The sequence below is a fragment of the Vanacampus margaritifer genome, chromosome 3, assembly GCF_051991255.1.
Source record: "Vanacampus margaritifer isolate UIUO_Vmar chromosome 3, RoL_Vmar_1.0, whole genome shotgun sequence".
Classification (NCBI taxonomy): domain Eukaryota; kingdom Metazoa; phylum Chordata; class Actinopteri; order Syngnathiformes; family Syngnathidae; genus Vanacampus; species Vanacampus margaritifer.
In genome coordinates this window covers 18522271-18666449 of record NC_135434.1, presented here as the reverse complement: position 1 = coordinate 18666449, position 144179 = coordinate 18522271, and the positions used below count along the sequence as shown (strand labels likewise).

Here is a 144179-nt window from a genome sequence, read left to right as displayed (position 1 = left end):
GTTGGCACATGCTGTGTGACAAGTTCAAGTATTTTAGAAAATATTTTCAAATAAATACCCTTCAGTATCAGTCAAAACTGAGCATTAGGCAGGGTTTGTAATATAACTCATGTTTGGGCTGTTGGAAAATTGTGCAAGTGTTGATGTTTAGGTCAGTGAATGTATGGAGGATAAAGTAAAACTGCTGCCATATCTATCATTGTCTCCAAAAGTTTTCATTCAGTCAGAGTTCACTCTGACAATCTTCTCTGTGTTATTCTTGTCTTTGTTCAACCAGGGGAAAAAATGACATAAGAGGGAAAAAATGCTGACAAAATGATGATGATGGATTGCAACACCATCAATTTTACAAGTTCCTTCACACGCACACCAGCCAGTGCATTGTACATTGTTAATATCTTGTAATAATCTACAGCGCAAGCCACACCTATGCACACGGAGATGTAGCAGCCTTGCTCCATGAACAAAGAAGTCTCTCTACTGTAATGACTTTGAGGTGATCCACTTGTGTCTCTCAAATTACTTTCATCAGCTTCAACAGAAATCTGGTGAGGAGGAAAATCCACACTCGATAACAATGAAAAATTCATATTGTTGTTTTTCCACCCTCATCTCTCTCTGTCTCGCTTTCACTCTTTTCTCTCATCCCTCTCCCTCGCACCCCTCTCTCTCCCTTTCTGTGATATATTTAAATGTTAATAACCATTCTTTCCTGACACCCGATCTAGAGGCCCCAAGTTTAACAGGAAATCTATTTAATCTGAAGAATCTCATTACATGATCATTGCAGCAGCTAGAGTCTTGACTATTATCAATAGTGTAGGGAGGAAGGAAGCCTTGATGCACCAAAAAAAAGAATATAGGGATAGATGAAATTAGATATTATTTAATTCAATGTCATCACCATGCACAGAGCCACACAAAGGAAGCATAAAGAGCTTGGCTCTTCTTTTATTTGAGGAGATAATAGCTAAATGTTTTTTATTGCGCTACACAGCTACAAGGTTTAATCCTTCCTGGCACCAAGAAAGAAAAACGGCGCACCCTTTAGTGCATTTTATACTAATTTATATATAAAGTTCTTTGAAGGCGGTTAAACGATTATCACTGATTTAACAAAATGCCTTCTCCGAGCATTAGCTACAGATGGTTCCCAAACCCCTCTCAACAGCATTCTCTGAGCTTCTATTATCTCATCCACCCAGCACTATTTAATTTCATTTCCATGAATATGCAATGAATTTAATTTTGAACACTATTTTCCTCTGCTCCTGTAATCACAAAAAATGCCAGTGTAATTAGTTTCTAATTACTTGGTGTAATTGTTGTAGTAATCATTTTAATCACCCAAATGCACCGACATTAGATGCTAAAAGGGAAGTAATCTGCTTGTACCTCCTACTGTGTCTCTCCTTTTCTGGATTTTGATATCTAGATTCTGACATGGAGCGCTTCCCGTTTGTGAATGTGGTTTTGCAGACATGATGGAGCATGTATAGGTGGGTGTTGTTGGTTGGAGGTGGGGGTGGTGGGGGGTGGTTCAAGGCGAGACAGAGGCAGACTGACGGGGCCAGACTTACATTGTAGCACCTCTGCAATCTGCTCAGTGTAAATTTGCATGCTCCGGAAAGCCATTAAGTTAAAATATACAGTTATTGTACCTTTCTGGGACTGGTGCCATACAAATGCTTATTGCATGTGCTTATAGCTCAGTCTACCAGATGGTAAATCATGAAATTTTATGAAATTATTGCACCAGTGAGGTGTTTTGAAAAGGAGCAGCTGTGAGGGAGATGGGACATTATAAACACTCACAGGTGTTCTGTCTTTCTCCTCCGCCAGCCACAGCATAAAAAATTAAATTATAAATAAACTAGCAAATGTTGCAATCTCTTTCACGGGTACACTACTTACAGGAGACCAGCCAAAGAATTGAATTTTAATTTGCATAAAATATTTATCGAGACAAGGAAATGTCTTGGCCGAGTCGGCTTATCTCCGAAATTTGGAAACTGCAATGTAGGTCCCACCAGCATCTCAGTGCCTCAGATGAGCATCCATTAGGGAGAACTGTAATGTGCACTTCACTCAAGCACATATGGGGCAAGTACACCTAATAAGAGAGGGCTGGTCAGTGCCAAACACCACGCCAAGCTTGTGTTTCTCATTAAGATTTTATTCCTTCCTTAGTATTTAATTAGCTAGTCTAGCACAGGGACCGAGGATGATGGCTATGCATTCACTACTTTGCCACCTTCCAAGTCTTAGGATGCAAAGTGGCAGTCTCCAGCTCCCTGGTCTACAAGTAGAGGATCACTTAAGTACTTGTTGCTTGGAGGGGAGTCAGGTTGTGTATTTAATGTGTGTGTGTGCAAGCCAATTTGATTTGTTAACTTCCTCACCTCTACCAAATTAATAACTTGATTCTGAGAGTTTATTATTCTGATTTGCTTAGCTCACTTGACTCTCAGGCCCCTATTTTCGTGCCCAGCGCAAGTTTACTGCAAAGCGCAGTCTAACTCTGCGCACGGATGGAATTCACTTTCTTTTGATATTTTGCTAGACTTGATGTCTACTGGCACTGCAAATGCTTTCATTTCAACTGGGAAAAGTAATTTTACTGTCAGGGGGTAGTGGTGGTTGCAGACCCAAGTGCAGGGAAGCAGGGCGAGGAGGCAGAGGTATAGTCAAAAGAGGGATTTAAAACAAGGACGTAACCGAGGTACTGTTCAGAAACAAAAACAACAAACTCAAAGACGGCAAACAAGGCAAAATGTGGGGCAAACAACAAGGCAAAAATCCGACAGCATGACAGGGGGAACCAACAATGGATCGACACAGACAGAGGGGAGACAGGAGACTAAGGCCCCGTCCAGCCGGCTTCGTTCCTCAAATAAATCTCGTACACACAGAAACATTTCAGGACTTGCGTGTGTCCAAAAGAAGACCCTGAGGACGTTTAACGGCTGTAATATATATGCCACAGGGAGTTAACAGAAAGCATAGAAGAATAAGCATTTAATTATTTCAATCATTCCAAAACAAACAAACAATTCTGATCACAAGAAAAGCAAATTAATATTTAGTATGACATCAGGTTTATTTTGGTTATATATATATATATATATATATATATATATATATATATATATATATATATATCACAATATCTGATGTTTTTAACAAACCAATCCAGAGTAAATCAAGAGTCAAAATCGGTATAGGATTGGGCGAGTTTCACTATGATGAATTTATTGGAACTAAGCACAGGTACCTCGGTACAAGTGAATGCAAGAGGTTGCCGTTGACTCCCGGTTCAAGACGGCGGTTAAGTCTACACATCCTTAACCAGCCGATGTTTGTTCTAGTGGTTGCGCATATATATATATATATATATATATATATATATATATATATATATATAAAATGCTGACAGTGGCAATGTACTTTGTGCGCCTTTTGAACAGGAAATACAAATTCAGCTGTTTTAATGATAAATGATAATTATTGCATTGAAAAGGAAATCAATGCAAAGCACAGATCTCAGAACAAAAATGACAAAAAAAAAGGCAATCATGACAAATTTTTTGATCCACAGAGAGCAGCCAACAGGGGGGGGCAGAGCCTCACTTGCCTACCCCGAGCACACGGCCCACCCTACTGCTTCCAGGTGAGAAACAAAGTATCTGACTTGAGAATTCTGAACTTCATTAACTAAATTAAATACTATAATACTCATACTAAACATATCAAGTGTGACTGTTTTTATTTTGTGCAAATGTAACATATTTGGAATTGTCTTCTCTTATATCTGCCTATAGTCTGACTTTCCAACGATGCAGTAGTCAATTAATCATATTGCGGCGGGGGATGTCCTGCCTAGAACTCGAGGAAAGCTTCTTCTAGAACAGTGTTTCACAATCCTGGTCCTCGGGGCACACTATCCAGCCTGTTTTCCATGTCTCCCTATTCCAACACAGCTGAGGATTTCATTTTCAGGCTTCTCCAGAGCTTGCTGATGAGCTGTCATTGGAATCAGCTGCGTTGGAATGGGGAGACATGGAAAAGAGGCTGGATAGTGTGCCCGGAGGACCAGGTTTGAGAAACACTGTTCTAGAAAAGCGTCTTACTGTTTACATCCGAAGTTGTGACCAGTGAAAGAGCAGAGACACCTCACATGTTTTTTGTGAAAAGAAGCAGTGAACCAGAAGAAAAATGGATCAAACTAATTCAACTAAATCCGGCTAATGAAAATAATAAGAATGAAAGCTTCCTAAAACTATAAAAGGCAAAACTGAGTCAAGTACTTCTAAAATTGCAATTAATGTGATGCTCTCTGCACTCTCATATCGTGCATGGGTGTTACTTGAAATATTTGTGTGCGTGTGCATGCGTGTGTTTGTTTGGGGGGTTTCATCATCCTTTACTACATAAATATTATTTCATGGCCATGTATTCATGGTGTATGACAGGGCTTTTAACATATTCAAATGAGATGCATGTGTATTCTTTCTGTGAAAAGGCTGGTGCCTGGTCACAGAGAAGTGCTGCGAGGGGAGCTGGTATAGTCATGCATATTCAAATCCACTGCTGGACATGGCTGCCCTAAATAGTCGAAGAGCGTGCAGCACTCAAGGGGGGGGATTGTTTTTCATGTGCTGTTTTATTTTCTTCACCACTCCACTCCCTTATTTCACATAAGCATGGCGTATATATTTTATCATTGTTCTTTGCTCTACGTGTATTTATCTGTCTACAGTATCTGTTAGAGAAAAAAAATCAAAATAAAAGATGAATTGATGATGGTCCACAAAATTAGCTGTGCACATATTATTTCTAATAATTTAAACAAATATATCAATGATGACTCTTCCGTTCCACCATTCTCTAATCCTTCTTAATTTAATTAATGTTTTTTAACGCTGAAAGTATAAACATGGATCCAATTATTCTCCAAATATAAAAGTTAAAATGATATACAGAATGAAATTGTGAGTCCCGACTAACGCTGTACATTGTGACACTTTCTTTTATGAGGCATTAAAAGGAAGCTTCTTCTCACACCACCAAACAAAGCCTCTCTGGAAGAGAATCTCATTATGACTCGTAATGACAAATTCAGCCTTTGCAATTATTTGCTGCCATTTCCAGGCTATATCTCGCAGAGAGAAAATTCAGTTAGTGCACGGTGGGCCATAAACTCAGTGAGGTAGTGGCCCAGCCTGGACAGTGATATACTTGCTTAGGGCTATATTACTGATGAAATGCAATGACGTAAATAAGACATTGGTGTTGTTTTCCCATAAAAAATAAAAAATAAAACTACGTTTCAGCTTACGTTGCACATGATTGCGGCTGTTTGCATTGTTTGCGATGGCCACTCACACACAATCTTACTGAAGAAGTGCAACATCTTTTGCAGCGAATGCAGCATACTGTATGGTAATCAAATGCACTGCAATGATCTCATGCTCATCAACAAAAAAGCTTTTAAAAACATCCGTAGATGGCTGTTGGGAGAGAGTGAAAAGTTAGCAATGGCTTTTCGGGCTTGTTGTCATTTTAATCAAGTCCCATTAGAAGTACATTTAAATTTCTGCTTGACAGACACAAATGGAAAAACATAAAAAACATTTGAAGACCATGGCAATGGATTGATTTGCTTTATTTATGTTCATTCCCTTGCTATTTCAGAACAGGACTGTAAATCACAATAAGGCATAGCCTTTTCATTCATATTTAAACGTTTTCTTATGACTCGGGATGATTTAGGCGGACATTGTTGTCAGTTCAGTGCTCGGCTGTAGTCGTCCTCTACACATGTGGTCTGAATGCAGGGTCCTGACCTTTGACACTTTTATTGATATGCGGACACTAGCATTAGCCAATTAAACCTAAAGGTCTACATGAGGAATCAGAAAAACATTTCAACTAAAGTCTTGTGTATTTTATGCCTATTCCTCACAGAAATTCTAGGACTAGATTTAATGTAATAGTCTTAAAGCGTCGTTGTAGGCCTCACTCCACAATCTAGCAATTACTAAGAATGAATCTTATCAATTATTGGTACATTTTGATTAGCATTGTTTGAAATCCATAAAACCTGGTGTATTAATTGGCACATACATTTTGTGGAATTAAGTACATTGCAGTGGTTTTGAACATTTTAGATGAAGTATTAAACTCACAAATTATTCATTATTTAGTCAACCTTTCTATTTATATATCAACAAATAAATTCCCGACAGTAAAAAATGCATGAGGTACAGTATAATGTAAAACATAACATTATAGCAGAGCACTCAGTCTAAAGGGGGTTAACATATTATTGGTAGTTGACCTAAATGTGAGCAAATCATAAAGTCCCTCCATGTTCAATAAAATTTTACTTTGAAAGCTATAGTGAAAATTAATCTTGAGCTAATATCTTTAATGATCTTTTTCAATAAAAGACTCACAGTAAAGGAGCCCATCTATATGAAATAACTACTTCCAGATCGCAGAGGCCATCAGAGTGACAGGCGGGTCAAGAGGTCGTCAGACTGCCGAGCGTGTGCAGTGGGCTGTGTGAAATAAAGGACACAGGGGACAAGTGAGCGCGCCTTGTCTGACCACCCTCAAAATATTGGCTGTTCTTTACTCACTGCACAGAAACCAGTAGAGAACAAAAGATGTACACATTGTCTTTCACTAGATACACAAACAGTGCTCCTGTTTTTATGTCAAAGTGTGGTGTATTTATGGCAAGAAAAAAAATTAGATGCGGATACATTATATGCAGATGACACATCGATAAAAAAATAAAATAAATAAAAAGCTTACAAAAGAATGCTAAACTGCTTATTTAATTCCAAACATTGTATCAGTTCTATGGTCCTAAACTGAACACAGTTGAGTGTGCTGAGGAAAAATGTTTTGTTGAAACGTCGCTGTGTTGTTTCATATATCATTGATTAGACAAAATAAAAAAGCCATAACGTTGGGTCAGGGAACACAGGGTGCTGACATTCTATCACAGCAGACACATATTGACTGGTCCTCTGAAAGTAGTCACTCACTCATCAGTGTGAGGCAGCCTGATTGAGTTGCCAGCAGCCACTAAATGAGGCCTCCATCCAGCGTGGGACGAAATGAACTGCAATCTTTTCAGACCTTGTTGCAGCTCAGAGACCAAGTGAGTCTCTGAGTGCACGTGTGTGTGTGCGTATGTATGTCTGAAAGACTGCTTGTGTGAGCAAGCGGGAAAGAGAAAGATAAAACACAAGTGGATTTCGAATAAGTTTATTGAGAAAGAAGAAAGCCATGAAAACAGAACAACTATGGGGTTCATTGATGAGAAGAAAAAAAAAATAATATATATATATAATATATACATATTTTATTTATTTATATATATATTATATATATTATATATAATTAGAGCTGTCAAATGATTAAAAATGAAATTTACATTTTTAATCAGATTAATCACATTTTAGGATTTTGATTAATCACGATTAATTGCATAATTAAAAATACTTTTCAGTAACATTTTTTTACAAATAATGTAATGAGGACGTCTTCAACATTTTTTGATCCACTGCACACTCTAATCCTCTTTTTCTAATCAGTTAATTGGTTGCATCATTTAAAATGACGAATCAATATCACACTCGTTTTTTACAGTACAGTACATATTTTTAATTATAGATTATTATGAAATTACTGTATAAATGACTAAAAGATGCAGCCATATTACTTACTATTAGTTAAAAAAAACACTTTTATATTAAGAAGAGTATGAAAACTATAGTATGTATTAAAGTATGAGAAAAAATATTTCATTGTACATTTCATTGTAGATTTAGAACAGATATAACATTTTCGATTAATCATTAGGTAACTATTGAAGTCATGTGATAAATTCCGATTACAAATGTTAATCGCCTGACACCCCTAATACATACATACATATATATATATATATATATATATATATATATATATCAACATTTTTTGATCCACTGCACACTCTAATCCTCTTTTTCTAATCAGTTAATTGGTTGCATAATTTAAAATGACGTATCAATATCACACTCGTTTTTTATAGTCAGTACATCTTTTTAAATTAAATAAATTATTATGAAATTACTTTATCAGTGACTATAAGATGCAGCCATATTACTTACTATTAGTTTAACATTTTTTTCCACTTTTATGTTAAGAAGAGTATGAAAACTATAGTATGTATTAAAGTATGAGAAAAAATATTTCATTGCACATTTCATTGTAAATTTAGAACAGATATAACATATTCGATTAATCATTACGTAACTATTGAAGTCATGTGATAAATTCCGACATTTATTACAAATGTTAATCGCCTGACACCCCTAATACATATAGACTGTACATATATATATATATATATATATATAAATATATATATATATATATATATATATATATATATATATATATATATATATATATATATATATATCAACATTTTTTGATCCACTGCACACTCTAATCCTCTTTTTCTAATCAGTTAATTGGTTGCATAATTTAAAATGACGAATCAATATCACACTCGTTTTTTACAGTTTTAACATTTTTTTCCACTTTTATGTTAAGAAGAGTATGAAAACTATAGTATGTATTAAAGTATGAGAAAAAATATTTCATTGTACATTTCATTGTAGATTTAGAAAATATATAACATTTGCGATTAATCAATAGGTAACTATTGAAGCCATGTGATACATTCCGATTACAAATGTTAATTGCCTGACACCCCTAATACATACATATAAATATATATATATATATATATATATATATATATAAAACATGCACTGTATCATACTATATTAAAACCATTAGATCACACTGATAAATGGTATAAGCAGTGAGAAGCAAAAGGGCCATCCCAGGACACTTTAACACGTTTCCCAGCATCCTCACTTCTCGGACTCTCTTAGTAATGCAAAGAGAGAAAAGCATGCAGTTAATTACGGCTAATGAAGGCGTGTTTGACCAGAGGAGGAGGAGGGGTGCGCATTAAGAGAGAGCGAGTCAAGCGGCTTGAACCAGGGGGTTCCACGCACAATTTGTTTGAACCTGGGTCCTCCTCGCTCTCTGCATGCTAATTTACCTTGGGGCTGCACCGCCTGTTTTTAAATATCGTTAATTGACTTAAGAGCTCATCAACGTGCTTCGTCTTCATTAGGTTAATGAAAAGGCCCAATGTTTATTTTTCGTAACAGATTGTGGCAATGACATAATCTAATCGGTTACTTCCACTTCTTGAAGGATTGAATCTTTCTGATGTGAGCGGTTGGAGCCATTGGGATGCTGCACATTTGTGGGTGTCTCCTACAAAGCAGAGATGGCGTAGGAATTAGAAGAAACACATTTGGCCCTTGGCATCAGTCTGTTTTGCCCCTCTCTAATTGCCAGTGTGAACTAACAAGTACTAATGGTAATTTTTGATGTGTGGTTTGTTGGGGTGGCTAGCTAGAATTTTTTTTTGAAAAAGAGACACCTCTGACAATGTGACATGTGTCTATGTATTACTAATGGCGAGCAATAATTCAGAAAAATGTCATGTCCAGGACTTGTGTTATTATTTGTACTCTGTGGTCTTGTGAGTTTTAAATTCATTATTAATAAAGTCTCACGTTTTATTTTTACAACTGACCAAAACTGTATGCACTCATTAATATCCTTTGTGGAGTAATGGGGGGCAAGGCAAGCCGCAGTTTTTAAGTCTAGAATGTGGCCGTTTTCTAAATTTCCACATAATAATAACAAAAAAAATGTAAGTCAAGTGTTTGCTCCTTATATTTATTGTATATTTATGTAATAAATCAATAGTAAAACAGTTATTAAAGCCGCAGTGCATGAGTATTCTTGCTGTATTTGTCAGTATTTCATATTTTATATTTGATGTCGACTGGCGACATTCCCACAGTGGCACACCGAAAAAGTGGTACCAGAAATGACACATTTTACTGACCAGCACGGCCCTTTGTCACCCATTTGTAAAAAGTTACCTAAACATTTTGCCTTTCTGTAGCAGAAAATAATCAAGAATAATTCAATCCAACTTGTCACTAGAATCATCTGTCAATTACTTTTTTTAAATTCAGGTATTTATTTATTTTTGAGAACTACTGGTCTACATCATATCAAAGCGACAACTTTGTTGTTGTAATGCAGAATTCCACCCTAGGGGGGCGACAGGAGCTACATATTGGAGCTTTAATAGCACACAATACACGACGATACCTTTGTAATTCTCACGTTTGTCTTGCTTCTCTATATATAAACACTGGTGAAGAACATTTTGATTTTATTTTGATTCATTTATTTTTATATTTGCGTCTTTATTTTCTGTGTAAGTCAGTCTAATTTGTTTTAACATTTAGGCAAAGTGTGTTCATCTTCCTCTCGAGGCCAGTAACACCGGGGCCTATCCATCTCGTGGTTAGGCCCATAAAGAGTGGCGGGGTGGTAAAAATAAATCAAATCCCAAGCCTGGGCCAGGCCTGGTACTCTTCACAGTATGGACCGTGTGGTCATCAGAGGGCTGCAAAAGCTCTTGAGTGAGAACTTGCGAATCCTCCCAGGGGCTGTTCTGGGGTCAGCTCAGCCTCGTATTGCCATAAACAGCTCTCATTGCAGCCAGGTTCCTCCCTAAGCATTCTCTGCTCACCGTCCATCCTCGTACTCCCTTTCCAGCACCCAAAAGCAGACGTTTCCAATAAATCATTTGACCCCCCCCTTCTCTTCTTCTTTGGCACTTGTCTAGAAGCCCCCTGTCTGTCCCCAACTTGGCCTGAGATGATGCGTTCAGCTGAAGTCACTTAAATAAAAAGATCGCAGTGGGAGACATAATGTGTTAAAGTAATAAGATGGTCTCTGGCAGGTCATGGCCCCTTTCCCTGCTCCAGTGCTCCTGTGGAGGCTCTTTGAGTTAATGGGCTGTGGTCAGTGCACTGGTGAGCCATAAAGGCTGCCCTCCGAAACTACAACCCCATTCAGAACATGGGCTTCTCCAAAAGCCACTAACTGGCCCATCTTGATAACAGCACACCCAGCACTATTTTCCACAGTACATCTGACACTCCCAGGCCCCGTAAATCTTCCGTATTTATAATCTCCACTTGGACCTTTCTCCCCTGACGGTCATCTTTACACAACTGTCCTTGCTTGTCAACCAGTTTTCTGATGAAATACAATTTCAAAATGATGAAGAAGCAAGCAATCCTTGTTTCGAATCCATATCCAGCGAGTCGCTGTGTTGACTGATGAATAAAGTTGTAAGCAGAATAGTGTTAGGCAAATCATCCAGTTGGGTTTCAGCAGCAGCGGGTTATTTTTCTGTGTGCTAACCTACAGTACCTCGGCTCGTGTGTGTAATCTTGCTGAACGGAGGGAGTGACTGTTAATGAATGTAGCTTCAGGGATTAATGGGAAGAAGCAGGGAATGTGTCACGGAGAAGTGTTCTGGCATGGCGGCGATGGCACCTCAGCCCCCATCTATGCCTCCACTTACAGTGATTACATGTGAACCCCTGTCATCTTCTATAAGTGGTTTTATGAAATTGTATTAAATGCCATTGTTTATGCCTCACTTTTCACTTCCTCATTGGTCTTCCACCATTGTTTTGTTGCCCACCCTTAACACGCTTCATTTAAGTTTCGCTTTAGCTTTCATCAATGAGGCGCTATCATGTTTAGGCAAATTAACCAATTATTCTTCTTGCCAGATTCACAGAACCTTGTGTTTCTGAGCTCACATTCATCATTTTGGTTGTGAATGATTAATTTTTCATGGTTCACGCGGAGATCAGTAACAACACCAGACTTTTAGTGAAACAGCAGCTGCTAAAGTAGGACAATTTGCCAGAGCCAAGACTCCGACTGATAACATTTCCGTTTATTTAAGCCAGCAGAGCAATCCAATTGATGGCATGGTTGGTCGTCGACGGCATAAGAATAGAGGCCTACACTAATATTTTTTCTTTCTTTTTTTTTGTGGGGCATACAACAGCAGAGGTGGTCTGATAAAAGTTAAGTTAAATCCTTCTGGCAATCAGATCAGGAAAAGATTTAAAGCTGCACCCCACTACAGTTTAGAGGGAATTATTGGTTTTGTTTCTAATTTCACATCATGTTTCATCTCAATGAGTTTTTTCTTTGGGAGAAATTAGTTGATTAGCTCCTAAATATTTCTTATTATACCTAAAGTAATGTCATTGCTTCTCAAAATTATTCAACCACATGCCATAAAAACAAAAAGAGATCGAGCATCATGAAATATGGTGACCAGATGTCCCGTTTCGTCTGGGAAAGTACAGTTTTTTAGCTTTGGGTCCCGCATCCTCATTGTTTTGTCCCAATATTACGCAAGTCCCATCCCGGTGTCCCGTTTTTGCCGTGTAAAAGCCTATGTAAATCACACAGTTGTTATCGCAATTCGTACCATAAACCGATTAAGACGGAATTTGCTGCTGAAATGTCAACCAAGATAGCATTTAGCATTAGCGATTGACCACCTGAGCAACTGTGACGTCATTTTTAGTCAACCGCAAGTGACAAAATGGCCGCCCCCTGAGATGGATAAATATTGGTAGAATTTTCTGCCTAATTCATGTTCCACAAAAAGCAATATTAATCAGAAACCCTGTTTAGATTAGCAGGGCTGCTTAGAACATAATTTAGTAAAGAAAATCTTTGGGTTGACTGTCGTCACCTTCTGGATCTTTGTATTCCACCAATGTTTATTTTTTAGAACAGTATCTCACTATCTCGGTAACATACTGACACGTGCGAGGGGGGAAAACAGCCAGACAGAATCCCCGCCTCCCCCCACCATGGCTGTAATAACCTCCTGGCTTTGGAGCAGAGTCTTTGAGAGATATCCTTGAGCCTCACCTCCATCTCTCTAACAGGTCACACAGAGATCCAGGAGATAGTGGGCCATAGTTAAGGTCCAGATCTGCTATCGAGACTTGAATGATGGAGGAAACCATGCGGCGACATGTTTATTGTCACCCAGATGGTGCACAATGCAGAGGCTTGGTGAGCTACATCCGGCCCTAATATAATTCATTGGGTGGCACCATTGTGAGGTGACTGATAAGACCTTCACTTTGCCTTGCACTGGTCACTTGTCTCAAGGAGACTCCAGAGAAACTTCACACTTTACAAATGGTGGCCAAAATATCTAATCCCACCTCTGTTGTACTTGCTAAAACTTAGTGCTGAGAGGTCATTTATAATAAGAGAATTCTCCTTTTGGTCATTTGGCTCTCGTATTAAGAGGAGAAAAGCAATCCCTTTGAAAGAAAAATAATGATAGGCAGACACGAGGGAGTAGAAGTACTTACAAGAGCCCACCCAAAGTGGGACTTGAGGTTTCTCAGTTCTCAGTCCATGACTTAGTTGTGGCTGTCCACACAAAATGAGGTCTCCAGAGGTTTTGTGCTTTGCTTTGGCATGTCAAAATATTTTGTCACCTTCAAGTTCAAGAGAAAAAAGCTGAGAAAATATTATTGTCACAAATGATTTAATTGTGCTATGTTTGTTGACATTTGGATAGTGAAGGGCGACTTTTGATATGGTGGTACTGCTCGGATCTGTTTCCCATCCAACCATTGTAGAGCCCTTGACAAGGTAAGTATACATAATTGCACTCAGTTATCTAGAAATCTGTTCACCATTATTCATTGGCTGATGTCATCTGTGACATAACACTTGAAGTGTTAGTTCAAAGTGATCATGACCGCAGACCAATTGACTTATCAGTATGGACGTTACGCTGGAAAATATTGACAATTCCCCATCAGTAACCAATTTAATGCACTTTTAGGAATCATAACGCTTGAATTTGCAAACACTTTTGAAGAAGTGTCCCTTATATAAGATATTAGTTAAGCAATTTACATAAGCTGTATTTCTTCCCACCTCTTTTTTGTGTTTTGTTTTTATTGTCTTGTATTTTCCTATGTGCTATTTTTCTGTTTTGCTTGTACAGTTGTTTGATGTATATAACTTGCATGCTCAGAATTTAAAAAACAAAAAAACTAATAAATAAATAGTAAATGCATCCATCGAGCAGCCTAAGGAGGGAAGCCCAGACTTAACTCTCCCCAGCAACTTCGTCCAGCTTTTCCAGGGGTAACCGTGGCATTCCTGTATAGAGGACCAAAACTGCCAAAATAAAAAATAAATAAATGACTAAATAAATAAATAAGTGAAAGTGAAATAAAAAACGTAAATAACAAAATATAACTTGAAATTAAATAAATATATATATATATATATATTACATTTGTATTTAATTATATATTTTTATATCCGTTGTTATTTTCACTATTAGTCATTTCTTTATTTATTTAGTCATTTATTTATATTTAATTTTGGCAGTTTTGGTTCCTAATGCCAGGACGAAATGTTATTCAAATGAGGGGGGAGGTCCTAAGCGTGTCTTGGGTTGCAAACTGCCTTTCATTGGTCGAATGAGTAGCTCGGCGAAAATTTGACAACTGTCTTGTCCACTGTCACCACAACTTGCGACTTGAGTTGCTCGACTACAAGTCGAGGTGGCAGTGGACAAGAGGAGCTCTCTAATGCAAATCGGCACGACTTCCTTGTTCGCCAAGCCGCTCAATCGACCAATGAAAGGTAATTTGCAACAACGGAGTCCAACCCAAGACAGGTTTAGGACCGCCCCCTCATTTGAATAACATTTCAACCTGGCAGTATGGACCAAAACTGCAAAAATTAAAAATAAATTAATGACTAAATAGATAAATAAATGGCTAAAAGTGAAAATAAAAACGAATATAAAAATATAATTTGAAATTAAATAAATAAATATATATATATATATATATATATATATATATATATATATATATTAGATCAATTTTTTTTTTCAGTTTTAGTCATTTATTTATGTATTTAGTCATTTATTTATTTAGAATTTTGGCAGTTTTGGTCCTCCATATTCGTTGGCCATCCATCGAGACACATGAAGAGATTAACACGCCTACAGCACTATGCCACGTAAGATAAACACAACAAAATAACCTGTGTAGCGTGAAAATGTATTGCTAAAGATTTGCAGCCCTTTTCTGTGGTCGATTATGTGTTATTTATTACTTAATTAAAACACTTGACCCTACCGTGAAAATGTTACCATCATTTAAATTCCTTCGAACTATTATCAGTTGGTCGACTGATCGTATGGTAGCGTTTTCATTTTTGTATGTTTAATTTGTTATACACACTGAATTTACACAGTTATACAATTAGTCAAAGAATATAAAACAGCTTACCATTTTATAAAGTTGTATTTTAGTAATTTTAACTGGAAATAAATTATTCATAAACTACTAAATGTTGTTGTTGTTTTTTTTTTGACAAGCAAAAACAAATGTAATTTTGAGATAGAGGCGAGAAAAGAAAAGCACAAAACACATCCGAAAAATCTACCAAATGGTGACCCAAACTCTGCATTGTCCCACCCTGCCCTTTGTTCATTAATTATTTCAATCACTTGAGTGTTTCATTCGTTTTAAAAGATGTATCACAGCTCTGGATGCCATCATAGGTGTTTACATTGCAACAACCTTCACAAAGATGATAACCGCGGGGGGTGGGGGAGTTGGGGGGAGACCTCTGCAAAATAACAACAAAATGAAAGTGAAGACAGATGTCATGAAGCATCTGAGCAACCATTTTTTTCACTAGTGATACATATATTACATTATAGCTGCCTTAGCAAAGCAACTTAGCAAAACTTACATATTTACTTACAAAAGTTACATATTTGTATGTATTAGATGTCAGCTCGCATAGATGCAGCAGCTTGCGACTCTCCTTCAAGATGCTTTCTGTTAATATTTGTGTTTTTATTGGTCGCTGTTAAAGCTAATCCTAACTTCAGTGGACTTGGTCTCCTGACAAAAGGGTTATGGAACAGACTGTTACATTGAATTTTATAAGCTTTCATGTCATACCGGAGTATATAGCTGGTACATCGGGTGCTCTGTGGATTGTTTTGTGACCACACCATTTACTCTTCTTTAATAACCCGAAGCACCTGTGGTCAATGAAATGTATCGTGAGAGAAATTGCGAGAATCACAGCTACAGATCCTTAGATAGTTGTTTTCATCCACTAACATTTTATCCTGCTTCTTTCTTTTCACTAGAAACGCCATGAAGACTATCAGCACGTCCCTTGTTGTCTTGTATTGAAATTTTAAATCAAAAGCTTTACAATTTATTGTATTTTAGGAGAAATATACAAAAACAATCATTAACAAATACAAATGTACTTAATTTAGTGTGACAGGAGATTTTTATGAATGAGCTGTGGAACACTGGTTACAGTATTTTATTTTAAAAGCAAACAAAGAAAAAAATTAAAGTGAGTCAAAAATATTTTGTTTTGGCGTATTTGACGCAAATTACACACTAATTCTACTACTGTACTTAATAGATGTATTGTAATACTAGACAAACAAAATTGCACATGGGTGGTTCTCAAGAAGTACAGTATGGTCCAGCTAGATGCTCAAACGCTGACCCACTTTGAGAGTGAATATTTTTTCCCCTCACATTTCAATGCTTGCAATTTTACAGAAGTGTGGAACTGCGAATGTGGAGTAAACATTTTTGACAGGCGAGTATGTTCGAATGTAATTGCAAATATGTTCAAACCTATTTAAACTCGCAAATACATTCAAATGTACTGCAAATAGTTCCAACAAACTTAAAAAAATATTCAATCACTCGCAAGTACCTTCCAACGTACTTGTAGGCTAAATGCTACAAACATTTTCCCATAATGCCACGGGGTATTACTTGCGCTTGTAAAGTCAATACCCCGTTGTCTTACGGGAAATAATACAGAGCCTAAATCATGCACTAAGACACAATAATAAATCATAAAAGTTATTAATAAACAGGGTTTTTCACTTAATTTTCAAACATATCGGTATACAGTAATGTTGGCTAAATGCTTAAAAAGTGTTTGTTTTGTTTTTCACAAGCGCAAGTAATACCCCATGGCAGTATGTTCAAACATATTTGCGAGTATGTTTGATATTTAAATACGTTTGAACGTACTCGCCTGTCAATGTTTACTCCACATTGGCAGTTCAGCACTTACGTACAATAATGCAAGTCTACTGCAGAGATAAAATAAACAACCTTTCTGAGATATGTTGTGTCGCTTGCGTGTGAATGTATTTTGAGTATACATTAAAATGTCTTAGTTTCAAAAACAGTTGTTACCAATAAACTGGCAGAATGTCAATGCAACACAATATCGTTAAATCAAGTCCCACGCTGTCCATAATGTGGCAATATGTCTACATAACATTTTTTATGCGTGATACCTTCTGTGTCCACCAGGTGCTTCCAACCATTTACATGTATTGTACCATATACTTCCACCGGAACGACTGTAGTAAGTGGGACCAGAAGTTCAATGTGTTCATTGTGCAATATGATGTTAACATAAAAAACAAAAAACAAACAAATAAACAGCTCTTTTGTTTATTCTACAATGACAGCTGTGTGTCGAGTGTGGGGTGTCCTGGTTTATTGGAAAGATTTGTATAATAACATCGATCACAGTAGTTACATGCACTATTTCTTCAGTGTATTTTTGCATGAGTCAGCAGGATTTGACACGTGATCCTCAAACGTAACAACATGTAAAGTGATGGCCAATGTTCACCATTCGGAGGTAATTTTCTACACATAGTTGGTGATGTGTACCAATTTTTCAACTGAATAATTATGCATGAAGGTTGTGAAGTTTTTCAGGTGTAAAAATAATCAATTTAAAGACTTGAGTGATATGTGCTTGGTGCTCAGGTACAAAGTGCTCCGATATGGAGCGATAGAGTACCACCACATTCAACAATAGTGTTGAGTGAACTATCTTTATTTATTCATAGCACACTGCAGGAAGGTTTGGGTTAAGCATATATCATTTTTACCTGGTTTTGAACAAGTTTATGTTTGGGATTTCGTGTCACACTTCTGGACCATACATTCTGAGAACCACACATATGTAAATGGAAATGCATAATAATAATAAAAAAATCAAAGGCATTCAGTCATGAACTTTCAGTTGATGTGTTTTATTTTCAGTGAGATCTGTAGTTGGAGCTCAGCCTATCGAGGCGGCATCTTTATTCAGATGGAAAATGAATCCTCAGGAACCTGGCCAGCAGCTTTATTGTGTATGCAGTGTGTGGCCAGGTTCAAATTGGCAATCAATTATCCAATTAAGACTGACAGAAATGCACATCAGGAATTCCAGCCCATCAGTCCAAGCTTCTGATTGGAACACGATTAGAGGGACTTAATTAAACCCTAGGTGCTGGGTGTTTAAACATCATTTGCAAGCGTCTGAGAGCTTGGAAAACACGTATCGGGACACTGAATTCTCACACTGAATTCTCCATAGCCAGGGAAGGCGAAAATCTTATAAAGAATGTCTATTGGAATCCATCCTGCTTCTGACCATGATGGTAATTCAGAGAGGTGCACAGAGCAGCATGAAATTGTCACATTACAATGCATACCCTTGGGAAGATCAGACCAAAAGAGATAAATAAATGGCAACATTGCACACAGTACAATGCAATAACAATAGCATCCACGATATTGTGCTACATTAGTCTTAAAACCATCCCCTCAGTTTAACAGGTCCTGAATAATTCAAGAACACCCCCACCATGGAGAGCACTACTAAGTGTGATGTGTGGAATGAAATGCAGCACGCTGCTGAGATTCTTGAGAATGTTTAGGGGTGTTTACTTGGCCGAGCTCGGCTTCTCCTGTGTCGTTCTTTAGTGCCTCTATTGATTTCTGAGCTGTTCCTTCCTCCCATGTCAGGCTGTGCGAAATGGAAGGCCCTGCATTTTGATGTTCGCTTGTGAATTAATCATTTTTCCCCGATAGTAGCGCTCAGCTCAGTCCCTGCAGAAGACCACCTTATCACGGCAAATAGGATTCAAAGGGAGAGGAGCTGTACAATCCACAGCTAATTGGATGAAATGGTGATGCTCTTTCCCTCTTTTAGGGGCCAGCGTCCACGGAGCCCCCCCCACAGGGATCTCGCAGCCACCAAACAGGTTATTACAGTTTGTCCTGAGGGAGCATTAATACCTTAGCCCTTGTTCAGACATGCAAATAATCTAATTCAAGGTCTAGCTAATTAACAACTTAGCTTCAGTAAAGATAAAGCGGCTCAATAATAAGGCCGAGCTTTTGTAGGGGAGCAATGCAGTGGTAAGCTCAGATACCCAATGTCACAAAAGCACTTTGGCCACACAGAGATTAGGAAACAACCTTGTCCAGTGGTGAAATATAAACCTTAAAGCATGAAAGGACTGGCCACACAAGACATGAGGTGACATTAAAAAGACAGCAGAGTTTCAATTTTGGGGCAAGTGGGGGAGGGTCACTAAGGATTGCACCATATCTCTCTCTCTCTCGAATACTTCATTTGTCAGTATATTTGAGCAGATTCCTCCTTTTAAGTAGAAATCAGACCTACAATAAATACAAAAATATATATATATATTACAAAGGAGAAAAAGGCTCACTCACCAGAGTGCAGACTCTACTGAACAATCCTAATTTTAATGGGTGCCATAATGTTCATCTCCATCCATCTCCTGCATATCTCAGAATTGTTATTATGATACATGCACAATGTATAGAATTTAGTGCTGTCAAAATTAAAATGTTAACTAATTAATTAATCACAAAAATAGTATTGCAATAATTATGTATTAACGCAGATTAACCACACTATTTATTTTGACCACAGATGATCCTTCAGCGGATGGTTACGTTAACGGTAACACGGGTTTTATGCTTCAGCAATAAACATAACTACATGCATTAAAGTCAAGCATTTAATGTTTACGTATGACATTCAAAATATTTGTTCATGTCAAACTATTGGTGTCATTTTTTTTTCATTCTAAATTATGCAAGTAATTAACTGATTATAAAAAGATGAGGATGAGTGTGTGCAGTGGATCAAATAATTTTGAAGATGTCCTCATAACATTTCATGTCAAAAAAATTAAGACAGGACAGGTGCTCTTCAGATGTGCTGTGCAAAAAATGTTGATAAAATGACTTGTGAGTCAGTAAGTGATTAATCTGATTTAAAAAATATATATAATTTGAGTGATCTAATAGAATTTAATAAAAATGAGTGATGTTCGATAACACTTTTTTCAGACCGATACTAGTATAAGTACTCAACTCTTGAGTAGTCATTGATACCGATACCAAGCACCAATACTACCAGAAACTTTTGATACATAAAGGGGCCCCAAAAACAATGACAAAAGATTTTTTAATAAAGAGCTATATATCCCAGTATATGATTTTTCCTTAAAATTTTATGAAATTAACTATTTTGCTATTAATTCCTGGTATTAGCCCGATACTTTGTACCACTACGCTCCCATCCCTAATAAAAATACACTTACGCATAAATATTGGAGCACACGCATGAAAACAAATACTTATAAATATGACAAGTAATCCAAAGCTGCTTGGCAAACAGAAAACATTAAACAACAGCAATTAGTAATTTGACAGAGCTATTAAAGTTGACCTAGATACTGAAAATAAAGTTTCCTTCAACATTTAATGACAAAGTGCAAAGCTTTGACGGGATTCTATAACAAAGAGTCTATTTTTTTTCTTTCTTTCTTTATCAGAGAGTGAGTGACCAGATGGATATGTCAAAATGTCTTTGACACTTAGCATGCTTAAGTCTAATAAGTGTTTCTACTTGAGTGCTCATGCAGCCCACTGAAGGGCACTTATTTGAATAGTGTCTGTAGGCTGTTTTCTTGTATTAAGCAGCAGAAAAATGGAAAATGTTTTAAGGCATCTTTAGCTTTACAAGGCTAAAATGTTAATTCAGTTTTAGCAAGGTTACATGGTCAAGGTTGCCAAATTAAAGACAAGCACTAATCACCCTTGCCTGGGAGCAATCGCAGCTCTGAAGCAAACACTGTAGAACATTGCTTGCAGGCACCACTGTAATGTCTGGCGACACTCAGCCACTCCGAGCGCCTTTTTCTGTTATGGAATTGGCATCACATTGGCAAGTGTGACATTTCTGTTCTGATATTGTACTTCTAAGGTTTGAAAACACAATGATAGTGTATATCAGACTTAAATAAACATGACGATCACTTTAGACATTACAACATTACCATCAGGGGAGCATCATCATTTATACCACTGGAATGATGCAGACAGGAAATTCTGCATCAATAATTTGTTTGAATCAAGTTTAAATAGACCATGAACAAAGTGTGTTCACCCATAATAAAATGACTGGCACTTGCTAAAAAATAAACGGACAGGCTGATTTTTTTCAAAGGTTGGGGAGAGTTCAGTGTGTGTTTGTGATTAAATACATGTTTCTAGGATAACATGCACATTATCTGTGGCTCAGTGGTAGAGTGGTCATCTCCCAACCCATAGCTTGTGGGTTCGATCCCATGCCATTGTGACCACATCGAAGTATCCTTGAGGAAGATCCTGAACGCCCAGTTGCTCCTGATGCTGCGTCATCAGTAGGTGAGTGAGTAGTGGAATGTGAAGTGCTTTGTGGGCCTTGTAAGGTGGAAAAGCACTATATAAATGAATTTCCATTATCTGCATCTTCTTCAAGTGTAACGCAAACACAAGCTCCATCCTCCATGGAGGCTTCCTCATGACTGCTGTCAATAGTTTATTGATGTGAACAAGAAAAAAATAAATAATCCTAACTCTTCAATATCAAGCGGTATCGTCTTCAACTTGAGTCGTTATAACTCAGGATAGACACTTGTTTCATGCCCAAGAAAGTTGCCCTGTCTATCTTAGTGTCTGTCATGTTGTGCACAATCAGCAAATTATCTGCATGCTTCTGCGGCCTGGTGGATATAAATGACATGGGAGGCTTTCCACCATAAAGTTTTGCAATGCCACCAAGGCGAGTCTGAACCTTGGGCGTGTTACATGACTCCTGGCCTTGCGAAGATGTTTTGGTTGACTGCAAGAACCTCACATGGAACAAGGACTTGTAATGCACACAGCATTTGAGGTGTCAATATAATTGGAGCAGGTCACATTTGCCTCTGATAATGATCCTTGAGAAGTGCTTGTATGGCTTTTTACCAATATTGCAAGAGGTCCCCACGATATCACTGTGGAGACAGATCTATTTTCCAGAAAACATGATGAATACACACGCACGCACACATGCACATCTGATACACATACATGCACAGCTATGCACTTAAGCGAAATATTTCATTCACAATGAGACAACAAATATAGTTTGTTTGTGCATAATATAGTCTGCTTTACTGATTGGTTTACTTTTAGTACCTCTGTATTATTTCCAATCTTAATGAAAGTACAGCAGCATGAAATTTGGTATACCAAGTCTTAGAGTCCAATCACTCTCTTTAATAGCTTTATAGTGGCCAGAAAATCAAGTATTCATGAAGATTGAAGATGATCCAGTGAACTTCAATTTAATTGGTGCAAATTAAAACAATCCATCTTTTGCAGCTGTCTATCTATCTGCTATCAACACTTCATTGCTCGTCTTGCACCTTGATTGCAATTATCTTTTAATAGCAAAACTTGTCAGCGATGTCTCTCCCTTCTGATTTACGTCCCGTCCCAACACTGTTGTTCCACTTATATAATTCATGTTTTAGTGTAATGCAGAGTTAGCCTTCACTGGGAAGACAAGATGTACTGACACCATCACCTCATCTGCTGCATTGCGGTGACATATGAAGAACTGTCTGTCTGTCGGCTGTTATATGCACCAACTCTTCCACAATTAACACATAAGCATGTGCGCATCATTCCCACTGACTTTTTCCAGAGCATGACACATTAAGGAATTACAAAATAAATGCATAGTCAATCACGTTTTTATTTTTAGTTTAGTGGCACTAAATGATTTGATTATTTTGACAGCTAATTCAAGGTGCATTGTTCACTACCAAGAGACATTTGCTGAGCTATAGTCTGTTCCGACAATATTTAACTGAATCATTATTTTAATAATAAGTGAGATTCTGCCAATGGTTAGCAGTGACAAGAGATTTAACATTTTTTCCTGACAGACTCAAGATTTCATGAATGATGGGTAATGTAGCATTGGGAAAGAAACCCATTAACAATTGCTGAGCAAAGTAATGAATACAACACAGTAGAGATTTTCATGATGACTACTGGCGTTAGCTTCCTAAGGCATCACTACCGAGTCTTTAATCCAAAACAAGCTTTCTGAAACATAAAACAGACCTCGGAATTACAAATGGATGGAAATTGCCATGTTCATAACTGTGGTGTTTTCTTTCAAATAGGAGCTTAGTTTAACCGGAGGATAATCGAGGTTAGCATATAGCAATCAGCTAGCCGACGCCGGCCCAATCCTCGATGGACATTCCGACTTCCGACGTCAAATTGGGTTATCGAGGCTTGGGTGGCAAATGTTGACCGTACCACAAATTCCCTCAACATAAAAGTGGAAGTCTGCAATTAAAGCACATCTTGTCCGTTTCATTTGAAATCCAGTGTGGTGGTGTTAAAGAATGTGATTGAAGAGATGACTAAAAGGTTCAGTAGCTACTTGAGCTCAATCACACATCATGTAGAGAGAGTAATAATACATGAGATATCATTACTCTATATTATGACACATTTTTGTCTTATGCTCATCAAAAAAGACTTATTTAATAATTATTATTATGTTGTATAAATGACAACAGATGAATACAAATAAGTTGGTTTTACCTTTTGCCATCCAATTGAGCAGTTATTTGTTATGCCTGCCACTAGCATAAATCGAATAATAATAATAATAATTTAAATGATAAGACAATAATAATAATAGTAATTAGCTGTGAATACTAAATAATATACACTTTTCTTTTAACTCCAAGACATAATTGATTTTTCTAAAACTGCAAACAGAACTGAACTGAAAACCGTGAGCACAAAACCGAACACCGAACCGAACCATGGATTTTGTGAAGCGTTCCACCCCTAATATATATATATACACATATATATATAGTTAGGGGAATTGTGTGTGCATTTCCACTGTGCCCCAAATAAACCAGGATGTTCTCCATCCATCAGGTGACTACATGGAGAGCTGACCTGTCATAAATTCTGTGTGTGGGGATGATGACAGGGCCAGAGAGCCAATCTTCATGAAAGAAAAAAAAAAATTGTACGAGTATCCCATCCCCCATCTCTCCCTAAGCCCTTTGCCTACCACAGCTCACCCTTTACCCTGGCTAGTGGAGCACCCTTTGCTCCTTATCTTTCGGCCTTTCTCTCTCTCTGTCTCTCTGTCTCTCTGTCTCTCTCTCTCTCTCTCTCTTCGCTCACCCCTTCTCTCTCGCTCACCCCTTCTCTCTCCATGGGTAAGCAGGTAATCATGAGCTGTCACAGAAAGGTGACCCATTAATGTGATGGATACGGTGTGAAAAACAAATGGTGTGAAACGTGTGGATTGCTGTCCTTACTGCACCTTGGCCTTTTGTTCTGTCATATCAATATCCACACAGGGCCTCATTACACCGCTGCACTACACAATGAGCGGAGAGCCAGGGTCAAGACTGCACCACGCTCCCTTTGACTGCTCTGACTGGGCTTTTCAGCTCAACTATCACCCCAAAGGACTCCCCCCACAAACAGCCACAGAGCAGCCTCTGGAGCCGTCAACCCAGACTAAATAAGCAACCCCAGCAGTGTATGCATTAGACGCTCTGACTCCTTTGTCCATGCATAGACTGTATGTCTACAAGCAAAATTGTCAATTTGGTATAGTTACAATAGGCTCAAGCTTCGATTAGCTTTTTGTCCTGCCATTAATGCGGATCCCAAAAAGTAGACACAGGTCAAAGTGCAAAAACTGGGGTTATGAAAGAAAAATGTACATGGACAGTGTATGCAACAAAGAGTGTTCACACACACGAGACATGACATAAAAGAAACAAATAGCACCAAAATTGACGCAACAGAAAGTTGGCGCTAATCAGTGCTTCAAGTGGGAAAAGTATCAGTACGCTATTTTATTTGACTGTTGCCAGGTAAAATAGGTGGCACTGATCAGCTAATTATCAAGATCGTTCATGAATAAATAATAGAAAATAAATCTACAATAAAAAAAATCTATCTTGAATGAGAAATGTGCGACTGCATTTGAATGCATCTTATGTCTCGTGTGCATGGCGAGACGTCAATGTTACGCTGGAGACTTTCGTCATATTGTAAGAAGGCAAACTGAGATGTCAAATGCATCTGAGAAAAGACAAGGCATGCTGACCGTTACGGCACCACGCAGGCCAACTTCAGAGGAAGAAAAAAAAAACCTTGTTTTTATTTCATTTTTTTAGACAAAACATGACAAAGTACAAGAGATAAATAGAACAAGAGAGGTTACTACATGTGATGTTCCGGTATGCCATAAAAAGTCCCAAAAGTGTGTGTGTAAAAAAACTATAAACTGAAAACAGAGACATGACAACTTTTTGTAGTTAAACATGACCTTGTATTTTAAATGGGCATCAATGATGCGACTGAAACATTTTCTGTGTTACAGATACAAAAACATAATAATAATAATCATAATAATAATCATAATAATAATCATAATAAAATCATAATCATAATAATAATCATAATAATAATCATAATAATTCTGCTAAGATTCACCTTCCTTTCCAATAGATCACGTTTTCCCTAGACTATGACAAGCAACATCATAATAATTGGACACCCACATTGTTAGACTTCGTGTGAAAAAGAATCAATAAGTCGGACTTATGGAAAGGTGTATGGACTCATAAATTGCTTCAAGCAATACTCTAAGATGGGCACTTACATTTTCAAAGAACCATACTGCCAGTCAAGGTCAAGAGTAGATGTGGTGAGGAGCTAGCACAGTCTTGGTCTAACCCCGTGCTGTCCATTATACTTGGCCACTGGCTGGTCAAGCACTTATTAAAGAGTGAAGCTAATTTCGCTGCCAGGACCTGTGATCCACAGTAGCAGCTAATCACCAATTAAGATATACTATAGATTACAATCAATTGATTTTATGTGCAAAATCTGGGCATCTTTTCAGAATTAGACAAGAAGCTAAAAAAGGCCATGACAGATTGATATTAAGGCCTAAAACTTTTCAGGCCAGAAACATTTATAATACCAGAATAGCTGAATGGTTCTGATTCCCTTACCTTTATATATGAGCATTGCGAAACTGGAAATGAAACACTGCGGTTGTCTGTACACATAAAGCAGTGTAACTAATGCCAATACACCCTGCGTGTCCCCCTTGGAGGTCTGAAGTGGTCATCTTGAGTGCATCTTGGATGAGACTCTGTTAGGTAAAGTGGTTGCAGGCCACAAACGAATCAACTGGGGGTGTCCTCTTACATCCGGGCCTGGTGATGAATCGATTGCTGCAGTCACCCAGGCTGTCAAGCTGAAACAAACTGTTATGACTGTATTTTGGTTTGGGTCATATCTGACTGTTTTGGGGTTTGGTGGGTTGATGTTGTCAGTTGCTATGTCTCTTGTGATGAATATTTGTAGTTATGCAGTTTCTATGCCGCTTGTGATAATGAAGTGGTCAGTTGCTATGCAGTTGATATGGTCCTTTAATTGTTCATCTTAAGTCCTGCATTTTAGGATCTGTATTTGTGACTCTTATTTTGCCCTATACGCCTTTATTCTGTTATATAGAATTGTGCATTGCCCTAGCGAGAGTAACTGAATACATACATCAAGGTTCCTTAGCCCAGGTTTTCTTTCAGCACGTTGAGGTTTCTTCCATGCAAGCTATCTTCCCATGTGTTCTGCATCCAGACCTGCTCGCTATGGTTACTTTGTGACTTTTAAGTTCTGCAACCAGCCCACTCAAGGCTCTTGGAAGCTGAATACGTCTATTCAGTCAGGGGTCAACAATGAATTTTGTGGACAACAGAGGAGTGACAATGGTCCATAGCGGTTCCTAGTGTCTATTCTCACCCTTCTCCTCCTTAACCTCCCTTCTCACTTCTCTCCCAGTGATGACCACATCCCCACTGTAATGTACCTGTGTGTGAAGGACACTCCGACCGGAGGGGCTATCACAGACACAATCTCACAGCACTTTAATAACTTTGAGAGCGGTCAGCACCCTGTGCTTTAATAACACTCCCTGTCAACTCACCCCACACAGCACAAAATTGTCTCGTTGGAATTCTTTATGGTGGGGGGCCACAGAGCTCTACTGATGGGGCTGGAATAAAGCTGCGATCACCCCGCTTCTTCCCTCTAAATGGTTTTTCAAGAGCGTATTTTTATCTGTGGCTCAAAACAAACATGAGAAAAGACAGACACTGGCCTCATGACAAAGCAATAAGCTTTGAAAATGAGCCCTGTTGTCTTTGAAAAAATAAATAAATATATATATAACTGCTTTCCGTGAATCTAAAGTTCATTCACACATAAGATAAAAATGTCACAGATTGAATGGCTGTTGAGCGCCCACATCACCCATATAACTCTCTCAGGGAATATGTGAAAGCAATTGACAGGTTACATAAATCCGGTGAAAGCTCAGAAAGGCATCAGAAATCTCCAAAATAAAGTTATGAGTGAACTGTGTACCGGTACTCCTTTTGACTGTTGGATCCCCCATTCGGTTTCCACCTTTACTTATTTGGCTTGCAAAATGGTGTATAAGATGGATTGCTTAGATTTATGTTCTCACTACCATTTGCCTTATCATTAAGCAAATATGTGATTATCTGTTAAAAGAGATTACAGCCAGTCGGATCACAAATGCAGCATGTTTGTCTCCAGTGTCCATATGAAAGGAAAATTCAAGCTGAGCAAATGAAGTGTAAATCTCTGTGTGCCGCACACAGTTATTGGCTGTGTTTCCCGGGCTAATGATGGGCTGGTTCTATGTTCTCTTGTGTGTTTTTTCCTTTTTTTTGTGATGCATTTGAGATTATAGCCTCTCCTGCAGCAGTGGAGCTCCAATCCTGCTTGTCCCTCCCTGCCTAGTACTGCTGATTAACATAATCAGCCAACATTAGTTATTCATGTGATGTGCCGAAGCGCTCGGGGGTCAAATCTTTGCCCTGTCTAATAACCTATGTTAAATATTAAAGAAGTACATGGGCTGCCTGATTTACATGCCTCTCATCCTGCCTTTGGATGTGCATGTAGTATGAAAAAAAAGTCACTCTATGCCTGTGGTCCATTATGCTTAAAATTCAAAATGTATATAATGTTTGAGGAGATTGTTAATGAGAGTAACTGATGAGACCAAAACTGTATCCAATACAAGATTATGTGCACAAACGTAGATGTCAAGGCTCAAAATAAGTGGTTTCGCATTGCAGTTTGTGAGTCAAAATTAGCATTTTGCACATCATTAAAACACATTGAATAACAAAAATGAGAATCACATTCTTTTAAGTTTTTTTGCTGATTGGCTGAATGGGTCCTAATAAGCTTTGCTGGGTTAGACGAGCTCACATCACCTACACGCAAGTAGTCGGAGGTCGAGGCAAGCTGTGCGCTATTTATGCTACACCAGCTAGCTAGACCAGGCTTTGGCTGGCTAGCTAGTTAGTGTGGCTAAACATGTTACAGAGTTACTATTAAGTCAGTAATCGTCCCCTCCATGGCGATGAACAAGATACACTTCTGACAAGTATCATTCTCACGGGTTACGACAAAAGACGGAGAAGTTATGCTAATTGCTTTAATATTGCAAATAACATGTAATCGTTTAAGACCAAAGTAAAGTGCTTGGGCGGTCGAGTTGCACTTTTCACAGTGGTCTGGATGGAATCACATTAAAGCAGAGAGTATACAACTTTGAACAGAAAAATAGCAGGCAAACTAATAAGTGTCTGGACTCTGGAGAATTTGTATTCGATAAACAGAACCGGAAGCCGGAAATTAATTAAGCTCCGTTACAGCCTACGTCATCTAGGAGGAGTAGCCATGAGCTGAAAAGTATATTAATATCGTGTAAAATATTTATATCAATTTAGCTTTGCCAAAAGACCATACAACCGATACTATGAAATATTATGCTCAAACTACAATTTATATTTGTGTTTAATGTTTTCCCACTAAAAATGCTTTTGGACAAGAAAATACAGTTTGCTGCTACACACCATGTAAAAAAAAAATAAAAAAATTGTTGATTAGATAAAAAAGAAAAACAATTGTTAATTTGCTAATCAAATGAAGTCATTGATATTAGCAAAACTACTTCACAAAGAAAAAAATTTTTTGAATACAGACAACAAACTAGTTAACATAGTAGCACTAATAATTGCACTATATGTGAATGTGCACAGGGGACTTTTTCCACTTGGCTTCTTCTAAATGACCCCAGTGGGCATGCATTAACTGAATTGCTGCATGTTTGTGTGCCTGCATCTCTTGATTAAGGACAATGAGCAGAAAGGCTACCATAGTGCCACGAAGCCCATGCTGGGTGTGCCAAGGCACTGGACGGAGGAGAGCCTATGGGCTGCAGAAAAGGAGGCCGGCCACGAAGCCCGGGGAAGTCATTAGGAGACCAGTGACCTCACTGGTGCTGAGCTCAAAGAAGCTGCCCAGTGGCATGATGTCATACTTCAGATGTCAGTCTTCATCATGGCTTTGCAGTGAAAAATCTAAAACTGTGAAAATCACATCATGCATCTGCTGGCCTCATCTTTTTTTCAATACCAGTTGTTGCTTTACCTATGAATTGTATCTCTAAGTATCACATCTACTCTGTGATCAATGCACACTCATGTGCTGGACTTAAATTAGACTAGATTTTCATTCAACACTGGGATGCATACATACTGTACATACCGGTATATAAAGTATATGACTTACTGTGTGGCAGTACAAAAGGTATCCCCAACCTCATTTGAGTCAATTTTACCTCTCAACTTCAAAGTACTGAGAAAGTCTGCTTGTATTCATGATAGTATTTATACCAGGAACTTAGCTCTTCTCCCTGGGAGCTATAAAGTCCCTGAACTTACAGTACAGATCGTTTGTAAGATAAATAGAAACACATATATAGCAGCAGGTGGATCTCAAAGGTGGCACTATATTTCAGACTGGATTTTTAATGGCAACCAGGAATGTTGTAGTGAATGGATGCACAATTTCTCACCGTATTCCCACACTGTGTAAGACAAGGAGGACAGAGTATGTAAACTAATGAACCATAAACTTCTTTCTATTTATTTTATTTGTGCCCAAGAAAATAATGGCCCTTACTGTCGGTGCGTATCTGTTGATCTGTTGATATTTAGCAGTAGTTTGCAGTTAGGAGCTACTTCTCTGCTGGCCCAAACACCATCATAAGAACAAATCTACGTTCAAAATTCACATGAAATGTGAGGAATAAGTGGTTCAGAAAATGGAGAGATGGAGGGTAAAAATGTATTTACAACAGTCTTTCATCTTTATATCATAGCATGCATCTTGCCTGTACAGCTTCCAGTCATGTGTGCCTTTGTCCAATCAGATTACAGCCTTTATGTGTTGCCATGTTGCCATGAAATCTTCCCAGGGCCTTCAGAATCCTGAATGCTGGTGCTGAACACACACACAAAAGTGAAATGGTTCCTTTTTATTTTTAACCAATCATATTTTGGACTTGTCACGCTGCACTTTTGCAAAGGCTGCTCAGAGTGATGTCAGCATTTTTCCATTTAGTGACTGGTTCAACTAAATAGTCTGCAATTTCTGCTGTGTACCCCCTGTTGTGCACCATAAAATGAGTTTACATGGAGATGTTTTTTCTCATTCTGATTGAAATGTTTACAATAAAGATCTCTGGCCATGTTATGTGCTCAGGCTTGCTCTGCTTTGTTTCAGCTTTTTGCCTTGTTTCAGGTCAGCTGATTGACAGTGGGGTGGATCCACCCAAGCTGCTTTAAAAGGCAGCTGAATCTGTTGGTTACTTGTCGCTTCGCCTCAACGTCGTCTTGTTCTTGGATTTTTGCTAGTATACACACCCCACAACCGTAACGTGTCAACGGATTACATGTGCTACTATATCAATCAGAACAGCCGAGTGACACACGGAGATTGATGTAAACGTCACATGATTTATCAAGATGTAGTTCATTTGTCTATTTAACACAGTAGTTGTGATTGTTTTGGGCATTTTCATTAGAGCAACAGCTTGATAAAAACAAGTTGCAAGTACAGTAGTTTAAAACAACTTCTCCCCTCGCAGATGTGTTGCAGGTATGACACTGCCATTTTCAATTGTGTAAACAACAACAAACAATCTATGTTTACAGGCAGTCAGTAATTGACTCATTTAAATATAAGTTAAGATTTTGTCTTTGGCTTCATTATTTTTCATGTACAATTTGAAAAAAACATTTTGCCACTTGCTGTCCACTGAAAATGACATCAGAGGTAGCGATCAATCACGGCTCACCTGTTTTCTGGGTTTGGTTAAGTGACTTCACAAACTGCGCCAATGTGCTAGTCAGAACACTGACCCCTGGGGGAAACTACTTGTTAGTCCAAACACTTTGACTGGACTCACCCAGTGTCACACTTTCCTGGCCCAGCTCAAGCCTTCCTCCGCTCAAGCCTTCCTCCCAAAAACGAAGGGGCAGGAAGTTTGCTTTACATGGTAGCAACCAGTCATGTTTTTAATGTTGTCCAATGAAAAGATATAGTAAAATGTTTACAGAAATAGATGTGAGGAGTGTAACCACTTTTCTGAGATACTGCACTTTTAACTTCAAGGCAACATAAAGTCTGAAAATGTGCTCAAATTTTGCCTGATTTCAACGAGTACAGTTTCCCGTCATATTATTGTGTTAATTATACAGCATGCTTTTCCAGAAAGGTAGAGTCGATTTTCCAACTTTGGGGAACCATGCAATGTGCACTATAGTGAGTTGGATCAGAGATTACGTGAAAAACACATTATATTTTATATATAGTGTTATAATATCACTAAAATCACAAAAAATTACAAAAATACGCTAACAAGTAATGGGTCATATCTCTGGGTCCACACAGAAAAAAATGTAGTCAACATTTCAGGGTCACATTTTTTTATTTTATTTATTTAGTTATTTTTGGATGGGGGGTGGGGGGTTCCTGTAATTTAAAAATTTTAATTTAAAATTTAAAATGGTGTCCAAAATAAGCGTTATTTCACAGTGTTGATCACATAGTGTTAGATTATCCAAAGCTGTCAACACTCACACTTTTCGTGTGATTCTCATGCATTTCTGTCTCGTCTCACGCAGGCTCTATGGTACACCCAATTTGGAAGCACATCACCCACATTTTGTGACGTGGCGACTGAAAAGAATAGACTCCTCGTCTGAATCTCTAAAAAACATATGTATTATAAATATTGAAGCTTGGGGTAAAAAAACATTCACACGCATACACACTGCTGGCTGGGTTCCATTCACTTGAATGAGAGCCGCAGGCCAGAGCCTCGATGGCCGCCCAGCCTGACGGCCGTCACCCTCCCTCAAGTGTGGCGGCTTTGGATGGCAGCCACTGCAGCCAGAGGCCTCGGACGCCAGAGAATCGTACCTTTTTCTTTTTAATTGTACTTTTACCTTTGCTGTTGGTTACTATAATCGTGTGGACTTAATCGACATTGGAATAGAGCATAAATTGACCCGTTCTTGGCGTTCTAGTCTAGCACTTACAACATCCCGGACAAGATTGTGCAACCAGCGGGACTTCCGTGAAATGTTCTCCGGTCATGCAAACGACATACGTGGCAGGGGTAATGTAAACAAAGGTGGGGCTATGGCTAGGCTAAGCTAAATGCTAACCACCCAACCTCAGCTGCTGAGCCTCTCGATCTCTTCAACGCCAGATCCATAACACACAAAACGGGTGATCTGGAACAACAACGCTGGTACGTGTGTATTTACTTGGAAATACTCTGGTGCCGCCCATCAATAATTTTGTTACTCATCAGAAAAATGTGCATTCCGTTATTGACCCGGTGTGGGTACCAGATATGCTCGGCCTGCAAAATTGTATCGGGGTCCTTCGGTGGCTTGCACGCATGCTGATGACGTCACACTACAAGATCAATGTTTTGTGGCTTTAGGAATCAGTTTGTGGTACTGGTTAATGGTTATTCAGTGGGAAAACATGGACATGTTTTATGAAGAAATATCTCACTTACATACATTAAATCTTACAGCCCGATCATATCTGGTACCGACAGCGGACAGGAAATATCGGGGTTTATGCGAAAGCACCCTGAGTACATCCTCCCTCTTCTCACAATCATAAAAATGTAACTGGCTGTGTTTCATATGGAGAGACAAATGATCAAGGTGAACGGGGAAAAAATAAAATTCAATGTTGTTTAATTGGTGTTGCCGTAATGTGACGTTGTCAAAAGGTGCAGGCCGAGCACATCTGGATTATATTGACGAAAACCCACTTGAGGCAATGCTTAGTCTGTCAATGTTTTATCTTCAATCGTTGATTGTCAACAAAATGGGCATCCATCATTGCCCACCTCTGCTTATTGACACTTTGACTTTAAAATATCTGTATGACATCTTCTATGTTTGTTTCTTTTACATTAAATGTGACAACAAAGGCCTGGAGTAGCCTATAGGACACTTAAGACATGCAAAAAAAACAACAACAGCATTTTAATAGCACATTGAGGCACTGCCATTAGTCTGCTTGTGCCTGTAGGTTTCTATATATTCTAGATTTCAATGAATGATGTGCACTAGTCATACAGCGCTTATGCAAAATGAGCTCTCTCTCTCTCCATATATAAATATGATGGCGAGCCCGACGTACTTGGCAGAGACCAATGTCCAGTGGTGGGTGGATGAATGGGCCACAATATTGCACAGCGTGAACGCAGTCCCACACCGCAGCGGACTGCGTTTAAATCAAGCGGGCGGTCATACTCGATGTGTACATCACCACTGAGGCATGGTGAGCAATGAGACGCCTGTACAAGGCCCCTGCCGGCCCATTGCAAAACTGGACTGCTGAGGCCCCTGGGCTGCCTAATCAAATCTGAAACCATCACATTCACTCGGCTCTCAGGCGAGGATGCATGCAAAAAAAAAAAAAAGTACATCACCAATCATGTGCCCCTCCCCCATCACTCTCTATTATAACCAATTTTTGCTAAGAAGGCAGGCTGGAAGTGTAGCATTTTTTTTCTGTTGCTTTTTCAACACTAAGAAGCTTTGTGCTCTGGCAGAGGTTAAGAAAATAGAATGGCTTAATCCAGCCAATGCAATTCTTATGATGCACATATAGTACAATATCATTCACCAAGTGCAGCTGATAACTTCCCTTTACCCTCAATCCCTAACTTTGCAGACCTCTGAAATTGATGTGTTTATTTAGCGTGTCCAAGCCAAAGCAGGCCAGTAATAGCCTTGTCACGGGGGCCAATATAGAAGCCCATTGCTTCACCATCTATGCAGAATAAATGCTTTCCTTTGATGGAGATTTGGTCCATCTAAATATAATTAGGCAAGCGTGAACAATGATCTCCATGAAGTGCGGAGTACTAATTAAAACAGTTCAGCAATACAGCATTTCAAACATGACAATAAAAATAACAAGAGGATGGATTGCACACTGTGCCAGTGATTCCAAGGATATCAGCTATTCTAATAGAATCATATCTTGGCAGGGAGAACGATAAAAATAAACGTAAGTAATACATCAATCAAGTCCCCTCCAGTTGAATTTATTAAGATCAGTTTTAAACATTAAATAGGCATCTTTTTTTTTCTTTTTTTTTAAGTGTCACTTAGGTCACTTATATACAACTATATGGCAGCATTTTGATGAATAAGTACCTGCAGTCAAATACTGCCAACTGTCTATCCATATTTAAAGCTGCTAAAGAAGATCAGAATAATAACAAAAAGGTTGTGTGTGCTGTCCATGTGTGTGATTCAAAGAGGTTGGTCCCCAGAGAGCCGCATTGATTCCTAAATGAATGCAAGCCTGGAGAAAAATGGATTTCTTCCTGAAGATGTGACTTTATATCTTTTCTTTAAATCCCCGCAGCACTATGTGCATTTGATTACACTGTGAGAAGGAGGAAATCTTTGCATCTTTATAAAATATTCATCAGCATGGATGGGTGAGGCAAGGCTGCGTTGATGGTTGCTGGGTGATGGTAGAAATCTTTGGAAGTTCAAGCGGATGCAGAGAGAATTTGGTGTCTGTTGTGCAGAGCATAACTCATGCTGTAAGTAGGCCAGGTAGTTCATGCTAAAGCTGCTTTAAATCATCTGGAACACTTTTTGATAATGAGCTTTGTTTATGGTTTTGCCTCATCTTTAATAAATGGTATATTGTATACAGTAAACGAGCTGATCAAGTGATTTAGTGTTGTGAATCAGCCACAGACAAAGGTTGCTTTTGTTACGGCATCTTTCATCCATTTTGCACTGACAACAGATTGATTTAAGATACGATTGTGATTTAATTATTACTGGGTCTTTTATTACCCACTTGGCAGTCTCTGCTCTGTTTTTCTCGCATATGCGTTATTATCTGCTCGCCTTTACATGCATGTGGTCAGGCAGTTAATTATAAATTCAGTCTTCAACACCCTCTCGTGCGTCGTCCCAGTCGGACTTTCTGTACTCCCTTCTGACCCATTCTTTAACTTGTAAAACATGCAAAAAATAAACTAATGATTGACTACCTAAATGAGTGTAGTACTTATTAGATATGAATGGTGAGTGTAGTGGCAAATACAACTCAGCTTCCCTTGTCACTTTGTCTGCAGCGAAAAAGAAGTGGCTCGTGCTTGGGCTCGACAAGCTGTGAATAATCATAAATAATTGGCTAATTGAAAATTTAAAAATGACTTTTTCATGCTGAGCCCCCAAGTTCCAGGTTGTTATTTGGACTCCCTTTATACTCTGTGGAGCTTGTCATCTTGTAGTACTGTTCAAATGTGTAATGAGTTATCACCTACATTAGTAACCTCAATGTATCCCACAGCACAGCTTGAAATGTAATAAACAAGAATGGCCACTTCAAAATATAATTCCACAATGCATTGCGCAATACATATAAGATTTACCATGCCCGTAATATTTGATTTTTGGCATGAAACAAACTTGATTTGTAGCGCAAAAATATCTTAAAAGGGACAGTGTGTAGACTTTAGCGCTATCCACTGAAGAGATAATAATTCATTCATTTTAAAATCCCACTAGTAATTTCAATAATATGCCCCCCCCCAAAAAAAAAAAATGTATATACCAAGTAAATACTGGTGTCAGTATCGCCGATACCGATACAGTACCGTTACCGATACCAATTACTTTTAGGTTCATATAGTATATATGTTTTTTTGGTTGTTTTTTTTTCAAATTAAACGTTCTTTTTAGGTTCTTAAACATGCCATGATGTAATATCCTAAACGGAAACATACCTAGACTGTTGTTTAAAGTTGCAATGTAGTAATAATTATCTTCATATTCTTATTCCCTGTTGCTCTTCTGCCCTCAAAGAAACGTCAACCACCGAAGTTCCTTCGGTCTACACATATATTATATTACTTACCTGTTGTGTTACACTAAAACCTAGCTCAACTAGTAGTTGGAAAAGTTCAAACAAAGCATAATATGACTCTTAGTGTAAATTGTCATTCACAGTAAAAAAAATAAAAATATAAATAATAATTATATATATATATATATATATATATATATATATATATATATATATATATATATATATATATATATATATATTTGTTACCACCAGGTCATTGGTGTGCCGGCGCATGCACTACAAGGTGATTGTGCGAGGCCCATGAGAAACCTAAATAAATAATTGTAAAGGATCGATACTAGCGCTTTGGTATCGATACAATACTGATACTCACTTTAGTATTGATTCTATCAATGCTTGGATCGATCTTTACAGCCCTATCTGACGGTGCTTGCAGGGAGTATCGGACCCACTGGGTCAACCACAACTTGGTGGTCGTGGCTAAATCCCGTGATTTGGGCTAGCTTCTTCCACTAGCCACTCTTGTAAACTGCTCCAGTGAGTTTTTGCTAGCCACTCCCGCAAGCTCCTGTTCGCCAGACTGCTTGCTCGCTCACTGCTGGCACAGCAGTGCACATGCTTCAAAACTGTTGCATTCTATTAGTTCACCATTAGATGGTACAAAATCATACACATTGTCCCTTTAACTCCTTTATACTTTAACTGTGTAGACTCCTACCTGGGCGGTCTGTATATCAACAAAAATGATTCATGTCAATAACTTAAAACAAACACACATAAAAGCACTGTAGTGGTGTATTCATTAAAGCAAATAAATACATAAATAAATAAAGCAGCTCAACAAAGTTGACATGGGGTGCTAGATAATGAAAAAAAAAGATTCTCTTGCCACATTTTAATGTGATCCAAACGTTCTTTCAAAATGGATTCTTGCTATTCACGCGCCAATCAATCACAAAGTTTCATACTAAGTTGAAAACTATTCCTTTGGCTTTTGCACTTTCATGGTTGGTGGAGGCAAAAAAATAGAGGTGGGAAGTGGTAACACACACACACACACACACACACACAAATTGAGTGGAAGGGCTTGTCAGAGGAGTAATACCCCTTGCTTGGTATCTTCAAAAGTGACTGGATGACAAACATGTCTGTCAGCTCTGTGCCAATATAGTTTAGAGCCTCTCGTGATGGGGCACACACCCAATGACAGAAGCAGGTCATTTCCGTTCCCTGGCATCATAAATCCACCGTCTGGCCCCTGTCCGGCTGCTGATGCTGCAGAACACCACACACAGTGGACCTGTCGGAGCACCGTGAGCTACTGCACTGTCCCTGTGGCACAAAGACACACGCACAAACACACGTTCAAAGTTCTTTTTTCATCTAAAGCATTTGCTTTGGCCAATATACTGTTATATAGCGTCTTCCGTGTACAGTATATGAAACTGTTGTTCTTATGTAGGGTTGAGAGGCTTTACAGAGGTTCTTTCCCATGATCCTTGGCAAGAAAGAGAGCAAAGCTGCCATCCTGTGGCTCACCTGTCATCCCCTTCTGCAACAAAAGCTACATTTAATATAGCGTAGCATAGCCAGAACACGGTGAGAGCACATCAGCTGGCGTTTAACGGATACCGCACGTAATGTATTCATATTTGCTCAAGGTTAAAACAAGGAATAGTCCTCTTGGCGTCACATCTCTTTGGCATGCCTTTCAACATGAATGCCAATACATGACATCTCCACTCAGTAATACAAGGGAAATAAAGGATGAATGATTGAAGGAGTTGGCGTTTTTATAACCTTCCGCTGCACTTGTGCCACTTGTGTTGCTCTCCTCCGAAGACACAAATGCAAATAGGCCATTGAGCATCGTTCCCATTTTGCTCTAACACGCAGTGACACTTTTTAAATTCAGATTTGAAGCCACCTTCCTAAGAACAATGATATGGAACTCCTCCATTTAGCATGGAAAGGTATTACCGTTTGCCAGCATTAGGCCAGGGATCAAAATATGCGCTTTAGGGAAGCCATGACCGCATTCAGGAAGCCACGTCTGGGGTTGAGCGGAATGCTAAATGCCATACATCCTCAAGGTTATCTCTGAAGACAGAGAGCCCTTTTGGAATCAGCCCCTGCTTTATTTTTCCTGAATGCATGCATCAAGTCAGCTGAACGCAAAAAAAGATGAAGGTGACTCCTGGAATGAGTCAAAAGCTTGTGCTGTGTGCGCCCTGTCGGCGGGTGTATAGCAGGCTACACCTTGCTGTGTCCACAATGAATGGTTGTGATTTGGTGGGTTTGTTCCAGCCATGCTGTGCACGGACTGGGATTGGGCAGGGGTACAGTAAGCCGGGGGGCTAATACAGTACATACAGTAGCTCGGAATGTGAAAAGTGTCATTTCTATCCCCAAGTCCCTGAATATTGAAATTAGGTCATCAGTGCAGCAGAGGCCAATTGTCACCCTCATATATCACGGCTGCCCCTGCACCCAAGGTCTCATTACACTATACATGGTCAATAAGCTATTAGCATGCAGCGCACATTGTGGAATGTTCACACAAAGACAATGTATCTACAGTTAAGGTAAGGAAGAAGCGTTTTTTTTTTCAAGCACCTTATCATAAATTTATCATATAAGAAAGACATTGATAAACATTTAATTGAGGCATATTTTTACGAGAGCAGGGAAGAAGAAGCTTAAATAGGCATCATCTTTTTTTTATCCCGCCCCCCTCTCCAGCATCCGTTTACCAGTATGATATTCATTTGGTGGAAGCTGTGCTGCATAAACAAACAACACCCAAGGCTACCAGCGGCTGGTTAAACAACCAGAGGCTGTTTTCTCTTTTCTCCATCACATCACATTTTGAATTCTGTGTTGGACCACAACACTCTCTGCTACGTTTATTCAACAAATAGCTTATATGCATGCACACACAATTTTAATGTATATTATTTATACTTCTCTCCTCGCAAGTTTACATACTCACTCAAGACAGTACATGTCAAACATCATGCGAGTTTACTGTAATTGTCTTTGTAATGATTTAATGGTTTTCACTTCACTTCCTTCCATAAGTCGCAATGATATAAACGGCCCTTTGTTTGTCTGCATCCTACGTTTCTGCTGCCATTACTGTGCAATAAAGCGAAGGCATCAACATTCTTCTAACAAAGCAAAGGCAGATTGAGGCCCCTGGCTGCCAGAGCTGTAACAAATGGGCCAAATCATTGTCACAAGCCATGTTTCTTTCTACTTTAACGTGGTTACATGACTGTGCGGGGACATTTATGGACTGTCTGATCCAGTGCTGGCAGATTAAAACTAAATCAAGCCAAACCAGTTTAAACCACTTCTGTGACAACTCATCCAGCGCAGTACATTTAAGAACAAACATTTTATTAACAATAAAACAACATTGTTTATTTTATTTTTCACCTCTGATTCAATATATTTTCCTCAACATTTTTTCCACCCTGAGCTGAGTACCTTCTTCCTGCTTGTGAAAATGGGGTTTGTATTGATGAGTCGGGCCCAGTATTGATTTCCCATCATTCCTGGTGTGGACATTTTCTGGTCTATTATACTACAGTCGCAGCATATTCCCACAGCAGCCGTAAAGTGGATATATGGACAACCTGACCTTGGCAATATGGAGATAATGAAATATCCTTAATGACCCTTCCTGAAAGATTTTACAGGCTGGACTATAGACTGCCAACCTATGTACAATAATAGTTAGCAGAGGAGTATTTTAGAGGTCTGACTAAATGTGGAGCTTGCAAGACATATTGGGAGGACTGTTAACTTGTCTGTTTTACTAGGTAAATGTAACCTACATTATATTTAAGGACACAGTTATACAAAGAATTGTCGTGAATAAAAAATGACTCCATAGTGGATATGAAAGGTTCACTCGCCCCTGTTAAAATGCCAGTTTTTTGTGGTGAATTTTTTATTTGACCAATATAAATAATTTCTGAAGGGTTTCTACAACAAATGTGAAAATAAAATCAATGGAGGGTGTACATCAAAACGGAAATAATCAATATTTTATTTTTTACAACAGTCAGTATTCGCTTTAGGTCACCCCCAGATTTTCCAACATGGCAATCCATTTAAAAATGTATTTTCCAAGTAACAGGTAGGTAAAGCTGCTTATTTGTCACATGTAGAATATACTACAAACCATGCCATGCCAAACTCGCATATGATACATGCCATTTGTATGAAAAGAACCTACAAACAGTAAAGCCCCAAAATTAAATGTACAGTAATTAGGTAACTTCTTGCTGTAAGGTAGTTTTGCCAAACACACTTTCCGCTTTAATGTGTCCATAATGATTTTCTTTTGGAGAAGTTTTTGGATTGTTGTGATGAATGGTGAAATTCCAAAAGAACAGTTTTTCCATTGGATGTCCAAAGGTCTTCCCCTTGCTTCTCCATTGGTTACGGGGAGACACAAAGTTCTGCCATGGTTGTACACATCAAACCATGACTTATTTACTGCATACTTTTAGTGTATTATTAGCAAATATTAGACAGCCTATCTTTATTAGATATGTTGCCCTTTCACCCCTTAGCAAACTGACAGACAGCAAACTGAATAGTATGAAAAAGAAAGGTTTTTCTTTTATATTAAACAATGCTTCTCACACTGAGCCACAACTCATCCTCTGTGAAAGCAATAAATTTTGTGCGTGTGATAAAAAAGTGCCTACTTATACATATGGGAAGAGGTGCACCAATAAAACTACTTCAGGACAATTAAAAGCTCTAATATGACTGTAATGTTTCACATAAATCCATCATCGCTGCATCAGTGACTTTACTCGTGAATCACTTGCCGTGCATCATTTCTAGCTATCAACAATGGATAAAGCTGTAAATATCATGTACTCCAAGCGGTGCTTAACCCACACTGCTGAAATGCGAAAATATGAATGTTTGAAACTTTTTTCTTTTTAAACAGCATCCTATATGGCATGGTAGTTACGATATGTTTATATGTACAGGATGTAGTTAAGAATTAAAAAAAAAAATCCCTTTTAGGGGACACCCTAAGTAAGTTTAAAAACCCTTGATGATAAAGAACATCGGTAGAAATTGACTAATTAATTCAGAACTCAACCGAATAACTTCCCCAAGTTTAAAACAGTGTGCACACAAAAGTAACCACATGCTTTAATTTCTGCATGTGACTCAAATTTCCCTTCCACACATACATTATAGCTAGATTAATATATAAAAAATAATCGGTAAAATAGCAAAATTAATCGGTTAATCGACAAGTAATTGATTATCAAATTAATTGACAACTATTTTAATAATTGAGTAATTGTTTGGAGCCATTTTTAAATTTAAAATTGTCCAAATTCTGTGATTTCAGCATATCAATTTGATTAGTCGATTAATCAATTTAATAATGGAAAGTTTATCCATCCATCCATTTTCTTAACCGGTCGTGGGGGACGCTGGAGCCTATCCCAGCTGGCTACGGGCAGTAGGCGGGGTACACCCTGAACTGTTTGCCAGTCAATCGCAGGGTACACAGAGACGAACAACCATACTCACAATCACACCTATGGACAATTTGGAGTGTTCAATTAACCTGACATGAATGTCTTTGGAATGTGGGAGGAAACCGGGGTACACGGAGAAAAACCACGCAAGCACGGAAAGAACATGCAAACTCCACCCAGGAAGGCCAAAGTCCGGACTCGATCTCACGTCCTCTGCACTGGGAGGCGGACGTGCTAACTAGTCAACCCCACCGTGCCCCCCGCTGTGTTTCATATGGAGACAAATGGTCAAGGTGAACGGAAAAAAACAAACATTCAATGTTGTTTAATTGATGTTGCCGTAATGTGACATCGTCAAAAGGTGCGCTGGACCCCGATACGATCTTGCAGGCCGAGCACATCTGTGTTATATTGACGAAAACCCACTTGAGGCAATGCTTAGTCCGTCAATGTTTGACATGCTAACCAGTCAGCCATCGTGCCATATATATGTACATATATTTGTATATATATTTATATATATATACTGCATGTACATATATATGTATTTGTTAGTTAGTAATTTATAATTCGCTTAAAAGCAATTCCTCGAAACAATTCACAAGTTTCTGATACGTGTCTGAAATAAGTAAAGAAAAAGAAAGAGAAAAAGTTGAATCTCTAAAAAGTGTAGTACAGTAGGTATTTGGGTGTCAGAATTGCTTAGGTGTCAGTACTTGAAAAAAGGAGATCATTATTCCCATGTCATGCTGACAGTTGTTTCAGGGCTCGGCGCCAATAACAGACGATAATCATACCCGCAGCGAGACGGCAATGAACTTGCCCTACCACTCTACTGTCTTCACAACACTTTCATCATTCTCCACTTCAAACACAAAAGCAGCCATCTCCTTTGATGTCATTGTCAAAAAATTGAGTTTTGTTCGGTTGTATTTAAACTCCGCCCCCTCAGCTAAAACCTTGATGGTGCCGTGCAAGAGACAGTTTGAACATGAAAAGAGCAGCTGTGTTGTCTGACACATGCCTTGTATGAGCCTCCATCAGGGCACAACGCAGCCTCTGCCCAGCTGAGCTCACCATCTTCATGTATATAAGATCAAGAAATAAAGAATCCACTGGGATAAACCCGGGACTCATCAGGAATCAGGCCACAGTTTTTTGGGAGGTCATTTGAATGAAGTTGTGATAAGTGATTCTCTGAAATGTTTCTTTTTTTAGCGGCAGCAGCAGTATACACTGTGGTCGTTCGTCAATGACTCTGAATTTCTATTGGGAATTGGAATCTCATCTCTGTTTTGTAATAACAGAACTTCAGTATAAGTCTAGCAGAGTCCCAGAACTTTCCCGTCAGCTAAACAGAACCTAGTTGCAGAGGCATCTGGCTGAGCTTGTCGGCTCCAGCAGATGCAGTTGCTTCATAATGACTATAATCACAGCAGATAAGCAACTAGTGCATGGGAAGGAGGGCGGAGATTAAACGGTGAAAGGAACAGACGGAGAGAAAAAGTAATTGAATCTTTTGGAGAGGCGTTTAGATGAAATCCATTGGCTATGTGGGAGATGCTTTTCAGTGAATGACATTTAGATTACAGAGGTGCCTCGTTCGCCATCACGGTCAATACCTCCTACTTTACAATGGCACTACTCACAGACTTAGCAACACGTACTCTCAGAGTGTGGATATTCTCAGGAATTAGGGGGCGATGACTTGTGCTGTATTATTGCCGAAATATACAGCATAGCAAGTAGTGCGGTGGACACGCAATAATGCAAACGTTGAAAAATGCTCTGAAAAGGAACATGTTTGACGGTTGAACAAATCCTGCTCATATTATATCAAATCAAGTCATACAATTTTTATTTTTGTTTAATTTAGTTTGCTTACCATCATTTAACAATTAATGTAACTATATATCTGAGGTCCCCATTTAGGTAAATATATGGTATTGATCTCACGATACAACAGTATCGATTTATAGTGCGTTTTCAGAACAGGTTTTGTGAAAAACACACTCTTAAAACAATTGGGACAAAAATAACCCAAAAATGTGTCAAAAATGGACCGATCCTCTACTTGGGTCTATTTGACCCAAATTGACCCATAAAGTGGATGGGTCCATTTTTGATCCATAATCGGGTTACTTTCCACTCAACTGTTTTTAGAGTGTACACTCCACAAACACTCTAGAGTGTACACTCTAAAAACAGTAAAGGATTTGACCAAAGTTGCACTAAAAGACCCATTTCTTGACTCAAAGTTGTGTCAAATTGACCCAAGTAGAGGATCGGTTCATTTTTTACCCATAGTGGGGTTATTTTTGACCCAACTGTTTTTAGAGTGTGCATCTTCAAATCATATATTACCGTGCTCTCTTATCCCCGTACATTTGTAAACCCCCAAAATGCCATGATTGCTGCAGCAATAATCATGCTATGCTTACAATAACAAAAATGTTAATTGAGAAATTGCTTACCTTCAACAGGTCATTTCTTACACTCTAAAAACAGTTGGGTAAAAAATAACCCAACTATGGCTCAAAAATGGACCGATCCTCTACTATGAGTCAAGAAATGGGTCTTTTAGTGTAAAACAACTCATACATATTGGTCAGATCCTTTACTTGGGTCAAAAAATCGGGTCATTTTGTATAAAAAAAAAACTGAAAGTTGGGTCATATTGACCCATAAAGTGGATCGGTCCATTTTTGATCCATAATTGGGTTATTTTTACCCCAACTGTTTTTAGAGTATATGAGATAGATAATAATAACAGATAGTATGTTGTTGTTATTATATTAAAATTTGATTGGGTTCTTATTGCTTCTTATTTGGCATTCTATTATTGCCATAATCTTGTTTCTGATCAAGAAATTGACACTATTATACTAAAACCTAAACATTCATTTCATTGTCTTTGCAGTAAACATACAGTGAACTGCTGAACAGACATCAAGTTAATGACCCCACTCCCATCCAGCTTTCAGCCATCGCAGCCCTCGTATTGACACAGACCAGCATATCCTTAATGTTGGAGGAATCACATATCGCCCTGGTGACACCCTTCAAATGTATCACAGATTAATGATATATCACAGTGAGAGATCTACAAAAACCATTAGTAAGCCTGACAGCCTGACGCCAGATTTTAAAAAATTTCCAAGTAATCTTTTTGATTTATGAAAGTGTGTCCAGGTTCATCGGGAGTGATTCCAGATTTATCACATCCTGGTTAGAATTATTAATGATTTTCAATTTGTAAATCTAATGCCGCCGTGTTGAGAGGAGCTCCGCGGGATCACCAAAGGCCGCTATCCGAGTCTGATGCTTGCTCCCCGAGCATGATTACTTTATCAAAATATCGCAATCTTATATTTCACTTAGTTTCCACTCTTGCAGAGCCGTCCACGCCGCCTTCATTTCTCCCACCTCACGTACGACCGCCACACACATTTGTCAAAAACTGCTTCTAAACACCAGAGCGGCCACGGCTAATCTTCTGAAGTTACACATTGCGCTATTAGTTGCAAGTTCCTGACACATGCACTTTTAAGGACCTACTGTGTCAACATGTCAAATGAGTGTGGCCCGCGGACGGCTGTACATTGCAATCCTTCTCACTGTTGATGAGCAGCACAGCAAAGATCATCATCACTTTCCAAAGATAGCCCAGAAGTGTTGAGCTTTGCTTGAAATGTCACGTCAGTGCATCTATGCCACGGTCCGACTGTGCGTGTTCATAGCGCAATCAGTTCTTTGTGTGGCATATGCCCACTCAGACATGAATAAGAATGGCACTTTGCAAGTAAGCACGATGAACATGTACGACTTGTATGGCCTTGACACCTTTTGCTGAAATGAGTTTTTTTTTTGCAGCGGCAGCCATCAGAACAAAGCACTTGATGTGCCCAATAAAAGTAGAAAGACCTCACATGCAGGCTGGCGTGCAGCAATTACTTGAAATGCTCTTCTCTATAAATAATCACTGGATGAAAATGTTGCCAAGCTTTTGTGACAGTTGCTGTTCACATGTTTCCTTCTCTATGGTACATCTCACTTTGATGGCAATCAATAGATGTGTGAAAGTGGTTGATAACCCTCTCCAGTCCTTGTCCTGGTCTCAGATAAATACATCTCTTGCATGCCACATCCATGATTCATTGCTGATCGTGCCAAAATGAATGTGTTAGGATTTGGAATAGCATCTCTTATTCAAAAGACTCATTGTTTCCCCTTCTCCGAGCACCACAGACATTACAGGGATATTAGGCTACACTGTGGATTACCAATTTTGTGCAGTATAAGTAACTAAGTAAGTCCTTAATACATTAATTATATTTAGGAAATACAGATGATATTGAGTTTAGATGATGGTTAATTCAATAATGAAAGTCTCTGTAGCAACCTATAATTTAATTATTTCATGAAAATGTAATGTAGTAACGATTGAAAATGTGACATTTTCACTTAACTTGAATTTTTTTAATAAAAATTAATAACAATTCTTTACAGATATCAGATAATGTAATACCTTTTTAAATTATTATATCATATACTGTATATTATAGCATATCCCAGAAGTCTTTGCTGGGCACAGCACTACTAATCAAGTGGGTGGAGCCTATTTTGATCAAATCAGACTGCAGAGTTCCTTTAACACTAAATAAATCACCCCTGTCCAATAACAGTGACCTCCTTTTAAATCAAACAGTGTTAAAAATACACTTTGGGGGTTGAATCAACTCTGAAACATTTAACACCAAAAAATTAACACTCTAATATTTGTTGTGAATTTATATTACAGTCTTAGATTCTCAAAACACAAACTGTAGAACTTAAAATGAACATATATTTTACATTATCTGTCAGTTTGGAAGGGGAAAAAAAAACACCTGAAAATATAATAAATGCCCAAGAATGCAATAAGGCACTACATTATTGGTGCAAATCTTATTAGAATATCAGTCAAGATTTTTGTTTTACTGCTTTACTGATGAAATTATTACATTAATGTGTTTTACTACATTTTTAATCTAGTTAAACTCAACTTTTATTACTTTTTCAGGCGTTATTACATTTTCATAAAATGATTACATTATAGGGTGCTGCAGTCCCTGAAGAAAAGTAAGAAAACCAACAACAGCCTAATCCATGCAGTTCAGAAGTATGTAAAAAAGAAAAAGAAAGAAAGTGTTTTAACAGGGTCATTTTCTGTATTTTTAGCATTTCTTGGCTCTGTACAGCAACAATTTGAGGATGCCAGCCTTCTAGCAAGCTGTCGACTGACAAATAGCCACCTGCAAGAGCACACGTTCTCTCTTTTAAACAGTTTTGTATGGATTGGAGAAACTTGATTTTACATCTTAATTAATGGACCAGATATTGTGATTTTCCAACAGAATCAGGTTAACGGTTACCTGGTTACCTCACGTGCTACCATTGGTCAAACTGATATCGGCCTGTTGTTAATCACAAGTCTAATTCTGATTACAGGTTGAAATGTAGCAAAACAATTTTTAGATAGCAAAGCATAGTATAAGGTATTTGTTGTCCTTTTGGCTATTTTTTCTTCAGCCTTATTATGCACAGTTTGAACATTAACACTGCCTTTAAACATAGCTGGAAAAACAACAGTAACTTCAATATGTGTTGTGTTTTGTGCATAAAAAGGAAATATTATACCTAAATAAAGGTGTAAAAACAAACAGCTGTTGAAGATTAAATGAAAATGTATTTAACACAAAAGTTAAACACAACTGACATGAACCGTATATCGGCAGCGATTTTTTTTTTACGTACAACTTGAGGGAGTCCAGTAGCGTTAACATACCACACTGTGGGAATCACTGTTCTATGTCATACTTCAATGGTAAAATTGTTTAATGTGTAATAAAGTTGGGTATCATCTGTAATGCAGTGATTCGCTTTCCGATACACTCTCAAAGCATTTTTACATTTATTGTTAATTTTCTTTGTGAGTTGCCGTTCTGAATTTTCCAAGAAAAATATCAATTTCACTTGTCGTAGTAATCATTATTCATTTTTAGAAGCCTCAGATGGCTCAAATTTAAGATAACGTCCCTTATTAACATCTCAAGTAATATGCACAAGTACATTTTACAAATCCAAAGCAATCTAAATACTTTACACCCATTATACACAAACACACTTTTGATCAATTCCTATAAAATATGTTCTTCATCAGGGTAAGTAGTTTTATTTTATTTTTGTTTGATACATTATTCATTGCCTGTATGATTAATACAAAATGTTTTATGATGCAGACAGTTTGAGCCTGGAACAGATGGATTTGATTGATGATTGGAAGTTTTAAATGCATTTTTTTTCAATAAGAATTATTTTCAAGTGAACTACTACTGTAGAATTTAGCGCCATCTAGTGGAGACCTAATAGAATACAACAATCTAAGTTCGAAGTGCGTACATTTTGAAGCACGTGAAAATACATTGCCTCAGATAGGCCACACTTCGCAAGCCTACCACTAATTACTGCATTCGCAAAGTTCTCTGTCGGGTATCTGTGGCAGAGAGATGGCGGTGAAACATGTCAGCCTCTTGTATGTAAAATAACTGGATGACCTATGGTTATATATTTTTAAAAAATTGGAAAAATCGAAATGGAAAAATTGTGTAGCGAGCATTTATAATAACTTGAAAACCTTATTTAATTTCAATTGCATGTATGTGACCGTTACAACTCGAGATTTTGTTGTACAATAACAATAACTATGCATAATGTATGGATTAGTGATGCACCAAATATTCGGCCACCGAATAGCCACCGAAAATGTTCGGCCGAAAATGGCAAAAATCAGCATTTTCGGCTTTCAGATAAAAAAAAATTAAAGTCGAAAGAATATGGCCGAAAGAGAATGTTGTGATGACGCAAGCAAAAAAAAAAAAAAAAAAAAACGCTGCAAGCAAGCATCTGCTTGAATTAAACACCAACACGGGGTGAGTGTCCGCCTCGCTGCTCGTTGGCGTTTCACCTTGTGAGTACCGGCAGCTTTACTGCGCACACCGGAGGAGAGGGACGTCGTTTGGTAAACTATTGTCCAGAATTTCGGCGGGTTAAAAAAAGAGAGCGCTGCCGAGATCTGCACTACAGGTGAACCACTCTTTCTCCTGCAGCGCCTTCCTTTTTTTTTTTTAATTAAAACCCCTCGGGCACTTGCACTTTTTCACTTGCATTCTGGTGGCCGTGCTAAATACTTTAGCTAATGTTAGCACTATTGCTATCAACTGTTTTAAACAAGTAAACACTTACCACTATCTCCGGGAGACTACAGACCTGTATAGGACGCTGTGTGTGACTTTGCAGTCCGTTCCCGAAGCCGATTGGCTGGTGCAAAGAAATGTATTTATATAGTTTTAAACGTTGATGAATATGTGAATGTGCGGATTTTATAGTGTGCCGCACCATGTCCCGCCCCAACGCGTAATCCGCACCGCACGCATCCGTGCCCGCCAGTGTGAACTACTGTACATTGACTATAAAGTGCAATCGCACCGCCAGAAAATGCTCACCCTGCGTTTGGTCTTTAATGTACCATTCGCCAACTTGTTTGTGGTGTGGACGCATTTCAATTTATGTTGTGCTTTGTTAAAATGCCAGTGCTAAATAAATATTTCCTAATAATATTACAATTTTAATTAAATTATAATAAATGCAATGATAGTAAAAAAATGTGCAGAATTTTTTTCGGCATTTCTATTTTCGGCCATACATTTCTCATTTTCGGTTTTTGGTTTCGGACAAAAAAATTTATTTCGGTGCATCCCTGGTATTGATGTATCTAAAATGTAAAAAAAACAAAAAACATAAAGAGACACAATGAGAAAATTTCATCTTGGAAGTATTCAACATCTGTTTAGGCTCGGAACATGAAAACCAAATACACCTTTGAGTCTTTGTCCAAAGGAGCAGCAAGATGGTTACACAGCTCTTGGATGCCTTATTATAATATTGTGGTTGGAGAGACAAGACTGCAGAAAGTAGCAGGACTTCATTAGTGTCAGACAAGCAATGATAGTAATGAATTCCAGCGGTTTGGGAGGACTCTCTGCCAAGGTCTTGATATTCATGCAGTGAAAAGCTGTGCGTGTTGATTGCGGATACATGACAAATACAGTGCACAACACACTTATTGCATAAGCCATCTCTTGAATGATTGCTAATCTTTTTTTTTCTTTTTTCTTTTTTTAAATCATGTCATTGTCAATTTTGTAAATGACATTCCAGCTCCAACGCAATCCCTCGGATACCACTTTATTGCCAAGTTATATTTTGTTATGAGGTTGTGAGGCAATGGAGCCTGATCATTTTGTCCATGTACAATAAATGACCTTTTATTGAGAATGTCAATAGGAGGATCTGGTTACCTATGTTGAGCGAGGGGGAGGAACTTAATTGCTCCCAGTGAGTGCAGTCTGAGGACTTGATTAGACCTTGAACCACTTCTCATGTTTTTCATTTGTGTGGTGACGACCTTCCTCCTGACTCAAATCAGCCCGGGCTCATTCCACATCTAGCGCTCTCTGGAGATTCATGCCCCAGCGACTCTCACTGCTCCGAGAGCTCACTTCATTCTGGTAACTCTTACTCTTGAAAATACCTGTTAGCTCTATCAATAACATACATCCCATTATATTTATACTGGAGGATTCGTTTTTTTTCCAAGATAAGGAAATATGGGCATTTAAAGTTCCATCTACTGACTAAGCTAATGACTAAATCATTTTTTTAAATTAGATAAAGGAGCTGCAACAAAAAAAAAATTGAAAGAAGGACGTGGAAATCACAATTACAGCACCCCACTGACCCACCTGCCATTAGCAAGATGAATTAACTGGGTCCATGCTAGTGACAACAGCTACAGAGGGGAAAATGATCCTGGTGCCGCAAAGACTTGGACTCCCAGACAGCACCAGGAAGCAGACAGGGGCCACTAGACCCCAGGGAAGGGGAGAGAGACATGAATAAGATAAACACCTTCACTAAGGCTGCAATTATGAAATGGTGATGGAGGTTTGCTCGCATGTTAGAAAATGAAAGAGAGCAGTGCAACGCAGTGCACAGTGCCCTTACATTTTCTTTCTGTGGAACAGATTAATATGGAGAAAAGTGCCATATTGCACATGATTTGGGTGAATGTAAGAGCAGTACATCAGCATTTTTGTATTTGTAGTTTAACAGTTAGCAGCCATTCCCCTCTTAAATATTGTGACAAAAAAAAAACAATTGGATGTAAGTTCTGCAAAACCAAACATTCAAATTGGTTTCATTAAAATGTACATCATAAGGTTCAATTCGGATATGCATCATTGGATATCATCAGATCTCTTCCAAAAATGGATAAAAATGGTTTATTCTGAGTGTACAACCCCACTCCACAGAAATATGTGAAATGAATAAAGTGGGCCTGTACTACATTACTATACAATACTGACATTAGTATATTTATGTTACTTTAACTCACAAGATTTTTTTTCATGTATTAACTGTAAAAGGAAAATAGTGTGCTGTGTGTGTGCGATGTGGGTGATTGCATTTTCTATAAAGTGGATGTAAAAACAAATCTGACATTAATTTTACCATTTCAAGGACTTTTTAAATGGATGGATCCGCCATTGTAATGTGGTTGGGAAGAACACAACACTTTATTATATGTACAATATTTGTATTATGTGATATTGGTTCAATTTAGAACACTTACATGTCTGCTATATAATTAATACGAGTGCACAAGAAAGAAAAACAAATCCTGTGTTGTCAGGGTTAAATTAGTTTTTCAATTCACTGTGTTTGTTTCTTATGCACCACAGTGAAAAGGGAAGCACATCATAATATTGCAATTCTCCTATAGTTGTTCTGTCCTGTCCATCCATCCATCCATTTTCTGTTGTTTCTGCAAACTGCAGTCAAATCCAACTGGCTTTGGGCAAGAGGCAAAGTATACCAGAATTGGTAACCAGTCAATCACTGGGCACACATAGACACAAAAAGAAAAAAAAACCTTCTCGCCATCAGTGCCACCAGTATACATGTTTGTTTTTTTCTGGTCTGAACAAAGCCTCTGATTATGAGGCAGACAGGCCAACCAAATGTTCCACTGTGACGACCAATTCTTAATCAATCCCTATCAACACATTTGTTTTCCAGGTGCTAATTAATGTGCCATATAAGTTTTGGAATCTGAATTTGTATTTTCTCTTATTGTTTTTGTACTTTGTGTATTGCTGTTGTGAGAGAGAAAAGTAGAGAAAGTCCGCATTTTTCCCCCCTCCATAAGTGACAAGAAATTCAAATGAAAAATTGATAATTTCAACACATTATGAAGCAAAGGACAGCCTGTATGCAATGTACATGTGAAGTCCGGAAGAAGTCTTCTCCCACTATTGAATTCTATTGTTATTGACATGCTTTCAATTACCAATCAGGGTTTTGATACAGACATGTCTAGAATGCACGTCATGTAAATACTGCACATGAAATTTCGAATGTAAATTAACGATCCCTCTGGGTGGCTTGTTTAAGACGAGTCAAAACATTATGAAGGTGCTTGTGGACGAATACTATATGTCCTCCATAGGATTGATCTGTATTTGTTCTGCTGTGAATCATAGGTGGCCCAAAGCTGTCTTGATAAATAGCTTCTCCAAGCAAGTATGGTGTATGCTCTCTGACACTATAGGTCACATAACCTTGTTGTCAGGACTAAGACTAATGCAATGTGAAGTGTCAAGTTATTATACTGAAACTAGACTGTGGAGTGCAACCTGAGCCACTGTGGTGATAGCAAGTGGGAGAACAAGCCAAGGTGAATGTAAAAAGGTCATAAAAGGGGGAGATACAGAGCAAATGAGAGGCTACGGACGGAAAACCCTCGCTACTAAGTGCCTCTTGTTGGAGGGGGGAAAAAGCACCGTGGGTCTCGGTGGCCGGCGTAAATCATAATTGGCTGCCGCTGCATGCACAGCACAATGCTGACTTTATAGTCACACATCATTCCAGGCAGGCGATGTGTGTGTTTATTTCAGGAAAACTAAATAATGCAGTAATAATCCTCCTCGCCCTGTCTCACCAGCAAATGTCTGTGCACCTGTCAAGAATCTGCAGTGCGCTGTCTATTGAGAGAGTTGCAAGAAGAAAACACGGTATTATTACAAATCTCTGTACTGTAAATTGTCTGCAGATGGCAAAAACAAGGCACAGCTGTTAATACAGTGCGAAACACAAAATATGAAATATAAATGCGTAGCCAGGGACTGTGAGCAAACTGCATCATGCACTAATCTAATGACTTCTTATTACACTTAGCAAGTCTATAACAACACTGCACTCGATGGAGCAGGGAACATCTTGTCCAGATTATCTTCTTGTTTCTACGGAATACCCAAATCAGTAATTATTGTGAGAGTACAGATTGGAATCAATTTCTGTGAAAACCCAATTTGCCAAAATTCATTAAAAAACGATATTGTGGATGGCTATTCATTTAAATATATTTGTATTATCAAAATACTGGGTTAAGTCATTCTGAATTATAACGCAGGATCAAGGTTCAAGAAAATGGTACTGTCATTTTTTTTCTTCATGATGTTCCAAACCCCTGAATGCACCCATATGCATAGTTTTATTCAATATGATAAACAAGTTAATGTCTTTGTCCTATATAGGTTAACTAACATTGATGTATTTTACCATTTGTGTTTACCCACTCACCCACATAATGGCACCTCCCACCTGATCATAAAACAAACATAAATACAATAAATTGTGAATTGTTTGCACTTTTTGATAAAAGTTAATCTTGGAAACTGTAGTAAGCCTCTTTAAAAGTTAAACAACATTTTTGCAATCTTATAATTGTGCTATGTATTAGCTCAATGGGCTACTATTTTCATGCCCAGTGCATGTCTACAGTAGTGTGAGGCACGGGCTGAATTTGCACAGAGGCGGATTAGACTAGGCTTTGGTATTTTCACTGATGCTTGGTACAGTAAAATTGTGCAGTTTGTGGCATTGTGAGCGTGAACTCATGGCAGACAGCACAACACAAGAAGGGAGGGTAGAGGGAGGAAATTGTGCCTGCTTGCCGCTAAGACGAGTCCGCCACCCTGGTTGTCGCCTGTTTGACGAAACCGCAGCAGTGCATACAATAGCAAAACTGAAACTACTGTATCGATCTCATCACGCCGATATCGATCAAATATTGATATTGACTTAATATTAATATATGATCAAAATTACCACTAACAAGCTCTGTCCAAATTTGTAGGGTGGATTTTCATATTAACTTTTGGACAAACCTAAATGAATTTTAATTTGTGCTGGATGACGTGGATAAGCACAGTAAATACTGACGCATATACAGTGCAGGAAATGTAGTTTATGTGGATACAGCAGTACTATGTGATCAAGAAAGTAGCTTCACGGCCCAAAAGCTATTTGAAAACAGTGACCACACTACTCAGAAATTAGAAATGAGTGAAACAGCTACTTTTGTAACATCGAAGTAATGGTGTCCTGAGACAAGCACATGATTATATTGTGGTTTTTATACGTACTGTATGCTTATGCTGATATACCTTATTTCCCACATCTATTTGACCTCCCTCACAACTGCAACAGTAATATGATGCAATTATATGTTTTGCATTTCAATATTCACATCCACTCTAGTGTAATCCATTGTAACACGGGTCTGTGAACAATGCACAATGAGCAATACATCAAATTATGAAAACTACAGATTTTATCTAATTTAATAAAGACTCTGCTATACAGTAAATGATATCTTTCTCTAATTTAATCGACACTTGCTTGGTGCGTATTGCTAATGTAATTCTACATTTCCATATTTAATGAGGCATGCTTTTCCTAGTGCATTTTACTTACTTATATTGTCATTTTTAATGAACTTATGAGAATTCTCTAATAGGTATAATCTCAGAAAACGTATTGTCTCTATTGAAATTGTTCTGGGGCTAATTTTGCTGAGTACAATGCTTAAAATTTAACACTTGAAGTTGAGGAAGTAAATATATCTATTTGTAAAAGTATATTGAGCTAATGGGTTGTAATGCAAATGGCAGAGAAGAGCAGTAATGGACCTTAAACTCCAAATGCTTTCATATTCTATTTCATATTCTGTTCTTCTGTATGAACATGCATATGCACTGTGTTATTAGAAATCAGTATTTAGCTTGTGCTTACCAGTTTAGTGCTCGACAGAAAGACAAAGCAAATTAGCAAACTACGATACAAATACAAAAATGTCAAGTTTTTTTTTTTTTTTATAAATCAAATTTTATCAATAGTTCCCACCTCCAGCATGACTTTTTCCCATAGCTTAAAGCAAGGGTCAACAAAGAAATCGACTAAGAATAGACTAAATCACAAAACATTGACTGAAAAACAAAAACGCAAGTCCTTACCTTTACTCCAATGGTTGGCTTGTGCACAGAAAAAGGATTAAGTGCCAAGATTTAAGAAAGGACTTAAAACCTTCCTTTTCAGAAAGGCATATCAACTTTGAGTTTTATGATTGTTTATTTTTTTATGTATTTTTGGTGTTTTTATTGTTTGCTACTTTTTAATGTATTGGTTTTATTGTTGTGCTTTATGCTGTACCAATTGTAGCTCTTTGAGATATGATTTCAAGTGCTTTACGGATCAAATATATGATTAATATTGTTATTTTTAATAATAATAAGAATGAAAACAATAATAATAATTATTATTATTATTATAATAATTATTCATATTATTATTATTAAGTAAGTTGTGTGTGTTCTTAATTATGACACAAATGTCATATGCTCACACAGCTCTTTCTTAATATGCGGAGGTTGCATCGTAGTCACGTAACGTCGTAAACCACTGACCTACTGCAAAGAAATGATTTTCCCAGAAAGGTGTTCAACGAAGTTCTGCACCGGTTGAATGGACAAATATGCTCTCTTGGGAAGCTGTCTGTACATTGCACTGAAATTAGATTCAAGCTGTTACATCTCACTTGTCTCTTTCCTGCCCATCTACAATTGGGCTAAGACCAAAGAAAATATTTTAAGGTGCCAGTGTGAAATCTATTGATATCAAAATTGATGACGAAAGTATCCGAGTGGATTGAGCTGAGCACAATCGCGAGTGAACTAGAGAAAATGAGAATAAATGGATGCCAGTTTCCATGTGAAATTGGTACCCAATGATCCATTAACTCTACAGCGACCATAACTAGACTTCACTCCAATGTTAGCTCCATTATTGACCGCAAATCAAGTTACATGCTCAACTTCTATCCTGTACTTTGGATTGCTTCCCGAGACCTCAGGTATGCCTACGTTACAAACCACCAGACAGTTAATGTGTCTAATAAGTCAATACACACAATAAAATAAAAATAAACTACATTCTGTCATCAAAGCAAAAGTTTTATTTATGTTTTAAATTACACAACTACCACAAGGAAGACTTTTCAGTCCAGGGTGTCGTCCGGTTAGAAAGCAACACTAAACATGATTATTACATTTGAATCACTGCCACAAATCATTTGTCATGACTTTTCAGTTTCAGAATCACATACAATAGAAAAAAGAGAAAAGAAGTTTGAACCCTGTTGAACAGAGCTGGAAATATACAGTTCTGAATACTGAAACTTCTATGCATTACAGTCTTAATAGTGATTTTTTTTTCTTCATTTTTTGGGGTATGATTTAGTAATAAGATGAGCAACATTCTAAATGTTTTTTTTAAGTATTTACAACAGTTGTACTGTTAATTCATCGCAATTTTATCGCACCCCTTTCATAAAAGCCACAGACCAACAATGCACTCGCTCTGCTATTTTTCATGGTATTAATGGTATCAGATCCACTTTTTGTTTTTTGTCATTTTAAGCTGCAATATAGCAACAGAGTTTTATTAAAAGATTAAAATATACATTACATTACATAGAGAATGAGGAAGTTTACAGTGTTGCAAGATGTTATCAAAACAAGTCAAAGAATAAAAAAATATGTCGGGCAAAAAACATGGTGATGATGTTTAGAGGTAGTATGTGAGCACTCTAAGCTACATGAATGGTGGAATTTGTTGGTATGAGTTGTAATGAGGCAATAAAGCTGTGTATTGATTGTTGGGAAGTTTATGTACTTTTAGGTTATGTTTTGTACAAGTTTTGTGTCATGGGCCTTGCGCGTTATGTTCAACGGTGGGGGATTCAATGACTTCCACAAGCAGTACAAAATGTTTACATATGTACATACCTCATACATACATACATACATACATACATCATCACATGATAAAATATGGGATGGTGTCATGTTGTGGTAACGCAATCAATTACACTTCTTTATGTTCCGGACTATGAATAAACATTGGCTTGTACTCATGGACGCAGCTGTAATGTAAATTAATTCTCGGAAGTAACCACAAAGCTGCCATTGAGCTGTCAACAGTAGCATTGTTAGAGTCACATTAACAGCTGCTTTAATCCATTTATTAGAACAAACGCAAAGAAAAAAGTATTTTCAAAATAGAAGGGGGAAAAAGTAATACATTTGACATTTTAAATGTCATGTAAATACCCATCCTGTATTTTCAATACAGAAGACAAAACGAACATTGGACGAATGCCAGAGGGCTGTTTGATATTTGCACATGCATTATGTGCGCTTACCCTTCAACAAACATCTGATTTACAAAGTAAACACTGAGACAATCATGAAAAAGTTGACTCTTCATGATAAAAAATGTTCATCCTTACATGTGGCATGTAGTCGTTGGGACATTACAAATGCACACAAAAAATACAATAAAAATGTGGCATGAGGCGGTTTTGGAGGTCCTCTGCAGTTGTGCAGACAGTTAAGAGTCCTTGCCCATCTTGAGGCTTAAATGCATTGAGAGTGGATCAATTGGAGGTATCCGAGTGCACACTGCCGGGTCCTTCCGTCGCAGATATTACTGAAGATGGAGTTGTTGCATCTTGCCACCCCCCATTAGTCTGAGACACAAACAGGAGAAGGTTGAGATGACTATCACATTCTTTGCAATAAGATTACAGGACAGTTTCAATCCCAAAATGGAAAGTGTCACACTACTCATAACATACTATGTGCCCTTAAATGGCAATTTGTAATTTTAGGCCATTTGAATTATTGTCTAGGCAAATTTGTGATGCTTCCCAACCAATGGGAGAGATGCCTCAAATCAGTGTCTAAGCAGAGTTCAGCAGCGTCCGGCAGCTTGTCGCTACATATTCTCCTGCCAGTCAGGAGGAGGGAGGGCTCGGCCTGGCTGAGGTGGGAGAGCTGAGTGGAAGTGACAAGGCAGGGCCTCGCCAAGAGAGCCAGTCTTAGCCAGCCTGACTTTGCCTCGCTCTAGGCATGACCTAGCCTTTACTGGATCCGTCGACGTCACCATCAACAACGCTAAAGGTTAGTCTATGCTAATATGTCTACAAAGCACTTTCTGGATGAAAACAGATGCAGTGCAACAATGACTTAACCCAAAAAACAATTTTTTTGTGTGTGACTCTTGATTCTCTTTCTTTTTTTCATTTGTATTTCATTTATGTTTGGGGGGAGAAGGTGAGGATGACTCAGTAGTGCCCGTTGCTATTTTTGTCAGGATTGTGCAAAGCTCCAGTGAGCCACTAGGCACAGGTCTAGAGCGCACGTGGAAGTGAGAAACCTTGTGAGAAAGTGAAAAACACTTGATCTAGCTGGGGGGTGACATGTCGGAAAAGCTTAAAGTAATAAGGCTTCAGCAGAGACAAAATGGCACCGGAAGCTGCCGGTACATACGATCGCATTTTCTCGCATTGAGACTGTCAACTATTTTCCACACATATTATGACTCAAATACGTCCTCTGTATATAAGAGAATTTCAAGTTGTGTATTTTAAACAACACTGCTTTAAGAATGGCCCGCTAACTTAATGTTAACATATATTAGAAAAACACCATCAACGTGCTAACAAATAGCATTGATTGTCGTAAGAGTCTTGCAGCAATAGGCGAAGCAAAACATGCAGACAGATAATACAACAATACTCACAGGCATTTATTCTTTATCTGCTAAGAAAAATGACTAATATTACAGTATCTTATTGAGTAATATACTTACAGTAGTAGTAGTAGTAAAAGAAAAACTGCTATTCTTCTTCGTTTCTGTCTGCATGACTGTATTATACTGCCTTCTGGTGACCAAGAATTGCACACCAGAAGGAGCAGTACACTGAATTAAATTGCAGCATTAAATTATGATGCACACTTTGTTGAATTACTTACATTCAATTCAATTCAATTAGTATGTTTTTTGTTTTTTGTTTTTTTACAATATTGCTATTGTACTTTTATTGTGTTATTTACCTTTATTTAAGAATTATTCTTTGTTTGGGGGGGGAGCTGGAATAGATTAATGGCCTTTAAATTTAATGTCAATATCATCGGGGGCATTTAATTGGAGATAACAGGGCTTTGAGTATTGTGCATGCTCACAGAACAAATTAAACTTGTATCTGAAGGCATCACTATGCATATGTGTGTGTGTTTTTTGTTTTTGTATATCCTATTGAAATTAGGAAACAGTTTTGGACCCTGTACTCACATTTAAACTGTGTGGACTGTACATGGTGTTCCGGCCAAGAGCATCACTGTATCCTGCCGTCTGACTGATAACATGGCGCAGGGTATCCACCTGAAGGAACAGACAAGGTGGACAAGTTGTTTAACTTGGTGTGTGGCAGCTTGGCAACACCGACTGTACACATGCTCAGGAACAGACACTAACTTGGGTGAAACAGCATCACAACTCTAAAGACAGAAAGCGTGCTAACCAGACCAGACCTGACAATAAAGCTACAAGATTACTAGCTTGATTACTGTAATTCATTTACATTTGAGAACTCACAAAGAGCACAAGCAACAAAATCAGTAACACTACAACTGCTTTATTTGAGCATGTACCATTATTTATATTTATACTTTATTTATATCAGGGTTTCTGTAGGAATCAGCAAATCTAATATAATGCTTTTAATGCCGTTTTTAATGCAACTTAAAACAAATATCATGCCCACGTCATACTGCATATACACACATACATACATGCGTAGGGCTGCCAGTCTTTAATAATAATTAATCACATGATGTTCATAGTTAACTTACGATTAATCACACGTTATTACATTAAACAGTTAAAACAAATGTGAAATATTGTGTCGGAATTATGTTGAATTTTCTGCCAATAGGTGGCATTTGTGTTTCATGTTGGATGTTGGTGACAGAAACTGTACATTTTTCTTTCCAAATTCAGAGCAATTGGTATTTGGAAGATGAAGCAACTGGTGGACTCCAGGCCATTTTGTTCACTGTAAATTACAAGTAGTCACCAGTCCCTATAAATACACCTATTTTTTTTTTATCACATTTATTACTGCTAAATTTTGTTAAAGAGACTCCTTTGCAGAGCGTGGTATGTAAAAAAAAAAGCACGCACAATAACGTTTTTACATCAACGGTATTTAAATTTGTAATGCCTCTTGACATCATTTTTAATGCTTTTTTAAAGGTATTTAGAGCCTTGATTTAGCTAAATATATTTATGAATTTTAATGCTTTTAATGACCTGCAGAAACCCTGTATATACTCGAAATTGTATAGCATAAATTTATAGTGATAAATATATTAGAGATTGTGGTTGTAAGTGCACAGTTGTGACCACTGCGCATTAACCTTACGAAATGGCACACGGCAACAACAAGCAATAACACAATGAGACAAAAGAGGGTAGAGGACAGTAACAAACGGAGAACACATTACCAAAAACCCAATACCAACCCAAGAGGTCAAGTCAAAGCCAAATGCATTCACCAAATGTTCACTCTGGAATCGTAAATGTATTGTGGTAGGCTATTATAGTTTGTCAGCCAAATCTTCCATCCAAAAATGATATCATCAGTAGAGACTCTGTCGTCAGAGAGCCTGACTGAGCAACTCTGGATTTCACTCACAAGATGTGTTTTTGTATGTTTGCTTTAACGTGCTTCAGACTGCACTGAGGATGGCTCAGTACACAGGCAAGACAAGGACAGCTCTCTGCACCGGCAGTGAGGAACTGTCCCTGATTGTTAATCCTACCTGTGACTGTACATTGGCTCCGACTTGTGCCCCTTGGTAAGAATCCCCATTCAGACTCTGCATGCTCAAGTACATGTCCCCAGAGTTTGGGAGGTTAAAAGAACCTGAAGAACCTAGAGAGGGAAAATGTAAGTAGCTGAATAACATGAACGGGCTATAATAGGACTGCACATTCACGCACAAGTAGACACGCACCACACGCGCACAGTCTGTCAGTCTGAATAAATGGGACCCAACTCAAAGAGACACATACAAATATACTAGAGAAAATGCCTATAAAGCAAGCAACTACCAGAGTGAAGGACAAAATCAAAAGAAGCAAATAAACAAACGAATGGGGACGATATGCAGGAGGACTGAAGAAGGCTTTATATTTGGACCAACATGATGGGCACAAATGAGGTGAGAATCACATGACACAAGGGGCTCTACATGTGGTTGGTCGCTTAAGCTCCCAATTGCTCCACATCATCTACTCCCAATTGAACACTGGCGGAAGGTATCACATGGTAAATGACAAGAACAATAAGAAGCTTATGAAAAGACCAGTACCAGTAAACATGTTGGTTAAAAGAGTGTTTTTGCTCTCTGCAGAATCCAGCTGAAACTCCTCATCTTTCATCTGGAATCCTGGGTGCAAGAAAAAGGGACCACTTCATAAGCTTACCAAATCCCGGTGCAGTTCATCCCAGTCCAAACCGATCACATTCTACATTTTATTTATCGCATTTAAAGAGGCTTTTTGGTATGGAAGGGGAAGTCAACCCAAAAAATGTCTTTAGAATAATATCTTCTATGCAGCCTCACTAGTCTAAATACAGTATTCTGATTCATATTGCATTTGTGGAATATAAATTGAGTAGAAGAATTATCCCATTTTGATCTATCTCAGGAGGCTGCCATTTTGTCAGTGGCTGTTGTACGGAAAATGACATCAAAGTTGCTCAGGACTCAGGTAAAGACCAATCACGGCTCTCCTCTTTTCTGAAGGTGAGCCGTGATTGGTCGTTACCTGGACCCTGAGCAACTGTGATGTCACAAAAGGGCCGCCCACTGCGATTGTTAAAAATGGTTGGATTTTACTGCGTAACTCATATTCCTCAAACATAATAATGTTTAGACCAGTGGGAGCGCAAAAACGTATGGTAAAGATTTTTTTAAAGATTTTTTTTTTTACTCCAATTTAAATAAAATGCAAATACTAATAAAATAAGCAAAATCACAATGCTTCTAGCTCCTATGTTTACGCTTATAAAATGCCCCATTCCATGTGTCTATATACCACTACATTTCAAATGACAGCAGGTTGACAGAAAAGTCAAGAGAAAACAAATCCCATGGCAATATTCAGATATGTTTTTTTGTTCTTTTCCAAAAATACATGTATTCTCGGTTCACAAGTCAGGAACGCTCCCTTTATGCATGAGTTTGCTTGGCACCAAGTGTCTTATAGACGGAAGACACTGTGATCCCCAAGCTGGGAGCTGAGCCTGTCACTCTTGCCTGGGTGAATGGTGCATGAGGGAGGGGGGAGGGGGAGGGGGGAGGCGGCAGGTTAAGGCCTGAGGTGTAGGGTAGGTCTACTTTTTTTTTTTCATCTCTCTCCTTCATTATGCAGGAGTGCCTACCAGAGTTAGGTGTAGTAGGGGAGTTGGCCTGGCTGTTCTGCACTGCAGCGGCTGCAGCGTGCGCCGCGTTTACAGCAGTCTTGGCGGCATACAGGTTGGCCTCCTCTTGAAACTTGCCAATATTTTTCTTGTAGCGGATGCGTTTGTTGCCGAACCAGTTGGATACCTGCGTGGAAGAGCACAGAGGGGAGGAGCAGAGGAGTCAGACGTCAAGCAGCCACAGCAGCGTGCACTGAGCAGTGTGACTGTTTCAAGATGTCATGTTTGGGTCCATCAAGTACCCAATTCCCAGCCCCTGCAGCAATGTCCACTGGGCACACAAGCTAATTAAGCCATAATAAGGAGCCACTTGTGTCTTCTCATGGATGGGAGCCTGACATGCTCTCAGCTCTGTCTCCTGACAAAACCCAAACACGAGGGCCCCCTGCTGCTTTCGACATGTCCGTTATTGCGTGGCTGGCTGTTAAGGATACACCCCTTCCCTCAGTGAGATACACAGACGAGTGAGTGATGGGGAAAAAAATACAATGCAACAACAAATGCATATGGTTAGTGGTTACCTCTGTTTGTCTTTTGAAATTTAAAAGTTATAGTACATTAGATTTCCCACCACTAGAAATAATCTACTTTCTTTAAACTTGCAAGGGCTTCCAGTTTGATGCACATTTATGACATGTACAGTATATATATATATATATATATATATATATACGTATATATTTTTTTCAATTTTAAGTTATCAATAATTACTAATTATATCAATCTATGTGAAGGCAGCGATCACGTTAATGTTTTAATGCAGTAATTGATAGTAATTAATAGGGTAATTCAATGCCATTCTTTTTTTCAGTCTGATACCAGTACAAGTATTCCGTTTTTGAACTGATACGAACTGATACGAATTACTGATACCTATAGTACTTTTGATATATAAAATTTCATTTAGCACAAAGACAAAACTTTGCAAACAAAAACATTCTTTGAGACGCAGATGATGATTTGCCAAAATGTCAAACTGCTGCAGTATAGCGGCAACTACTGCCAAGGAGGACTATACTCAATTTCAGATTGTCTTTGCCATATATGTCAGTGGCTGATATTGGCAAACTGCACGAGTACCCGATACTAGGGATGTTCTTTTGAGTAGCAACCGATACCAAGTAGTGATACCATTAGTACTTTTGATACTTTTTTAATTTTTATTTTAATATATCCAAACATAGCATTTTCCAATTAATGGCAATTCTTTATTCTTCCAATTTCTAGTTTCTGATCGTAAAATGGCCCCAAGACCACACGTACCGATACCTTGAAATAAGGTCTGTTATTGGCCCACTACCTGGTATCAGTACTTGCTCATCCCTATACCAATACCTAAAAATAAAGCCAGCATCGGCCGGATATTTGGCATTGATATTTTCCCCATCCCTAATCGTTATCAACAATTATGAAAAAAAAAGCAGGAGACAGATAAGTATCACTTTGCAACACTTTACTTCTATAAATCTCTGCAAGTGTTTACATTTTAAAATTAACACTTGTACAATATTCCAAGGTAATTACAATGTCCCATCACTGGTGAGCTATTATAAGAACAGGCCCACGGGCTAAACAAGTGGTCCTTGGAGGCTACCTGGTGCCAATGGGTATCACGTTGGTCTAAGTGAACTGGGGCTACTGCTCTAGCATCTTCCTGTATTAAATACATAACTGACACACAAGTTCATATTTGACCCACTTTACTAGGGTATATTACAGCCAGGGAATAGTAACATTAGTTAGCCATGAAATTATTTTAAAATTACATGTCTATAGGTAAATATTTCAGTAACATAAAAGCAACTACTTGTAGTAAATAGTGGGCATAAAATGCTCTAAGTCTACTTTTAACACCCGCCAGTGTTAAAATGATATGCTAAAAAATATATATATAATTCTGTAGAAATGGAAGTCTACAGAATTGGACAAAGATGAGCTGTGTAAGCAGAGTAGTTTGAAATGCAAATTTCAACATATAAAATGTGAAACATTAGCAAGCCCCTGAAAAGTTGTATGAATCTTCTGTGTTGATGCTAGCTCTGTGATAAGAGCAGAATAATGATGAGATGATGCATGCTTTTAATAGTTCTATAAATTAGAGTGTCTCATTGCTGTGCTGCCGCTGCACCCATTCCATCTCGCTGGCCTTGCAGCCCACCGCTGGACCAGCCAAAGAGCAGCTGCCCCTAATGACGCTTTATTTAATTTCCACCCATGTGCTTAAATTTTAATATCCCCAGCAGCCAGCCAATGTTGTGGCATAAAAAGTGACTGGATTTGCAGGACAACAGATCATTTCTATCCTGCACGTCTCTGCGCTCTAAATCTTTAATATCTAAGCAATTAAAATTAATGACCATTCAGGCGAGACCCACTGTCGGCAGCAGGGTTTCCTTGACATCAATTGTTTGATGGCTTTACCTAGAGGTTAAACTAACAAGCAAGGTTTAATTGGAAGCAATGAAAGCCCTGGCTATCATCCTTTTTACTTAACCCGCTTAGAGTGGATTGCAATGATGTAATCTACAACCCAGAAATTGGAAATCACATATTTTACTAAAATTATTTATATTCTTATCTCACTGAAAATTTTCTTTGATATGCATAATTTAGTGAACATGTTAAATTGTTTGCCAGTGAATATTAAGTGTTTACAGTTCAGGTTCAATCCATTTCTGTGTTGTACCTCCCCTTTGTGAAAACGTATAATATGAGTCCACCGCTATATTTGAAACTGAAGAGGCACATTGTGAGGCAAACCCTTAAATGTCACATATTTTCTTCTCCTGCCCATTGAACACCGGCTTTAGGGGTTCTCCGGGTCAGCCTACTATCGAGCAATGCAAGGTGTGGATCACAACCTAATCTATAGAACTAATTCACTTCCATCTTGGAGAAGGCCACGCATCCAGTCGACTGCTAAGTAAGGGCAGAGCCGGGGTGTTAACAGGAGAATACCTGACATCAGCAGCCTTGAAGCCAGCGATCGTGTAATGAGCATGTGGACTGTTTGCAAGAACACAATAGAGTTGCTCCACATTTTGAGAGGCTGGGAAGCTGTTATACTCTAATTGAATCAATAATCCTCACTCATCAATGAAAGCACATGATCAGTCTGTGACTACAGTTTGGACAACCTTGAATTTTCAATACAAATGGAACATTTTTCCATCAGTTATCTGTGATCCATAAATAACTAAGCACAAATCTTTGTTTCTCTAAATCAGTGGTTCTTAACCTGGGATGGATTGAACCCCAGGGGTTCGGTGAGTCAGTCTCAGAGGTTCGGTGGAGGTCAAGACACACACCCGACTAAAATGATTTGTGATGATACACTCTACTTAGCCATCATTGGCTGCAGGTGATCACACTACATTGCTTGGCCTATCGGGGACTTTGGTTCGCTCAGTAGTCCACTTGTGGCAATTGTGTGATTTATTTATTATTGTAATCCCTTCATACTAACTAAGGCGAGCCAAAAAAGAAATTGGTCGGACAAATATGTGCAATATGAATTTGTATGTATTCACGGAACGCATGGTGTTTCACCCGGTTCAAATCTGGGGGCTCTGCTAAATCTGCTGCTCCTGGGTTCCATCTTAACTCATTCAAACTCAAAATCATGTCAACACTTTTTTTTTTTAACTTTGTCCTTCATTCCCCAAAAATTATTTACACGTTTTAAAAAAAAAAAAAAAATTGTTTGATTGTTTTTTTATTCAAGAGGATACAGAATGATTTGATGCAGCTTCTGATATGAAGAGGTGGCTTAAATCAATGGTCATTATTACGAAAAACGGCCAGCAGGTGGCAGCAGAGTATAAGAGATCAGCCAGGACTATGTTGCAATAAGCTCTTTTTGTCAATGTTTTCACCAGGAATGTGAATATTGATGAAACTTAGCTATATTCGAATGCAACAACAAACTAACAAAATCAATCAGCACAAAATTCATGTTTCTATGGCAATAGAACACAATATTCTGTGGGCAAAATCTGTCAAAATCTAGTAAAACAGCAAAAGGGGGTTGCTTAAGTGAAAATGGATGTGAGTGAATGAGTGAAGAAAACAGCTGTGGTTGTTTTAAAGTGCTCTATAAATATGGAGTTAAGTGATGGGAGTTAGCATCCTAACTGCATAGCTTGCATGCCAAGCTTAGCAATTCTAGTCCAGCACTACTGAACCCTATACCTTTGTCTTGAATGTGAAAAAAATCACATTAAATGATTCAGTAAAGAAGGTTTCGGTGAACGTGTATAGCAACCTGGTGGGGTTCAGTAACAAGGTTAAGAACCACTGCTCGAAATGTAATCATCTAATGCACTGGGGTGTGGCTCAGGAGAGAGAAAAAAAGGACATTATTGTTAATTTTCAGATAATATATAATATCATCCTAAATTAAATATGCATTGTGGCAAACAATTTAAATGGCAACCTTACTAACATCAACGCAGGGTGTTTCGTCAGCAGTGATGTATTGAGCAAAGCTTCCGACTAATATTGGCATACCGCTCACGATGGATGGTTTTTACTTGATGAACTGTTTGAATAATCAACAAAGCCCGCAAAAAGAAATCAGGATTTTGATAAATGACTTAACTAAGCCTTCGGAGTAGCCACGGCGATTGGATTGTGAGCGTGTAAGGCTGTGGCGCTGTGAGGGATAACACACTTAGGGTGCACGAGGCATTAGGGTGAGCCTCGCATTTTGCTACTCACTTAAAATGAGCTAAAGCATTAAGAATAAGTCAATAGTAATGTCTGCTGTGGCCTCTGTTTGTCGAGGAGTGCGCCACTAATGGGGCCTGCGATGAGTTCAAGTGAATTTTTAAAGGCACTCTAATTCTTGCAAGGACTGATTTGTTCTCATGGGGACGGGCACAGCGGCCTCAGAAAAGAAACCCAAGTTCCACTGGTGGCCATTTCTTTAAGTGTTGTAGCGTGATTGTGTAAGAGAACAAAAGGTGGATATTCAGAACACCACACATCCTGTTGATGCCAAACAACAAACAAACAATGGTAAATGCAAAATAGCATGTGACACACACTGTAGTCTGTACACACAAAATATGATGAAAAAAATAGTGTGCTTGTAAAATATGAGCTGACCAAAATAGTCAATGGAAGTGTGCAATTTAAAGGTGGGATGTGAATTGTACTATTTTAAAAATGTCAATTATATTCAATCTTCTTCTTTGAATTAATAATAACATTAGCAATGATCCAGTTGTGTGAGAGGGAGGGGGTCTGTGCAGTGAAGTGGCTATTACATACATAAACAAAAGAGGTAACAAAGAAATGAAAACAGTGGATCAGGAGAAGTTATGACATACCTGAGATACTGTGATGGTGCTTCCCACCCCCTGAAGGCAAAAAAGAATGGGCTTTTACAGTATCTGACTCTTCATGACTACACTCAATATACCCCTTAACACTCCCCTCCCCACACAGAACAAAACACTGCAGATGAATCGTTATGTTATAGATTCATGTCTCTCTGATATTGTGCCTCATGAGGACGAGCATAGAACAATATAGCCTGTTTGTGTTAAGCGTCGAGATGGTAGTCAGCAGGAAATAACAGGGGAGTGTGCACGATAATAATTTAGATGTGGGTGGGGGTGGGGGGGTTAGGTGTGAGAGATATTGCCTTCTGGTTTACACCCAAAAAGGAGGCAAAGCTATCAAGCCTTGAAGTCACATTTTGTAAACTTGAAAAAAGATAGCAGTCTTAAAATATCATATTACAGTGTTTAATTTAACAGCGAGAATCTTGTTTTTCTTCCCAGTTTATGACCTAAGTGAGTGACAGGCAGGAAAGAGAGGACATGTAGTGGATGGGAATGAGTGTCGAGGGGCAGGTGGATGGCAGGGGAGAAGGCGTCGGGCCAGTTAAGGAAGGACAGCATAGTGCTTTGATTGAGGCCAAGATGATGGTCCTCGCCTCCCTGTGGCCCTGCTCAGGCTGCCTTGACTGAAGCATCATTAGGCAGTCACAATGTCAAGGTTAGCTGAGGACACTGTGTCTTGCTGGTGTAACCCACGGTAAGGGTCCCTCTAGGCTTCCCCGCTTCCCCACCAGCTAATGTTGGATGTGCGCTACCCACCTGGGAAACTGTGATACTGCACTTCTTGGCCAGCTCCTCTTTGGCCTCCTCGCTCGGGTAAGGGTTGCTGAGGTGCGAGTAGAAGTACTCGTTCAAAATTTCCGTCGCCTGCTTGCTGAAGTTTCTCCTTTTCCGCCTGAGTGGGGAGCAAAACGAGAGAAAGGCCGGGCGAGCCTATTAGTGCGACCAGCATTAACTCATCCATTTGGATCACACAAATTGCACAATCAATCTCGCACATAAATGGTGAAAATGATGAGGAATGGGCTCTAAGGGCCCTGAGGAGCAGGATACTGTACTGTGTCCTGTCCCGTCAAGACAGAGACCGCGCTCCGACCAACACACTGACAAGCAGCCACGCAAACAAATGCGCACACAGGCACAAAACACATACAATGTTTAATTTGGTCTGTTGGTCTCCAATTTCCAGTCCAAGCGTGTAATGTGCAGAGTTTAGCGCAGTGGTTGGGTGGGCTTCGTGACGGAGCGCAAAGCCCAGTCGGAGTGCATCTCGGTGCATTATAGAAATCACGGCATGCACAGTTGAGCATTGTTCCTTAAGTGCCACAGCCCCAGGGATCTCCAGCAGAAACAAGCAAACTCTAACTAGATCTGGGTCCGCTTCCCTCCCAAGGGCACTACTTATCACATTCTTGAGCATTTGCTTATTTGTTGCCGTGTTTACTGCGCCCAGCGCAGGCAGTGGGCAGCAAATGTGCTTCCGCTCGGCTTGTTTGGCCTAAACTTGTGTCGAGCCTCGCAAAATTGCACAATTCCATGCTCAACATTTGCTTTACACATGACCTGACCCTCAATTCACTTTGTTCTCAGGTGGGAGGGAATACAGTAATTGTCTGGAAAAATCATCATGCAAAATATTATTAAAATCATGCATCTCTGCTATAACAGACTGTTTTGACCAGAAAGTAGAAAGAATGACTTTGAATAAAAGGAAGGCAGGAAAATAGTAGATTTATTTTGGGAAAATTCAAAAACCTACAATGCATTAACTCAATCAAAGTGAAGTTTTGGGTATGTGTGTACTGTATGTGACACCAATTTTGTAGATTGCTAGATAATCAAACTAAGCTATTAATACAATTTTGGAGGTAAGTATTTGAATAGTCTTTTTTTTTTACCCCCCCCAAAAAATTTTCTCTTCAGTTCTAATGCATTTTCAGTCCATCTGAATTGTTTTGGGGCGAGCCACTGTGAGTTGTGCAACCTCACAAATCATGATTCAAACATTTTTATTTATTTTTTCTCTGGACAGTAGCTCAGAAAGTAATAATAGTTCAATTTTTTTTGTAGGATTTTCTACTATTTTTTTGTGAGGGAAAAAAAACTATGTATGTATGTATGTATGTACTAGGTATGGTATTATACTTGGGGCTTAAAAATATTTTTTTCACATTTAGACCAGGGGTAAGGTCCTCGAGAGCCACTGTCCTACCTGTCTGCCATGTCTCCCTCCACCAACACAGCTGATTTGATGAACAGTTATCAGGCTGTGTTGGAGGTGGAAGACATGAGGGACAGCAGCTCTTGAGGACCAGGGTTCCCTACCCATGGTTTAGATGTTTACCAATACCTAGGCAGGTACCAAACCTAGTACTCGTGCTAAGAGGTTGTAAAAAAAATAATAATAATACATAGAATCGCTGATTTCAAGTGCATTTTGTACACACCAGAACGCATTATGCTTCACATCCTGTAATTTAAAATACATCGTCTAAAAGCAGAAACAGCATTAAAAAAGTTTCAAAGCAAACTATAAAAAAATTGCTACTAATTGCATTTTACTACTACGTTTGCTAAGTTTGTCTCTAAAGATGGCAGCGAAACATGTCAGCCTCCTGTAAGGTGTGACGTGACTTATGTAATATAACTAGTGATTACTAGACCTACGATTATATTTAAAAAAATGTAAGTTGATGTGATGGAACATGTTTTTTGCATGCTATTGAAAATTAATAGTGGGTTTTAAAATGAATGAACATTGAAAAATGTATTCTAATAAAAATTTATTCTATACACTGTTACTTTAAATGTGATTTTGGGGTGATGTATAAAACACGTGTGTGTGTTACTCACAGCATTTTACGGTAAATGTAAGAACTGTTGCACAAAGGTTTGGGCATATGGGTCAAAGTGAAACTTGAATAACATGCACTGACCTGGCATCGAGGAATCTGGAGCGCAGGATCATGACAGCCTCGCAGGTGCTCTGTTTGAGTTGCATTTGGATGGAGCTGAACTTCCGGTGGATGATTCCCACCATGCGCTCGATCTCTTTGGGCGAGATGGGCCGCGTACGAGACTGTTCCCGCAGCAGGTTCATCACATGGGTAGTGAATTCGTTACACGCCTGTTGAGGTGAAACACAAAGGAAGCCAGTCAGTTTTGCAAATGTCACACTCGTGAGCTCTTTAGAACTCCAAAAAGCCCTTTGATCGCTGCTCCACAATTCTACACATTTTTCATATAGGAAATGAGTTCATTAGATGAAAAGCTCTTCTTGTTAAAAGCTTCAAGTGAGTACAGTGTTTATATATTACTTTGACATATTAGGTGAAGTCATGTATGAATATAAATGCCAATTTGCAATTTGGCTTCGGCCTAATGCAGAGTGAATTTAAACAGCTTTCCGTTAAATCAGTAATTCATACATGATTAATTAGAATAACCCATTTATGCAGTGCACACTTTAGCTCATTACTCTGAGTAAAATTCGTTAAGTATTTACATTTAGATAATTAAAACCTGGAAAGACCCCTAAGAAAGATGCATTCACTCCAGGCAAAGTGGTGCGTGCCCCTGTAAACCCACCTCCACTCACTAAGAGTAAATTAAGTCTAATTTACCTCTCTGGCTAGATGAAGCATTACTGCTACATCTTCTTCTATTTTATTTTTTTTTTAACCATAATGTTTCTGTGGTTAATGGAAGGATCAAAGCACCAGGTGAGATAATCATACTTTTGCCAGACAAAGTTCACTTACATTTACATATACAGTCATTCATTTTCTGTTTCTTGCTAATTAACATTGGAATGCATTTAGTGACCCATAGTGTCCAGATGGCCAATATTTACTAACAAGTCCTCTTTTTTTTTTCCTCAAGAAAATTAAACTGGCAGTCATTTCCGATAATATCAATCTATTTAATTACTAATTGTTAATTACCCAGGGAACGGCACTTTTACATCGCTAAAATCAATATGGCGCCATGTCTTGGTGTGGCGTCATGACAGAGCTGGAGAACAATTTGGTGCATTTGCGGACAAAGGAATGCAAAACTATTAGTTTGTTCACTTCGGTGCATGTGTTTGTTGCCCTGGTCCATGTTTACTTCAAAACTGGTATGGTTAACATTATTAGCAACATAAATAACAAAATAAATAAATAAATATATGCACAGAAAGAGAACTACCCTGACTAAAACCTTTATCTGACCAAAACAGTCCAGTTCATTGAGTCGATCGCTGCAAATCTTGCTGGTCCTTTCCGTTTTGCTCTCTTCAAATTTCTCGAGAAAATGAAGCTTCATGAAGCACTTTTTTAAATTTATTATTTTTATTTTATTTATCTTTTTACTCTTCTGCTCCTGGTTTGAAGATAGAGGATTGTGCAATAGAAATTGATTACATTTCAAGGAGTCAAAAAGTATCAGAAGTGCTGAATGAAGCTTCATTGCCCATCACTACCATCTACCTGAATCTGAATCTTGTGTCAGCACCTTGGTCAAGAGAACTTGTTGGAAATTACATTGATCGTGCTTCAAGCTGGGAGTCTTCCTGCTTTGAGGCACTGGTTCTAGTGCAGTGGTTCTTAACCTGGGTTTGATCGAACTCCTGGTGTTCGGTGCATCAGTCTCAGGGGTTCGGCAGAGGTCAAGAAACACACCCGACTCAAATGATTCATGTGGATACGCCCCGCTTGGCCATCATTGGCTGCAGGTGATTAAACTACATTGCTTGGCCTATCTGTACTGCAGGGAATTTGGTGCGCTCAGTAGTAGACTTGTGGCTGTTGTGATGGTACGTCGTGTGATTTATTTATTATTGTAATCCCTTCATACTAACTAAGAGGGGAAAAAAATGGAAGTGGTCGAACAAATATATGCAATATGAATTCACATGTAGAACGGAACATATGGTGTTCCACCAGGTTCAATTCTGGGGCTTCTTCTGTTTTCATTGTATCTAATATTGAGAAAATAGAATACAATTTCCTTTATATAGATATACAGTATATATATATATATATATATATATATATATATATATATATATATATATATATATATATATATATATATATATATATAACAGCAATTATTATCATCTTGATGCCAGGGAGATCTTAACCTCCAGACAATAGAGACCATTCTTACCTGTTCATATTTCTCCAGCTCCGTGTGGTAGATCTGTCTGATCTGAGTGAGCTTGGCTCTGTAGTCAGAATGTTCAATAGAATTGTCAGCTGCCCCGCCCGAGGCAGCGGCTGCAGCTGCGGCGGCTGCCGATCCGCCGCCCTTTTCTGGTCCCGCCACGCCCTCTGCCAGCAGCATGTTGTCTAAACGCATGAGCTGGGGGTCTGGCGGGTCCTCCTCCTGGGCGCCCCGGATGCTGAGCCCTGCAGCACACAGACAAGAGGAGAGAGGGACTCGGATGAAGCGATGCAGTGACATACATATAACAGACACTTCTTTAGGTACCCTACTGAGAGGTGCCCTTTAGGAGTAGCTGAACAATGCAACCAAAATATGGGAAAGGCTTGTTTTGCATGACAAATTACAGCTGCAATGATATTGGGGTGTTCTTGTTCCTATAATGTTGTGACAGAAGTAGCCCAAGCTGGAAAAGCAATTACAACCACTGTACACATAGATACATACTGCACATGTATGTACAGTACATTTGCATTTGAAGCTGATTAAAGCTGACTTAGCTGTTGAGAACAATTAAAAGTATAACGTCTACATAGTCTGTCCCAGTGTTTACCCGCAGGTATGTAGTCAGCGCTTTCTGAGAATGCAGTGTGTTGCTGTCGCCCATGTCTAAGCCTGTTCTTTTATTTACACACAGCAGTGCACACTGTGTACGGTGAGGTTGACATGACAGCAACATCCATAAACTGACAAATGCTCAATTGTGAAGTGGCACTCCTACTTTGTGAAGAGATCCTAAACAGAAAACTATAACTCCTGTGTCTCATTTTTGACACAGTGGATGTCAGGAACTTGGCAATATACCTGCTTGTTTTTTCCTAGTTTTTCTTTGTTTGCTATTAAGATTTGAAAGTGCAGCACTGATTTTGCAGCATTGATTTTTGTTGTTTTTTTGTAGGACAATGAGAGCCCGATAAATTTTATGTGAAGTGTTCGTTCATTAATTCTACTCATGCAATCAGACCCTGCTGTTCTCTGTCTCACCGGTCTGTCAGTAGGTTGTAATCACCCAGTAGATAGCATGCATGCACACCTGGACACACTGGCTGTGCAGCTTTGATGCCAGGCTTTATAATATAAAATTTAAACAACAAAATGAGTCAATATTAGGACTGGGTATCGATTCAGATGTCCAAAAACAATATGATTCAAGATTCACTTTGATTGATTTTGTATTCTGTTAAGGATTTCACGCAGTACCAATTTACAAGTTATATAAATATTTATATTTAAAATTTATATTATATCTACTTTTTAGGGCCTGGACACATGGCCTTCATCAGCAATGGAGATTCTGATTTTATGTAAACAATCTAGTCCCGAATAAACTTGAATGGCTAACTTATTGTACTTTTCCTGAAAAACTCGAAATATTAATATTATATTATATATTCACTTATCTCATTCAAACATATTGAGTTGTGGAAACCTACATTGGCCATTGACACAGCGTACCAACCCCACGAAAAATAACTTACTGTAAATAACTTAAGCTCCAGGAAAAGAAGAAAAAATATATAAAAGGATGTCGCATGTTGTACCCTGGCCAATGGGAGAACCAAGGATGTTGTTTTGTCCCATTATAAATCCATCTGCTTCGTGTGTACTAGCTGGTTTTAGCTATGTCCTCGCTAACGCTAAGATTGGTAATGTTACGCTTGTAGCTTCATCCTTGCTAATGGTATGCTCGCTAATGCTACGCTAGTTTGTTTCGTCAATATAAGAAAATACGTTTAAATTTCTGTGAATCGTAAATTTCAAGAAAACAGCAAGATACAAACTTTTAGGTCTTTAGATAAAATTCTATTTCACTTTATGTAAAATTCAATTTTCACATGAATTTATAGGAAAAAGATGCATCGAAAGGAATGATTTAAGGTTTTAATGAATCGATATCGGGCTATGAAAAGAAAAATTATTGTGATTCAATTAGTCAATTTTTTAAACCCAGTCTTAGTCAGTACTGTAACAGCATTTCATTTGATTAAAATTGGCTCAATAGTTGGTAAGTACAATGAGTGTCTACTCAAACATTCTGATGGCCACAGTTGTTTCACTCATTTCAATAATCCCTCTCACAATTCAAGGATTTTAAACAGCTCATTACAGCTACATTAAGATACAACTGGCCTCTGGATTCTAAATAAGAAGATTAATTATGTCAGCTGGCAAGCAAGCAATCAGAGACGGCTTTGACTGACTGGCTGACTGACCCTGTGTATCACTCACAGGAGTAAGCACTAGAAAGAGAACGTGTGTTTTAAATGTGTTTTTTTTTAAATAACCAAATCAAAAGTAAACAACAAACAAATAAAAATGAGTAACACCATCTGTAACCACTCCACCGCTGATTCCACGTTTTGTTGAGCTGCAATGTCAGTGAAAAACAAATTTGCCTCTATTTATGGATTGGCTGGCTTTGAGTCTTTGAGGTGTAATGGTGTGAGAGGAGTGGATGAATGTGGCTATTTGTGTTGGAGACATTGAGATGCGGGACAAGGCTCCATCAGGCTCGCACAGCCAAGCCAACCATGTGGACAATATGCCGCTTGCTCCACTAACCCTCGTCCACATCATACAGCATCTGCACAACTCTCACACCCAAAGCTCTCATTGTGAGGGGAACCGTTCCAGGTTATGCACACACAAAAATGGCACACGATTCAAATGTTGATATATTTCAGCATGCTCTAATAGCTGGTGGTTTGTCTGCCACTGTGGTTCATATTTTCCTAATTCAGTATTTACTCGCTCTCAGATTCAAGTCAAGCTCCCAGGCTGCACTTTTCCTTGCTGTTGCGTGTGGTTGTAGGTAGCTCGGCACGTTTTTCATGTCAGGTATATTAAATATAACTCTGGGACGCGGTGTACATTTCCACAGCAAACCCAGTTGTCACTTTTACTCTACTCACTCTGTGTCCAGGGGAAATGCAGCTGGGGGAATTTACAGGGCTTTTCAACTAAATGGACATAAATCACTAGTTTCATTCAAGCTAAATAATCACACACCATAAAGAGCTACTTGTCTCTCACCATATTTTACCACAAAGTCGGTGTGTGCAATAACGTGGCCATTCACAGCAAAGGAAAACAGAGCGCGACATTAGTAAGTGACATGTAATCCTGTTAGTCCGCTGACATGCGTAGTGGCCGTGACATTTTTATCATACGTGTCCATTTCTATTTGGGAAATCAGCAGGATAAAAATGATTACTCTGCTATCCCGTGAAGCCGACTGCCCCGCAGGAGTCCACCGACGGTGTATTTGAGCCACAATCAGCTCCGGCAGGTCATTCATAACACACACGTTTCAAAGGCTGATGTGTCTGTTTTCCATTGAAGTGAAGATTAGAAAAATATAGCGGGAAAATAGCAAAAATGAACGAATAACAACAGTGCAATGTGTGTCTCTGCATCTTTGTTGGAGAAGCTTATGTTTGCAGAATCACTGTCTCAACTCAGCATCATCACCCGGCTCTCTCCAAATAGACCCCAGCCAGATAATATCTTTAATTTGCTGTGTGGTTGACAAATCTCTATAGTAACTTGCAAAGCCATAGTCACTTTTTGAAATGCTGCTTGCCTGCACAAATCTTTATCCCATTTTTTTTTTGTCTGACGATATGGGTATTAAAACAAGTTTGGGTACCCGGGTTAATCCACCGCCACAGTCAAAGTGGGATTTATCTCAGTGCGAGGGAACTGCATGAGCCGTGTCACCTTGCTGCACCTCGTTTACCATTGCAACTTGAGAATGAAAAATCTATAATTGTTCTGGTTACTTCACCGAAGTCCAATGACAATGGCTCTTTTAATTACCAGAACTCATTTAATTATGTAAAAAGGAAAGAAAAAACTAAATTTGCCTCTTTTGTCAGTCAAACAATAAAGGTGGCGTATTTCCTCTCTGTGGATGAGACAAAGGGAGAAACTATGTTATCTCTCTATCACTATCTCTGTCAGTCAGTGGTGGTAAAACGGAGGATCAGAAGGAGTATGATGTCTCCAGCTAGTTCAATTTCAGAGTGGCAAAGTACTCGTTTTCCAATTGATTGGTTTATTTTTTTGGTGGTCTGCTCAATTCAAGATCAAACCAGCACAGGTCTGTGCTAGCTAACGTGCTTTATGCCAGTCTTTTGACATGTTTGAGCTCACACATTAAAATTTTCTATAAAACAGTTTTTAAATTATTAGCATTATGTACAATTTTTAGATGACCTAAGAATTAAATTGTATACATATGTGATTTTCATTCTTTCATTTTTAATAATGTAATAAATACGTGCCTTTTGGGTGTTTGTAAGGACATTCATCTAATGCTACGTCCAATTTCTGTTTATATCATACTTTTGCCACAGCAGGCAGTTTGCTGTAGTGGTCAAATTACATTTCATCACATTTTGAAATCTAAATAATCTTCATAAATTGCAATGGTCTAAAGTCTAGAGCTTTTCAAAGACCAGAAAGCTTGTTTTTATTGAGTACGATGGCCATTTTGACTTCTGACTTGAATGTGACGTAAGCCCAAAATGGTCCTTACGTAAACTTCACAAATCACTGTATTCAGTAATCAAATATGCCAAAATGCACAATATATACAAATTAATTCACATTAATATAAAACACATCATTAGACTAGTTACCATACTTGCCGAAACTAGTAACTAGCATAAACTGACATGACATTACACACAAGCATATGCTAAAATGTACAATAAACACTTGACACAGGCATTTTAAGGGATTAAACCGACCATTTGGCATCTAAACACAATAATCAACATGTGTGATCTGTTTTATGTCACGAATGAACACTGGCAGCAAAAGAACATGATTACCTCACTCGGCTCTAGACACGAGGGGCGTTCAATAACCGCTCACAGTGTAGGATATCTCAAACATAGACAGAAACTCAATCAATGAATTAAACGTCAACAACTCGTAATACTTATTAAACAATGTTGACTTTCTAACACATGGTTCTTTTTGTTTATACAGGTTTTGCAGTTTGATACAAGTAACGCATTTGCTTGACAATGTAGCTTTTAATCCCATATAACAAATTTTGTTGTGCGCATTTAGTCTCGTCCATCACTCCCTGCTTGAATCACTGACAGTGATCCAAGGGCTGCCTCAGGCCGCTTTGCTTTCCTCCCACTTCCCCTTCCCTTGTGCCGTCCGTTATTCTGTGGGCTTAGATGACCTTTGGCCCGCTGCTTGTTTACTCTCATCACTGAAGTGCGAGCAGGAGAGCCATAAAGGCAGAGCCCTGCTGGGTTAATGTGGCCTGCTCAGGAGGAAAGGGGCAGCGTCGGGGTCCTCCACCTCATTCTGCTGCAATGACTGCACCGTCAAACACCAGACAACATATGGGAAGATATACTGCTGCATGTAGATGTAGTCCAGATTTGTGGATTTATGGTCCCAAAAAAACGTTTTCACCGGTGTGCTGCCGTTTGATGACACACTATGCGATTGTGTCCACCACAGGACATCCTTTTCATTACAAGTAACCCTGACCTCATGTTGCTCTGCTCTCAGCCTGTGCCTTTAGTGCACAGCTCCAGCCACATATCGACACCCTGTTCATCTAATTGCATTGATCCGGAAAGGTCTCCCAAAGCTAACTAATCGAAACAGAATTTATTTTCTGTCAATATTTGCAAAGGTCATCTCTCTTAAAGGTGTGCAGTAGACAGTGCGAACAGGGGGGTGCCTGGGTAGGGGAGGAAGAGGAGGAGGAAGAAGGGCGAAGCTGTGGCATCTAGCCTGTAACTGGGTCTCGGCCAAGGTGAGCTTGAACTCCAGGTTGGCAGTCGGGATCCAAGGCTTCTAATCCACCGTGTTATTAAAACTGGCTGCCAAAGCAACACACTAGAGAATACAGAGAGCTTACAGTATTTATTTCACAAAGGGGCCAGTGTCACCACTGCCGTGTTCCACGTCTCCTTTGACTTCACATCATCGTCTTTGTTGAGACGCCTGGATCAGTGACTTCCAGCTCCAGAAGCTGGAAGCAGGATCAAATTACCACTGAAAATCTTTTGTTCTGTCAAATGAAACATAAGGATCCGCTTTCACTGATGTTCTGAAAAGACTTTTTTTTTTTTTTTTTTTGAAACCTTGGCCTACATCTACATGGCACAAAGAAACTGAGACTGCCTGCGGGCTCTCTATTGCATGTACAGTAATTAACATTCCATTAACACATTAATACACATTAACTATTCCCAATGTTAATGGCAGAGTAATTACCATACCTGATACCACACTGTAGGGAGGCAAAGCACATTAGCTACTTTGTGTGTCACTGTCTCGGCTGAGTGAGCTAAAATGGAGAGATTTGAAAATTGCTCATAGCCTTTGTCTACACCAGAAATAATATATTTATACAAACAATTGGGCAAACATTTAAAGAAAAATACTATGACTGACAATTGTTGTAACATTTGTCAAACCTGAAGCCATGTTGGATGACTGACAATCTCTGATCCACTTATAAAAGGTGTTTGATGGGGTTGAGGTCAGGACTCTGACATGTTCCCACCAACTGGATCAAAAAAAACAAATTTTAGTTAAAAAAAAATTATAATAAATTGGACCAACTCACTACTTGGGTAAACTTGACCCAGCTTTGGTGTTGTTTTGTAAATAAAATACAAATGTTTTTCTTTCTTTCTACAAAACAACCTAAAGTTGGGTCTACTTGACACAAGTAGCATGTCGGTCCAATATTTTAAACCAAAATTGGGTTATTTTTTAGCTTAAGTGTATGCACCCTTAAAGCTGCTGGGTCTAGAAGACCCCAATTTTTATTAAAAAAAATTAGACCGGCACGCTATTTGGGTGAATTTAACCCAGGTTTAGGTTGTTTTGGAGCAAAATAACTTTTTGTTGTTGTTGTTGTTATAAAACAACCCAAAAACTAAAGCTGTTTTGCTGTTGAGTGAAATAGACCCTAGCATTTTGGTCAAATTTTTAACCAAAATTGTTTTTTTTTCTTTACCATAAAAGTATGCACCCTCAAAACAACCTAAAGTTGGGTCAAATTGACCCAACTTTAGGTTGTTTTGTTTTAAAATAAACCAAGTGTAAACCAAAAAAATAAAAAAATCACAGGTTGAGGGGGAATACAATTTTGTTTAAAAATTAGACCAACACGCTTTGTGGGTTAATTCAACCCAAATTTCTGGGTTGTTTTATAAAGTAACCCTAAAACTTGTGATGTTTTTAAACAAAACAAACCAAAGCTGGGTCAAATTGACCCAAGTACTGTGTCGGTCCAATTTTTAAACAAAATTATTATTATTATTTTTTGACCTAGCAGTTTTAAGGGTGCATACGAAACGCATGCAAGCATGTCTTTGCAGACTTTACAGACCAATCCAGAGCCTTGCAATTGTCAAAAATGTCTTGAAAAGTTCACAAAATAAGATTCATGTGAACCCAAGTGACCTTACCCAAGCCCAATGAATTAATAATTAATTGAGAAGTGTGTCTCAATACTTGTGTACGCACAGTAGCGCACAGCTTTCAGAAGGCATCATAATGCACAACATAACGTTTAATAATCGATGGCTACATTTTGCGAGTTGGGTGGTTGCGGAGTCAAATGATTCAAGGAAGAACACCACCTAAACAGGGGAATCCCTGTCGAGAATGATGATGTATTTCTCGCCACAGTGAGTGATAAGCTAATCAGCTGTGCTGACAGTGAAATGTTAGAGCCGCTCAGTGCCAGAGCTGGGTCAAGACTTCCCCCGTCACACACCCACAGTATACAGAAAACAGGCAGCAACTGGAGTAGCGGTGGGCTGGGCTCGGATGATGAGTGACGAAAAACGGTCGTAAAAGACGATCTCTGTCAGGTCAGGTAGCCTTGATGATAATCCCCACCTTTAACCACCCAACAAATGTCTGCCGGAGTGGCGGAGGGTGGGCTAAGGTGCCACTCATGACCTCCGAGTAAAGACGTGGGGAGCTGGGGTGGGCACAGCACAGGGAACAACAACCCAAACGAATATCTTAAAGACATTTTGCAAAGCACACTAAAATTAATCACTGTCCTGCAGTGGCATTGACATTTGTGTGAAGTGACACCCTACATGACAAACTAGGATGTGAGGAGGGGGGTGGAGGGCTGCCGAAACAAGAGCCACTGTCACTCTCAGTGATCAGGCGTGCACGTGAGTGTGCGTGTGTGTTTATATTTGGACATGTGAGTGGCCGCTTTGTTTCCAGCTCTCGAAGACTCCATGTGGGCAAACGGCCAAGTGGTACAGTGATGGCTGACCAGACCCGTTGGTGGCGGCCGCACGCAGCGGTCGGGGAGTCTGGCCAAGTAAGTGGACAGGACCTTTGCTACAGATCACAAAACACACCGACCCACCAGGACTACGGTGCAGGACTTCAACATGGGGCTGACATGGTTCACAAGGTCTGCTTGTCACATGAATGAGCTGCAATCACCGAGATTTTGCATAGCAGAACTGAACATCAAGTGTGATGTACTCAAATGGATGGATGAATAGTCAGACATCTTGTATGACAACATTGAATTTCATCATGCTGTTATTTATTTGCTCACTTTTAAATTGCTTCATTTTATATTGTATATTTCATCTATTGATGGTCTTGAGCTGCTTTCCTCAAATTTCTGCAAAGGTAGACTGATTTGTTATTCAGACCCCAAGCAAATAATGCAAATGTGGCACTGAAAGCCACTTATGAAATACCCCAAGGCAACTAATCAGTCCTCCTCTCGTTCCAGCCTTTCTGTAGCCTCCTAATTAGAGGATGGAGATTGCATGAAACCAGGTCACACAGCAGGTCTTGTACACACAGATAAACATACAAGATTCGCAAGAAAAACTTTGTCCAGACACCAAGCCAAGATTTATTATTAATTATTTTAAATACGAGAAGTGGACAAAAAAGAATCCAATACATTTTACATTTACTTTCAAGATAAACGGCACTTTTGTCAGTGTTCTATCTTTTATTTTTGTGTGTCTGCATGCATACACATGTCGGCATGTGTTCGTGTGAAGGCTACATGGACGCATAAACAAAGAAACGGCATTGGTAGCATACAGCCAACCATGATCCACTGCCAGAGAGATTATTCTTTGCAATGGCATTCCTGCAAGAGAGTTGACAGTCCATCATTTAGATTTTGCAGTGTATTCACGAAAAGGCTGCATTGCCCGAAGCAGAAGGAGCTGCTCTTTCCCCCAGTGTCTTTTGTAGGAACGAATTCAGCTCTAAATTGTAAAGCCCGAATCCTTTGCAAGGCATGCTGGCGTGTTAAGGACTCTGCTGTGAGGCAACCGAGGTTACGACTGAGCTTGATTCTCAGGGAGAACTGCTAAAGCTCACAAAAACACATCCACTTCTTGTGTCTCAGGCTGCACGCACCTTCACAACAGACTTGTTTCGGGAATCATCCGGAGCCTGATGTTGCAGGTTACAACTAGGTCTGCAGAGTGCAGTGCGAGGAGTGGGTGGGCAGATCAGGTCCGGGCCAACAACAGCATGTGACAGAAGCAGGCCAAAGAGGATGCTGAGACACGCACAGACTTAACAGGCAGCCGGCCTGCCATCCACTCTTTTTCAGCTCGCCTTAAACTCAACACATCACTTCACATTCATTGCAAGTGTCTCTCTGATGGACAAAATAGAGTTTGGGATTACCATAAGAAGGAAGTGGAGCAAGATTCAAAACAAATAAAAAGCTGTTTTCATCTAGATAGGATAACCAAAACATTTTAGAGCACTTAGAAGTGCAATGACTTGTACACCGCTGCAACCAAAACAGTAAACATTTTAATAAACCTTTAAAAAAAACATTTTAATCTACAAATCAATTACTCTGCCAAATAAAACAAATGATTTATGTTGTATTTTCTTCTAAACAAAAAATGTGATGCGGTTATTGTATTAGTTTTTTTTTCTTTCCTTTTTTCCTGGAAAAAAAATATTCCAGAAAAAAAATATTGTATTAGTTCTTATTGGCCTGCATGTCTCCACTGGTTGGCATGGCTCAGTGGGAGAATGTCCGTCTTCCAGCCGTGAGGTTGTGGGTTTGATCCTCACCACTGGAGACTGTGTCGAAGTGTCCTTGAGCAAGATCCTGAACCCCAATTTACTCCTAATGGATGGGGTAGTAACGTATGGTGTAGTTTAAAAAAGCGCTATATAAAAAGCAGTCCATTTACCAGCCAAATATCGGTTATCCGCTTTCTTGACTAAAAACATTCTGTATCAATCTTGGGGGGAAAAAAACTCAGCACATATTGCCAGAATTCTATTTTACTATGTAACGAGTTAGACCGGAAGTGGGGCCATTGACTGCGACTTGCTCTTCACGTTATCCAAGATGAACTGCACAGTCCCCCTCATGTCACCCCTTGTCATCTGTACCCAATCCCCCTCTGCATCAAATCCCCTGCTTGGACTTCAGTGGAGCAGAGATGAGGCGCCGCTGAAGCAACACAACAGCTCCCGTTGCGTCTCAGCACGAGGTGAAGGGGGGGCTGGAGGGGGGTAGAGCACGGAGCCCGTGCCCATAATTACAATAATTAACAGTTGCAGATTTAATTGGATGGGAAGGCATTAACAGGGCGAACACTGTGGACGTGCTTGCAGGGGGAACCTCTGCTGCAAGATGCCTTTGTCTTCCCGGGCACCTAATGGCGCTTTGACTGCGGTTGGCAAGTGCTGACACGACACAACACAACCTAGTGGAGGGTTCAGATGGCAGGGCTTGTCAGGACTCAGATTGGAGGTAGATAATTAGGTGACAGGTTAATGAGAACGCCAGCGCTTGATGCCATTTGGTTACTGTATGTCGGCAATTAATGACTTTGTTTTTATGTTTTTATTGTTCACTTGAGTGGAAAACAATAAATTATTCACCAGATGCCTGAGTTCTGTTTCAGTGGCATAGAAACTTAATACAGGTTTGTTTGACTGTGTTGGATCTGTAATGCTTTTATTGTGTCGTAACGCCAGACCAGTTCTTAACCTTATTGGAGGTACTGAACCCCACGAGTTTTATTTGCACATTCACCGAACCCTTTATTGAAAAATAAAATATTATTTATTTATTTATTTATTTTCAAATTCAACACATAGGTTTGGGTTTATTGGTGAATGAAATAAACAGGAAGAGTAGCCTTTTCATGAAATCTGTCTCTCTTCACCTTTATTTCAGAAAGTGTTGTGTTCTTTTATTCCCCTTTCCCCTTCTATATGCAGCTTAAACCCCTTCGGACCCATAGATGATTGCAGTAGACATGACATATTTGCGTGTCTAAAACAATAAAATGCATAGTTCATGTCAACACTTCTGGTTCATGATTGGATCCTAGCTAACCAATCACAATTGCAAGTTGATTTGCATGATGTTTATGATAAAACATATAAGCTTGGTAAGTTTACAACACGTTACAGCTATACTATCCTGGCGTCCACTAAAACAAATACAAACAAATGAATATAAAAAATATATAAAAAATCCATGTTGTTACTATGTGGGATAAAAGTCAAAATCACAACAAAAAATGCCCAGCAAAGAAAATTCAGGTCTGAAGGGGTTAAGGAAGTGTTCCTTTAGTTTTGCAAGTTAGCTAGTTGGGCTGGACTAGAATTGCTCGATTTGACATTGCAAATGATGTGGCTAGGATGCTGGACTCCCATCACTCAACTCAACTCTATAGCTAAAAAGTACTTTAAAACAACTACCACTGTTTTCTTAAGAAAACCAGGGGCAGCATGTACAATGGAAAAAGCAGAGGCCCAGATTTGAACCCTGTGGAACGCCATGTTTTTATTTTTCATTTATTTATTCAACAGGGACAATACAATCAGACATACGTAGATACTAATCTAAGCAAAGCTTGCAGCTGATGTTGAGCATACAGAGTTTAGCAAATGCTAATTTACAATCCCTGTCCCTGTCATGTGAAATCATATTTGACATATTCGTCCGACCACTTTCTTATTTATTTACTTATTTAGAATAGAATAGAATTAGCAACGTACCATCACAACAGTCACTAGTCGACTACTGAGCACACCAAATTCCCTGCAGTCCGGATTGGTCAAGCAATATGACGTGATCACCCGCAGCCAATGATGGCCAAATCACCACAAATTATATGAGTTGAGTGTGTATTTTGCCCTCCACTAAACCCCTGGGATTCGATCAAACCCAGGTCAAGATTCACTGCTACAGATTGAAAATTGAGGTCTAATAATCCCAATTTGGATCAATATAAGAAAAAAATAATAATATCTTGGATCCAACCCACCATGGGTTCTTTCTGAGCCCAACCAATTTTGTGGCATTTAAAAAAAATATGAAATAATACTATAATAACATATGATTAATGTCATTAATTACCTGGATCAAATTTTTAATTTTAATAAATCTGAAAAGGGGTGTTCTGACATACAACATTTTTTGTTGATATGTTGAATTTCAGCGAGTGTCCTCACAAAGGGTTAATGCAGTAGGAGTTAGCAAAATGTAATCTCAGTTGGCTCATGGTGATCACACTGCATGACCTTTTCAGAGTGTATTGCCTCATGTCAAGCTCTGAAGATGTCAAGCTCAAGTGAAGTTGGAGGTCAGCAACAGGACATGGTAACCATGAAAATACACCAGAAAAAGGAAACCAAGCCCTGTGGCTTTAAGTGTTCGGGTAATTCAGTGTATTATGTTTCATAATGTTTTTGTGAAATTCCATAACACAACCCCCTCAGAAAAAAAATGTTCTGCTTTCGTTGTAGGAATTGATAGGCAATGAACCCACTGAGAGGTCTTCAGACATCAGCCCAAGCACTCAACACCTCCTACTTTGTAGTGAGTTGTACCTTGCCTGTGGTGGCCAATTAAAGTGCTATGAGATAAATGGGAAGCCACAACTTTGGTGTCCATCTTTTTAATAAGCTTTGGTTAAGAAGACATCTCCGTGAAAGGGTTCAATATCTTCACAGTGTGAGAGAAAAGAGGTTTATTCTAAAATGAAATGCCATGTAAATACAACTGGAGGTTTAGGCCGGGTGGGGGATCACAGCGTTGGCTGTGACTTTGGTGTTGCCATTCATTATCTCCTACTGCAGTTGTGCAGATTAGTCAACGAAAGATGATTTTTAGAGCCTCGTGAAATCAAAGCTTTATACCACTGAATCAGCGTTCGCGCAAACAGAAAAGTGTTCTTCTTTTGTCACTGTGGTAAAAATAAAAAAAATCTCACTGTATAAAGCAGTGAAAACAAACTGCTGTTTATGTTCCAATTTAAATCACGCAAGCTGTTTAATTACATGCAAAATGAAAAATCCTTCAAGGTTGGCAATGCACGGCAGTAAGAAGGGCAATCGTATAGTGTAACAATATCTCGAACGGTGCACAGGGCAATAAACTGCATGAGTGTGTATGAATGTAAGAGAGGTGGAACTGGAGCATATATCTAAGCGGGCCAACGGAAGTGCTCCTTTATAAGTGTGTGTAACTCAGTCAGGAATAATGTAAATGTCTGGAGAGTCTTAAGAGCGAGCAGGCCCGTTTAAAAGCACCCTGTTTCAGCCTAGTAAAACAAGTCAATAAATACAGCGGAGAAGCCGCTGCTGTCTTGTGCTCTCTCCTGAATGAAAACAGAGGTGAACCGCTTCTTTTCACTCTGGCATCAGAGCTTGACAGCAGCATTAATGTGCGCTCATACATTCTGACTATCGCTCGTCACAAGCTATTTCTGTCAGCATTACACTCAAGTGCATTTTAGATGCAAAACAAGCGCACCTCGGAAGGTGAATTTATGACTTGTTGCGGTCAGCTGCTGAATGCTTCATATGACCACGCTTGTGATGTTTATACAGGACCCCTCCTGCTCACTCGCTTCATCGGTTTGTCTTTTGGTTGATTCTCACAAGCAGAACAAACACAGATGGATTACGCAGCGAACCCTCGGTAGGCCGGCAGTTAGCAGCTTCTTTCTGCCTGCGCTCCAAATGGGAAGCCGATGACACAGACTGAGGCTAAATGGAAACACCATTAGGAAGGCAAACACTTCACCGTGATAACTTGTACCTGATTACCACGGGAAAGCACAGGCTTGGTTCCCGTTTTTTCTCTTTTACTATGTCAACACTTTGGGAAAGCAAATATTTCACAGACTACTCCCCCTGCTCTTTAATCCATATGCTGCATTCTGTTTGACACCAAAGACTCTGCATGGGTTTGCGGACAAGGAAGAGCTCGTCTCCATGCTTGGGATCTGTATTACACAATGAATACACAGAGGTCACACGCCATATCACACCAGGGCCAGCGCCAATCCTTTATTAAATTACCTAGCTATCTTATTTTCTGTCAGCACATTGATAGGGGGGTTATCTTTTTCATTTATGCAGCGGATTTTCGGGGGATTATGCATTAAAGATTAAGGGTGTGTATTCCCGATATCTCAGCGCAACAAAACGCAATATGTGAGGAAATACATGGCTGATGTGTGTGCAGAAAGGGCGGCAGTAGCAAACAAATCTTCAGCAGCGAGAGCAGGACAGGGTTTATTCTCCTCAGACAATACAAGCTGTGACTATGCCGAATGTTTCCCACCTAAAATACTGTGGTAAGCAATACAAATCCCTCGGACAAAATGAAATGTATTAAACATGTGGATTTCATAAATCTCCCTTCCCTCTGTCTGCAGGTCAGAGGTATATTCACTGTAGAGCTCAGCAGGCACATTGTTACTTGGAGCCGCAAGTGCTCCGAGTGGCTTCTAAATGAATGTCAGCAAAAGCTGCATGTGTATGGATCTTCACGGCAACACAATTCAAATCATTTACCCCTGCTACTTTAAAAGAGTATTACAGCGGCGGAGCGATTTAAAAGTCTGCTGGTGAAATATAACAGCTGGAACACTGAGCTTGATAGGAAACAGGATCTACAAAATTGATATATATACTTCTGAGGTCACCAATTCTATACACATTACTTCTCTCGGCTCATACTATACACTGCCAACAGTGGCAACAAATACAGTACCATGTACATATTTAAAAGTGATGAACACTGTTCACGTGAAAGTGGTGTTAAGACCCAAACACAGACAAGGCACAGGAGTTGGGAAACAGAGTCGTATACAAAAATAAAAAAGTAACAATATAGAGCAGGGCTGGATTCAGTTTGACGCTTGTAAGCAACCTCAAAAACGTGGAAGAAAGCTTGCAAGAAGAGCAGGGGTAGGAAACCTTGACGTGCTGAGAGATAACCTCAGCTAAGAGACCTTGACATACTGTCAAAAGTGTCATTCGGTAACTCTCTCTAGGGCAATGCATGCGTTTACATGACAAATGCCTATATGATAAAATAAGAGTGACTAGACAAACTACAAGTGACTAATACAGGACAATAACAACGGCATAACTACTAACATCATCAAAAGGTATCTGCATAGCAACTACAAAATAAGAGTGACTAGACAAAATAAAAATTGCTACTGTTAAGCACTCATTTGGGATTTTTTATTTTATTTTATTTTTTAACCTTGATTGGCATACAAAAGGTAGAGGCGGCCTCAAGTGTATAGAGGTGCCCACAACTGCCATTGCCATGCTGGCATAAAATCACCACTTTGCAACAATCCTTCTATAAAGAAACAATACATAAAAACAGCAGCTTTAAAATCTCCAAGATGGCACACTGGATTCTTCATTTTTTACATTGTTTTAGTCAACAAATACTCTTTCCCCTGTTTTGATTTGTAATCAGTGCAGCAGAATAAAAGTCAATGACACCTTACAACTGTATGAAGAGTCTGGCGCTTGAAAATAATCTTTATTTTACGTTATACAGTATGATATATTTATTCCTGCTCTAAAGTGAATGTTTTCTGATTATGCCATCACTTTATAACCATCACATGAAATCGTTAAAGAACAGAAAAGCTCAGAATTATATATTGTCATTAAAAAATAATGGGCACTTGAAGAGGTAGGTCTTGGTCTGCTAGCAAGATCAAATGTGGAAGCCTGAACAGACCAACGACATAGAAGGTAGAAGAGACGAAAAGAAGATGGCGGATGGCTTTGCATGTGAAAGGTAAATCCTTTCCCTGACCTCACGTTCTGGCTGAAGCTAAACAAATATCGTAATACAGCCTACAACATCTGAGCCACTTAAGTGGCATTGTATAATTCAATCATTATGGTGACGGCCAACAATTACTTCATCATCACGTAAAGACAGATTTAAAAGTTGTCAAATTAAATATTAAAAAGGGGCTGCAGGCTGTGTAGAATTTTGAAAGGAATAACACAGATCGGTGATGAAATGAGGCACCTATATGCATATTTAATGCCATAGGGAACAAATGCATATATTATTCCTCTAGGCCACCTACTTTGTAATAAGGAATAGTGAGTGTATAGATGTGGTAATGCAGCCCAGTGGAAATATGAAAGAGAAATTGGTTTTACATAATGATGTCAAAAGGAATATGGCTCTGCATGGTCATGCGGAACAAAGATAAGATTCTCTTTCTCAGCCAGTGAATATTGTGCTAATGGTTTCTTCATTTCCTTAAAGCATGACGAAGCCGGCTTTATGTGAACCTCTGATGAGCTTCTATTGAATGAAGGTAGCGTTTATCTTTCAATAGCAGACAAGATCTGTTGAAAATGCCCGTGTGGTGCAGCATGCAGAATCCAAAAGCTTTGTCGCGTGTTGAAATAAAGAGAAAGTGACAAGTGACAGTAATGTTATCACATTTTCGACACAAGGAGGTTTGAAGTGGAGAACAAAGCAACCAAAGGCAAAGCAAGAGGGTTAACCCTCTATAAGGAACAGAGAGGAGAGTGCATTTCACATAGTCAGCATCCCTCGCCGTAAACAACCACTGATCAATACACACGTGAAAGGTTCACGCTAGCAAAGTCTTACAAGTAAGTTTCATACATTTTGTCAAACAAATGCAAAGTGCCCTACACAGAGGATTAAGTACACCTGTTTAACTCGACGTGAAAATCTGGAGAAATTCCATGTAAATGCTGAAAGTTGAATGCTACTACTTGAATGCATGTGGAATGCTGTGAATGTTGTCAGTGAAAATATGGAATGATATTGAAAAACCCTAATAACGTCAAATGGCATAGAATATAATGGATGTTAAATAATTGGACAATGATTATATGTGCATGTGAAGCCCTTTGAGACTCTTTTGTGATGAACTTGATTTGATATGAAACTGAGCTTTAACCACTGGATTATTGACTTGTGGTAAAATAAAGTATTGAGTTTCCTCAATGCCATTCTGAATGGGTGAAATTTGTCATTGAAAATATGAAATAATTTTTAAAGAAAATCTAATAATGTGAAATGACATTAAATATAATGGATGTTAAATAAATGATTATTATACAAAATTGATCTTAGGCTAAAATCTGCTCCAGCAGGAATATAAACCACACACTAGTCATTTGCTTTAAACACTGGACTATTGTTGACTAGTAAAAATCTGTGACTTGGTATGTAAATGTATAGAATAATGCGGTCTAATTCTGAAAGCTGCCAATGAAGATGAATGCAGATTTTATGTGTTCAATCCACATGTATGTAATTATGTAATGTATTTGATGATATGATATTAAGTATTTATGCATATCATTTTGTGTCCTGGGGAAATGGGACTCAAACCCAACCCTTTGGTCACTGGACAGTGCAGTTTACCAACTGCACCATAACAATGATGTGTGGTATGTATGGGAGTGGAATGCTGTCTTAAAAATTTGAATATCTGTCCCATTGAAAAAAAATTGGAGATTTTCATATTAAACTGAACGTAAGTGGAATGAGAAAAATATAAGCCCAGGTGGCGTGAATTTTTGGAGCATGTTGAAGTTGGAACGGTGTAAATCCGATGTATTATTTGGAAGATGTACAAAGAGGTGAGGAGATGAAAAATAAAAATAAAGAATTCACACAATTATCCTTTCTTTTTTATGTTCCTGTGCAAAAATACAATATATTCTTGTCGCTACACTCATCCTCATGCAATAAGCACCATTGTCTCAGAACCTCCCCTTCTAAACGGTTCAGCCTCTACCATCTGCAGGCGTTCCCAGGCACTGCCATAATGATGCATGACTAAGTACAGTTAAAGTGTTGCAGTCTGTTGGCAAAAAAGTAGTCAAGCACCTTGCTATAGTGTCACTACAGATAATGCATACAGCTGATGGTTGACATTGGATAAAAGGCAGTGACAGGCCAGCTGATGTGTGTTTGTGCATTAGTGAGTGCGCAAGTATGCGTACGTGAGCCGAGAAAGCACGGCGCAGCAGATTTGGAAGTTACACTTAACGAGGATGTGAAATAGGGTTGGGCACGGTGAAATGAAACGCTGTTGAAAGTGGGACACTGTTTCAGAGTTATTCTCTCTGCCAAAGAGTGGACATTGTGCCGCGCTGCTCTGGTTTTAAGGCACATCACAAATTGTGTTTGTCACACACATTTCAGCAAATGTTTGTTGGATCGAAGAAAAAACATTTTCAGCTGCCTTCCCAGTGAATCCTGCTAACAAACATGTCAACCTATTTGCACATCTTGAATTAGAAGGCAACTCAGGAAGGGTGCACTTAGGCCAGCTTTATTTTGTTTTTATTTATTTATTTATTTATTTTAGCACCTCTTTGCCTGCTCCTTGTGCCAACCTTAGAGAATTTTGGGGGGAAATCAGTTACGTAGTATTTTGTAAGTAACAAACAAGCATAAAAACATAACTCCTTGGCTGATTTGAAAATATGTATTCTTGTCTAACCTTCACACAGCCTGGTTAGTTTGAACGCGAGGGCCTGAGCCTTACCAGTGTTATTCTACACCTTCAACTTTATTATATCCATTAATTTAATCTTCACACTTTTTTATGTGCTATTCTTTCCACCTTATTTTTTATTTTATATTTAATGATTCTCATCGTACCAAGTGTTTTTACAGTTTCCTCATTCCAAAAATTCACAGTTCTCCCAAAGTTTACAATGAAAAAAAAAAATTTACCATTCACACCTTCAACTTTATTATATCCATTAATTTAATCTTCACACTTTTTTTTATGTGCTATTCTTTCCACCTTATTTTTTATTTTATGTTTAATGATTCTCATCGTACCAAGTGTTTTTACAGTTTCCTCATTCCAAAAATTCACAGTTCTCCCAAAGTTTACAATGAAAAAAAAAAATTGACCATTCATTTCCAACAGCACATTCAACATTGCAAATTCACATCATTCTCATTTGAAATTCAAATCATTCAGCACATTCGGTTTACCTTGAAAGGGATTTTCAACATTCCAAAAGTTCACAAAAACAAACAGTTCCACATTTGTCATATTAATATTTCTAAATGTTCACCCAAAATTTTCTCAGTGATGTATTCTACATCGATCACTTCTGTTTGTTTTTTTTTCATATTCATTCACTGATTTACACCATTCAAATTTCAACACACTCCAAAAAATCATTCTTTGGGGCTACTAATTTTCTCATTCCAAAAATGATCCCTTTTCAAAGTCAATGTCAACTTTATTGTCAATTTCCTTCCATGTGCTGGACATACAAAGCAATCAAAATTCTGCTACTCAAACACAAACAACAAAACAATACAAAACATAGTCAGCAGTAAAGAAAGTGCACAGGCATAGTATGAACAGGAGTATAAAAATAACTCATGTGTAAGATGCATGTTCGCTGAGGCATTGTTAAGCACAGTTGTCACAAGTCAAACAATGGCACAGTATGCAGTATTTAAAAGAGGTGTAATAAATAGCTCATATGAAATTTGTAAGGTGCATGTATACCCAAAATTCAGCATTTTTCTCCAAACTGTCACCATTAATTCGCAATGACATATTCAACTTAACAGATTCCAACCATTCTTATTTGAAATCGAAATCATTGAGCACATTCATTCAACGATTTTCAACATGCCAAAATTTAACATTTTCACCGCTAAAAGACCCACAAAAGAATCCAAAATTACGACACTTCTCATATCTACATTTTTAGACCAATTAAAACCATTCCAAAAAATGTCAAAATAAAAGCAAACTATAAAGATGGTTTTGTTTTTCCCCTCTAAGTTTGACATTTTTTGACAGATTCAAACTGTTCCAACTTTAAACTTTTCAGCTTCTCTTTACTGCTTTTTTTTCCAGAATAAAAGCCAAAGACTATCCAATTTCAACATGTTCAGCTCATTCAAGGTCATTGTATATCATTTAATTTCATTAATTATCGTTCCACAATTTTTCATTCGGCCTCTCAGCCTTCACATGTAATTTCTCCAGAAATTGCATTCACTAGTTCATTTATGACATTAAAAAGCCTGCTCTTAGACCAGTTTTTAATGTGCGGCCCCCAACATTCTTTATTCTGGATAATTAGCATATACTGTCGTTGAATACAGAAGAGACAAGGAAATGTTCAATATACTGTACTGTACTCAATTTGGCAAAGTCTTTAGTGTCAAAACGCTCTGCAGACTTTGTTGCTGCCTCTGTCGGGTTCACTGCCGCAGCCGCTTTCATGTAAATGGTCTTGAATGTTATTTTCTAAAGACTGCATTTTAAAGAGAAAATATCACATTCTGCCACTGTATGTTGTCACAGACCCTTTCCTTTACTACCCCCCCCCCCCCTTTCTCTCACCCACTTGGTGCTGCTGCAGCCGCAAACTGCATAATTGATGCAAATACTGTCATATGTGTCAAGAGTGGAGACTCTTCCATAGTTTACTTGCGTGGAACATTTTATCGGAGGACATTACGTGGAGAAAGCGGCCTCATGCCAGGGGTGAGAAATCATCTTGTCAGTGGTCTCATTCACAAAGCCTTCAGGATTGTTTCATCAAGGTGATTGAGAACAAATAGCAGGAGAGAGCATTCCAACCTAGTGTATTCGCTGGCCACGATCTCCCTTCCAACATCCTAATATTATATTTCAACTGTTTTGCCATACATTCTTTCATCAACAGCCAAGCCAAACCACGGCAAACAAAGACGGAATTTTGTATATGACACGGATCTGACAATTATAGATAAATGCTTTTAAGGAGCACTGATGGGTTAGCTGTAATGGAGACTGGGGTGCGGAAACAGGATTCATTTACCATGACAATACATGGAGAGTTATGTAGAATTGTAACATTCCTAGCCATTTAATGAACCATTCTCACTAATGTCTAATTTTACAGTCTATAGTGGCAATAAAACACACTGCCTGCTGCACTGTTTCTGTCTATTTTGAGCTTTGTCTGAAACAATGGTGCATAACAGAACAGGCAAGCAGACGTGCGCGTCATTCCCGTGCACGCAGACAGGCAGAAGCACTTGTCTGCTGTCCTTTCCCCTCCTCCCTCTCCCTCCGCGCTCTCCCTGTCCTCTTTTTGGAGCTCCAGTCTGTGCTGCAGATTAAATGACTTGATCCTACAAACATCTGAAGAATTCAGCTCCACAAAAGGGGTCAGACAAAGGCCAGGGGATAGCCTCGCAGGTCATCCTCCATTAGCCGATCCATAGATTTGTCACCTGGATGACTAGACAAAGAAACCTCAAAAAGAGTTGATCGTATGATCAACATCAATGCTAAAAAAATGTCTCGAAGTAATGGGGGGGGGGGGGGGGGGGAATCAAGTCTTTTGCAAACAATTTTTGAAAGTTTAGTGAGCGCTGCAATACTTAAACCAAGTGCTGACTGTCTCTTTGTTTACATGTCTCTTGATATAGACTACAAAAAAAAAAAATACCCCGAATTTTCCAGGCGATAGCATTCACAAAGAATCTGGGGGCCGCGAGAAAAACATTTCAACTGTAATAAGCCTCCTCCATGAGAGCCTGAAACATTTCAGAGGGCTCCTTTGAAGCTCTCACTATGTTGACTGTTCATTTATGGACTGTGCTTGGAAAGCTTAAGCGCCATATCACTATAACCTCGCAGTGCATGTGCATTAATAATTAATTGTCAGTGCAAGTAAACACCAGTATAAATATAAGAATTCTCCAATCAACATGAACTCTGCTGCTACCGACTTAAAGCTGCGTTTAGAGGAATGCAAGCATATATTTGGCTGTACTGTGCCTTCTATTTGGATGGTGTAGACTTGTTGATGCAAAGACACGATTTAAGCAGGCTGCTCCATCTTTCATGCTGCAGACACCCATATTTAGTCGGACCTGCTCAAAAGGAGATTTGGAGATGTTACTCTTGTGTAGTTACCCTTTAGCTTGCAGGCAACACACTGTGAGTTTACGACTAACACAAGCTCATTTATATTACTTATGGTGAGGAATGTATTTGCCGGGCCTGCAGAACATGCTGACCTTGTCATTGTAGCAGCGGCATCCAGCATTGCTAGTGAGGAGCCTGCTGGTGTTCAGGTACCAAACGGCGCTCTGCTCATGCTATACATAAAAGAAAAACTAAGGGCCTCTAACTATGACAGCAGAGACATTGCTTATTTAATGTCCAAGCGGTGCAAACTTATTGAGGTCTGATTCAAATGTTTCATTACATATGTGAAATTAAAAAGTAAAAAAAAAATGAATTATATATATATATTTTTTTTTTTTACAAAATGCCTTTAATTGACAAGAAGAAAAATTATGGTTGTACATGCAAAATAAAATGCACACACTCTTCCTGTTTATGGATCTGTGTATGCATTATGGATAAGTCTTATTTAAGTTGTTGTTGAGGATGTGCATGTGACCTACGATTCATAATTTTGGAGCAAGGGGAACGTCCTTTTTTTCTTCCTATAAATCCTCATTATTTCTAATAGCACTTGTGAAAGCTAAAGAGTTGAGCAGAGCATGTTCTCTTTATATTGCAGTCACTAACAGACATGGCCAAGCACTATGGGTTAATGTAATATCACAGTTGGATGCCTCCTCAACTCACTTACATTCCCTGTTAGCTGCAGAGACATTCCGTGGGAGGGAAAAATGCATCGTATGAAAGGTGGTGTAGTGAATGTAATCGCTTTCTGTATAGTCATATAAGCTATGCAGCCATAACATTAGGTACACCCCCAAAAAAATCAAGCATGTTCCACTTCCAGTATGAAACTACATTGAAAAAAATTCTGTTTTACAAAGTAGTAATGCTTAATTGTCAGACAATCATTTTTTTTTTTCAAAATATGTAGTGTGGCTATGGGAGAAAATTGTACTGCATCATTATTGGTACTAATGTAAAGTAGCAATAATTTATGACATCATCATCAGGTATCAGTACTCGCTACAGTGGCCAATATCAGTATCGGCCATCCTCTTGTGGCCGTTTTACGATTAGGACCTAGAAATTAGAGAGGGTTAACCCTTAAAGGGTTAATTCAGTCCTTCTCAAAGAGAAGGGCCGAGTAATGTCAGGGGTGTGACCCCAGATAACATGTTTGTTTGTTTTGCTGTACTTCAATAACGTGTAATTACACATCCACTGCACTAGGTGGCAGTGGTGCTCTTATTGCCAGATAGTGCACAAGGAGTATTAGCTCCTGTGTAGAATCACACTTAAATGAACAATATTGAACTCTCTCAGAAAAAAACTAATTGAACATCCCTATGAAAACAAAACTGAGCATCATTATTTTTGTCTTACTGTAGATCTGTTTGAATTGTGCAAGAGTACTGAAGTTATAAAACCAAGATGATTTCACACAAGCTTTGCATTGGCTCTCAAAAGTTCACATCTGTGATATCCACAGTTCCATTTCGTCAAGGAGAAAACGTTGGTCTAAGAATAGAAATATGGACTGTACAAAGTCCATGGTTCATCTACTGAGACTGGCATATCAATTAGGAATGTGAATAAGAGTGTAATTGAAAGCAACAGGAGCAGAAAGAAGCGGAAATTCATCAAGGCAAGCATGGAGAAGCACAAATGAGCTCCAAGCCAAACACAGAGAGCCTCTTCCTTTATTCTTCTTCTCATTCTTTGCCTTACAGACACACCTAATCTCTCCGGCCATTACCAAACAATGAAATCAGTAAGCAAACAACTCTGCTGACTATCGTTTCCTTTAATAATTCTAAAGAGGCTAATTGTTTTATTAGAGGTACACATAAATATCTCCTGTACTGTCCCTCCTTCCAGGCACTGCAGATTCATAAAGTTAGTGTTAAAAGTGCACTGGGTGTTAAAGTGTACAGCCGCAGGGACTCAATAAACAGTGGAACGAGATTTATAAAAGAGAGAAAAGCGGAGCTGGATGTGTAACATTAACCAATTACTGTTAGCTCATCAGTCACAACCTCTTGAATTGGATCGGCTCTTCTAAACATTTGGGGACAAGGAAGAACTTGAAGCGGTGGTAAGGTCGGAGGTCAGATTAATGTGACTTTTATCAGCGGGCTTTATTGGGTGTGTTGTTGCTCAGTGTGAGTTTTTCTGTTGCCAGTGCTGGCAAGTGAACACAACAGTGCAGGCCCGCCATGCAACAGTACCGCTGGTCCACTGTCACTAAATGCATCCCCAGTTCTCCCTTTCCTAGACATGGGCTTCTCCAGCTGCAGCCTAATTTCCTGTGACTTGCCTAATTACTGTAATTAAGGATTAATTGCCATTAATTATTCACACATAAGCTCATCGCAAATCATGGGGTAAATGTCTTATGAAAGCTGCCATACAAGCCATGTATAAACACACTAGCATTCTCCAAGCTGCCGGATCGATCAGTCAGCCCCAGCTGTAGCAAATATCCACGCCACACTTAGGAAATCAGTTTTAAATGATTTCATTTAAAAAGCATTTCCTGGTGATAGTGGGATCATTTTAGATGCTGCATATATCGCCTCACATCTGGTTACTCACTTTTACTCCCTGTTGCTTTATCTCAGACATCAAGCAGACACACCTTAAGACTATATTCGTCAAATGTGAAAGCATAACTTAAAAGTAGCACTATACCAGTAGTTCTTAACCTTGTTGGTGGTACTGAACGCCACCAGTTTCCCATACACATTCACCAAAACCATTCTTTGCTGCTGTTTTCTTAAGATGGAACCCAGGGGCAGCAGACACAATGAAAACTTTAGAGGCCCCAGAATTGAACCCTGTGGAACACCATGCGTTGAATGTGAATTCATATTGCACATATTTGTCCAACGGCTTTTTTTTTATTGCTCAATATAGTTAGTATGCAGGGATTACAATAATAACAAAATCACACAACGTACATTATAACAGCCTTAAGTCGACTACTGAGCGCACCAAGTTCCCTGCAGCACAGATAGACCAAGTAATGTGGAGTGAGCTCCATCAATTCTGCTTAGTCATGATATACAGAACACTAACAACTGTAATTAGCATGTTAAATTCTAGTTTTAATTAACACATTTGCTCCCAAAAACTGTTATGGTTTGGATTTGGTTAGTTTTGTTGCTTTGTCTTTTGTCATGATCTTGATTTGGTATTGGTTTGGTTTTCATTGTCGTGTTCCCTTGTCATTGTCTCGTTAGTTTGCTCCTATTTAGTTCCCTCCTTCCCTGCATTCTTTGTTGGATCATTCGTTTGTGTCACAGTCTATGTCAGTCGTCCTGGCATTGCCCGTGTGTTTTGTTTGTTACTTTGCATTGTACTTTTTGGTCTTTTGTTAATTGAGAAGTTTTTCCACATTCCCTGTATGTCTTTTGGTTGTTCTTTTGGAAATAAATCCCTTTTTGTTGAATTCCTGCAAGCCGGCCTCGCCCCCCTGAATCCTGCATTTGGGTCCTCAAACCCCAAACATAACAAAAACATATAAATACGTTTTTTTTTATGTATTAAGCGTCCCAAAAACGTAGGTATATGTTTTTTTTATGTTATTTTATGCTAGAGCATACAGAAGGCTTTGATGTAGCGTCTGAACTTCAAAGAACGGGTGAAGCAATGGTAATAGTTACAAAAACAGCCAGCAGCAGAGTGTAAGAGATCAACCAGGGCCATGTTGAAAACAAGCTGATTTCCCCACAGTTCTAAATAGATTTGTGAATAATGATGAAACTTAGCTATATTCTAATGCTAATTGCGGCAAAACGGAAACATATACAAATATACTTTTTTTCCTGATGAAATAATAGACTCTAATCTTTCTTTTGGTAGGTGTCGGTAGGTCCATGTTTTTATAGCAATAGAAAACAATATTCTGTGGGCCTTGCAAAATCAGTCCAAATCCAGTAAAACAGCTGGGAGCAAAGGGGATTGCTTCAGTGAAAATGGCTGGAAGAGTTAAGAACTCTGCAGCAACATAAGGCAAAAAAAAAAAGGGATATATTTAGGCCAAATGTTCCTGATCCTCTTTCAAGCTTTTTAATACTGCACATTCTTTTCACTAGATAGCTTTTTACAAGTTCATCATTGGGCCATGCTGCTAAATGCATGCTGCACCAGCATGGGGTAACACATTCTAGATCAAGACAGTGGGATAACAAGAATTCAGACCTATAGTCAGTGCAGGCAGAATTTGCCCGGATCAGCGTTCTCGTTGCCATTTAATTTACTGAGCTGAGCAAGAACTGTTTTACACGTTTGCTAGATTAATGAGCAGAGCAATATTTTATTTTATTGCTGTGGTCTTAGATCATGTTTGGTTTATTAGGATTAACTTGAGATTTGAGTCCAGGTAGGAATCTCTATCCTCTTATTGAGTTTCAGTCCTAGGGTTTAAAGCATCAAATATGTCCACCATTTAGAGTTGGCGGTTTACATTGAAACGTATCACATTTTGTGTGTGTCAGCATGTGAGTATCCCACCATTTGTAACTGGTTAGAACCTGCAGCCCCTGCGCATTTCATACTCCAGCATGCAATGCATCATTGCATCCCTGACGTCTAATTGATACTTCCATATTTATTGTCCTAGCATCCTACTCTATGTTGTGTTGCGTTTATAGACTCCCCAACAGCTTGATCCTGGTGATTGGAGTTCACGTGCTAATTGGTGTAAATACAAAGACGGGAGTTGCAGACACTCACTTCACACTGCAGCTATAAATTGTGACTTTGATGAGTGTGTTGTTGTGCTGCAGTGGCAGCAACACTGTCTGCTAGAAACCAATATTTGTGCCACCAGATTCCTTCTTTATTACATATTCAAACTTCACAACATCTTGAAAATATTTTACACATATTTTCATGGTCTGGATTTACTTTTAGTCAACCTTTAAAGTTTGAATCATCTTGTTAAGAAATGACAATATCAACATTCTGGATTACTTTACATAATAATGTAACAATTGCAACTTTTTTGCTAGTTGCTAATGTCACTCTAGTACTATAGCTGTATCTATACAAAATAAAAACACAATATACTGTAGCAGGATAGTGTATTTATGTGAATGCTAATGTTGTAAACAAATCAGCCATATTTAAAAGAAATAACAGCAATGTATAAAATAATTTGATTCAAGTAGCATTGTATAGTGTGTAATGTTTAAATTAAAGTTATTATTATTATTATTATTGTTATTATTATTACATGAAAAGGTATTGATTCACTGAAAATAGCCTACTATACTAGGCATTAGAAGTTGTTTATAAATGCTTTTCTATCAAGGAAGATATTACAATTTTATTTATTTTTTTAGACAGACAACATTAATGGGGATTTCTTTTTTACTTTTTCTCTTGTTTCTTATTATCCAAATGTTCAATCACTTAACAGTTGGTTGGCTTGTTGTTGATACCACCATAGTTCCTATGTTGAAATATTATTTTCTTTCAGTTTCGTATTTCATTTTTTATCTTTAAAAAAGCATGTATTCTATCTTTAATTTTTTTCAAATGTGGAATATTAATACAGCTGTTATTACCAATTTGTATTGCCTAGCTACTTTTCACCCATCCTGTATATGTATATGTTCAAATGTTATATTCAAATATAATAAAAATGCATGCGGCTGATTTGCAGATAACTTGACATTAACATATGAGAGAATTACCTGTTGTAAGAAAACTAATGGTGTTATTTTGATCTGTTCGTAAAGCTCTATTGATTGATTAGTTATTTGACGGGCAGAAAAACAGTCTGTGCGACTCCTATTTTGTGCAATGTTTCTTATCTGCTCCAAATGGCTTCATTTATCTGAAATATGAGACACAATTATGCAGATATGAAAAAGCAAACTTGTGCACTGATTAAAATCATGTTTCACTCAAAGGCTTTTACAACGTAAACACGGCAATGTATGTTTTGATCTTCCCTTTTCATTTTCAACTTGGTTCTTTTTCAACTATGTGCTGTCAGCAGATGTCCTTCTAACGGAGACAAAGAAAATGAGAGGGGGCTGGATATCATCAGCATAGAAATGAGCCTCCTCTCGATGCTCCTTCTAAGGCACAGCCACGGCACCGCTTCAGCCACTGCACTACCTTTTCAACTTGCAAATGACAGTGTCACCAAATGCTATCCTTCCATCAATCAAGTCGGGGGGGTCATGAATATACAAAAGGCAAAGCGGAGACTGGCTGCCTCCCGCAGCTTTACTTGGCCCAATTATACAGGCTCTGCTTTCTCCTCTGAGCCTCCACTTTTTGTTTCAGTCTAAAGGGTACAGTCCTCGCAGCCCCGGGCTTAATCAAGGTAGGTCACGCATACTGGACCTCTCAAGTGGACTGCAAATGCAAGTTAAATGTGGACACCAAATGTCATCTTTCTTTTATATCATTTCTGCTAGGGGGGGCAAAGACAGCATGGGGTCAGTTGCGCATCCCCCATTTTTTCTGTGCACCCACCACCATGAATCCCCCTCATTACCAAAAACAGAAGCCCAAAGCACTCAGCCGCCATGCTCCCCGACGCTAGGCCCTTTCTTTACCCCAGCTGTCAGATCATAGTAGAGAATTAGCATTCTAACGGCTACGCCTCCACACGGGGATGAATTAGCACACGGGAGCAACTAATGACTGCCCTTCTGAACATGGACCTTATTGCCCATGGCACAGTTGATCAATAGCGCTGTTTTGGATCACTTCACGTTCTCGTTTGTATTTCCAGTTCATGAAAAAGGTATAAGAATATTTATACAATTACAAATCACAATAAAAGTTGTCTTGAAATACATTCTATACGGATCAGCAAAATTCCAGTTGGACATTCTTTTTGGAGTGAGTGAAGAAAACTGCTCTCTATGGCCACAGCTGCTGATCAGTGGACCGGTGTTGTTACTGCCTCTCTATGTGCAAGTCTTCAAAATTCACTGTGTCTATGTCATCATTGTTTTGATATGTGCACATTTTTTTCCTAGGTCCATATTGTGTTCCTTTGACTGTTTTTTTCCCCTCCCACTTTCCTCAGGTCTCCTTTTTTGTTTCATCTAAGAAACTAAGAGAGCTAATTAACAAACCGCCAGGCTTCCCATTCTGTCTCCTTTGGTTATTGTGACCGTGAAGACTAATTCTGTGTGTATTTACATACTTGGCCAATAAATCGAATTCTGATAACATACTTAGGGTCGAATTTACTAAAATCCCCCAAAGTGGGCTTCATGCTAATAGAGTGACTACGTTTACATGCAGTCACTGTTCGGGTTAAAGTCAGAATTCCGGTTTGTGAAACAATCGAGGTAACACATTTACATGTGTGGCGGACCGAGTTACTCTCGTTTACATGGTCATTTGCACTCGATTGGGATATCCCGTTTGGATATACGATGCAACGTAATTATGTAAATAACGCAATTTTCGCTTTTAACATTCTACGTTCAATAAAAGACATTATATTTATGTCACTCACCACGCTAAATAAAGTAGTCAGTTTCTTCCTCGCTCCAAAAGTGTGGTTCTTCTTATGTTTGTTTACAACGGCTTGAGTATTTCCGGTGGGTTACACGCCAGAATCGCGGAATATACTTATAAAATAAGCACAAACTGGGGCGTTTTCGCCTTAGAGATACAAAATAATGTGAGAATGCCGCACAGCGAAAAACACTGCGCCGTTCAATGCAGCTATTTCAAATGCGTTTATATGAGCAAGAAGTCAGGTTTTGAAAGAGGTAACCCAGAGGTCTTATTCGGGTTTTTAAAAAACAGAATAGGAGCATATTTGGGTTGTTGCGCATGTCTTCATGGCCTTACAAAACCCGAAAATTGCCAATATTCGGGTTTTAAAAGGGTTATTGCCTGCATGTAAATGTAGTCAGTGCGGCAGCTGTTAGTAAGTGTGTTGCACATGATCTACAAATATTGCAGTCTTCTACTTAGATCCTACTGTAAATAGTGGGCACTAAATTGCATGTGTACTCACGCTAACAGATTGCGCATGCTGTTGGAAACAGATGTAAAAGAGGGTTTTGCACTTTAGATGGTTTTTACCAAGGTGCTTTTGGCAAATGCTAATTAAAGTTTGAAGTGACAAAATTGTAAGTGTTAGTGGAAGACAAACATATCACATGAATTACCAATAAAAAATCGATCATTATGAAATTTTTGGGAAAGCCAGCAACCCCATATTTTATTTAAGTCATCCCGAGTGCATGGCAATGGATGTTTGTACCCACTGTGTGGATTGCATAAAATTTTAGCACGATTTGCAGATGCAATCCAGGGTGTGCCGGCTAAATAGTAAATAGTCAGCTTCCACTTCAACTTTGCATCAGTTTTTGTGCAAACCTTTAATAAATCAGCTCCTTAGTGTGGGCAGATATCTACTTTTACTGTAGGAGTTTAGAGAAAAAAACATAAGAGAATGGGGAAAAGCCTGTGAAGTGAATTAAATTTGTAAGGTCATGTTAGTATTAATCGTCTTTATTAGTATAGTATAGTATAGTATAGTATAGTATAGTATAGCATAGCATAGCATAGCATAGCATAGCATAGTATAGTGTATATAATGTAGTATAGTATAACATTTCAGGTGAGTAAAAAGTTGTATTTAGCATATTCTAATGTTTTGTTTTTTTTAATAAATTTGCCTTCTTGAATTTTGTAGTGGATGCAAGTACATAGAAAAATAGTTTTAGCACTGTTGAGCAGAGAAAATACTATTTTGTGACTAACTTGTTGTTGTGACTTTTGGCTTGTCCTGTCACGGTCACCTCAGCAAGTCACTCATATTATATTCTACTAATATTCCGAGTATTGTGTGTAGTATAGCGTGTTCGTTCAGCTTGGGTAATAAAGAACAGAGTCAAACTGTTAGGTACTTTTTATTATACTAAATAAACAGAATAAATCCAAGTAAATGTCTTGCAAGCTAAAATCATTATTCAAACAAATTGATTGTGTTGTTGTGTTTACAGAATGTTACAGGAAGTGACTGGCAGTCCATTGATTCAAAGTGCTAATTTGAGTGTGGCCCTGAAATGTAAACTCTTATCTTTTTAAATTGAAAGCAACCCTGTTGTTAAAGTTACATAGTAGTTGACGGCGGTAAAGACAGATGGTACTGCTTCTAATCTCACTGAAATTTTTATTTTACATTCATACATTCAAAGTGAAATTGACTGATAAAAGACAGTAGACGTCTGTCTTTATTTTAAGAATTAATGTCTGAAATGTTGAGTGGCAAAAAGAAAGGGACAAGCATCTCGAAAAGTTACTTTCATCTTCATGTGGATGTGTCAGAGGAGACTGAGCAATCAAGATCCAATACGTCTCAGAGGAGTGTGGGAAAGCAGAGGGTTAATGTGGGTCTACGGCTGGGAAAATAAATTACTGTAAATATGTAAGCGGACATTGGAATGGTCTCGGTAAGAGCAGACTGGGTTTGGGTAAACCAACAGCGTGTCTGCAGTAATTTATAGACCGCTACGATAAATACTATTTGTCCATGACAGTCACATGAAATAATAAACCTTTGCTGGCTATAAACATTGCTAAATCCTGACACTATTGATTTATAATGTCTAACAGTGACATCAAACCTAACCAGTGACAGAAACAATGCCGAGGCTTTAGGAGTGGTTTGTCAACTATTAATTCTGTCAAAGCGGGTTTCGCTCTAAGCAGAGCGAGCTTGTCTTGCACTTGTCAATGCCTACGCTGGGAAATGACTGCAGCACGTCCGCCGGTACGGGCCCTCGGCGCTGCTCTGTTAGCCCTAATTACCTCCATCCTTGCTTTGGCAATGACAAGACCAGCCCCTGTTTAAAATGCATGTTAATTATGCTAATTATTAATTGGGCTGGTGCTTGAGGATTTGTGTTTATGCCTGGATTAGGGTTAATAACTATCAAGCTACGTTCTAAACCTGCCCTGTGACAAGCAATGCTGAGGTGCCGAAAGGGATATTTTCCAATACATTACCCTCTCCTTTCTTCCAAGTCCATTTCCCGCTACAGCGTGCTAAATAAATGACATACAGATTCTCCAGCCTCGTAACAACACCCAGACACTTTGGATGGAGCCCACATATGTGTATACCATCCTGCTGCACCAACCGTGCGCTTACATGAAACAATCATGAGGCCACACAGCAGTTTATACACACGGGTGACTATTAGGCGCACGTACATCGGCACTTGTGCAGGCAATGGCAGATGCTTAAACGCACATGCATAAACACTTGAGACTTCTATTTCATAGAAGTCCAGGACTAGCTGTCAGGCTAATTGCACACACCTGTGACGGGGACCACACACGCTGCGTCACCACCTGCCATCAAGAGTCCACAACTCCCTGCATTCCACACAACTAGCTATCAGCATTTCAAGGCAAAAGGACAGCTAAGGATATGTTTGCACAGCAAAAGCAAATCTAAGTTTTTGTTTGTTTGTTTTTCACGTGCGAAAGATTTCACATACAAAAGATTATCCAAGATCACACAGAACTGCAAACATGACTTTGAAACACTAATATGCATGGCAAGTTGTTGTTGTTGTCACTTTTTAAGGAAACACGAGACCAGCAGAAACAGCTTTGTGATTGTTGTTTTATTGATTCGTTGTTGTTTGGGTGGTGAAGTTGACTACACACTTTTTCAACTTTTTTGTTTCAGGCTATTTGATTTGAAAACAATGGTTTCTAGGACTTATTGAACATTTTTTTTTTTTTTAGATAAGTGGAAGTAGGAATCTCCGCCATATTATATGCCATAAGTCACTTACAAGTTTTTCAAGATGCGAGCCGTTGTTCAGACAATTTTACTGCACTGAATAGCGAGCAACATGTACGGTGGCAGTGAACTCAATTCAACCCACTTCAGAACAAGCAGCGCTCCGGCAAATATTGAACAATTATTAAAAAAAAGAGGCTTTAAACTAACAAAGTGTAAAAAGAATAGGTAAAATAAAATAATTAATTGTGTCATTGCTATCTTTTTTTACCCAGTAAAATATTCTAAAATGTTATTTTTCCTCATCAAAAACTATTTTGAACATTTCTGGTGTTTTTCTTTGTTGGCTGGAATTGATTAATGATATTCCCATTCATTTCCATGGGAAAAGATGTATTAAGATGTGAGTGATGCGAGTGACAAGCATGGTCACTGAAGAAATTAAACTCATATTTCAAGGCACCTCTGTATGTGTATAACCAGAGCTCTTACAAGCTGATAGGGCTAAAAATGTGGGCTAGTACACATATACACTTGTGCTTATAAGTTTTACAAACCATTAAAGTATGTAAACTTATGAGCGCAACTGTTCATGTATAAACGTTAAACGTCGCTTAATGGCTCACATGCACATCCCTACACATGCTCACCTCAACCTCTGAAAATATCAAAACAATTTCCACAGTATTTTGGATTGTATGGGCATTAAGCCTTTTTCTTACAGTTGAGCACATGCACTAGGTATGTAAGCTTATTAGCAGAACTGCAGTCGACAAGGTAAACACAGTACATACACCAATTTTATAAATGTATGAAATGTTTGACATCACTATAATGAAGCACAAAGGGTTTCATCCTTGGTGTCAGCCAGTCAGCAGTCTCCACTTTCTACCACGAGCGAAATGGTTAAGGGTGCATTAAGCTGTTTTGTTCAATGGCCCTTGACCAATATTCAGAAGTAGTGAGATAGCATGCTGAGATTTATGTGCTGTGAAGACATTACGAAAGCACATCCATATGACAACACATAGCTCGAATGGATAGACGGCGGGATGGATAGACAGACGGAGGCGGACGCCACATAGACAAAGACAAACGGACGTACAACGGAGGACACCGTAGATGAATTGTTTTGTTTGGTTGTATCTAAATTACAGCTTGATTAAAGTCTAACAGAGGGCTACAGTAAATCTAATGTGAGCGTTTGCTGCAGTTCCTCTAAAATGGGAAATATTGATCACCATGATTTCCCTGGGTAGTAGAGAGCTACAGGAAGAGTGAGAGACATTATTTAAGGGACCTGGAGCCTGGCTTAAAAACAGGAAGTGGGGGGTGGGGGTGGGCCGGGTGTCATTATGGATCATTCCTTGAAACATGGCTTAGTCTGAGTGGCCTTTGATGGTAAAGCGAAAAGGTAGTTTATCATTGGCTGCATGAGAACCAGGGGAGTGGTTGTCGTGTGTTGGTTTTACATTATTAATATGAGACACGGAAGGTCATTGAGGCTGCTATAGTCGTGTGAACCAGTTGTTATCTTAACACAGCTGTCGAGCTGGATCTGGATTGACTGATTATACCATTGATTGGTACCACCGTGAGAAGGGAGCCCTTTGCAATCGTTCTAGATTCAATGCTTTTTCAATTCCAAGATTGCATTTTGTCACTTAAGAAAAGGGGCATTATTGTTTTTGAATACATTCTCCGCTGGAGCAAGCAGGCTAGTCAGAATACTTTATGACCAGCTATGTATGAGACACCCTCAATCTTCTGCCAGCAAATCAAATGTAAATGTCAAATTGTTGCAAACGTATGCTAATGCAGAGGAAACCTGTGGGGGAGAGACGGGATGTGGCGAGGATGAATTGAAAATAAACATTAGAAAAACTGTGAAATGTGAAACAAAAGGGTTGAATCCTGAGCAGCTGGCAAAGAATGAACTCTTCTGGAGAGGGAATGCCAGTTTCAGAGCGCCCCGAGCATCGATTTGGAGCCAAGGCAGTAAACAGCTTTTATCAGCAATAATGATGGCATAATCCCAGCTAAAGAGGAAAGTAGCATATGGTGCAAAGCTTACAACTGCAATCCCAACAAAGTGTGTGTATGTGTGTGTGTGTGTGTTGGGGGAGGATTTTCATCACTTTGGCCATTTGCAAGACCCTCGCCAATTATCCCCCCACTCATTCAAGAGTAGATATGAATTTATGGAATCATGGACTTAAATTGTATATGTATGTAAAGTATCAGTCGATTAAACAATGTCATAAAACTGCACTGCTAGAATAAATTCAGTCATGCTCTCATGTTAAGAGGCTTTGCAAAATGCTGCCCACCAAGCAAGCGGAGGGTCGTCCTGATGCAATGCAGACACATGAAGTGGTGGGAGTGCTGCCTGCTCAAGCCTCAGTAGCAAATTCAAATGAAGTTCAGGCAGTGGAGTGGACCTGCCACTTAAAGCCGCACAAGCGTTCCTGCGTGCTGCAGTGTCTATATTTCACTTGTCACTTTTATTGTATCCGCCTTCATTAAAGCCATCAACTTTTGCTTTTGATCAGCGAGCCCATGCCACAAGACAGCTCTTTTCCACAATCGGTGTAACATTGCCAAGTAGCACACGAGAGTGACTTCAACCTCTGTCATTGATTTTCCTCAGAGCTGTGACCATTCATTGTTTGTGACATTCTCCTGCCGTCTCCTTAACACCCTTCAACTAAATCAATCGCATATTTTGGTCAATGGCTTGTGACTGCAGGAGGCAGATGGAAATGGGCAGCACATCTTTAAGCATTTGTCAATTGTCTGGCAAAATTGTTGAATTCTATCTTGATGCGTTCATTTACATTTATAGATTTCCTTTTTGAGGCTTTTTTCTGCCTTTTTCTGAATTTTGAAACGTGTTCCTTTCTTTGCACGGCTTCATTTTTAGAGGTTTCTTTTCTAATAAATGAGTAATTATAAGCAACAGAATTAAAAATGTGAACACCCTAGAGGTTTTATTTGGAATTTGACATGTATTTTCAAACAATGTGTTCCTTAAATTTAGAGAATATACCAATACCAGAACTCAACTCTTTAGTAGTCACCGATACTGATACCAAGTTCTGACTCTAGTATTTTGGATAGATGCACCCCCAACCCCCTAAACCCCCCACCCCCCAGAAAAAAACAACTTTGACACATCATTTTAAATAAAGACCTGTACATCCCAATATAACTTTGTCTCCTCCTTAAAATTGCATGAAATTAATGGCAATTTTTTTCTTAGAATTTCTAGTTCCTGATCATAAAACAGCCACAAGATTGGCTGTTGTCGCGAGGAACGATTCCTTAAAGTAAGGGCAGGTATATGGGCCCGATACCAATACCTGGTATCAGGTATTGACCCGATACTGATACCTGGTATCGATTAATTGCTGAAACATTGCCTGCACAGTTAATAAATATTTTTTATGGTGGCAATGATGTGACTCTGGATAAAAAAAATTATTATGGGGAAAAAAAGTGTTCCTTGTTTTGAAGCTCCCCACAGACCACATTGTTTGCCCTCTATTATACCCTCGAGATCACGTACCAAGAGCGACAACAATTATAGCACAAGTGACCTTGACTTACTGTCTGGACTCCAAGAATGAAATTTGATATCAATAATATTAAGTGCAACAATAATGAGATGAATATTCCCTATTTAGCGTGGCAGCTTCAGGACATATTCTGAAGGGAGAAGTGTGTGCAGCTACATGCTGGTCACTCTTAGTTGTCAGGGCTGATTTATTGCCTCCTAGCTGTTCAATTTCACATTTTGTCCTCGTCATATCCCCGACTCATGATCATTCTGCACTGACCCTTGTAGGGCAGGCAGGGAATATTGATAAAACAATTATCTGCTCGCCGTTCATTTGATTTTCTATTTCAATTACGGATTGGAGGAGGCAAAAAGAAAAGATTGCAGCATTGATTTTCTTTTTATACCTTCCAACAGGAAGAGGCCGGATTTGATGGGATGCTTTGGTGACATGGATGAGGGGTCGAAAAAAATAGTCACTAGCTCAAGGAGCAACGCTTCTCGTTTTTTGGATATGAAATTTTTGTTCAAGCACTTCATAATGACCCAAATCTCTCCCTTAAGTATCTCTACAAGACACATGAATACTTCTCATTTGAGCAAAGGATTTGATATACTGTAAATGTTTAATGCCCAAGCATGATGAGTGTCATAGTTTTCTCTAAAGGGAAAAGGGGGATCACCGGACAGCATGTTCACACTGCAGCTGACCGGAGGTAAACACTGTACGTGCCGTATACTCTGGAGGCCAAAGGCCCTAAAGGACAAAGCAGTTTGTCAGTGACACCATTTCACTCTTCCCCCTTTCTGATGGTCTGCCACTGTCTATTTGTCACTCTAAAATGACAACAGAGCTGCATCATCGTTCTTCCACCCTGCAGCACTGACAATGTGCTACCACCTCTATATTTTAAAGTGTTGTACTCCAAAAAAGAATGTCTAGAACAGTGGTTCTTAACCTTTTTGGAGGTACTGAACCCCACCAGTTTCCTATGTGCATTGACTCGACTCTTATTACTGAAAAATAAAATCACACAAATCTATATTTATAGAGCACTTTAACACAACCACTTTTTTTTTTAAGATGGAACCCAGGGGCGGCAGATACAATGAAAACATTAGAGGCTCCAGAATTGAACCTTGTGGAACACCATACGTTCTGTTATACAAGTCAATTCATATTGCACATATTCGTCCGAGCACGTTCTTTCTTTGCTTGAAATAGTTAGTATGAAGGGATTGCAATAATAATAAAATATATATATATATATATATATATATATATATATATATATATATATATATACATATTGCAAGGCGTATCATGACAACAGCCACAAGTCGATGGCTGAGTGCACCAAATTCCCTTCAGCACAGATAGGCCAAGCAAAGTAGCGTGTTCACGTGCAGCCAATGATGGCCATCATGAATCATTTGAGTCAGGTGTGTGTCTTGACCTCCGCTGAACCCCTGAGACTGGCTCACCGAACCTCTTGGGGTTCAGTGGAACCCAGGTTAAGAACAACTGTTCTAGAGAAAAGTTGCTGTTGCATTGAAATAAACAACCGATTAAAATAAAGCAAACAAAGTCAAAGTAAAGAGAAATTTTGACCTGCGGATGTCGGCAGTTTGGTTCCAGTAAAATAAGTCATGAATCCATTATCATATAAAGCAAATAGATTCTTCTGCAAATGATTTGGAACATTCCTAATGGGTGAAGAATAAATGGGAATCCTGGTAAAGTAGCCTTTGGGGAGCCTGGGAAAATTTGCCTCAGTGTAGTGCCCGGCTCATGGCCAAAAGCCTGCGCAGAGGGGCAGGGAGGAGAGACTCAGCAACACACACGGAAGGAGATTGGAGCAATAGAGCCATTGGACTATCGAATAATCTACACTCACACATGATGGGAAATTTGATTCTTGGACATTATGGTGTAAAAACGCTTGAGATTTGAAAAAGTTGATGATAAATCTACTCTTTTGCATTGATCCAGACAGCAGCCGCAGCTGCACTACTACTTCCTATGCTTCAGCAAACATGGCAGCTCTCAGGGGATTTCACATGGCTCAACTTAAGTAAACTTGGCTTTGATCAAAGTTTGGCTTTAGCATGATTGGTCTGCTTGCTACAAATCAGGGGATCAGGGAGATGAGACCAGGGCCAGGGGGTCCTGGCAAAGAATCCTTTCCAAAGCTCTAGTGCAGCCTTCCAGCACCAGATTATGTTGGGCAATTAAGGTAATGAACTGCATAACGCAACAGTGTATAATGAACCTTTTAAAGCATTCTCTAAGGTGGCTCTTATAGCTTCTCCAGCATATATCCCCCTCTATCAATTATAACACTGTCTCTTATAATATTTTCAGGAAACTAAAGCAAAAGTAAACAATAACTGGAATATATTAAGAAGTAAAACATTGTTTATAAGGGTTAAAGGGCATTTGTTGAGCAAAAGCACACCACATGCACACAGGTGTGTTTGAGCTTAAGTGGTGTATGTAGTGCATAAGCGCAAACATCAGCATCTCTCTGCGTTCAAGTTCCCCCAGTCCACCATCGCGCGATCGGTCCGCCTGATCCCTTTTCATTTGAACACATTTTCTAACCCCAAATTTTACTTCAATCTCACCTCATCTCTCCATACTACATTAACCCCTGGCAATTGCCTTCCAAATGACCCCATTAAGCTGTAATTGCCTCAGCAGGCTTGCTCCCTCGCTTGTAATTCTGTGCAGCGAACCCACCAGACGTTCCCCCAGCATTGTTTCATGTTCTGGCTCCCGTCATCCAGTTCAGATGCTGACCCTCCCTCCCCCTCACCATCTTATGGCCCTCTCTGTCGTGGCCAGTGCTGCCTGCCACTACCAGTGACAGGACTGATCTCTGACGACATGATTTCTTTAGCTAACATTGAAACTACAGGTCGTGACAAAAACAAGCATTTGCAGAGGCATTCCGTGTTTGAATGATATCTTATGATGGGTTTTGGTTTGTAATCAAAATGGGAAAAAAGTGTAAAAAGGTGTAATGAGCAGTGCTGCAACAGATCGTTTTTTATCCTTGATATGTATGGATCATGTGCCACAGTTCGGGCCAATCCGTGGTGCGTGGAATAGGTTGGTCTAAGATAAGATTTCACCAGCCCCACTGTTTCGTCTCAACCGGCACTGGGTAAACGGCACAGCTAACTTCCAATAGCTGCCGAGACCAAGCAAAAAAGGTTGGATAATGGTTAGTGCATTGACATTTGCAACTTTTGAATTGTCAACCAAGATAGCATTTAGCATTAGCTAAAGTAATAACACAACCAGGTTGACAAGCAATTGCATTTGTTACAAATAGTTTCTGGTGAGAATTGATTGTAGGACTATATTTGATTTTCTGTGAAATTGTAGTATCGCAGATCTGGTCATCCTAGAAAAAAAAAATGATAGAGGATTTTTCTCTGTCTTCGGTAACAATTTATTTGGTGTGTGCGTGCCATCATTTAGCTGCAACCATACTCTTAAAGTAACATGCTTCCTGCGCAAAGACTAACTTTAAATTAAAGCCTACCATAATACATTGATGGCGATGCAACAGCCTTTGTAGGCTTTTATTTTGAAGTTGGCTCACATGATTAGACTGCTAGCTTGACTTGTCTTTTCCTCATTTCGATTTGCCTCACAGTTTTTATTCCCAATGCCATCCCAAAATCATATTCAATCGCTAATTAATGATGCTAAGAAACCGCTAGTTAAGTCATTCTATATGATATCGTTCTCCGGCATTCGTGGCCTGCAGGTAACCACTACTAGCTGCTAGCAAAAAGCGTCTGGCAGGAAAGTAGACTCTAGCTGTTGCTTGGCTTTTTTTATTTACTTCTTTTTCAATGATGCGGCTAGCTTCGCGGGCCACATAAACGGATGTGGTGGACCAGATCTGGCCCCCAGGCCTTGAGTTTGACACCTGTGCTATACATGGACCAATGGTGTTAAATGAAAAGTTACAATTAAAAGTTAGTTATTAATATATTATGTTTTTATCTGTTGCATTACTAATAATGATGGGTGTAATGTAGCAAGTACCCATAGGCCTACAACTATAAAACATCATCTCATCTGTTGTCTCTGTGTCAGTGTAGGATGCTGAGAGCATGACCGGGTGATGTCACACAACACAGCAAAACTTCTGTTTTCACTCGAGATCCCAGCCCAGACTACTTCATTTTTTGACAAAGGCCCCCACGGATAACTAACGGTCAATTGCGGATGGGTGGAAAACACAATTTTGACAGTGATGTATTACAACTAGTTGCAGATGTCAAAAACAAGATGCTCTGCCCACCAATTGTGCATTCACAGTATACAATATATGCACATGTGTACATGCATGCCCCCCGTGTGAGCATGTTTTTCTGTAGATCATGGCTGTGTGTGCATGTGGATGCTCATGTTACCTCCAAGCCGTTACATGTGACATGCTATGAGCAGGGACCAGGACTAATAATCCATTCAGCACTCGCTCCATTTCAAGCAGCACATCCACCGTGATGCCCAGAACAGATTGGTTAGCTCGTAAAATCCCTCAGATGACACATACACAAGCATGCATGCACACGCACACACAAACCTACAGAATTAGTTGCATCTTTAAACCTCCTGCTACCGTATGTTATTTTTGTTTTTAAGAGAGTCTTTGCAGCAAACTCTATAACGAGAACTCAGAGTTCAATTTTCCCTTTCACACTGCAGCTATTTACTGTTATATGAAACATGAATTGCAAATTAATTCTAAGCCGGAGCTTCGCTATCTCTGCGTGAACACATAAACCTTCAGAAATGCTTTAGATCATTGCGCTCTCTGGTTGCCTGTTTATTTAAATTCAGCCTTTTCCAAAGCAAATGTTCCCAGGAATCAAGGTGTTTTTGTTGCAAAGCTCTAACTGATCCAGTGGGATTTGCTTCCAACAGCCTGTCTCTCCCCCTCGCCTTTCAACACCAAACTCTGCGCTCCAATCAAAATGAACCACCAGGGACCCCCTTTTCCCTCCCCCCGTGAGCTACGCCGACTCCGAGTGCTGTGATAGCAGCCTCTCTGCCATTGATCGCCGAGTTTAGCGCGGCGCATGCATGCCACCGTTAGCAGAAAACAAAGACCTCGCTGCTTTTAATAGCGACTCACGCCATTAATGCAGCTAATGTCTTCTGTTTGCCTCTGCCCCAAAGAACGAATGAAAGAAAAGCAGACAGCAATTAAAAAGGTTAACGAGGATCATCTTCTTCACACAAATCTTTGAACCTCATAAACAGGCCGATATTGTTTGAGGCACGCACGCATTTGCAGGCCACGAGTGATAAAAACCCGCCTTCATGTCATCATTTCAAATATAATCAAATTGTAGATGCTGAATGTGAAAAGGCAAACACGGCGCCATTGATCCAACCAACACGGACCAGGAGGATCGCATGAATAAAGAAAGAAATAAATCAGCATTAACCCCACACAACCCAGCTTGCGGTCCACCACGACACATTGTAAGCATCCTTTTTTGTTTTTTTAATACTCAGAATAATTCTTCCTGGGATTTAATATCTATAACTCCTCAATGAATACTACCTGCATGTCTGTTTATTTAATCAGGGGCTGATTTAATTGTGACAGAGAATATTTTTTTTCTATTTTCTGAGCCTCTATAAAATTGCCATCATTTTTAATTAATTCTTAATTAAAATATATTACACCACAGCTTCTACCCATCTCTCTTGATATTGTAACATAATCAATTCAGAACCATTTACATATCATTAATTAAAAGCTTTCCTCTCTCATCCTTAAAATCATAATGAGGGCCGATTCCTCATTAGGAACCTATAAGGGAGAAAATAACAATACAGCAGAGAATAGATGCTGCATCCTGCAGTGACTCCTTTGTATCGCACTATTTGAAACAATTTGAAGCAATGAGGATCATTTTCATTCAAAGTGTTTACTCAGCAGATATCATTATCCATTAGTTGCATGTGGAAAACTAATAAAGTGAACGACACATGGTATTACCATTCAAATGAAAGACAAAAACTAAATAACTAGTTGCAATCTACATGTACGGTATCTAGTGGTGTAGTGCACCCTGGAGAAATAGGTATACTCTAAATTTGCATTTTTTCCCCCCCAAGTAGTCCAGAAAAACATCCTGTTTTAGAAACAGTGACATAAGAAAAATGTATCATTTGTACTTGCTCTTTATAACAAAATTATCATGACTTGATGTCGTTATTACTGGTAACACAAGCGGTCTGAATGAATGTAAAATGTATTTATCATGAGACAAATGTAGCATATAAATAATAATGTAAAACAATATTTAGTAAACAATGAACGAAAATAGCTAAAAACATTCACTATTAGACCTCATTATTATTTTAGCTCAGTTCATAAAGTATTTGTCCCCATTGTAATGTTTTAACTCACTTTAAAAATCAACTACCAGTCTAGCTACCGGTACTTTAAAACTTAAACTTAGTTCATGTAGGTTTTTGCGTAACCGGCGGCGCCCACCCTAAGGATCAAACCAGCACCGCAAGCAAGGCTCCGGTGTATGATCGCAAAGCACTACCATTGAGCCATTGAGCTAAGACTCTGGACCGTTATTACACTTCAGGACCTCTTTTATTTTCCCCGCCGTGTTGTGGTGTGCGATACTGCAAATTTTGGTATCAATCCGATACCAAGTAAATATACAGGTACAGTATCGCCGACACCGATACTTTTGAAAATTATGTAATATACAGTATATATATAATTATAATTATTATTATTTAATTAAGTTAGCTGTATCATCGAATTGCTTATTCACAATATTTTTTTTAACATTTAAGTGTTTTTGTGTTTCCTTTCTAAACAAAGGACACAATTACGACAACGTTTATTGATGAATAGAAAATACTTTATCAATGTTTCCCCTCACCCACAAGAAACATTCCAACAATAACAAAATATTTTGTGATATTTTGTGATCGTATACTGTTCAGAAACTACAAATACAAAAAAATAACTACAAATTCTGCCTTCATTGCTTCTTTTTCAACCTGAATAAACAAGATTAGTTAGTAAGTTAAAAATTGCCACGCAACAACAAATATAAAACATAAAACGACATACTAAAAAAAAATTCAAGTACAATACTAAACTACTAGATTGATATTATAGCGCCAGTATCGATCCAATATTGATACTGACTTGGTATCGATAATATCAATATTTGGATGGATCCGCCCGCTACTACCGCCGTGACACACCCTATTCTGTCCCCGATTTTCTCATCAGTCCTCATGCCTAAAGTTAGCCAAGCTAATTAGCGAAGGCATGGAGTACCAAACAGTTAAAGGCAGAGGAGTGTGGACAATGGCGCCAAATCCTTGAGTAAAAAATGGGTAATCTGGCTCACCTATGACTGAATGGTGATTTAGAAGTGGGTATACGCCACGTACACCCCGGGCTACACCACTGACTGTATGCACCTGTGGATAATGATAGCAGACTAAACCAATGTCCTAACCTTGGAATTAGCTTACAGTTAGCATGCAAACAAAACAAGGCCCTTTGCTCCTAGCAATAAATAATTCCGTATGAATATAAAACGCTGTTCTATCCTCTTTGATAATTCAGTTGAACTGTACATCTGTACTGGAGCTATGCTAATAAGAACCCAGGATCATTTATTATCAAGACTTAACACACACACATGCATATCTTTCTATCTTGGCCTGACTCTCGAAGGAAGGAGTACTAATATCAAATAATGATGGCCATTGTTATGCAGAGGATTGGGCATATCCTGATTTTTATCAGCCGTCTTTCAAAGGTGTTTGGGCAATACATGTCGGAGTTGCATGTCTGGGGCTTCCACACGTCAGATAAAAATCGCTGTACTTGCTGTTACGGCAGCCTGACAGCAATTTGTTTCAATGTTTTGTCACACCGCTGTTGGCGCAGTTTGTGTGGGCCGCTCGGCGCAACGGCAACAGCTCGCAGTATTTTTCCGATCGTCTTTCACTCTCAGATTAGCAACACATCCAAACGCACGACGCATTTGCAGCATTCTAGTGCACGAGCATGTAAAAATATATTGCAAATGAAATGTGTTGATTATTATCTAACACCTGAATGGCAAGCGACACTTGATCATTAACGCTTGCATTACTTTAAAAATATACTTGCCAATCATTCACACATCCATGACTGTCTTGCCCTTAAGGCGTTTTCCATATGAATAAGTTCATGGATTTAAATAATAATGTTAAAAATATTTCTATGTTATTTAAAAAAGGTTTAGTAACTATTTGATTAGATAACATATTCATGTTTAAAGGAGAATTATTGTCGCTAAACGTACCTCTTGTTTTCGATAACGTTTTTCCGGTTTTCGCTGACGTACCTCCGGTTTGCCAGCTTTCGATAGAAAATGTCCGAAATGTTATCCAGTGCCATCCACTTTGAATTATCAGGCAGGAATGTCGTAGGTTTCATTTTATTATACTATATACATAAGAGTATGACTACTAATGTAGACCTTGATGCAATTTTTGTTTGAAATGGCGCTGCAGCGTAGGCAGAGACTGGCGTTATTTTTGTGTTTCCAATTTTCACCACATGCTAATGAAGACAGTTAAACATACTGCAAGTCAACTCCAGGGTCTTCATTTGTGGTTTCTCTCCATCACCAACATTTTCATTGAAAACACTACAATGGCTTTATTTATTCTAGAAAAACACACGCTCCAAATACTCAAGCTTCATGTCTGTGTGAACACGTTTCAAAAATACATACAGTAAAAACATATTTTACTAGGAATAAACCAGTTATCGGCTGAAACAATTATCAGTGCTGATATTCAGCATTTTGACGAATGTCGGGTTCTATCTTTTTTTTTTAATCTGATGGCCAATAAGAGATCTAATTAAAACTGTGGTCACGTAAAGGAACTATTTCACTGTAAGAGAACTATTTTACTATAAGAGATACTGTTGACCCGGGAAAACTTTATGCACCTTCTCTTTTTGTTTAAAATCAAAACTAAGATAAGCGAAAAATGTAACGCATTGAATATTAAAAAATTTTGGGCAACTTTATTTACTGTCTAATATATATATTGTTTTAAGAATTTTGTCAAATCAGAAAAATATGTTCAATAAACATATGCCTAAAGACATTTCAACAAAGTTTTGAATTTGAGTTTGTGTTTTTTTTTTTTACTAATAAACGGAATTGCCCTTGGGGGAAAAAAAACATATTGATCTCTATATTTTGCTAATACCTAAAGCATGTTCAAGTCAAATTGTCCTGCCTTTAAAAAAAAAAAAAGTTTGACTTTGACATGGGAGTACTGAGTGAGTTAATGAAATCCTATCAAAGACAGGAACTCTATTTTTACACCGTGATAATTAAAGTACGACACAGTTATAATTTACAGCTTGAGCTTAATTGCATCGGAAAAGTAAAATGGGGAAGATCTATGAAAGGAGATTAAAAGTGTGTGTGTTCGGGGGTGGGGGGATCTGTGTATGTGTGTGTGTCTGTGTCAGTGCACACACCTGAATCAAGAAGAGTGACTATAAAAACGCATCTAAACAACAGGACGGTATCTTTCAGCATCACAGAACGTATCAAAGATTAGGTAATGAAATATGCATCGTCCTATTTTTCCGCTAGCAGGCCCTTTGACAAATCGAGTACAATCCAAAATCTCCATAAATCACGATTAAAGACAAGTATATCATCACCAGCGCATATATCTTCCCCGGCCTGACCTGTAGACTAATGAGAAAAGGCCCAGACTATCTTGTCTGATTAATTAATTCAAAATGTCGGCTGCTATTCAAATGTGAGGCCTGTGTTATTTGAATAACACTTGACAGCAATGCCTGAAAAAATCATTTCTGTTTTGTGAGACTGCTGCGACATTACTGATGATAGCTGGTGGAAAAAAAGAAGAAACTGGGAAGTTTTTTTTCTCCTTCTTCCCCCGTCCATTTGCTTCCTCTGCCTCACCTTTGTTTTCATGATCGCTCCAAGAAGTATTTCATGATTTCGCCACCCACACCCGCTCACAATTATGGTTCTGAGGATTTTTTCCCTGCTGTTTGTATTCCCTCCCACTGCCAGCACAGATCTACAGGGCAGAGCATTGGCTGTGTGAGAGACATGCTGGCAAAGAAGAAGGTCATGATTTTTACAACTGCAGCTCCCCATAGCTGACAGCCCGTGCTGCCAAAGTGACACACTCTGTTTGGCTTTCCCACATTCATAGAGTGCACAAGCACTTTGTCTTTATCGCCCAGCCTGCCACACGCAAACACAAATTTACACTTGCACAGAAACAAATGCATATTTGTTCTATGTTCACACAAAAAAAGGTGTAAAAAAAAAAAAAGTCCACATAGAGGGAAATAAAAAATAATAATGATTTGTCCACATCTATAAATAAGCTCTAACAGTAAGGGCAGTATTACCCAGACCAAGTCTAAGAAAGTATTTTTTAGAAAAGTAACAGAAGCAATGTTGGCAAAATGAGAATTACAGATGTGGGTTTAATTGAAAGTGTGCCAAAGCCGTCACAGTAATATTACATTGACAAAACATTTAAACCTAAAAGTTCACAGAATTAATTGAGAAAAATTACTGATTATGTTTTCACTCTAGGATTTTTTAAACCTTTTTTTTGTTCTACATTTTAACACTCATTCATATACCTGGTTTTAATCAGCACCTGTGCTGAGGAATCATAACTTTAGTCTGACATAATAGTTAAGCAAAATTAAAAAATAATATTATTTGAAAGTATAACTAAATGTTGAAAGTAGTTTTTCGGTATAGACTCCTGCTTGGCTTTTTACATGTAATTAATATATCCAATAAAAATGTACTCATTTTTGTTAAAGATTTTTGTTACTTAAAAAAAAGATCCCTGAAGGGTGATAGTTAAATTGTTAGTCATAGAGTTAAAGAGAGATTTTTTTTTTTAAATCTGAAACTTTTTTTATAATTATGCAAAACCTGGGTCAAAATGAACCAGGATTATTATAGCTGAAAAGAGAAGAAAAAAAGAATGAAGAAAATAATCACAAGAGTGCAAATGAAGTATTGGCTTTGTTAGTTAAGCAGGATTACACACATAAAAAAAATATTAAAAAATAAATAATTCTGATAATTAAGAAAAACTACACGTGACCCCGGGTCAAATTGACCCGCGGTGATGTTACTAATCCAGATAAACAAATGTCCCACACGGGTTGAAATTAAGCACTATATTGTCTTTGTTATTAGTAAGTGTGTGTTAACACACAAAAAAAGTTTCTTGACACTTTTGGATAATTAAATACGTCTCTGGGTCATTTTGACCCGGAAACATTATTGCTGTTTCTGAGAAATGCACATAATACACTGGTTAAAACAAACATAAACAAGACAGTAAAACTGAAATTTAGCACATGTGCTATGCATGTGCTGGGAATAGTCAACATTTAATATAATGGACATTTTGGAAATAAAAGCAGTTGATATTTTGTGAGTAACTAAGTCTAAACTTGTCTTCTGTCACTGCCTTATTTTAATTCCAGCCAAAAGACACCCATTCAACAAATTTTGCACAGCATTAAAAAAGCCACTTTTTGCTCATACAAACATTAAAATTAATGCTGGATGAAGTTTTCGGGGGGATGTAGTTTGCTTAAGTTACATAGAAAAAAAGAGTACCTGTATGTGTGTTTATACTGTCATATTTAGGGTTGGGTTACGATTTTCAATTTAGTTAAAGATTTCAAAAATGACCAATTTGACTTTCATGTGGACCGACGACATTCTCAGAAGAACCAATGCTGCAAATAGTAGAAACTAGAAGCTGGTGCATTACTAAAAACATACATATTTAGGCCTACATTAAGATTTTTGAACCCAACGCTATTTATATTAATCCCATATGTTTTATTGAACATGACCTGATCAAAACAATCAATAATAATTTAAATCAATTCGAACCACAGGCAGGCTGTGTAAATGTAGTGGCAAAAACACTCTGCAAATTTATGACACTCACATTTTTGAGATTGCAAATATAAATTAGAAACACTCTTGATTTTTTTTTATGCAGCTCTAATCCTGATCAAAGCCCCAAAGTTGCCAACAAGTTGGAACTACTCTTGCTTTCTTTCTTCTTTTTATATACGTATAATAATAAAAAAGTCTACGGAGGGGGTGGTGTGGGCAAAAAAAAAGAAAAAGAAAAGAAAAAGCAAAGCAAGAATATACGTGCGAGGGCCCGGGGGCAGTGCAAAGCCCTTCTATCGCTTCCCTCATCAAGCACGGATTCTAATCAGGGCTTGGGAGATATAAGACGCTCAGTCATTAAATAAATTAACTCTGCCACTCCATGCTCTCCTTCAGCACCCGGGAGACGCTCGCCGTGCTCTGCATACTTACACAAGCTTCACACACTTCACCTTCACACTGCAGCCTAGCAGGCCTGCCAACACGCACGCACACACACAATTTAACAACTAATGCTGAATATTTAGAGGCGAGGCAACCACACCTCCCTGTCCCTCAACAACTGCTTATGTTTGCATGGAAAGCTTTTACTTAATTGCATTAAGGGCACAAAAACCAACCTAAGGACGAGGGTCGCAAATGCGAGACGACAAGAATGCTCGGGACCGACGCCGCGGTTCCTTGATCAAGTAAATGCACCCACAATGAGGACAGGAGCTGACTGTCCGCGCGCACGGCTGACACAGGCGGTCAAAGCTGACAAGCGTCTTCGCCGAGTACCTGCGCTACAAATGGATCAATACAACGGGAGACTCATTGACTGTTTAACTCATATCCTTGCGCCCGCATCATCTTCCGGATGTAAAAAGTGCACGCTTAATGCGCATCAATCATTTTGACAGAAGGAGCGCTTATTTCAAGAAGCCAGCGTGAGGCGCAAGTCAGCAGAACGGCGCTTGACAAAACTTGCCATTTGAATTTCAAACTGCATTTTGTCGAGATAAACGTCCTGAGAAAGTCCTTACGTTGCAATTTATATCATTTTAATTCACCATTACTTAGTGAGGGACTACCTGGGAGGGAAGGCAGCCACATTATGGGAGAGAAAGTAAGAAATGAACAGAAAGGTCTGGGGATTCTCTCTTGGAGACACAATTAAATATTCATGTGGCTCCACCTAGGACACAACAGATACAGATCATTATCATGGCAACAGCGCACCACCATTTTGTTCACACGTTCGGCGCTGGCTCAATATGTGTGTTTGTGGGGGTGTGTACAATTTCAATGGAATGACTCCATTTTTAACTCATATACTGCCATTGACGGCTATAGACGTCAACAATTCGTTTGAACTATTGCTATTAGTTTCACATTTTTCTCACTTTTGTTAACAAGAGTATGAAAACCTAGGGAAATTTTGAACAGATATAAAAGTTGTGATTAATCGTGAGTTAACTATTGAAGTCATGCGATTAATTACAATTAAAAACATTTAATCGTCTGATGCCCAGAATTTTTTTTAAATAGTTTTTTAAATTTTTTATTTATTTAGCGCCATCAGGTGATTAAAATGTTTAATTGTAATTAATCACATGAATTCACTAGTCAATTCTAGAGTTATCAAGAATTTTGTATCTGTTCTAAATGTACAATAAAAAAATTCTAGGTTTTCATACTATTGTTAACAAAAGTGGGACAAAAATGTGATAATAATAGAAATAGTTCAAATGAATTTTTGACATCTATAGCCGTCAATGGCAGTAAATGAGTTAATAAGGATGTTCATTCCACTTTTTTAGACCGATGCAAGTACAGGTAACGATACCACCATTATTTTTTATACGTACATTTTCCCCAAAAACAACAGATACTCTTATAGAAAGACCAATTCAAATACCAAACTCTTGAGTATTTGTAGTAGTAGATACCAAGCGCCGATACCACTAGTACTTTTGATACAAAAACAATTAAGTTAATGGCAATTATCTTTTCTTCTAATTTTCAAATTTCTAGTTCCTGATCGTAAAACAGTCATAAGAGGGTGGCCCACATATATCGATACTTTGAAATAAGGCCAGGTATCGGCCCAATACCAATATACAAGGATATAAGGAGGTTTGATACCACTTTTTTGTACATGTACTCAACGTTTGATTGATCAACAATACTCGTACCAAATACCGATACCACTACTACTTTTGATACATAAATGTCCCCCTCCCAAAAAACAATAACAGATCATTTTAAAGAAAATTCTATACACCCCAACATATTATTTTCCTTAAAATTTCAACATGTTAACTGTTTTGCTCCCAAAAGCGTATAAATATGTTCTATTTTGAATATTACCGTGCTCCTAAAGATGTATTTTTACGTTTTTTCATGTTTATTTTTATGCTAGAGCATACAGAAGGCTTTGATGCAGCCTCTGAACTGAAGAGAATGGTTGAAGCATGGTAGTTATTACAAAAACGGCCAGCAGGTGGCAGCAGAGTATAAGAGATCAACGAGGGCCATGTTGCAAACAAGCTGATTTAAAACAGAAACAGATATAAATACTATTTTCTTCCTGATGAAAAGAAGAGACTCTAATCTTTCTTTTGCTAGGTTTCATGTTTTTATAGCAATAGAACACAATATTCTGTGGGCCTTGCAACATCAGTCAAAATCCAGTAAAAAGACAGCCGGGTTGCTTCAGTGAAAATGGCTGGGAGTGAATGAGTTAATAGCAAATTTCTATTCTTCCAATTTCTACTTTATAGTTCCTGATCATCGCCGCCATCATGAGTACCAATATATGGTATCGGTACTCGCCCATCGCTAAAAAACAAACAATGGATTTTTCACAAACCGGGCTTGTCTAAATGATGATCACAAAATGATAGCACAGGTAAAAATGCAGATTTTCATTTTGTTTTGTTGACAAGGAAAGCAGGCGCTGTTGGACATTTTGCTTAATTTCTCACTGAATAATGCATGAAGCCTAATGACAAAACGCAGACATATGCATGATGTGGCTATCTATGAAGGCTTACGATTTGGTGTGGATCCAAATTAGGATTGTTTGGTCTTGGCAAACGCCTGCGCTGTACTGAGTGCCAATTCAGCCATATTATCACTTTAAATCATCTTGCGTTATGTTAGGAAAAACATTTAAAATGCTCTGGGTTGTAATTACAAGAATAACCAAGTTTACGTTTAGCCCATTTCTGCACTCTTGATGACCTCCACTTTGGAACGAGAGGAGACCCTGTATCTGTGTCTTTTGTTTTGTTTTTCAAAGCCTATCAAAGAGGAGCAAAGAGAGGAACAGCATTCCCCCGCTCGCTGTCATTAATCATCGCTTTCTGGGAGCAAGCGCATATTAATTTCTGTCATCCCAAACATCATTTGGTATTGTTAAGCCGCGGCTTAGCGCTCGTTCGCCAGCAGACGCCGGCCGCCGAAGACAGGGCCTGTGTGGCTGCGTTTCAGAGCAAGAAGCCTTTATCCCCGGGGCTCTGACACCAATTAAGCCATTTCACCCACAGACGAAAACAGGGCCCGCTGTTTCAGTGTAACATGAGCCAGCACCTACCCTGCTGGCCCCTTGCCATCTTTCCATTACTCCACACACAAAAATGCTCTTCAAGGACTTAGAATAATAATAATAATAATAATAAAAAATGGTATGCTCAGCCAATGGTCATACAGTGACAGCTGGCTAAATTACAAAGGCAGGAGAGTCTGTGTTTATGCGCTGATCAGCGGCTGGGGTCATTGCAGTCTCCCACTACAATAGTTAATTAAAAGTATTATACATGCATATTTGATTTCAGAGACAACATCAAAACAATTTAATCGTAGTGTGCCTCAACTCATATAGAAAAACGCGCCGTGTGCACTTCATTTTCCCCACAGTTGCCTCCTGCAAGGCAGCAGTGAGGAGCTTAACTCAAGGCTAACGCAGAATAATGCAAGCTTTGTTATGAATTAAATATTAGAACTCTTAACACAGCAGCCAATAAGAATTATTTGCCTTATTAAAGCGGCAGAAGACGCTGATTAAAATTTCATCACATTGCCGTCTTTTTTTTCCTATTTCTGCCTTCAATACATCATTGGTGGAGCATTGCTTGCAAATGAGAGAAATAACAGCATATATTTTCCTTTTTTTTATTTTGTAGAAACTGTAAGAAAACAGAGGTGATGTATTTTCATCTGAAAATGTGTGATACAAACTGATTTTCAATTAGAGTCTTTTTTGTTCAACAATGTGAACAAAGCAACACGGGAGCACGTTCAAGTAAATACACACCTACAAAGCAAGTTGGGAGAGCGACAGCGAAGGACAGCCGACCTCTTTCCAACATGCCTGCACTCACAAATGACGGGTCATTTAGTTGTCCACATGTAATGTGTACAGAGTAAATGAACATCATGGTGTCTATTGTCCCAGGAGGAAACACTAGAGCTAATGAAATAGGGACCTATAAATAGCAGAGTCATTACTGAGAGAGGACTTGCTTTGCACCAGTCTCACTCTTCTACACTATACTAATAACTGGCTCTCTGGTTTTACATATGGTGCATAGTGGCTCGCCTATTGAGGGACATGCGAGGAAAAACTGATGGAGGAGAGTGAAGTTAAAAAGAAATGAAGGGAAAAAGCATGTTATAGCTAGTGGAACATTAGCAAGCTATATCAGTTAGTAGTCAGGTCAAATTGGCTCATTATGGCCAAATAAACATCTACAGATACTATATTTACACCTATTTATTTATATATCTAAACATCTATATATTATCTATACAATAACCTTGTATCCTAATATAAATGTATATGAAATTTGTTGATGCGTTCATTCTATGGATTTGTCATTCAAAAGCAAATGTTAATTTTTACAAGCAATGGTTAGTTGAGTAATGAAAGTTGTGCAAGGAATTGACCTGTATGTCACTATTAAACACACAATTGAGTGCCATAGTTTGTTTAAAAACTGTCGAAAATAATAATACAATAAAAACAGTGCAAGGTAAATCAAACATAAATGTGTTAAATTTGACACACATTCAACTACTGGTGATAACACAAACACACATATGACAAGGACTAATGTCCTTATAAACTTTATTTATTAAATGCATTGCGCCATGCATTCTGGGAACTGAAACGTCTTTTTTTTTCTTTTTTCTTTTTTATAGTATACGGTATACAGTTAACACCCACCAGTCCACAAATAATAAAAATGTACATATAATTGACACCCATTGAAATGCATTGGGTAAAATATACAGTATATATATATATATATATTGTGTGTGTTAATTATGTATTTTTTAAATCAATTGACCGATTAATCGTTTTTTTTTCTTCTGGGAACTGATAAGTATTTTTTTAAACACTATATACAGTTGAAAAAACACCAGTCCATTGAAATGCATTAAGAGGGGAAAATGTAATTTATATATTAATCGGTCGATTAGGTATTGTTTATTTATTTTTTTAATTTAATTTTATTTTTTTTTACCATAAATTGGAATTGGCTTAAAAAAATACCTATCAGTTTGTTTTATATTTATTTATTTGTTCATTTATTTATTATTATTTTCTTTTTTTTATTTTATTTTTTATTTTTTATTTTTTATTTTTTATTTTTTATTTTTTATTTTTTATTTTTTATTTTTTATTTTTTATTTTTTATTTTTTATTTTTTTAATTTTTTTTTATTTTTTATTTTTTATTTTTTTATTTTTTTTTTATTTTACCATAAATCTGCATTTGCTTGAAAAAAAACCCTATCAGTTTGTTTCCCCTTTTCATTGAAACAAACAGTATGTTTTTTTGTTTTTTTTACAAAAGAAGTATACTTGTAAGCCCAAATGTACTTTTTTTTGCAATCGAGGGTCATTTATTATGAACTATGAACAATGCAATTGTGACTTTGAAGTATTATTTGGTACATTTGATATCAAGTCAGCAGCAGTCTTTTTCTACTAGGGTCAACTTTTGATCACCTCTTTTGTTCTCTTTTTTGTTTACATTTTTTTTTTTTTACTTTGGTGCTCAAGAGCGCAAGGAGTGAAAATGTGCAGCCTGCACACGCTGTAAACTCATTTCAATCAATCCTTCCCTTTTGCATCCCAAGCAGCCTCTGCTGGCTGCCAGCGCCTGAAGATAACTATTTCACCACCTCTGTCATGCCTAATTAACAGCTCAGACGTACAATTCAGAAATTTTGCAATTAACCTACTAAAATATTGTTGGAGGATGCTAATTGTTATGCCAGTTGCCATAAAGGCTCATTTGCATAACGTATGTGCAAAAAAACAATTATGAGCTGTTGATCGCACAGGAGCCGGCGAGAAACGCTTCCAGCGACAGAGGAGGAGGAGAAGGAGAGGGAGAGACGTATGCAAGACGGGTGCAGATGGAGAGACACCACTGGATCATGGTGCAAAAAGCCTGATAGTAGCATGCAAAGACATCTACAGCCGGCGTTTAGCTTTCCAAATGAAAGCGATAAATATTCTTTGTTTTGTTTGGTGCTGTTTTTGCTCCCCTCTGTCTTTGTCATCTCTTCCCTGATTGGGAATGGGAGTGTGTTTGGGAGCTGCTGTGTAGATAATAGCTATATTTTGCCGCGTCCCCATCGTGCTTTCGCAGAGGAAGCGGCCATTGAAGGCAGTGAGGAACCCAGCTGTGCGCGAGCCATCGGCCACAAGACTATCTAGTCAGTGCAGCCGCATCACTGGGGCTCCCTGAGACAAAAAGCAGCCAAAGTCAATTGTCTTTGCTGCTGAATAGCTCGCTGTTTTCTCCTGTGAGCGCACTGGGGCTTTTTCAACACCAGTAAAATTACAAAAGGAAAATGAACTCAATTTAAAAGCACATTTTATTGTGCATTTTGCTGTGTGGATTTAAACAGAAAAAGAAGTATATATTATAGTATCTAAGGTAAAGTTTATGCCAAACATGCCCTAAAATACATTTGTCAATCATTTTAATATTTCTTTTCTGTTTTGTTTTTTATTTTAGAACATATTGTTATCCACAATTTTTAAGATAAGCAGAGTTATATTAATTAACCACATAGGCAACAACATTATTATTTTTTGACACAAATTTAAAATTATACTTGTTCCTGGACACAACAGTTTTAGTGGTTGAATATTAATATTGATTCATTTCTGACTTCCAAGTCATTAAACTCAAATGTGTTTAACGTCAATAGTTCACTGAAAATGAAAGTATCCGCATTAAAGCACTATACACTATGCTGATCTGGGAGCAAATACAAGTATTATCAATGGTATAATAAATGCTTCAAGCACTGTTTATTTAATAGATCTGTCAAAATGAATGCATGAATCGACATCTAATTGACTATTAAATATATCGACAACTATTTTTTTTTCTGGTTATTTAAAGCCATTCTTTAACTTATAAATACTCCAATTCAGCCTCTCAATAGTCATAATTCTCTGCTTTCTGTCTTCCTTTATGAAAATAGACTAGCACGTTTAATCAAAAATAAGACCTTTGCAAACACTTGCTTTCAAACCAGTGACGGAATCACTTTCAAAAAGGTTGGTGAGTACAACTTCAATCCCTCTCGTGTAATATTGCTTAACTCCTGTCTTTATTTAAATCGCTAAATAACACTACATAAACAACAATAGCTTAATAAGCGGTATTTGGGGAAAAATTGGTTTCCTAAAATGTTATCTGATTAATCGATGGAATGATCAAATCTAAAAATATTTGCTAGTGACAGCCCTAATATATATTCAAATAATAACCAAGCATGTATTGATCATGACTATAAAGCAATTGAAAGGAGCTGCCTCATTAGGTAACATTGAAATGAACATTCCCAATAGATTTCAGAAATGCTTAGCGTCTAACTCTATTTGCTGCAGGTAATGCTTTTAGTCTGCCTTGCTTGTGGTTAATTACCGCCTCATCTTGGCCTGTATTTAGTTAACACCGTCTCCCCTGCTCAGCATCACATGGAACACGAAAGACCCCGATAAGCATCTTGAGCTTTTTAAACATACCGCTGGATTCACTTTTTACACCCTGTTTTGGAGCCTGACGAGTCAAAGGTCAGCACAACAACAAGTCAATACGTAGCCAAAGCAACGCCATGCAGCTGCGAGAGCCGTGGCGGGGACGAAGCCTCTCAGTGGCGCTCCGTGATTTAGCTTGTAATAGTTGTGTGTAATCTCTCGCTATTGATTAAACCTCACTTCAGAGAGGCGTCCTGCAACAGAACCTCTCTCTTCCTGCTCAGAAATACCAGGTCATCTTTCACCTTTGTTATTCTTGCCTCTCCCGCTGCTGCTGCCGCTTGCTGCTGCGAGCCACTCTCACAAGCATGAAAGCAAGACAGGGGAGTCGCCGGCCGGCAGGTTCGGATGAACCCGCCGCGGGAATAACTGCAAAACTCATCTGAATCAATGTATACAGCTGGCGGCCAAAGGGACGACGTGAATTTTCAGTTTTTTCCAAAATAATTAAGAATCAATTATTTCAGTTTATGTTAAAGAAAATAAAAGCCTGGATGGGGAGGATGGGGGCGGGGGTGAAATTCCTGCTAAAAAGACTAAATTTAGTGACAGGCAAATGACTTCATGCTGCCACTTAATCTCATTTCTTGCATAATGCTTGATTAGCATATCAAAGTGAATTAATACTTCCAGGCCATTAGCAATGCAGAAATATGCTGGCGCTCTGCAAAAACCAAAGTTCTCAAAAGTCCTGAAAGCGTCTCGCTTTTGCTTGACAACGTCGTAGTCAGCCCTCCTCTTAACATTGTTTACATCGCCGCGTATTCAACAACTTTCCAACAAATACATGGACAAACAATTTTCTAAATGATTCCACACACTTTTGTTTTCAGTATTAGAGATGATATCCATAGCAACCATAGGACCCTGTCCCCCTCCCCGTGTGCCATTTGAGGAGACATGAAAAGGGCCAAGGAATCCCTCTGAGCGATGCTACATGGGCCGGTGAAAGGTGCACTGTGTGCTGCAATAACAAGGCGGTCAACAAGGCTACCACGCCAGCTGAGCTCTGTCACACACTCCAAACCGCAGTCCGCCTCTGGAGCACGCTGACTGCATACACGCACACACATCTTCACCTTTTCTTATCTTCCTTTTTTTTGGTGCCTATTGTTATAGTTGTGGCTGCTTAAAACTGTGCCACATATTTGAAAGCAGAAAATTTCAGACTAAGCTCGTCATCTGATTTTGCTTGTTTACCAAGTGATTATTAAAAATATCAAACCATACACATAATCCTAAAAAGTCGACAATTCACTGAAAAGCTTGTCACAAAATGAAAATTCACATCCTCATTTTTTTCTCCTTGCATTGTCTTAACAGGCGACAATAAGCCAAGCGCCTCGGTTCGAATGCGGACCCTCTGTCTGCCTCCGTGACCGGCACCTGAGTAGGGGGGGGGGGGGGGGAGTTCATAAACTTTTATGATCTCCCCCGAGCCAATTTCCTCATAAACCGCACAAAGGTCACAAATCTGGCAAGTTATCGGGGGTGCTAAAATTATTCCAAAGCCACGACATTGTTTTCTTGCGATTCCATTTTGTTTACATATTGTTTTGCTATTACATACATATTTTATATTTATTACAATGTATTTTGGTTTGTTTCACTATGTGCATTCTGGAAATTTTCAGCAAGTGTGTTTGTTCAAAAATTTACTATGCAAGTAGAGAATGTGCTTTACTAATATACAGTCCAGTATAGCAAGTTAAAACATGTATTTTCCATGATTACACTGTGAATAATTAGTGACAATATCAACATATCTCCTGAGCCATTTTCCTCAAGAACCACACAAAGCTCATAAATATGGCAAGTTATCGGAGGTTCTAAAATTACTCCAAATACACAACATTGTTTTCTTGCGATTCCAATTTTTTTCGCATAGTTTTGCTATTACATACATATTACATATTTATTACAAAGTATTTTGTTTATTTTTACAGTGTGCTTTCTGGAATAATTTTTAGCAAGTGTGTTTGTGCACAAATATTAATATGCAAGTAGAGAAGGTGCTTTACTAATGTACAGTGTGGCAGCTTTGAACTTTTGTGTTGCGTAATTACACTGTGAATAATCAGTGATAATATCAATATCAGTGACAAATGTTTCAGTTACACACATATTAAACGTCTGGCTAAAATGCAGACATGATGTTCATAAAAAGCAAGTGGAATTTACATAGAATAATTAACATGTAGCCTATAGTGAATTTGTATCATATTTTTCCAAAATTAATTAAAATTGATGTTTGCATGAAGTTACAAATTTACAAAGCACGTGGTTGCCATTATGTGCATACAATACAGTACATAATAGAGAACATACAGTCAGCTGTGTAGGGCATGTGTGTGGGACTTATGAACCTTAAACGGTGTGTGTGTGTGTGTTTTCTTTACGAGCAGCCGAGGTTTGGATAAATAAAGCAGGTATGAGGATGTTTACAAAATAATACATGTGGGCTATATAGCTCCATTTGCTGCCATATTTAAATGGGTGATTGATTACACTGGACAAAGGTCCCGTGTAACCTGGATGGCAGACTGTCATTGGTGCACTGAGAGGAAAATGTGTCTGATTGCTCTGCAGCTCAACTATGAAATATTTCACAATTTGCTTCAATAGACTTGGAAAAAGCTTACCTGTCTTTTCTTTGATTTCGCAGAGAACGCTGAAGAGTGCTGGTTTCATTCTGTGACAGTTCAGTCCATGTTTCCTGTTTCAGTATAAGACAAGAGAAAATATTGATATAAGTTCACTGATAAGTCACATACATCATACACACTAATGATAATTATTTAAAAAAAAAAAAAGGTCAATATTTGTCCAATTAACAAAACAAAACATGGCAATAAACTCGATAGCCAATTTGACTGTTGCGTTCAATGAACCTTCTGAGATATTTCCAGTTATTTTACTACTGTTTGGCAACTGTTTGCACATAAACTTTTTGAACAACCCAAGTCATGTTTGCGCTGATAGACAATCATTTCAATTAAAAACTGTTGTCTCCACAGTAACAACCCTCTCATGTGCTTAAGCTTTATGAGGCGCTAAATGCACCTGATCATTGTCACTGTCATTAAACGCACCCCAGCCTGCTCTTATGCCTGGTAGGGGGGCATGTTTTAGTCATAATAATGCGTGTTGTCTGGGAGGGAGGGGGGCTACAAGTTAGAAAATCATCACAAAAAACAACCAACTTTGCTTGCGCCTCGTCCAGACTTTGATCGGTTATGGTCATGATTTGATGAAGAATGTCGCCGATGTCTTGTTTGCGTCCGTCCCCGTCCGTGCCATCGTGTCCATGTGGAGGAGGGAGAGCCATGCCCCCTTGTACCGAGTGGCCGGCCAGACTGACGCCGCCGATCGACTGCATGATCCGGGCTTGATCGTCCATCGGAGCCGCTAAAGAGTCCGTGCACTGCGCCACGCAAATTGAAAAACTCATATACGAAATGGGCTAGAACATGTGCCGGAGACAATAAGGGTGCAAGGCAGCGTGGCCCAAAACACACGCACACAAAAAACTAAAACAAAACAAAAATAATAAAAAATAATTCTCAGCGATGTGGTGGCGTAAATGTGTCCAAGTTGCCTCTTTACGCGCGGTCCAAAGTGCCAAAACGGGAGACGGCGTTTGAAGAATACTGCCTTAAAATGCGTATTTACTGCAAAACTTCTAGTGTCAAAATTGTCGAAGGTTGTCCATCTTATCCACCGCGAATCTTCACGCCAATGTATCTTCTCTCTGTCTGTGGGATTTGACGGCTTTGGACACAATTGCTCCGTTGGTGATCTCTCATTTATTGACGCTCTTCGTGGGATTTCCGCTGCATCTCCTCGCAAAAATGTCCACAAGCCGGATCCTCATCGGGAGGCAAAAATATCCAACGCTGCAAATAATTCTTTGTAAAATTAAAAACCTTGAAATGAAGTCCACGTATTAAAAAATATGGTGGCGTCCGATTTTTTTTTTTGTAATAAAAAAAAACACACACAAAAAGTTGTGAGATTAGAAAAAACAAGCAACAAGGTTAGGAAATTAATAATGAGGCAGCGCTGTTATAAAGCGATGCGCCAAAAATAAAATAAAAAAATCCCTTGCCTTGCTAAAATTTATGAGGTGCAGCCTGTGTGCCTGTGTGTGTTTTATGTTGTTTGATAGTGAGCGATTGACAGTGTGCCAATGCCACTCACTCAGTGCAGACGTGTCAGAGCAGGCAACACGAGGGGGGAGAGGAAAAAAAATACACACACAAAATAGAAAATGAAATGCACGCCCCGCCCAACAGAGGAGGGGTCTACGCTCCTGTCACTTCTCACCCGAGCAGCGAAAAAGCCCAAAATGTTACGAGCGAGTAGTTAGGCAGCTGATTATAGTGATGAAAGCACAGTCTTTGCGGGAAGGCGTCCTCGTGCAGCTACGTGCATATTCCCGCGCAGTAATCAAGATTTACTCCTGCAAGCAAGGCAGGCAAATACATAACGAGACTTTTATGCAGTTTGATGTAGAGCAGCGCGCTCTCCTGCTAAGGCTTTGGCTCACGCTCCGCGCGAGAGGCAGACATGTTTATATGATTGCAAAATGAAGCCGGTTCCACCAATCCACGTCTAGAAGGAGCAAGAGTGACGAGGCGCGCGTCCTATTGCTTGGCAAATGCATGATGGCCAAAGCCCACCCACTCAATCCCTCCATCTTCACACTGCCCCTGCACAAGGGGGGGAAAAAGAATGGCAACTTGTGATTGGTCGTTGCTAAGAGCGACATCCATTGCACAAAGCAGGCGGCGCTGCTCTGTGCTCCTCCGCAGTTGCTATGGCAGCAGACACGTTGTTGGGCTGCAGGATGCAAGGCAGCAAGTATACTGTACTGTACGTTCATTCAGGGGGCTTTTTGCAGTTAAACATTTAGAGGAAGAATGCAAGTTGATTGGGGGAGTGCAGATAGAAGAGTTGACATTGTTTCACCATAACCATAACATTTACTTGGCATACAAAAATAATAAAAAACATCTAATGAACAAACAAACAACAGCAAAGAAAACTTTGATAGAATATACAGCCGATGTAAGTATTTTACATGTAACATGTAAATATATTTTATTATGTTGCATTCAGGTCACTAATAGCATATAGTACACATGCCAAACTTTGGTGGAGGCAGCGGGTTCAGTTCCCTCTCAATCATGATGTGAGTAGGAATGGTTGTCTCGCTCTCTATATGTGCCCTGAAATTGCCTGGCAACCATGAGTCTATGTTGTAGTCTGCCTTTTGTCTGAAGTCAGCTGGGCTAGGATCCAGAACCCCGACCCTGTACAGGACACGGGAAAAGAAACTGGATGGGTGGGTGTTGCATTCATATAGACAACAAACTGCACAATATAACTAGACAAAGAGCAATTTCTGCAGAAATTGCATGGGAATGCTGAAAAGCTGAATGCTAAGCTTTGAATGCTTATGCTTATGTAAATCCAAAGATAAATTACTGAAATGTGGTCCAAGAAGGGTTTGGACCCAAGTATTCCGTAGTGGAAGGCAATTGCTCTAACCAATGAGCTAACATGACTTTTCTGAAAACACGGCAAACGGCTTATTTATTTTGAAAAGTGTCATCTGATGCTGAAAGATAAATTGCATTTAATCATTTCAGTGACATTATATCACCATGGATATATTTGCATTGTACAGTCAGCGGTGGGATTTGAACCCAAGAACTCCTGGTTACCGGTCAATGCACTTTACCAACTGCTCCACAGAGCCATATGAGACAGCTGGTGATGATGATAAGTTGTATGTATGGAAGTGGGGGTGGAAAGTGGGGCTTAGTGAAATTTCAATGTCTGTCCCATTGAAATGAATGGGGAAAAGTTGATATTTAAGGTTAAATTGTAAAAATAATGTAAGTAATGTGGAATGAGATGATATATTCCCAGGAAGGCGTGAATTTTTGAAGCAAGTTGAAATTAGAACGGTGTACATCGGAAGTATTAAGTTTATATTATATATTTATTTTTAATTTTGGCAGTTTTGGTACTCCGTACTCTAAAAGTGCCTTTAACAAATATGTTATTTTTTTTTAGTTTGGACTGACTAGACTACTAAATTCAATTACTGCACACATAAAATACAGTAGGACTGCAGAAAGTAGAATTATATATTATGTTTAGCATTATTTTCTATCCATTGGAATCATAAAAAGACAAAAACACTTTGGATTGGACTGCAAAATCTATGTATAAAATGACCAGTTAGTCTGATATATGGTGCATGTATAAGTCTGATAAGACAAGTCCCAGAATTCATTTAAATTGCTGGTACGTTTGCAAATCTAGTGAAATTGATTTTTGTCAGGGTTTGTTCAAGTTTGCTAAATGTTTAATGAATGTTCGCTAGACATTCGCCTGGAGTTTTAATGTTTTTTGTTTTGTTGTTTTTTATTACAAGGAAATTCAAAATTTCAAAGAAAAAACAAAACTAGACAACTGTTTAGCAAATATTTAGCGCATGTTTTCGAACTCTGACGGGAGCATGCATTAGCTACTTTCGCCAACACGCAAAGATTTGCCCATCAGTCAGATTTTGGCCAATTGGCCCTTCACGGCCGAAGCCAGAGGGCAACCATCTTATACTGCCACTGTTATAACCAACCTATGTTCAGTTTTTGCTGAAAACACTGTCATCAGGTATTTACTTAAATGTACAAAGTCCATCCATTTTCTTAACCACTCATTCCTCAACAGGGTCGTGGGGGTGCAGAAGCCTATCCCAGCTGACATCGGGCAGTAGGCGGGGCACACCCTGAACTGGCTCGAAGTATTTTACGGAATGTCACGCCTTTCCCGAGCAAATCACAGTGGAGCAGTCCCAGATTGATATTGTGGAGAACTCCCTTGAGTGAATCACAATTATCAATCTGGCTTTTGCCAGGTTAGGTTTTGACATCTCTGGATCTATCAATGCAACGGAATTGATACTCCTATGAGTCCCATCCGTAAATGACACAATAATGCTGTCAAATGGATGCTGGGCTATTTTGTATCAGGGTTGCTGTCAGAATTTAACATTCAAACGCAATAACTAATTCAAACCCAATAATATGTAAACATGTTTTTAAATACTTTGTCCTTCACGTATATACACGTTTTTTAACGTTATTTATTTATGATTTTTTTTTTTTATGAAAGAGCCATACAGAAGGCTTTGATGCAGCTTCTGACATGAAGAGGTGGCTTAAAGCAATGGTAGCTGTTATGAAAAACGTCCAGCAGGTGGCAGCAGAGTATAAGAGATCAGCCAGTGCTATGTTGCATCAAGCTCTTTTTGTCAGTGTTTTCACCAGGAATGTGAATATTGATGAAACTTAGCTTTATTCTAATGCTAATTACTGCAAATATACAAATACAAATATACTTTTTTCCCCGATGAAAAGAGAGACTCAAATCTTTCTTTTGGGATAGGGTCCATGTTTTTATAGCAAAATAACACAAATTTCTGTGGGCCTTGTAAATCAGTCAAAATCCAGTAAAACAGCCAGGAGCGAAGGAGGTTGCATCAGTGAAAATGGCTGGGAGTGAATGAATTGAGTACTGGTCATTCTTGCACAGCAAAGATAGATTTGTGACTGTGTAACTTCAATAATTTATCAGAAATACATACATGAAATTCCACTGCCTGGGAAAAAAAGAAAAAGGAAAAGGGTCTTTAGCAGTTAGTATGGTTCATTTGTTTGACCTTGAAGTACAAGAGCAAGGCACTCTTGAGTTTAGTGAACAGGAGTCCCAAGACTGCTGCATTTATCATTGAAATGCTGAGCTGTCAAGTCACACCACATACCTGTCATGGAGGGCTCAAAGGTACAGAGCCAGCTCTTCTCTTCTGTTGCAGTGCATGATTCTTCATTGGATTGCATCGCAGGCCTGTTCACTATTGTTTTCAGCCCCGTGTCAACATAATTCATTTCTGTATGTGACAGCTCCTGACTGTAAGAGTCTGGCACTAGTAGTTCAAATGCTCGCATGAGCCTGAGACTGTGCCTTTCGCTGTTTGCAGCTATTCCTTATGCCTCGGTTCTCAAATCCACATTCCTCTTTGCATATGTCATTAATATGTAGCAGGTAGAAACATATTTACTTTTAAGGTAATCTGACATGCTGTATTCACACCGAGAGGGAATGAGAGTGAAGGCCCAGGAACGAGCATGCAGGAATGTAGAGACAACACTTTGTCATCATGCTTCTCATCGTGACATCTGAAAAGACCCACAGGTGCTGTACAAAGTGACTGTGTTGTCATATTTCATTTAGGCATCCTTCAGCAAAGCTGTAATTGCCTAATTAGCTTGTTAATTAGAAGATTAGCATTTACTGATGGAGTGGCTTGCTCTGTTGTGATGAGAGTAATGCAGATTAAGTGAGAAGTTAAGGGTGCATAATTTCACACACTTTTACTGTCCACAAAGGGGTCGCAAATTATTCTTACAAGATCTGTTTTTGTGTTTGAAGATGATGCTCAGCAATGATGACGCACGCAATGTAAGTGTGTGTGTGTGTGTGTGTATGTATGTCTATATATCTATATTATCTTGATGGTTTGCACATTCGCCTCACAGTTCTGAGGTTGGGAGGTTCAAATCCACACTCTAAAAACAGTTGGGTCAAAAGTAACCTAATTATGGATCAAAAATGGGCCGATCCAACTTTCTGGGTTGTTTTATACAAAATGAAGCAATTTTTTAACCCAAGTAAAGGATCTGACCAATATTTATGAGTTGTTTTACACTAAAAAAAACAATTTTTTGACTCAAAGTTGGGTCAAATTGACCCAAGTAGAGGATTGGTCCATTTTTGACCCAACTGTTTTTAGAGTGCAGGCTCCAGCTTTCCTGTGTGGAGCTTGCTTATGCCAGTTTTCTGCAGATAGCCCGGCTTCTACCCACATTCCAATACTATGCTTTTTAGATTAATTAATTAACACTAAAAGTTGTCCTTCTCTCTGGACTGAAAAGAACGGTGATTTCAAAGAGTATCCAGGCTTTTTGTTTTATATGGTTTTGCAGGTTGACCCTGGTTGCTGGCCAGAAGTCAGCAGTCCTCACTGTCTATCTTGAGTGAATGCTAATAAAGCAAATTCAGTCTTTCCAATAAAATTTGAAATGGGAAAAACACACAATGTAACACCAAGGAGTCTTTTTTTAAGCAGTTGTTAAGACAGATGTGAGTGATCACAAGTAACCAGTAAACTGGAATTGGGGGATAAAAGTTTCACCACTCACCGCGACCAATCACTGTCAATCATACTGTACTTGTCCTCCCTCAACAGAGGAAGAGATGTAAGTAGAAAGCTGATCTTATTTATGTATTTATTTATTTTCTGTGTTTTATTTGTCAGGTGACATAATGCAATCTGCACAGTTCCTTGGCAGATATCAGAATGACCTGAAAGTTCTGATTCAGCCTGTACTACTAAACTGTAGACCAGGGATGACCAGACAGCTCAACATTGTATACTTTAACTACATTCTAAACTTCATAAAGGTGCTTGAAAAAAATCTTCCATCTGTTTTAATGTTGCAATGCTATGACTATAAAAGTGGACAAAATAAATAACCTGTACCATACTGCTTTGTAATTAATTAAATTCAATTATTTGCTTATCAGATTCCTAATAGAATATATTTGTACATTGAACACATGCAGTCCATTTCCTCTCCCTCTATTGTTTTGAAACTTATTTTTTGGTTATCTAACATGTTGTAGATGTGCGTGATGACTAGAAAGATACTGGAAAACAAACTACACCACAGCCTGATAAAAATAACAGATATATGCATTAGTGTTGTACGCATATAAATGTAGATTAAACGATTAAGACTTTTTTTTTTTTTTACCCCTTCCAAAGGACTTTCCGACAAACTAATGAAGAAAAAAAAGCTGTGAAGAGGTCACAGTGTACGGTGTCTAAATCACTGCGGCCAGGCTGCCCTCCGTTCAGCTTGAGTATTGACATTATGCCAGCTATGACACCATAACTCAGCCCACTGCGATGGTCATTTGATAAATGGTATCATAAATTGTTGACAAAACAATTTGTGATGTATTATGTTTCCGATGGGTTGTACTGCTTATCAAATCAAGTAATCTGGCAGGGCTTTCCATTCATCAGCATAAGGCCAGCACGCACTGAGGATAGTGATGACTTTGTTGCTTTGGCGGCGCACGTTTCCAACGCAGTGCGGCTGCAGACAGGAGACACTAGCATGCACTACAGTAGTATGCTGTACATGAACGTCAACAATGTTGGAATGACAAGTAAGACTACCTAACACCTATTTAATTCTTAATGCAAATTTCAAGAATGGGATTATTTTGGGGTCAGATGTTATGCATGAACGTAAGGCAATTTAATGCCCACATCAAATCTGTTAGACTTTCTTTGTGTGAATATAGTAACTCCACATTGGTCAACATGTGAGAAGTAGACGATAATACATCATATGAATATTGATTAAATAAAAAAAAATTACACATAGTTTTTAGTTGACCTGGGCTGACTCTTCCCACATATAGGTAATATATTTAAATGAGGGTAACCTCCACAAACCAACATCATCATTTATTTTGCTTATTTACATACACCTCTATTGTACCATATTTACACCATAATTAACTTTTCATGCTTTTGCAGGAGTTTAGAATTACAACGGGTGTTTTTTAAACATGTTTATTGTGTTCTTTGGCCAGATGGGTGTGTATATCCGTTAAAACTGGGAGCATTTTGAAACATCAAACATGCATTGGTGTGCTGCATCATATTCCAGGCTTTACACTGCCCTCGGATTTGCGGGTATGTATCAGATTTGCATCCACAAATGAGATCTGTTGGATCAGGATCGGAGGATATTTGGCATTTTTTAATGCAAAATCGGTGAGCAGCTGTAATGTCTGTAATTCACCCGATAGATAAATGACATTGATTGATTCTGTGAAAAAATACATTAGTGTGAATGGTTGTTCGTCTGTGTGTGTCTTGGATTGTCTGGCAACCAGTTCACGTGTGCCCTACCTATACTGCCCGAAGCCAGCTGGGATAGGCTCCAGATCCCCCGCGACCCTTGTGAGGAATAAGCGACTCAAAAAATGGATAGATGGATGGATCCTATATTAAATGTTAATCAGCCTTTTTATTTTTTGTATTTTTATTTTTTTAGAATTTTTTGGGGGTTTATTTTTTTTCCCCATTCATTTAATTTGCGTTTTTTTTTTTTTTTGCTTTTCATGGGCAGGGCTAATCCTATCCCTCACAGATATCGGCAGTTGACAGAGAGTAAATTTAAATGTTTTTTTTAAATATATATGTTGCTCCATCTTCTGATTGAATCAGTGATCGGTTATTGTTTTTTTTTTTTTTAACTCATTGACCGCTGATCGGTGGTTAGCTTAAAAATTCAGATCCTGGAAAGCCGAGTTTCCATCCACTTTTTTTTTTTTTTTTTTGCAAAGATATTAGACAAAAGGCCTAAAATTGGGGGGGGGAAGCTTTGAGTTGGTGGATTTTCCAATGTATAGATAGAAGGAAAATGCTAATTTAGGCTATGGAAACAGGACAGGACCAGATACCACGTCGCACGTTTTGACCGGATATTATGTCACACGTACATATTGTAGTCACAAAAAATTAAGGTAAAGTAAGGTAAATGGAAATCCCCTTACTTGAACTATGCAGTATCAGCCCAAATGTTTCAGCAAATGCTCTTTAGTTTTTGAGTACATAAGTAGTTAGGTAGCTTGGTAAATACACTGCTACACACACGCACACACATATCTATGTATTTTATTATTGTATAATTTTTTTTCAATTTTAAATAGCAACATTTTTTGTTTTTTGAGCAGCAGAGCAACGTCACACAGACATCAATCACATTGCAAGCAGCAGTTGACGTTTTTTTTTTTTTTTTAACCATGTTCCAGATTTTTTATTTTTTTTATTTTTTTGTGGTGGGGTGGTGATCAATGCCTTTGCATGAACTTGTGTCAGATCAATGATATTAAATCTAAGAGTCAAAAAACTCATTAATGTTGCAGTAGTGACAAGTGTCCTGAGCAGAAAAGAAGCCTGAAAACAAAAAGAAAGTCTGAGAGAGATCACGTGTCTCAGCAGTCAGTTTTGTACATGTAGTCATGTAGGCATTTTAATAAATGCAAAAAGAAATTTCTTTATTTTTAGCTTCAATAAAGTCACCAGATAACACTTAATTGTCAGCTTCCTTCAAAAACCTTCAGGTGAATATGTCCCATTCATATGAAACATACGGTCCAATATTTATGAAGCGTGCCGCCGTACACGTCTGCGCTGCAGCCAATTTTCAGCGGAGATATTTGATCTTAAAAGCCATTGCTCAATAGCGGCTCCCCGCTCTTGATCAAGAAACAATTGTTGTATCTTTTCATCATGACGCGCCTTGCTGGGAGTCGCCTGTCCATCCTTTCTCTGACAGTGGGCCGACCTCTGGGCTTCAAAGATACATTGAAGTTCTGCAAATAAACTGTCAAGCATGGAGTCCAACGAATGCTCCTGCATCGGTCCACGCCGTCTTAAGTCCCATTCAGTCGTTTGCTGTTGACACCACGGAATATATTTGTATAGCCTTCAAAGCATTTTAGTACAATGCGCTGCATATTCCTCGCTCCCATTTTCCAGCATTTTGCTGAGACAAAAGGATGAGATGACCTGCTGGTTTGTGACATTTAGCGGCCACCGTCTCCCTGACGAGGCTGCGGAATTTATGAAATGGGTCATTTACTCGCACATGAGTCTTACTTAAGACTCCTGTTAAAGCCACATGACCTTAAGAGATAGGGAAACGTATCACTGATAAATGCTAATGCGGTTCACATTAATTCTGTGGATGGATACGACATACTTCACAGCTGGAAAAATTAAAATGAAACATTGTGGCGATTTGTTATTTTCTCCGTCTGGAATGTGATTTTGCTCTTTAGCAATTAGCGTTGAATTTAATTTGTTAAATGATAATTTTTTTGTGTGTGTGATGATTTGTGAATAGAGGAAATTGCTGATGTGACAGCCTTCAGTACTCCATCAAGAGGATAAAAAAAACCAGTAATTGCAACAGATGTATATGGAGGTGAAAAAAATCTCTGTTGGACAATTTGTTTGTTTCAAATGATAACATTTTATCTCAATCTTCCTTTTGACTTATGCTGCACATATTTCTCTAGAATGTGCAGTTAAGTAAGCTCTCAAGGTTAATGCCCCTCTAGAGCCTTTACCTCTGGCCCACTGCGTAGATCACAGCAATTATGCTTTCCACATGTGAATTTAAACAGTTTGAAACAAAAGGTCAGCTTTCATCATCTGACCCTATGACCTCAAAAGTGCTTCATTACAGCAGATTAGGTGAATACTCAAATTTGCTCAAATTTGATCTTCAAGAGTTCAAGGTAAGTTTTTAACTTGCAAAACATTCATTTGTGTGCCCTTAAATGGTAATGTCACACAAATGTGGGATTTTACTACAGTGGGTCTTCACTTTAAGTGCATGTGTCACAAAAATTGTACAGCTTGGATTTCTTGATTCATTATTGTTATTTAAACTAGAGAATTTAGTACAGTATGTACGTTCTTGTTCATATGGAAGTAGTCATGATGATTTAGTCGCAAGATATTTTTGGACTTAAAAAAAAATACACTTTTTATTGAGGTTATATTGATGATTATGATACATTGGAGATTCCTTGTGGCAAAACAGAGTGGACTATTATGTATATTTTAAGCGGCTAGTAAAAAAAAAGAAAAAAACTGAATGACTTATTGCATGCTACTTTGGAGGATAACCAATATTACAGTTTTCTGAAAGATAAAATAATAAATAGTTCTAGCTCAGTAATGAAGGTGTGGTTACTTAGTACTTAGCTACTGATATAAATAAAGATTAATTT

At 38.6% G+C, this 144179-nt stretch overlaps 1 protein-coding gene across 8 annotated transcripts; it reads right to left on the bottom strand.

The window, feature by feature from the left end:
• Positions 1 to 56589: 56589 nt before the first annotated feature.
• pbx3b (pre-B-cell leukemia homeobox 3b) lies at positions 56590 to 134788 on the bottom strand. 8 transcript variants are annotated; one of them, XM_077562047.1, is made up of 11 exons: positions 133421 to 134788; positions 132860 to 132939; positions 73496 to 73737; positions 71278 to 71468; positions 69101 to 69236; positions 68327 to 68356; positions 62955 to 63120; positions 61879 to 61956; positions 61327 to 61439; positions 59795 to 59884; positions 56590 to 58187 (listed from the first exon to the last, which is right to left on the bottom strand). In XM_077562047.1, exons 1-11 carry the CDS (start codon positions 133666 to 133668, stop codon positions 58095 to 58097), a joined length of 1467 nt encoding a protein of 488 aa, XP_077418173.1. In that variant the 5' UTR covers positions 133669 to 134788; the 3' UTR covers positions 56590 to 58094. The 8 variants fall into 8 exon arrangements, with proteins under 8 accessions (XP_077418173.1, XP_077418174.1, XP_077418178.1 ...); XM_077562048.1 differs by having other exon boundaries at positions 132860 to 132933; positions 133421 to 134787; XM_077562052.1 differs by lacking the exon at positions 61327 to 61439.
• Positions 134789 to 144179: the final 9391 nt, after the last annotated feature.

Bases quoted from the DNA above. Each gene is read 5' to 3' on its own strand.
- pbx3b (XM_077562047.1), bottom strand. From the start codon at position 133,668: ATGAGTTTTTCAATTTGCGTGGCGCAGTGCACGGACTCTTTAGCGGCT. The intron at 71,469-73,495 runs GTAAGAATGGTC...TCACCTCAACAG, and splicing joins AGCTGGAGAAATATGAACAG to GCGTGTAACGAATTCACTAC. The intron at 58,188-59,794 runs GTGAGTACAGGG...TTTGTGTCTCAG, and splicing joins ACAGTCCACACAGTTTAAAT to ACTAATGGGGGGTGGCAAGA.